This window comes from Acomys russatus, chromosome 20 (assembly GCF_903995435.1).
Source record: "Acomys russatus chromosome 20, mAcoRus1.1, whole genome shotgun sequence".
NCBI lineage: Eukaryota > Metazoa > Chordata > Mammalia > Rodentia > Muridae > Acomys > Acomys russatus.
Genome location: NC_067156.1, coordinates 44,714,771 through 44,858,949, shown reverse-complemented (window position 1 = coordinate 44,858,949; position 144,179 = coordinate 44,714,771). Strand labels below are relative to the sequence as shown.

The window sequence follows — 144,179 nt, the reverse complement described above, 5'->3', positions numbered from 1 at the left end:
CAGACAGGGAGACCTTTTCCTTTTGGTGCTATCCTCAGTATACAGTATATATGGTATACTGTTCTGCATTTGCTCAGGAACTCATTTCATGTGGCCTATTAAGAAGCTATAATGTTCAGAGATTATTAAGTTCCTTGGACCTAGTAAAGGAAGTGTATTCTGAAGTTTATATAGCATATGTGCTGGAAGAAACAAGAGAAATAAGAATAGCAAAGTGCCTTTAAGAGGACATCTATATTAACCCCACCACCATCAAAACTCAGAACATCAAGAAAGATGAGGTAGAAAGACTATAAGAGTTATAAGATGGGGAGAGTTAGTAAAATGCTGTCTTTTAGATATGACATGGCTAGTGAAGTCATGAGCTCACAGCCTCAGTGGTTACATACACAAAACCTAAACAAGGTCAAGCAAGGCAAAATGCCAGCATTGATGGGATAGGTGACCAAAAACTTCATTTGTACCAGAAATATAATAGGAGCAAGCAACAGAATGTGTCTCTGTTTTTGAGACATAGGTATGGCAAAGACCCAGATCTTTTCTGATGCTAGCCAAAATTCCTAGATCAATGCATTTGTTTATAAACATTTTCCTAAGGACAGGGAGGGGGAGCTGAACAGTGTCTTATGTATTCCAGGCTGACCTTGAACGTGCTGTATACTTGATGATGACCTTAAACTGTTGATCCTACTGACTCCATTTCCTGATTACTGAGACTACAGGCATGCAAACTCATCAGGTTTTCAGTGTGTGTGTGTGTGTGTGTGTGTGTGTGTGTGTGTGTGTGTGTGTTTAAAAAGGAAAAGGGTCCATGAATTTGAGAAGAATGGGGGAAGGGCAGGTCAGGATTAGAGGAAGGGAGAAATGTTATAATTATATTTTAATTGAATAAAAAATAAATAATAGAACAAAATGATAAAGAAATACAAAAGTTAAAACCAGCTTTGTTTCAGGGAGGGGGCAGAAAACACCAGCCAGAGACCAGAACTGAAGACGGTACACTGGGTGGTGTTGCTCACAGGGAATGCCTGGGCAGGCTGCCTCTGTGCCCCAGAGCACTTAACAGTCCAGGAGAGAATTCAAGTCTGTCCTGAAAAGAAAAGTCTGAGCACAGCACTTGCAGGCTCCCAGCACAGCCAACCTGTACACAGCTCAAAGTGGGTCTCAGTTTGAAAATCTCATGGGAACAAAACAGAAGTAGACGGAGTGGTGCACACAGGAGAGAACGGAGTGATGGGTGAGGGATGGAGAGCTACGATCAAACTATCTGAAAAGACTTGAAGCTTTATACTGAAATCTCTCAGCATTCAGTCTGGCTTTAAGGAAAAATAGGAAGCCATTGCAAGGCTTTACACAGGAAGCTGGATGCCCTCCAGTGTTCAAAGCTTCGTCCTTAGTTCATGGATGAAGTGTTGATGAAGGAAGCAAGAGGAAGGGTGAGGATCTGGAGGAGGTTGCATCACCATTGTTAGGAAGACAGGATGGAGAGCCTGTGGAGAGAGGCAGTTTGTGCTCTGGCTGAGCACTTTCAGAAGTCAGGCAGGAAACCACATTGGCATCAGGAGTTTCCTGTCTGGTGACTGAGCCTACAGAAGACCCCACTGCTGTCATCTGCCAGGGACAGAACAGGATTTCCCTGTGGGGAGAACAGCCCTTACTTTAATTGATGGCACTGCAAAAATGACAGGTGATTTCAGTGTGCCTCTCCTGTTATCCCGGTCAAGACCCCACAAAGAGTCTTGGCTCTAGCCTGCATTTCTTCCACCCTGGAGAAATGTCCACGCTGCGTTGTCTTTCTTCAGATTGCTATGTGGCCCAGCAGCACATGGGCTGCCCAGAAGGGCGTTGTTCCCTTAAACTACATTGGAGATTCTTCAACCTGTGGGTCATCAGATAGCCCGCATGTCATATATTTACATTATATTTCATAACAGTAGCAAAATTACAGTTATGAATTCACAAGAGAAATAATTTTATGGTTGGGAGGGGGGTCACCAGAACATGAAGAACTCTATTAAAGGAGTCGCAGCACTAGGAAGGTTGAGAGTCACTGGACTAGAACCTGGCTAAACTATACAATTATGTGGTAAATGGCTAGAAAGGGTATTTTTCCAAATCACCATTTCTAATGATAATGACTCATAGTATTTGGAGGTCAAGCGGTCTCATCAAGGCCCCCTCCCAAAATATCTATTCAGAGTCTTTCTCTGTTCCAAGCACCCTTTCCGCATGGAGAACACAAATCGCAGGCCCTTGGAAAGCAGCCCGCCTCACCTGCCCAAGCCTCCTCATATCCTGTCCTTGTGAGCAAGGAGAGAAAAGAACAGCTAAGGGATTGGGGCTAGTAAAAGCTCACTCTCATATGTTTATCATCATTCTCTGTCTCTCTCTGTCTCTCTCTCTGTCTCTCTGTCTCTGTCTCTGTCACTCTCTCTCTCTCTCTCTCTCTCTCTCTCTCACACACACACACACACACACACACACACACACCAACAGGAAGATGTGCCAAATGAGTAAAGAGAACAGAAAACACAGACAAAGGAAAGTCCACACACAGGAAAGCAGTTACTATCCTAGCAATTAACGCTGTCTCTGAACCTCCTACTCCACACTGCGTAGCTAAATCTCCAGTCCTGGCTCTTAACCAGGAGCAAATGGTGACACACCTACTCAAAGGTGTTTGCTCCACACTAGGTCGTGAGAATTAGCATGCTCTGATAGTCATGCCTTAGACCTGCCTCGGGACGATGGAGCTAGTCAACTCCATGCCTAGGAAGAATGCTGAGGGGAACAAAGGCTGCTGGAAAGTGTAGCGCCCCTCACATGCATTCCAACCACAGACTAGCCCGCAGCCACAGAGCACTTAACTCCAGCAGCCCGGCTCACCACCCAAACAACTAAAGCATAGTAAGGAGACTGGGAGAAAATATACGGAAACCCACAGTAGAACCTTCAAGCCATAAAGCCCGAATCTAAAATCAAAGCGGCACCTACCAAAATGAAGGATGAGACGCAGATAAGAAAATAATGAGAAACAGATGACAAAGGTATTTTCCGTTGAGTTTTTATATCCTGAAATCGTTTTTATATGGAGGCCTGTGGATACTTCACTATGCATTATTTTCTCTCTCTCTTTCTCTCCCTCTCTCTCTCTCTCTCTCTCTCTCTCTCTCTCTCTCTCTCTCTCTCTCTCTCCAGCTTACCCATTATTTGTGAGATTCTGAGAGGAACAGTTGCTTTGTTTTTGTGATGTGTAACACTCAGTTATCTTGAAGGTGCCCAGGGTATAGCCATGCCCGAGATGATACTGAGGCAGGGAAAGATACAAGCGATGCCCTGCTTCCTCACTTTGTCAGCGGTGAGATATGGTGTTCACAGACAACCTTCCCCAGAGACCCTTTCTTCCTCCAGAGTTAAGTGTGAAAAGCTATACACAAACCACTGTTGACACAAAAGAAAACACACTTTGGCCTATCACAAGATCTGATGGGATATTTTTCCACTGTTGGCAGGGAAACATATACTGTAAATGCTAGAAAGAAGAGAGGATTTCTTCATTTCTCAGAACAAAATCTGTTTTTGAAATAGTTTATTCTAAATTGGGGCAATTTTGACCTGAATATATATGATTTATTTGTCAGAAAATTCTGTGCATTCTTGGTGAGGAGAGAGACCTGAGTTCTAGATGGCTTGTATCACTGAGAAATTACCACCTACTGGACAATGAAGGCGTGTCCTGATCACATAGGTGCCAGTGTAGCAGAATAATACACCACAAAGAAAATGGGGCTCAGAATTAAATGAGAGGTTATGATCTAGCTCTGACATACATCATGTCCAAAGCTTTGGTGGCAAATTAGTTCACTTCAGTGACACGGCAGGATTCACACTCCTCACTTCCCTCCACTGTCATAGAGTTAAACAAGGCAGTTAGAATTCCTGGCTAAGAACTTGGAAACAGGCTGAATGTCCCTCAGTTGAAGAATAGATAAAGAAATTGTGGTACATTTACACTATGGAATACTACTTAGCCATTAAAAACAAGGAAATCCAGAAATTTGTGGACAAATGGACAGGACTAGAAATTATCATACTGAGTGAGTTAACCCAGAAGCAGAAAGACTCACATGGTATATACTTACTTATAATTGGGCACTAGCCCAAAAGGCATGTCCCATGAAAATCTTCTCTTACCAGGAGATTGGGATAGATGTGAAGACATCCCATTGGGACTCTAGGTAAGAGAAATATAGAAGAAGGGGAAATAGAAGGATCCAGAGGGTCCTAGAAACCTACAAGAGGAACATCATGATGGGGAGATCAGATCAAGGCCCAGGAGGGTCTGCTCAAACTATTATACTAACCAAGGACAATACAAGTAGTAATCATTGAACCCCTACTCTGATCTAGCCTACAGACAGGACATTCTCCACAGTTATGTGGAGACCAGGGTCTGACTCTGACATGAACTCTGGTACCCCATATTTGACCACCTCCCCTTGGTAGGGATGCCGGGTGGCACTCAAAGAAAGAATAAACAGGCTACCAAGATGAGACTTGATAGCCTATGACCATATAATAGAGCAAGAGGCCCCCTTTGGTCATAGACCTAAGGGAGGGGAATAGGGGGAGAGAGGGAGGGATGGAGGAACGGGAGGATACAAGTGATGGAATAACAATTGAGTGTAATCTAAATAAATTAATTAAATAAATAAATAAGAATTCCTGGCTAGAGTCAGGCATAGAGAAGGCAGCTGGCACAGGACCACATCCAGCCCCTGCTCCCTCCCTGCTGCTCCCCTGCACTGGATGCTCTCCCAGGCTCCGGACACTAGGATAACTGATGGTCTCCCTCACTTCCTTCTGGATGGAGACCATCTAGGTTACTAGGCTGAGGAGCCGGCTCAGCTATCTCAGTGTGATGTGTCAAAAGGAATCGATGCAATGGACTGTCCAACTTTATTTATCAGCCTGCCAGCCCCAAAATACCAGCTCTGCTTTCTAGTCATACCAGTCTTTTCTTCGATGAGCCCTTCAGAGACAAAACTGTTCTCAGGGACACACCCAAATTATCCCTTGAGCCAAAGCCCCATGCGTGGCTCTGGAACACAGGAAAGGCTCTGTGCAAAGCCAGGTGGGTCTCAGCTTCCTTCTAGAAGAAGGATAACAGAACTATAAATTATTTTTCGTCTTGAAATTCCTGGTATAGGAAACCAAATGACCCATGCAATACGAAGCCAAAATACAAATGCCTGGCTTTGGAGAGTGGGGTGTAATTGAATGAAGCCAGCCTGAAAAGAGGATCTTGCTGTTTATGCCCGAGCTTGATTTCAAAGAGAGAGCCTCTCCCTTGATTAAAAAAAAAAAAAAAAAAAAAAAAGTTGGTGAGTCTAAAATTACGAATGTAAATCAGTATCTATCATATCTCATCTCTATCAACTTAAAACATCTATACAGACCTAAAAACATCTTAACCCCTAAACAACTAAACTTAACTGTAAAACTAAGCTATCTGGTCTTCAACCCCATCAGAGACTTAAGAAGGAATAAAATTAATTGCCTGAGTAAACAGGAAGTTCAGGTTAGCAGCTTCCCAAAGTGAAATATATTTTCCTCAAGATTGCCAAATACAAATAGCTAAGACACTATGAATGTAACATTACTGTAATTCCTGATTGTTTCATGGTTCTTCTTGCTGTATGTAGTTTATTTTATATGTGTGTTATAAATATATATGTTTAAAAAAACAAAAAATATTTTTGAAAAAAAAAAAAAAAAGCAACAACTTAGGGAGGGATCTCACCTAAGAAAGATTACCATTTTAAAGCCATTATGTGAGTGTGTTATGGCTAAATCATCAATATTGGGGGTGTGATACTATGTTTTTTGGGGAGTATAGAAAGGATTCCATATGGGGATCCCACTATAAACTGGGACAACATAGGGTTTAAATCGTTAGCATTTCGAAGTGGGTTTTGCATTACCTGCGAGTACACCACAAATTGGCCCTGTTTGCAACACACTCGCATGCCCACCGGAATAGCACATTCTTTGTGGTGTGTGGTATGCTGCCCTCAGTGCAAGCCAGAGACCACCATGAAAGATTGAGAACCCCATGTTTGGTGGCATTAGTAATCCTCCACCAGGCTGATCTTGTGACTGTGCTCAAAGGGAGCCAGGGCAGTTCCAGCAATGTTAGAGACTATTACTTATTCCTGGGAAACTTTAATTTGCTTATTAAGAGACATTGGGAAAGAGCCACCTATAGCAGATGCTTTAGCGGAGGAGGACGGAACAGCACGTGTTGACGCTGCGTACTGTCTGTGGAGAAGCGGGGTAAGAACCACTGGGGTTTAATGACCTAATCCAGTAAGCTCAGCCAATAGCATGGCTTGGAAAGAACCAAATGCCAATTCCCCGATGGAAATGAAGCATAATTAAGGCAGCACAGTGAGGTCCTGTACACGTTAACTGTCCCTGGGCTTGCATTACTACTGCTAATAAATGTTCAGGAGATATTTTTTAATTATACATATAAGGAACACAAGTAATTGCTATTAATTAATAACTTGGTTTCAAGTCTACCCCATAACATCTGTCTCTAAAGGACAATAAGTCCCTAAGCAATAAGTAACATGCTCACACATGCACATGCAGAATAAGGGAGAGAGACAGAGAAGGGGAGAGACTTACGTGATAAAATAGTTTGGTGAAGGAAAAGAATGTATAGATTTTGGGGTTGATTCTCCTGGTTGTCTTACTGTATTAACCATGCAGCCCAAATGAGTTATGACTTATTACTGTAATGAACTTGACAGGGACTAAGAGAGTCAGATGGACAACAGGGACTCAGAAATTTACAACTCTAGTCAGAGTCTGGAAGGCATTGATGCCCACCCAGAAGACTGTGTCTCATAGGCCCAAGCCAGGGGCAAGGCTGGAGGGCCCTTCCCACTAAAATGGTAGAGCTCTATTGGGTCAACCATGCCTTAATCTAGCCATCAGCTTTGCCGGGGGGGGGGGGGGCGTGTGGAAAGGGAGGGTTGCATTGCTTCCACTGATACAAACAAAAATGTAGGTGTATCTCTGTTCATTCACCACAGCTTCAGTGGGGCATATGTATGTTGTGAGGCATGGAACATAAAAATCAATGTACAAGTATGTTTGTGGGTGGGGTGTGTTGGCAATCTGTGGATACATACCCCCATCTTTAGTACATAGTGTACCATACATATAGGTGCATGCGCTTGTGTACACATACACACACATACAAACACATACACATACACACAGAGTAAGGGAAAGAGAGAGAGACAAAAAGAGACGAGGGTGGGGGGTGGGGGGAAGAGACTCAAGTGATAAAATAGTTCAGTGAAGAAAAAAATGTATAAAATTTGGGGTTGATTCTTCTGGTTTTCTTACTCTATTAACCATGCAGACCAAATACAAAACAATCTGTTGATGTTTTGTTTTGTTCTCTTCATTTATAAAATAAATGCTCATAACCAGGTCCATCCTATTGTCTTTTTGTTTGTTTGTTTAAGCTAACAAGCATGTCTCCCTGGTACATGGGATGGTACACTTACCCCTTCCACACTGTTGTGAGCCAGCTTGAGCTGAGTTTGAGTCTATATCTTAACTCATTTTGTCCTTTTAAACCTTCTACTCCTGTCCTAGCTAGCCTTAATTGTCAACTTGACATGGCCTAGAGTCATCTGAAAGGAGAAACCTGAAGTGAGGAATTTCCTGCATCAGGCTGCCTGTAAGGGATTGTCTTGGTTTTTAATCAATGCAGGAGGGCCTAGCCCACTGTGGGCGGTACCATCCCTGAGCAGGTGATGCTAGGTATCTAAGAAAGCTATCCAAACATGACTGGGTGAGTTAGAGAGGAGCCAAACAAGCAGCTTCCCTCAGTTGTTTGTGCTCTGAGTTCCTCCTCTGACTTCTTTAACAACGGATGTGTAATAGTCTCCTGTCTGCAAGCATAGCAGAGTAGCATTCATAGTGTCAAGGTTTGGCTCTCTCCCATGAGATGGGTCTCAAGTTGGGTCAGTCATTGGTTGGCCATTCCCTCAATCTCTGCTGTGATTTGATGTACCAGGATGTGGGTTAGTAGCCATTGAATGGGGTGGGGTAGGGGCAGGCATGGGAGAATGGAAAGGAAGAGGTGGGGGGAGGGTGTGAAGGTGAGAGGGTGAGAGTGGGAGAAGAGAAGGAAGGGGCTGCAATCAGCCTATAAAGTGAACAAAAAGAGAGAGAGAGAGAGAGACAAGTGGCCTATAATATTCCAGGCGTCTGAAACTCATTCTCAAAGAACACTGTGGTCAGAGGTGGAAATCCTAAAATGGTGCAGGCAAGACCCAGGGAATGGATTCTATCCCTGCCTGGCTCCCCAGAGATTGCATTCCCTCCTCTCCACAGCAATGGAGCACTGCTTCCTAGATCATAGCAAGTCCTGACCCGCTGTGCACAACTCTCCTTTCTAGAAGGAGGCATCTTCATTGATGCTTTCTAAAACCTTCTTCCTCCACAGCTGCCACTGCAGTGGGCCACAGTGGAGCACCAGCGGGTCTGTGTTCCCCAGATTCTGAGATTTTTAATTTAACTGGTACTAAAAGTCATATGCAACCGGCTGCTGAAGAGAAATGAGCTGTCTTTCATCTCATCCTCGCTCTTTAAAAAAACAGAACAAAAATAAAACAAAAAAAAAAAAACCAAAACTTTTTTATTGCTTGAGATTTTGTTTTTATTTTTAATTTATGGGTATATGTTTGGAGAGGATATGTGGGAATGCAATGCTTGTAGAGGCCAGAAGAGGGTGTCAGGCCCCCCAGGACTGCAGTTACCTTTGGTTGCAAGCCTGTGGGTCCTGGGAACTGAACTTGCATCCTCTGCAACAGCAGCCAGTGGTCTTAACCTCTGAGCTGCCTCTCCATCCACTCTTTTCATTCTTGATCACCCACTCTTCCCCATGGTCTTCCTCAGTTCCACACATTTGCACCTCTGTCTTCTCTCCGTTACCAAGCTAACAAGCTTCTCTCTCTGAACCAGCACATTTATTCCACCCACATTACTCACATTATGATGTACTGAGGCCTTTCAAGTTCTTGGGGCTCTGAGTAGTCTGTAAGCTCTGCCAAGGCCATGCTAGGCCTGGGACAAGATGGACAGTCAGAATGGTGAAGGATAATCACTAATCCCTAGGCCTGCAGTCACCTCTCAGGGTTTCTTTACTCACCTTGCCAGGGAGCCCCAGCGCTTGTAAGATTCAGTGATGAGCAATCTAAAGGGTTCATGGGGACATGGAACTGAGAAAAGACTTGGTGGGTTTCTTTAACAATGAAAAGAGCACCCTTATACGATTTCCCTTTTCATTATTAAGGAAACTCAAGGGCCCAAGGTATTCTGTTGTTAAACACGTACTCTGACATGGAGCTCGGCAGCTGACTCCTGTCACCTGACTTCATGATATTTCCCTCCCTTGGGGGTCTATCTGGCCCTTCTGGTTCCCTGAACTTGATTTGGAGTTCAGGGTCCTATAGGGGTGCAGGATTCAGGTTCCTGAATCTACAGCTTCCCAATCCCTCCTGACCCTGTCATTGTGGGACAGAGCAAGAGATGTTCTTATCTGCTGCAAAGAGCATCCAGTTAATGATTGTGCAATGAAATGAGGCACTCAGGCGAGATACATACCGCACGGGAGCCTCATAGCAGCACATTGTTCCTCCTCTCTCTTTCATAAGCTGAGACTTCAAAGCCACATTACATCATCACGAACATGAAAGAGAGCTCTGTTCAGAAAGCGGGTTTCATTAGAGCCTTCACCGTGGGCAAGCCGAGTGCCAAGAGTAACAGAGCAGCCGAAGGCCCTGCTAACTCACTGTCCTTTACTACATGTCTAGGGCCCACGCTGTGGGAAGAGACGGAGAGAACACACGCACAGGACACTGTGGCCAAAACTCACGTGGTCCTCACCTAGTATATCTTTTCCACTGGGGTATAAAATAAAATGGCACACATAACAGAAATAATTAGAGAAAAGAGGCCATGGATTTGAGAGGGAGTGGGAGGAGGGGGACACAGAAGGGACTGGAGGGATGGGGAAGGTTCTGATTGTATATTACTTTTTAAATGAAAAAGAAAAGGCCACGGAAGCATTGGCCATTATAAACCTTGGTGTTTGACAAATGTAAATTCTTGCTGCCTCTTTATACTCTGTTCAACGACTTCCTGGAGACCTAAAAGAATGATAATATTCTCCTGTCTGTCCCCCTGACAACCCAACAGCTACTCCCCAGACGTCTTTTCCACACCAAGTACTCTGCCAGGCACGGGAATGAGAAGTTGACGGAGCAGGCTCCCAACTGGCTCCATGAGAAGGGAAGATGGGCAAGATAAGAGCATAAGTTGGGCCAAGGTTGGTGGTGGTACCTGTAATCCCAGCACTCAGGAGGCAAAGGCAGGTGGATCTCTGTGAGTTCAAGGCCAGCCTAGTCTACATAGTGAATTCCAGGGCAGCCAGGGCTATGGAGAGAGAGAAAGACACACACACACACACAGAGAGAGAGAGAGAGAGAGAGAGAGAGAGAGAGAGAGAGAGAGAGAGAGAGAGAAGATAGTTGCAGTGTGATGACTTGGGTACAGTGGGTTGCCTGGGAGCCATATCATAAAAGGAACATCAAAACTTTGGATGCTGCATACCACACAGGTATTCTACATGGAGTGGGTGGGGAGGGAGAGTGTTGGTACGTGAAAGAGGAAAATGGATAGACTTGTCACCAGAGATATAAACCTGAGCGGTGGATGGAGGCTAGGTCTGAAGAACTAATAGTAGAGGCACAGGGATGGTTGTTAGAATGGCCCAGCTGGAGTCGGCTGAACTCAAAGGCACAGGTATATGAACCTTTGAGTCTTTGGCTTCTTTGTGGGCAACCAGCCTGCAATGGTCCTTTAATAATTTTGAGTTGGTTCTTGTGTAGTAAATAACACATGGGTCAAATGCATTCAGAGGGGCATCTACATGTACCAACACAGTTGGTAGGAACATGTTTCTTAAATGGATGTGTTAAGTCCCAACTCTCATATTGGGTGTTATTTAGAGTATAAGGAATGGTGCATTGGTCTTCTTTTCAAACACAGTGTCTCTGGCATGCTTGAAATCACATGCCTATCACACTTTTGCAATTATGACAAAATACCCCAGAAAAAAAAAGGTATGATAATGTTGGGGTTATATTAATTTCCAGATGCATGTAAGAGGCTCTAAAAGCAAAGTGAATGTGTAGGCTCTGTGGGTAAAATGCTTGTCATAAAAACAAGAGAACAAAAAAAATAAAATAAAATAAAATAAAAATAAAAACCAGAGAACTAGAACGCACACAAATGCCTAGTGGGCACCTTGACTCAAGAGTAGTTCCAGCCTTGGAAGGCAGGGCCAAAACAGGAACCTTCAAGCAAGCTGACTAGTGTGATTAGCTTTACAGGCGAGTTCTGTGGGCTAGGGAGAGGCCATGCCTCAAAGAATGAGGCGAGGAGTGATGAATATTCCCTACATTATGGACCTTAAGCCTCCACGTGTGTGTGTGTGTGTGTGTGTGTGTGTGTGTGTGTGTATAGTGCGAATCAACCTTCAGCATTGGTTATAGAAATAGAAAAGAATTCACTTCAATTTTCTTTTGTCCTCCTGAGGTTAATACTTTGGCAATAGAAAGATTTCAACACTTAGGAGCCAGATGCAGGCAGATCTTTGTGAGTTCAAGGCCAAGAAGGGTGCTTACTATGGATGGTACAGCTAAAGTGGCCTAGGGAGATGGCTCAGGGAATAAAAACAGTGGCTATGAGGGTATAAGGACCTGGGTTCAAGTCCCCAGCATTCATGTAAAAGCCAGGCATGGCTGCACAAGCTTGTAACCCCAGCAATTGGAGGTGAAGGCAGGCCGACCCTGGGAGCTCATTGACCAGCCAATCTAGAAGACAGAGTGTACTTTGTGTTCAGTGAGAGACAGTCACAAGGGAATAAAGTGGAGAGGAAGTTACCTGAAATCCTCATCTGTCTTCCAAATGTGTGTACAAGCATACATGAATGCATGCATATACCACACGCATACAATATACACCATATGCACACATACCAAACTAGAAATTACATTTTTTACTTATTTAAATACGTCTTTCTTGATGCACCATTGCATGAGATGTATAAAATTCCACATAGTCGTTTCTAAAAACAGTCACTTTTATGATTTTTCAAATTGCAAGTATAAATTTGGCTCATTGTAAGATTATAGGCAAACATAGACAAGATCACCCTTGGAAGCTAACCTCTGGCCTACTGAGCCTTTGAAAACAGCTTATGAGGCTTGCCCACATGGTAACATGCATGAAATATGGGCCGGCCTGTGTCTCGATCTGTCACTACTTTCGTGTCTTTCTCATTGACACCCTTCTTCCCCTCGTGGCCACATGAGCACTTACCTCCATTCCTTGGGTCCAACTCTGGGCCTCCCTAACCTGGAAGCCATGCTCCTGATATTGTAGGCTCTCCCTTTTGATACTACAGTTAATTGTGAGTCACCCCCCCCCCACACACACACACACACACTGCCACCTCCAGCTCCTTACTGGGTCTGGCTGGACCTGCTAGAGCTCCGGGGACTTCAGGGTGCAGTTTGGCGTGCAGAGTCCACATTGTTCATGCAGTTCCTTCCCAAGGAATACAGCCATGGGGCCACTTTGTTTTAGGACCACAAAATCCATTGTGAATATTATTATTCAGAGAGATGGGGGGGGGCTATTCTCCACATATGCCACCACATGACTCCTAAGCTCCTTTATATGGTGTCTCCCAGGGTGTGCCACAGGCAGGTCTGGCCCAGACTATATTGTTTCAGGACAGGCTCTGAGCCCAGATAGTCTTCCACTTTCCACTTCCACACGCTCCTAATTCTCCCACCACCGCCCCCCTCTTATTTAAACCCTTTTTTCTCTTACCACAAACTCCGGTGAGGGTACATTTATCATGTAGAGAGGGGGACGGCATGAGTTAGGGCTGGATGCCCCATCTCCTAAGGCACCTCACTATAGTTGAAAGATCACAGGGCTTTGAGCTCTAAAGGCAGAGTGCACTGTCTATGTTACTCCACTCCCGGCCACCCCTCTCCTTTTCTCAGACAATGCCTGGCTGTGGTCTCTCAGCCCAGCTGGCAGGGCCATAGCAATGGAGGGAGGTGGGAAACCCCTGTCAAGACTTCCTGTGCACCTCTGCTACATTAGTTTTATATGACATACACCCTAGGTGTGACCCACAATGTCCCAGTTTCCATTAAAACTTGCCTGCCTCACAGCGTGATTACATCTGGCTCTGAGTCATCTCCCAGCCATGGTGTTGTGGGCACAAGTTATCTGAGCACATTCAAGCTGGCTCAGAAGCAACAGGCACAGGCCACACACCCCTGGCCCGAGGCAAGATCTTTAGCTCCCCCCCAGAGTCTCAGAAACCCAAGCCTTCCTGCACAGCAGGGGAGCGAGGATGGAGAGAGAGCCAAGAGGGAGGTTGGTCTCCCCATGGCCCGTCCACATCAGGATGGGAACCCTGCCAGGATCAACAGTGTGGCTCCTCGAAAAAGCCCTGCTGAGTTCCTTCAGCACTATGGTCACCAAGGGCTTGTGTTTTTTGTTTGTTTGTTTGTTTTTTGGTTTTTTTTTTTTTTCTTTTTTTTGAGGTGTGGGTTTAAAAACTGATCTCCTGAGGCCTGGCACACAGCTGAGGTTATTACAGGAGAAGAGTTGGGACGCTGACACCTCTCCACCAGGAGGTTAGGAAAACAGAGCAGCCCATTGCTCCTGGGAAGGATTCTGTGACAACTCACACACCTAAGCATCTACCTCCACACCCAGCAGCCAGTGACATGGGATCGAGTCTTGGGAATGTCCTCCAAAGGGACCTGAGAACTATTGAATCTAAGCTTTCACTCCACAAGGCAGGAAAGCCAATCAGAGCACTGCCAAGGCCCATGCCCGGTGATGCCCGCCTTTCTGTCCATTGTTTCTTTTATGCATTTTGCTTTCTTCTAAGCTAGAAAAGACATTGTGGACCAGGTTTATCTAAGCTTAGACAGAGGTAAATAATAAACGCCATAGGTCTATCAGACCAGACAGAAATACAAGCACAGAATCCTGCTCAGATGACGTAAATCAATTTTCATCTATCTTACCACAATACTTTGAGTTTAAAGTTAATTGTTCCATCATAGGATAAATATTTTTTGATAGCATGAAAAAAGGGAGAGATCTGGAGAGACAGCACAGGAGTTAAATGCAGATTCTGCTTTCTGTTGAGGGTCCAAGTTTGGTTCCCAAAACTCGTATCAGGAGACTCACAAACTCCAACTCCAGGGGATCTGATGGCCTTTTCTGGCTTCTACTGTCACATGCACCCACAGGTGCATAAACATACACAGACACGTACATATATATGCTTTTTAAATCTAGGAGCAGGAGAGACTGCTCAGTAGTTAAAGAGCACATGTTGCTCCTCCAGAGGATCCAGGAGTGTAATAGGCTGCCATGTGGCTGGCTGGCTGGCTGATCTTTTCTTTAAAAAAAAAAAAAAAAAAAGACAATAGTTCCCTGGGTTCAACCTCATTTTCTCTTTGTATAAGAGGAATAGTAACTTATAACCGACTCCTGATGAAAATAAGCATCTGTAACCCAAGAGAGCAAACAGAAACCTACCCAACCCCCCTTAGGGGAAATGGGATGCCGTTCTCTTAAGGTTTCTTCCTACCTTTGTAGGGACCCAAATAAAACTGGGGAAAAAATGGTTAAACAAGCCAGGAATAGCATTTGTGGTCCAGGAAGCTGCTAACTAATCTGCACTCCTGATTCACTCAGGTAATTAAGTTTTATTCCTTCTCAAGTCTCTGATGAGACTTAAGCTTTGTTGTTTAGGAGGTTAAGATGTTTTTAAGGTCTAGATAGATGTTTTAAGTTAATAGAGTGAGATATCATAGATATTGGTTTCCATTCAGAATTTTGGACTCACCAAGGTAGGAAAGATGTTTTCTTCAAGTTTGCCAACTACAAATAGCCAACTCACTATGAATGTAACATTTATATAATTCCTGATTATTTTGTGGTTCTTCCTGTATGTAATTTAATTTATTTATGTGTAATAATATAAATGTATATGTATATATAAATATATATGTATATATAATATATATAAAGACAATAGTTCAAAATGGCCTCAAACGTGTAACCTTCCCACCTCAGCTTACTGAGCACTGGGATTATGGGGTGCACCTCCACTTTCAGTTCTAGTTCCTTTCTTTCCACCACATGTATCTAAAAGAAACCCCAACACCATCACATAACTGAATCTCAATACCCCAACATCAAAACTGCAGAGTGATGGTGCTTTGCTTTGTGGTAACGTTCGTCTTTCTACACGCGGTAAAATCCTGGACCCACACTTCAGGGTTCTGTTTGCCTGGGTCTAAGCCTACCTACCCTCTTCTCCCTCCCTCACCTATGTTGGAGAATGTTCTCTCAGCGTTTCTCTCAGCCTTCCTATCCTGTTCTTCCATCTGTCTCCTGTTGTGACCTCCTGTTTTACTGAGGGGCCAAGTTTTAAAGATGCTTTGAAATTTTATAGACATTTGAGCCTCCAAAGACGACCTTAGCCAAGCCTGTATTCTCTGTGCTGGATCCCGGCCAGCTTAGGCCGTCTCCTTGTCTGTGCAGTGGAAATTCTACAGGGTAAAAAAGAACTTGGCCCTGAAGAACCTTCACCCACTTTCCATCCAAATATGAATGATCAAGCTGCCGTCCCGCCGACGGCCCTGCAGGCAGCTTCCAGGGCCCACACTTGGTTCTTCCCTGGGTCTTACTGTGCCTACCAGGTCTCGATGCTATTATATCAAGCCCAGGCCCTGGTGGCTGGAGGAGCAGAGCATGTAGGCTGGGTATCCCCACAAATGCTCACATGGCTTCTTGGGCAACCAAGGGCCAATGCTTTTTGTGAGCCGCTGCTCCACAGTGGAACCCTGAAGGCTCCGGAAATCCATATTCGTTCCTAGCCCAGTCCTTAAGAAAGTGTGTTTGTTGGCTTCTGAAAAGAGAGCATTTCCCACTCATTCATTCAGTTTTTAGCTTGATTTATAACTTTAAAATAAGGAGGTGTTGAAGAGAGCCTCTGCTTGTAACAGTTGTCCAAAGCCTCACATACGCTGGGTAACGTGTGGCTAGTATCACCTAGTTTCATTCATCTAGACTTTCTCACTCTTTTCTTATAAAGGCTCATGGACCCTCAAAGATAAATTGAGAGAGGTGTGAGCGCTTTGATTGGTTGGTTGGACTTGAGAGTCAACATGGAAGCCATCGCCACTGGGCAGTCGCCTTGTGGGCTTCTTGTTCCTCTTCAGTACTTCAAGGCCAAGTTCTCCAGATGTTTGCAGATGTTTTCCATAGCCATCGTATTCAAGTTCTCAGCATCAACAAAACTCAAAAGCCTTTCGAGGACTTCTTGATCTTTCACCCACTACTCTTCTCTGCAGTATAACCAACTTAGCAAGTTAAGAGCTTGAGGAATTCCTAGCCTATTGACAATGGGGAAAGAGCGCTCTACCGAGAGTCCCCGGGGTTTCCAAAGGGGAGACGTGATTGAGTTTCCTCGTTTTGGCACCCTCCCAATTTGTCGTGGGAGGGAAGCCTGCTCACATTGGTGGCACACACCACTATGGACTCAAAAGTCATTTGCCCGCAAGAAAAAGCTGCTACAAGAAAAGTGCTTCGCAAACACAAATTTACACTTAAAGAAAGAGTAGTTAGGCGAAGCACGGTGGTGCAAAGCTGTAATTCTAGATGCCAGGGGGCCTAAGGTGGGAGGACCAGTTGAGCTCATGAGTTTAAGACCAGCCTGGAGAATGGTTTTAAAAAATGACTATTAATTTTCATGAGGTGGATACCCACGAGGTCTCAGGATTTTCTGAGAACTAATTTTCATGCTGCAAATATGCTTTAAATTTGCAATAATAGCCTTAAAAGATAGACTTAGAATTTACATAGCACATGTGTAAATTATACATTTATATACACACACGAGCACACACACATTTGATATATTGTTTTGGGTAGGGCATAGAAGTCTCCCTACTTCTTGTTTGTGGGATGTGTGTTTCTCGTACTAAAATTCCTTCTGAAATGGTGAGCTGACTTTGCTATGACTGTCTTTAGAAAAAAATGTAATGAAGCCGGGCATGGTGGTGCATGCCTGTAATCCTAGCACTCAGGAGACAGAGGCAGATGGATCTTTGTGATTCTGAGGCCAGCATGGTCTACAAAGTGAGTGCAGGACAGCCTAAGACTACACAGAGAAACCCTGTCTCAAAAAAAAAAAAAAAGAAAGAAAGAAAGAAAGAAAGAAAAAAAGAAAAAGAAAAAACTAGCCAATGGGTAGCAAACAGTCAAAACACTGACTGAAACTTCAGAGAAAACTTTTTAAAAATACAGTTTATTAATTTATTCATATTACATCTCAATTGTTATCCCATCCTTTGTATCCTCCCATTCCTCCCTCCCTCCCATTTTCCCCTTACTCCCCTCTCCTATGACTGTGACTGAGGGGGACCTCCTCCCCTTGTATATGCTCATAGGGTATCAAGTCTCTTCTTGGTAGCCTGCTGTCCTTCTTTCTTTTTTCTTTTTTAAAAGATTTATTTATTTATTATGTATACAGTATCTGCCTGCATGCACACCTTCTCACCAGAAGAGGGCACCAGATCTCATTATAGATGGTTGTTGGGAATTGAACTCAGGACTTCTGGAAGAGCAAACAGTGCTCTTAACCGATGAGCCATCTCGCCAGCCTGCCTTTTTTTTTTTTTTTTTTTAAGTGAAATACCTGGAACAGTTTTTCAAAAACAAGTGTTTCACAGACCTTAGTTCTTCCTGCCTCCTCAGTTGAATTCATTAGATAAACCAAATGACCAAATGACGTTGGGTAGGACGCGATTCTTCCACATCCTCAACGCTACAGCAAAGCAGGGTGTGGGGGCTCATGAGAAGTGGAGGCAGATTCCTCTGCTTTCAATGGGATACAGTACGAATATTTCCAACCCAATAGAATGGACATTTAGCCAGGCAGAGCTGTGCTTGCACACCAGCTCCCGGGGCTGTTTCCCCAAAGACAGGAACAACATTGCCATCTACTGTTCACATTTGCAATTGCCGAGCAGAAATCACTCTCAAAACGGAAACGTTGGAAAGTTTTCTCTTCCTCTCTTTTTTTTTTTTTTAACTTCATAAAACCAATAATTCTATTTCTAATTGTCTTCCAGAATAAATCATGCTGTACAGAATCTCAGTGTTCGAAAAACTTCTCAGAAGGGCCCTAAATTAGCTCTCGGTTAAGCACAGACTTCTGGTTCCATTAAGTCAAATGCCTCCCAAATTGTCTAAAGTGTATCTAACCCGCAAATCCTCACGCTTAACGTAAGTGTATCTTACAAAGAGTGGCAGTGTGTATGTGTTTTGCTGCCTCTGCTCTGCAAGTTGGAGAGCCAGTCACGGGGTGCCGGGGAGGTGGAGTGAGCGTGAGAAATACCGAGAGGCCAACATTAGTGGCCTGGACTCAAAAGGAAGTTGTCTTTGCTTGATAAAAATTAAGCAAGAGCCTGCAAACGCAGACTCAGCCACCTGACTCAGCCCTTCGTGGTCCCTGGCACATCAAGATGACTGCGGTATCATCAACTAGAATGTTTTCCACTACTGTTGGGGGTGACTTATGAATGGCCCCCTAACAACGGGCAGGTGCTGAGGTTTTTTATTTTATTTATTTATTTATTATTTATTTTTGTTGAAGCAGGGTTCCATTGTCTTAGACTGGCCTCTACCGCGCTTTGCAGCCTAGGCTGACTTCAAACTTCTAATCTTCCTTTGTGCATCTCTCAAGGAATCGGGATTACAGGTGTGCCCCCATAAACCTGATTTATGTGGTGCTAAGAACTGAACTCGGTGCTTCACGCAGCCAGGACAAGCAGCAGACGTCCAACTAAACTACATTCCCAGCCCCAAGCCGAGCTTTTTTTTTTTTTTTTAATTAACTGTAAAGTGGTTTTGGAAGCATTTTTCATGAAAGGCACTTTGCAAAGTCAAGTGCTGTGCTAAGTCAGAGAGCAGGCTCCATCCTGCACTGGGCTGTGTACATACTTGCCCAGCATTTTATTTTTCCATCACCTCACTCGGCATGAGAAAGTTATCTTTCATCTTGGTGTGGCTCCCTTCCACGCTTCAGTGCTAGATGGGTCCTCGGTGGACTGTTCTGGCTGTGGGCTGTGGTCCTCATATGCTAAGCAAAACTATAGGAATCCTGCGTAATCTGGGAGGCGTCAGCTCATTTTGCACAGACAATAAAATAATATAAAGTGCCTTTACCTCGTCCCGGAATGGGCTGCGCAGCCTCTTGCCGAGAACAAGGCCCCCGTTCATATCACAGGTAAGAAGCAAGGTGGCTTGCTTAAGAGTGGGAATTCTCCTCACGTCTCTGAAAGTCTGTTTGTCTCCACCACAGGACCAGATGGTAGCCCTTTGAGATTCCAGCTTCTTTTGGGGTCATTTACCTCCAGGAATCAAGGTCAAAGTGGTTAGGGGACAGGGCCAGGCTGTGCTACACTCTCCAGAGAGGTAGGTTTGTTTACTTCAGGCCTGCATGGGGAACTTTCCAAACCAGATCTATTAGGGAAAGCAAACGGGGAGGGAATGTTTCTAGGAAGGCTGCTAACACCTGATCCACACGTTCTGCCTCCTTTCCGCTCATAATCGCTCACAGACGTGGCCCGTGTGGGAACGAAGAGGCCGCCTCGACGCACGCAGTCCCAGAACAGAAAACCACAGAAGCCTTGTCCAGACCCTGCTCCTGGTGTGGTGGGAATGATATATTTAAATTGGGGGAAACAATTTGAAAATTGAAGTCAAACACAATCCTAGCAGTATTTTCTACTCTGCACATTTCTTTGCAACTTTCTGATTTTTCTACTGATAACAAAAGGAGGTCTTTTTTTTTTTTTTTTTTTAATCTAACTTTGTGGGGTGTGGACAGAGCTCAGCCACAGTGCTGGGAAAGGTCGTGCGTTCCATCCTGTCTCCAGCATCACCACAAGTAATCTTTGCAAACTATCCATATGGCTGTGGATTAATATTAGACTATATATATAAAGTTCTCCAAAAATTAAATACCTAAACCCACCCATTCAATAAATGAATCGTTTTCAAAAGAAGACATATAGTTTGGGGGGAAGACTAAACATTCTTAGCTACTTTTTTGAGGTGCAGGAGAGATGGGTCAGTAGGTAAGAACTGGGTTCAATGCCCTGTGCCCACATGCTAGCTCACAACCCTCTGTAACCCCAATCCCAAGGCATCAAGTACCTTCTTCTGACCTCCATAAGCATGGTACACGTGATTTACAGCTTTTTGCATGCAGACAAATTTAATTAATGTTTTTATTTCTTTAGGGAAAAAAAACTTCTTTGAGATTCTGTTTTACCCCAATCAGTATGGCTAATATCAAGAAAATAAACAAATCCTGTCCAAGATATGGGGAGAGAGGGAGGACCACACGTGATTTTTTTTTTTTCTCAAAAAACAGAAAACAGAGAGGTAGGCAGATCTCTGTGAGTTACAGTACAGCCTGGTCTACAAAGAGACTCTGTCTCAAAAGAAAGAGGAGGAGGAAGAGGAGGAAGATGAATGAAAAAAAAAAGAGAGAGAAGAGAAAAGAAGCCGAGCGGCTAGCCTGGTCTACAGAGGGAGTTCTGGGATAGTCAGGGCTACTCACACGCATGGGCATGTACAGAGAGGGCTCTGAGCCACGTTACCACATATAGACCTGCCCATCCTAGTTCTTGCTGCACTACTAACAGTAGCCAAGTGACCCAGCCCTGATAGCCATCAGGAGATGAATGGACGATGAAGACATGGAATGCTTACACAACACGATTTTATTTGGCTAAAGAGAAGGACAAAATTATTTGTAGGAAAATGGGTGGGTAGCAGGAAGAAGAATGGTAAGCCACTTAAGCAGACTCGAATATCATGTTTTCTCTCAGTTGTGAAATTTAGATTTTTAAATGTGCGCGCACACACCACCACCACCACCATGATGAAAGTTGAGGGAGGCCTATGAGGGAACAGAAAAATGTAAAAGCGGATGGCAAGATAGGGTCAATGAGGAAGAAAGACAAACTCTCACATTTCCTCTTATAAGTTAAATACGATTTAAATGTACATATGAGGGAGTGTGCACACTTACATACATGACATGACAGAAGAAGGGGGACTATTGCAGGTAGAAAAGAACCAGAAAGAGGACCAGGAGAGAGATGGCATGGTGGTGTGGGAGCAATATGAGAAATATACAACGACCTAAGTCTTAAATGTCATAATAAAACTCATTACTTATTTTGTCTGTCAACTAAATATTAAGAAAAATTTAAAGCCACTTCTATAATTTTTTCCTGTCTATGCCTAGTAGTTAGGTCTTTTGGCTTTTTATTTGTTTTGGAACTACATTATGAAAAAAATAAAGAAAGAAAAGAAAAGAAACTACATCATGTAATGCAAATAAATTCCGTTTATTTCTTCGTTTATGCATTCTCATGGGACACATTTATTTTCCAGCTTCCAAGAAGCAGAATTGACACATAAAACTAGAAGGTGTACAATATGAGATGTCTGCCGTATATACATATTACAAAAATGTCTGCACCATAAGTGGGGCAGTGTGCCCATCACCTTGGTGAGCTAGCATCTGTGGGCATTTGCAGTGGGAACATCTACACCTACGAGTGTTGTCTCAGCAACCAGAGTGTTGTCATCAACCACCACAGTGCAGTACGGTTGACATACACACACACCATGTGCTGCCCCAGAACCTACTCATCAAATACCTCTGTGTGTGTGTGTGTGTGTGTGTGTGTGTGTGTACACTTCATTCACTCCAGCTCCCTGACTTTTACATTCCAAGAGTCACCATTTTCAGTGTTTCTGTGAGTTTTGCTTGCTTTCAAATGCCACATGTAAGCTAGATAGTACAGCGTTGGTCTTCTTCTGCCTGATTTATTTCTCTTAGCACAATGCCCTTAAGTTTTGTCCATGGTGTCACAAAAGGACTTCCCTCTTAACTGTCTGGCTGCTTCATTGTACATGTCAACAGGTTCCCAGAAGGTGCCCTCACTGACACTACTGTGAGCAAAGCTGCTTCACTTTGAACACTTTTATATTTGTGATTGTTTTGAATTGTCTCTCATTACACAATGTATGACTGGGGTTATGTTTATCCCAACCAACATACATTCTTCCTTTAGCTGGAATACAGCCATCTCTTGAAGATACTGTTTGCTATGGAGAGGCTTGCTATTAAGTGCATGAAAACTTTGGGATTGCTGCATGTTGTATAAATCAAAGCCTCTATCAAGTTCAAGCTGCTAGATTATTTAGTCATGCTTCCTTCCTCTTTTCTTCAGACTTGTGAGGTACACTTACACTTTCAGCACCTTCTAGTGTAATGATTCACACCGTCTCTTGTTACACAATACTTCTTTAAGGTGTCCCTTTCCCTAGTTTGCTTTGTATTTTTATTTCTGGGCTTCTTTCTATCCATTTAGATTTTGTGTAAATGCAGTCCTGAATATCCTATTTATTGCTAATGTTTTGGGCTTGGTTTTTTGTTTGTTTGGTTGGTTTTTGGGCGGTTTCTTTTGGGGGCGGGGTTGCCTTCTTCAACTTTGAAGCTTCCTTGAATACTTTTCACATTTCATTTCTTTTTTCTTTTCTAATTCAGAAGCTATACTTTATTTTAAAAGGTTTAGGGAAACTCTGTATTTCTTTTTTAAAAAACAGAAACAGGCAGGGCGGTGGTGGCGCATGCCTTTAATCCCAGCACTAGGGAGGCAGAGACAGGTGGATCTCTGTAAGTTCAAGGCCAGCTTGGTCTACAAAGTGAGTCTAGGACAGTTAAGGCTACACAGAGAAACCCTGTCTCAACAAACAAACAAAAAACAAAAAAACAGAAACAAAGCAAACAAACAAACAAAAAGTTACACAACACATTACTATTTTACAGAAGCTGAGATCCACCCATAAATTAGCCACATCTTGGCTCATTCCCTATTCTTGGATATAAGCCATTCTTCCTGGGTTCTACCTCCTATCCTGAATACATTCCAGAAATTTCTTTTGTAAAGACTGCTGCAGTATAACTGGGCATGGGGGTGCAGACCTTTAATACCAGCACTCGGGAGGCAGAGGCAGGCAGATCTGTGTGTGTTCAAGGCTAGCCTGATCTACAAAGTGAATTCCAGGACAGTCAGGGCTACACAGAGAAACCTTGTCTCGAAAACCAAAAAAAAAAAAAGAAAAAGACTGGTGGTGTGAGACTTATATCTTTTTGTCTGTTAGTGCCTGTATTTCCTCCCCATCTTCCAAAAAAAATGTTTTGGCTATGTATAGATTCTAGGTCAGCACTTACATTTTCTTAACCCATTAAACATATTCTATTATATGCTTTTGTGGCAGCTGTTGAAAAAGAGATGGCTGTGAAACTATTAGTCCTTTCCAGATCACCTATCTCTCTTCCTCCCTACCCCACCCCGACCCCCACTGCTTCTTCCTTCTTCCTTTTCTCTCTCTTTTCCCTCCATCTTAATCCCCATCCCCTTTCTTCTTCCTCAGTTTAAAAACCTCTTAAAATTATCGTCTTATTCTCCTTTGCGTTTTTGAATACCAGGAGTCTTTGCTGCACTCTCAGCCAGTTCTGCCTTCTCAAGCCCCCTTTTCCCGCTGTCTCAGCACTCCTAAACGATTGACTTCCCCAGTCTCCCCTCCAAGTCTCGCAGCCTTTTAAAACTATTTCTATCTCTCATCTCTGCCCTGGGCTCTGCATTAATACTCTTGGACCTGCTTTCCTGGTTACTAATCCTCCCCCTTATCTCTGTTGGGTCTTTGGTTGCATCTACTACCATGGTATTTAAAAGTCTAAACAATTTTATTAATTCAAGAAGCTTAGCTTTTGTTTAACTTCTTTTCTTATCATTGTCGGTTCCCCGGGAGGCTTCTGTTTAAAAAAGAAAAACGAAGTTTCCCTATTGAGTCTGAAAATGTGTGCAGGAGGCTCCAGAGTGGTCTTGAGAGAGGCACAGATGGGGAATTCATGGAGTGATAGAACTGGGTATCCTCAGTGAAGAACGGTGCCACTTTTTCCTAGTACTCGTGGCATCGGTATCCTGGCATAATTGTAAACTAAGTTCATAGGTTGAGATTTTTTTTTTCAGCCACATAGGCATTGTACATTTGAATTGCAAAGCCGTGTAAAGATGATTTTCAGATTGCAGTTTGGATTTTGTTGGTGTCCCCTCTGACCTCCTCCAAGCCGTCGTCCGTCCTTCACTTCGCACAGTTGGCAGGTTGGTAAACTTCCTTCAGGCGCCTGTTTGACAGCGTGGCTTTCTGAGGTCTAAGCAGGAGGTATGCCAGACATGTATGACAGCCTTGCATATGCCTTGAGCTGCACCTGCCACCCCTTGTCTGTGGCCCTAAAAGCTGGAGCTCTGGGTGAGCTCGCACTTCTTTCTATAGATTAGCAACGACATTCACAAGCCGTGTGGACCGCCGTTTGGTCCTCCTTAGGTGCGATCACAGTGCTGGAGGCTTCTCTAGCGTCACACTTCACAATCTTAGGGACAGTGATGCATCAAGTGCTGCTTCTCTTTTATCATTCATAATCCCACTTTGTCTCTTACTTCGAGATGTTTGGTTTGATTTTTAGATTTTTTTAAAATTAAAAAAATTTTTAACACATAATATATTCTGATTATGATTCACCTACCCCGACTTCTCCCAGATCCTCACCACCTTCCACTCACCCAAATCCATATCCTTTCTTTTGTTTTAATTTTTAATTAATTTATTCAGATTACATCTCAGTTGTTATCCCATCACTTGTATCCTCGCAATTCTCCCTCCCTCGTGCTCTCACCCTACTCCCCTACTCTAGGTCTATGTCCAAGGGGGAACTCCTCCCCCACTATATGGTCATAGGCTATCAAGTATCATTATGGTAGCCTGTTTATTCTTTCTTTGAGTGCCACCAGGGCTCCCCACCAAGGGGAAGTCATCAAATACGGGGCACCAGCGTTCATGTCAGAGTTAGTCCCCACTCTCCACCCAGTTGTGGAGAATGTCCTATCCATTGGCTAGATCCAAGTAGGAGTTCGATGTTTACTGCTTATAATGTCCTTGGTTAGTGCAATAGTTTGAACAGACACCCCGTGGGCCCTGATCCACCTGTTACAATGTTCTTCTTGTAAGTTTCTAAGATCCTCTGGATCCTTGTATTTCACCATCTCCTATATTTCTCTTACCAAAAGCCCACTGTGATGTCTTCACATCTATCCCAATCTCCTAGTAAGTGAAGACTTTCATGGTACATGCCTTTTGGCCTAGTGCCCAATTATAAGTGAGGATATACCTTGTGAGTCTTTCTGCTTCTGGGTTAACTCACTCAGTATGATTGTTTCTAGTGCCATGCATTTGTCCACACATTTCAGAATTTCCTTGGTTTTTTTCCAATCTTTTTTAAAATTTATTCTTGTTACATCTCAATGGTTATCCCATCCCTTGTATCCTCCCCTTCTTCCCTCCCTCCCATTTTCCCCTTACTCCCCTTCCCTATGACTGTGCCTGAGGGGGACTTCCTCCCCCTTTATGTGCTCATAGGGTATCAAGTCTCTTCTTGGTAGCCTGCTATCCTTCCTCTGAGTGCCACCAGGTCTCCCCCTCCAGGGGACATGGTCAAATGTGAGGCACCAGAGTATGTGAGAAAGTCATACCCCACTCTCCACTCAACTGTAGAGAATGTCCTGTCCATTGGCTAGATCTGCGTAGGGGTTTGAAGTTTATGGCCTGTATTGTCCTTGGCTGGTGCCATAGTTTGAGTGGGACCCCTGGGCCCAAATCTGCCTATCATAATGTTCTTCTTGTAGGTTTCTAGGACCCTCTGGATCCTTCTACTTTGCTATTCTCCCATGCTTCTCTCACCTAGAGTCCCAATAGGATGTCCTCCCCTCTGTCCCAGTTTCCTAGCAAGTAAAGACTTTTATGGGACATGCCCCTTGGGCTAGTATGCAGCCATATCCTTTCTTTATCTATCATTAGAAAACAAACAGGAATGTGAAGAAAAAGAAGAAGAAGAAGAAGAAGAAGAAGAAGAAGAAGAAGAAGAAGAAGAAGAAGAAATTAAAAGCAAGCAAACCTGAATAGGACAAAATAAACAGATAAGCAAAAAAAAAAAAAAAAAAAAAAAAAAAAGCAAGGAGCCAGGGAAAAAGCACACATAAACACACACACACACACACACACACACACACACACGCACGCACATATGTACAAAGAGGCACACACATGAGCGTATCCAAAAAAGAAATCCCATAAAAACACAAGACAGGAAACCATGATACCTAAGTACAACACCTATAGGGAAAGAAAAAGAAAAAAACCCACACAAAGCATTATGAGAAGCACCTACCTCTCTCACCGCCCCAAAACTCGCCCCCAAAACAACTCCAAAACCACTATTGAGTTCAATATGTGTTGGCATCTACTGCTGGGCCTGTGGCCTGGCCTTAGTGGTTTGAATCCCCAATGAGATTCTGTTGGAGAAAACTAATTTTTCATTTATGAGTAGGTATCAGTTGGAAATAGTTTCTGGGTTAGAGATAAGGACTTATGTCCACTCTCCTCTCAGCAACGGGGCCCCATCTGGCTTAGACCTTTGCAGGCCCTGTACGCCACCATCTCTGTAAGCTCATATGTGCAGCCACCGTCTCTGTAAGCTCATATGTGCAGCCACCGTCTCTGTAAGCTCATATGTGCAGCCACCGTCTCTCTCTGTAAGCTCATATGTGCATAGGTCCTGCTATGTCTCGGATTCACCATCCCCTCTGGCTTTTTACAATCTTTCGGACTCTTCTTCCAACAGGGTTTCCTGAGCCCTGAGGGGAGGGACTTGATGGAGACATCCCACTTAGGACTGAGTGTTCCAAAGGGCTCTCACTCTCTGCACACTGTCCACCTGTGGGTCTCTTTATTGGTTGCCATCTGCTGCAGGAGGAACCTTCGCTAAGGAAGGCTGAGGGAGACACTGATCTATGACCACAGCAGAGTGTCATTAGGGGTCATTTTGTTGCTACATTCCTTTAGCCGAGCAGTGGCTTGAGAAGCTTGTGATGATAAGATTTTCAGGTGGACAAGTCTGTACTATTGCCAGGAGTAGAAGCCATCAGCATCTCTACTTACGATTTCTAACTTCTTTTGACTGTTGTCCTTCAGAAAAGAAAAATCGCAGAATCAGATTACAAGATAGGAACTTTCGTTCACACACAGAGCCAATGCTTGCATGGTGGAACTTGCCCACACCCTTTGGTAGACACTATTAGGACTGTCCTGCTGCTCTCAAGATAGCAATACAAATGAATGAAGTTCAGTAGAAAAAGCATTAGCAAATATTATTTTCATATTGAGATATTTCCTACTTTACTTGTAAATAACACTTTCAATTTGATTTGCTTTTCTTTGAATTTGTGCCAGGGAATACATTTTTCCCAGATAAATATTTACATTTGCTTGCTTACATGAACTGACATTTAAATTTCTTAACATATATCTAAAGTGACTCAACATCTGGTGGGGTTTTTTCTTCAAGAAAATCCACCATTCATTAGCTAAGATCAAAAACTCAAGTGACAGCACATGCTGGCGAGGATTTGGAGAAAAGGGAACACTCCTTCGTTGCTGGTGGGAGTGCAAACTAGGACTCTCAGAAAACTGGGACTAGGGCAACCTCAAGACTCAGCTATTCCACTCCTTGGAATAAACCCAAAAGATGCTCCACCACACAACAAGGACATATGCTCAACCATGTTCATAGTAGCCTTATTCGTAATAGTCAGAATCTAGAAGCAACCTAGATGTCCCTTATTTGAAGAATGGATAAAGAAACTGTGGTACATTTACATTATGGAATACTACTAAGCTATTAAAAACAAAGAAATCCTGAAATTGGCCAGCAAATAGATGGAACTAGAAATGATCATCCTAAGTGGTTTCACTCAGACCCAGAAAGAAACACATAGTATATACTCACTTATAATTGGACACTAGCCCAAGAGGGATGTCATAAAAGTCTTCACTTAGCAGGAGATTGGTATAGATGCAGAGGCTTCATTTTGGGACTCTGGGTAGGAGAAGTATGGGACAATGTGGAAATAAAAGAATACAGAGGGTCCTAGAAACCTACAAGAAGACCATCAAGGCTGGTGGATCTGGACCAAGGGGGATTCTGCTCAAACTACTATACCAACCAAGGACAATGCATGCAGTAAACCTAGAACCTATATTCAGATCTAGCCAATGGACAGCACATTCACCACTGTTGTGTGGAGAGCAAGGACTGACTCAGACATGAACTCTGGTGCCCCATATTTGACCACTTCCCCTCCGTGAGGAGACCTGGTGGCACTCAGAGAAAGGATAAGCAGGCTACCAGGATGAGACTTGATAGGCTGTGACCACATGGTGGGGGAGGAGGTCCCCTTCTGCCACAGATCTAGGGAAGGGGAATAGGGTGAAAGAGGGAAGGAGGGAGTGAGGGAGGGAGGGAGGGAGGGAGGGAGGAATGGGAAGGTACAAGTGAGGGGATAGTAATTGAGATGTAATCTGGATAAATTAATTAAATAAAAATTTTAAAAAAGAAAATCACCGTTCTTGTTTGCAGTAAGCATTCACAATAGCCAAGAAATTCCTAATAAATATCCAGGGACTAGGCTACAGAAAGTAGGAAATAACCTTTCCCTTATTTTTCAGAAGCACAAGAAAGGCGTGAACAGTTAAATGAAGGGCACCAAGCCTGCCTTGTCTACGTCATCAACAGAATCAAGTGTGTGTTAGGTGTTGAAGTTCAGCTGTAATTCACTGCAGGAAAATTTACTGAAAGCAGTGTGCAGGGGACTATAGGAGAGTGATACCGGAAGCAAGGAGCTTGCACTCTTGGACCTGCACCAGGACAGGAGGAATGGAGAGTTACCTCCCTAAAGACAGAGTCTTTCTGGTGTGTCCCAGGCCTACGGGGCAAATGATAGGAGAAAGGCCAGCTTTTCACCAGCATGGAACTAGCTGCCTCCCATGGGAGTGGTAAAGGCGTGACTTCCTTCTGGTGACCTGTGGCTACCAGCTGTTCTTGGACTCAACCCAGCAGTAGGACTACTTGCCACAGAACTGCCCTCGAAGGGTGAGCTGTGGGAGCTGACCTTGCAGAAAGCCATTGACCTAGTTGCCTGTGACAGGGTGCACTCGTCACCTTGCAGTGGTGCAGTGGTGGGATTGCTCACCAGCTTTTGCACTTAGCAAGAGCGTCTTTAAACACCGTCCTGCTCTGAACTCAGGACCTCCTTGCTCAGTAGACAGTTTTCTGAAGGCCACGGGTTCTCGTGGCCTGGACAGTGGTCTGGCCTTCACCAGGAGGTTAACTCTGTTTTCTATGCCCTTCCTGCCTTCACCATACATGACGTAAAGAGGAGACTATGGGCATGTTTCCTCTTTTAATGTAATCTACAAGTGCCACAGTCCATAAACAGGAATGGGTTTCTAGTCCTCAAACAAACATTGCAAAACAAACACACACAAATTAGAAACATTACAAAACAAATCACATCTTTGTCAGCTGTGTTGTAATCATGTGGGAAACAATGCCCTTAACCATATATTTATCTATTTTTATGCACACGAATGCTCTGCCTGCATGTACACCTGCAGGCCAGAAGAGGGCATCAGATCACAATATAGATGGTTGTGAGTCACCATGTGGTTTCTGGGAATTGAACTCAGGACCTCTGGAAGAGCAGACAGTTCTCTTAACCACTGAGCCATCTCTCCAGCCCCCTGTAGTCATGTGACGCCTCCTGTAAAACAGAGTTTCCTAACCCCATAAATGATTATAAACAGAATTTCCCCTCTGTCTCTACTGCTGTGTCAGATCGGTTTGGGGAGCTCAGCCACTCACTCAGAGCCTGAGAGCCTGAGCCCTGGCGTGCTCGATCTGCTTCCTCAGGCTTCCTCGTCACTCACCCACATTTGTTGTCCTCTCTGAAGTAGAAATGAGGGTGAATTCAGTTCCTCCATGCACAGGATCAAGAAACTATTTATAACCCTTCTTTCTTCTAAGTCAAGCAGGTGCTATCGTACACCGAACACATTGTCCTAGCCCGACTGGCCTGTGAAACGTGCCTGAGACGGTATTTAGCTATGAAGAAACTGTGACCTACAACAAAAAACAAAGAAAAATTTCAACACTCCGAGGCAAAAAAAATAGTCCTCCCTCCTTGACCTTAGCTCCTGCACTTGGGAATATGACAAGGACAGCACACACTGTGCTCAATTTCCTTGACAGCCTTCATCATAACTATGTTTAATATACAATACCAAACCGGACATCTTAGCTGGGCTGGGACTGCCAATCTATAATTACCAGTGTTGTATTTAAAAATATAGAGATGCCACGCAACAGATCTGCTATGAAGAGATTTATCTGGTGTAAGAAAGGGGAAAGGAGTTAGGGTCTGAGTGGGCCATGAGGGCAGAGAGAGAAAGAGACAGTGGGAGAGATAGAGGAAGGGCTTACCCCAGACACAGGGAGGGAGAAACCTAAGCAGAGAAAGACAGAGAGGGGGCGGAGGAGAGAGAGAGAGAGAGAGAGAGAGAGAGAGAGAGAGAGAGAGAGAGAGAGAGAGAGAGAGAGAGCAAAATGGCACTGTAACAGTGAAGCTGAAGTGAAGCGCATCTGGCACACACCTGGCTGGAGCAGGTGATGACGTCAGATATTGCTAAGCAACCTAGAGACAGGCTACCTCGGGCTGCCTGCAGGCTAACTAACAACCAGGGCTGCTTGCCTCCCCTTGTAGTAGAGACTTACAATTCATTTTCTCTGGAGGATTAGAATTGGAATTGTGGACTAGCTAAGATTTCTCTCTGCACTGCCTTTCTGCACTCTTTCTGTTTCTCCCGTTTTTAATTGTCCTTTCGCTTCTCAGATCTCAGGGTGCTTCCTCTTTCAATCCTGAGAACATAGCCCCCTGGCCCCCTAGCTACCCCAACTCTTCTCATTCGTAGACAGGCATGAGGAAACTACTAATACACCATCTTAGCTTCCGGGCATAGTCATTGTTTCTTCATACTTAAAACTTAAAGAAAAACAAAACAGTCCTGGAGATGACTCAGCTGCCAAGCCTGACAATCCGGGTTTGGTCTCTGAGACCCACATGGTGGGAGGAGAGAAACTGCTCCTGCAAGGGTCCCCACTGGAGCCATAGCACACACATGGCCCTTCCTCCACAAATACATAAATGTGAACACAGTAAAATAGCCACAGTGCACATCTCCCTGTGTGAAGCCTCTTGGTAAACACTATTAGAAGCGTCTCTCCACTCTAACGCCCAGGGAAGCCATTATGACACAGGCTAGTGTTGTTTAGCATTCCTTCGGTTCCCAAACCATGAATCCAGCAGAATTAATGGAAATTAATATTGGAGGGGTGAGGAGAAAGGAGGTAAAGACAGGAATGAAAAGAAGAAGAGGAGAAAAGAAGAGAGATGAAGGAAGGGAAAAAGAGAGAGGAGTAGCAAGAGGAAAGAAAGGAGGGAAAGAAAAAGAGAAATACAGGAGTAGGAGGGAGGGAGGGAGGGACAGAGGGACAGAGGAAGAGGGTAGATTGAATCAGAAAGTCTTCTGTTTTTACTGAAGTATGTCCCTTGGTCCACTGGTCAACATTCAAGATGAAGAGGTAATATCCACTTATGCCACACGGGGGCGCCCCTGGCAGCGATTCTGAGCCTTCGGTCCTCTAAGCTGATTAGCAGCAGATTTGCATCCCAGGAAACTGGAGAGACCTAATGGTCAAGTCCTCAGCATTTAGTCAAACTGAACACAAAAATAAGAAAGAAAGATGCCTTTAACGATCTTAAACAAGGGGCTGAAGAGATGTCTCAGTGTTTAATAGTGAGTAATGCTCGCCCAGAGTTTAGTGCCTAGCACCCCCATCTGGCAGGTCACAACTGCCTGTAAGTCCAGCTCCTAGGGCTGTGACACTCCCTTCTGAACTCTGCATGCATCAGTACCCACGTGTACATATCCACGTGCAAACACAAGAAATAAAAAATAAAAAATGAAATTTTGAAAATAATTCAAAATAAAATTAAAACATTTTCAAGTCATGCTTAAAGCCCATGCCCTCAAAACATATCCCTGTGCCCTGAACCATGACACTTAAGGGATATTAAAGAGAAGACAGAGGGAATAATTTTGAATTGCAGCTATAGTAATCCAAAAAGAGGAATGTGGGCAAGAGTAAAAAGGGAACGATGGAGGAGGGGAGGAGAGAAAGGAAAAGATGGAGGGTGGGGTAGAGGAAGGTGCACTTTGCTGGTGTGAACCTGAGTTGGGACCACTGCAGGTTCAGCGAAACATCTCAGCTCCATTTAGAAGCCTGGGATTGTGTCAAACCTCGGAGTCAGCTGCCTTGGCAGAGGACCCCTGGATAGACCGCAAGTGTCCAGCCTCGATGAGGAACTTTTCCTTGTCTTTTTTTTTTTTTTTTTTTTTTTTTTTTAATATTTATTTATTGCATATACAGTGCTCTGCCTGCAGGTACACCTGCAGGCCAGAAGAGGGCATCAGATCACATTTCAGATGGTTGTTGAGCCACCATGTGGTTGTTGGGAATTGAACTCAGGACCTCTGAAAGAGCAGACAGTGCTCTTAACCACTGAGCCATCTCTCCAGCCCCCTTTGCCTCATCTTTAGTGTATCTTGTTGCATCCTGTTTGGCTGTTGTCTCTTGGAGGCTGCCTATTTTCTGAGGAGGAAATGGAGGGAGAGGGAGGGAGAGTGGATCTGCGGGAGAGGGGAGGTGGGGGGGGGGAAGAAGGGAGAGGAGTGGGGGGAGGGGAAACTAGTCTGAGGTGTATTGTATGAGACAAGAATGTACATTCAATTAGAAGAAAGAAAGGAAGAAAAGGGGAAAGAAGAGAAAAGAAAAGACGGCAGGTTCAACAGTAGCCGAGGACTTGCTTCCATTCCTTTGATTTTTAGCACAAAATTTTCTCAAAACAACAGAGCCTTGTAGAGCTGGATTATCCAGTAATCCTCACAGAACAAAAGCCACCAAGTCGCCTGGGAAGGTGTCCCAACTTGGACAAGCAGGTAGCTAATTCTTTAAACAAACACACTGGCACCTAACTAAGCACTGCCTTCCTTCCTTCGTGACTTTAGCATTTAGAGCCAGGTCCCAGTGTTACTGGAGTTAGGGGGACACAAAGCCCTGCCCCTGACAACCCCAACAAGCGTGGGGAGGTCCCTCTACAAGTCCCCAAGACCCCAACTAAAGAGACAAAAAATACCAGAAAGCACATGAAGGGGGCCTGCTCAACACACTAGGAAGAGAAACAAAGAGGTCCAGTGATACCCCAAATCCGTTTTGGGGTACCAACATCAAATTTATGTTTAACTAGGGAGCAAGAGATATGTATACAGCAGTTGCAGTCAGGGTGTGGTCCTACCAATCACTGACAGGGTGTAAACTCAACACCAGGCTCTCCTGCAAAGTAGTCTAAATTGTCAGAACTGTGTTACATTTTTTTCCTGGGAACAGTTCCTTCTCTGGCTGAAGCCTTTAGGCCTCCTTCCCTCTAACAAGGGACTCCTGGGAAATATTTAGTTGTCCAGGGTCCAGTGTTTCAGTAGTCCGGCAGCTGGAGAGGGATATGAGTGTCTCCTCAGCATATCTCCTCTTGTGTCTGAGTAGTTACACCTGCACCACCACTTCCTGGATCATTGGGGTCCTGGGAACATCTGGGCCAGTGCAATCAACTCAGCAGAGGCCAGCTGTGGCCTGGCTCCCTGTCTTACATCTCCCCCACTCAGCCTTAGTCTCCTAATTCTCTCAGGCTTTTTCCTATCTCCATTCGGTTCCTCTGGCCTCTTCCAGCTCCATTGTGTTTCCTCCACCAGCTCCCCTCCCCAATATCCCATCTCCTTTCTCCTACCCAGCATGCTCCTTTCCTGCTCTCCCCACCCTACCTACCTTGCCACCTCTTTATACTAGCTATCTCGCCTAGTCAGAATAAACAAATGGACCATCTTCGGCCAAAACACGGGAGGTCCAGAGCCTGGACTCAGTGGGTCCCTGCAGGCACCTGGCTTCATTCTGGTGAAAAGTAAGGGGAGGTACTCAATCTCATGTGTTTGGAAGCCTCACCCCGCTTTGGTGTAGAAAGGGACTGGACATGGAAAGGGGTTCAAGGCCACCCCTATCTTTTGTTGCTTTGGCTTTTGTTGTTGTTTTGTTTTGTTTTAAGACGACATGGTCTCAGTGTAGTTCTGGCTGTCCTCATCTGTTATGTGGATGAGGCCCAGCTGGTCTCAGGCTCGGACAGCCCAGTCTGTCCTACTCAAACCCAGATCCTCAAGCAGTTTCGTGCAAGAGGTGTTCACAAGCCTGGGACCCCAGAACTGGGCACACTTGGCAGCGGCTCGCTCCCATTTTGTCCTGAGATAGAAATAAGGGGTATCATCCATCGACTCTGCAAGCTCCGCTTTCTCCATGTAGAGGCGGGTAGTAACATCGTGATAGGAGCTTGGAAGTCAGGGGCTTCTGTGAGATGATCCACGATCCACGAAAGAAGAAATAGCTGGCTGATCCTGTGTGTCTGTGTCTAGCAGCTCACGGAGCTCTGTGCCTCCAGCTGGTAAGCCAGGCAAACAGAAAAAAAAAAAAAGAGAGAGAGAGAGAGAGAGAGAAGTGATCTGAATTTCTGAGGTCTGCCTGTGCCTCTCCAAGCCAAGAGTTTTGACCTTTTCCTCCAACAAGTGTTTTTCTGCAAACCCCTTGCTTTGCTGTCCCTGGATGGTGACATCACTTGCAGCTATTTATAGCAGGAGGATATGACTTCCTCCAAGATAGGACGGTGCCCTGTTCCTTTCCATGACATGGCATGTGTGGTGGAGCCATCCAGTAAATGTTTGTAATACTAATTAAACTGATTATTTATATAGGTCGTAGACATAGTTAAACAAACAGCCTACGAGCAGAAGGAGAAACTGCAATGTACAAGGCAGGTGGGTGGAAGGCTCTAGGGAGAATGGAGCCAGATGGACGTTCCAAAGGGCGTAGTCAGCCTCCGGGCCCGATGCCTGATATGAAGGCACAGCTAAAGGGATGGATAAAGGGAAGGAGGGAAAATAAAATAGCAGGAGCGGGGAAAGGGCTGCACCTGGCTGTAAACTAGAGTTAGAGTCCGCAGAGATCCGATGTGGTCAAGAGCCCCTGGTTCTCTGTAAGATCAGAGACGTAGGATTGGGGGAGGGGGGCTCCCAGCAAAGCCTCTGACTGTACAAGCCCCACTGACCTATTTCAACCTATTGAAACCCCGTAAGAGCTCTCTGAAGGGGCAATAGCATCCTCATGGTAGAACTGAAAAAATTGTGCACAAGGGCCAAGGAACATGGCCCTGGTCACTAGGGACTAGTGAGGTCAGCATGAGACCCAGGCCAGCTTCCTGCAAAGCCAGCCCAGACTCTCTCTTCCCTCCCAGATGGGTTTTGGGGTCCTCTAATGCCCCATGTCTTCCTGTTTTCAGAGGACGACAGGCCTTGGGTTGTAGCAGAAAGTAACACTGCATTCTTTTTTTTTTATTTAATTAATTTATTCAGATTACATCTCAATTGTTATCCTATCCCTTGTATCCTCCCATAACTCCCTCCCTGCTGCTTTCACCCTATTCCCCTCCCCTATGTCTGTGACTAAGGGGGACCTCCACCCCACCCCCACTATATGATCATAAGCTATCACACAGACCCAGGCTTGTGCATTTTGCCTCCTCATTCTTTAAAAGTTTAGGAGAAAACGCTGATAATTAGCTGGTCTGGATCAAGTGCATCTCGCAGAACAGAACACGGGAGCTCTCAGTGTGATCTGAGCCTGATTCACAGCCTTCTGCCAAGCAGCTAACCTGGGCCATCCCTTTAGAGATAGACTTACTTTGATGTTTTGAAATAGCTTCGCCTGTTCAAGATGACAGCTTGGCTCTGCTGTCATCACAGATCATGATGTGCAAGGTCGTGGGGACTCCGGGAAAGCCGGGGTTATCTGCAGAGTCCTAATGTCATGTGCACTCATGGGCTTTTTCTGGGGTGAAGTTGAACAAAAACGTCCCATGTAGGGCCCATGTGTAATCTCTAGTAAGTGGAAAACTGTGGTAGAAAGCGTCTGCTGATTTCAGTCCAATAATAATCAGGTGATGTTTTCCTTTTCCAGTCCCCCTGCCCTACCACAGTCTAACTCTAGCACTAATCCTGTTTTCTTGCATTATCAAAAGTTTGGTGGTCAACATGAGGGCCTCTGGCCCAGTGCCCCTGTCACCTGTGTTTGTGTTATGTCAGGAACTGTAGGAGGTTAACTCGCCAGTGTCAAGAGTGGCCCTGGGCCGAGATGCATCATTTGGCTAAAACCTTCGCCCATGAGGAAAAGCCAAGCAGGCCACAGTCACCCCTGTGACATAAGCTACATTGGATTCAGTCTGGGAACGATGATCCTGTTTGAACTAAACTTCCTTCTATGACCTGCTCTTATTGAAAATGCTATCTCTACTGTGGCAGCTTGGGTACATGGCCTCTACTGTGTGCTGGGTAACCCTTCCCTTCCCATGGTAATGGCATTCTTTTGGCTGTTCTGGTGATCCTTCTAGTTGTGTGTAAGCACAGGTGAAGGTTGCTTTTGTGAAGTACAGAGGACAGGAAGTGGTTTTTGCCAAGAGCTCCTCAGCAAGCAAACATAACTGGATGATATTAAACAAATATTTCTCAGTATTTGAAATCTCAGTGGCTGATTGTGATCCAAAGTAAAGGGTGGAAACTCCAAACACAGAGAATGAGGAGGTGCCTGAGGCCTGGTACTTCTGGCCATGTCTCCCTCAGTATGGCCTTCTCTGCCCCTCTAACCAAAGCAGTGCAGTCCGGTTGCAACAGGTGCAAGCTCAGGTGTCCCATTGGAAAGCAATCGTGGTATGAGTTATGGGCACAAGGCTGAGAAGAAAATGACAGCAGAAACTCTGTAGAGATCCTATTGTCCTGAAGGAAGAAATGAGGGGACCCAAGCCTTCAGATCCAACAGGGGTGTAGGATTCCCCACTGTGGAAACTTGGGGCTTATGTATCATTTGAACAATAGGCTCCCCAAAGTGAACATCCAGGCAAAACTACCACTCTTATCTCATTCCTGCATCCCTGGGATGGAGCCTAACTGATCATGGTGGACCAGCTGCTTTCAGTGTAGAATTCTACCAGATTTTCAAAGAAGAGCCAATACCAATACTCCTCAAACTAATCCTCACAATAGAAACAGAAAGAACATTGCCCAAACTCATTTTATGAGGCCACAGTCACCCTGATACCTAAACCACACCAAGACTCAACAAAGAAAGAGAATTTCAAACCAATCTCCCTCGTGAACGTTGGTACAAAAGTAGTCAATAAAATATTCACAAACAAAATCGAAGAATTGCATGATGTACTCAAAATTAGTTTAATGGTCAGGACCAAATCTATATGCTAATAGAATTATTTTTAAAAACTATGCACTTTCCATGCCCAGTGTTATTTACTAAGCTATGTTAACTGTGTAGGGAAAGTTAAGTATACTTTGTGGGAGTTGGGCTAAAAACTGTTTCTAGTTAAAGTTGTTATTAAATTTTAAAAATTAAATCTAGAAAAAAATGTTCCTTGGAAGAAAAAAAGAAAAGATGCTGTTTCAGTACTATATTAGTGTTGGGGAATCTTTTCAGTAATTTCACAAGAAAAAATAAAATGTTTTGGCCTGATAAGCTTGGGAATATATAAAACATTTGAGTTTTCATACTTGGTTCAATTAAGAGTTAGGCTAAAATCTGCTGCTGGTTGAAGTAATTTAATTTCATATTTATGGATTTATCATCAATTAATGAGTATATAGTGTTTTCTGGATTTAGAGGTTTGGTAAGAATAAAAGCCTTTGTATTACAGTAATACGTGAGTTTATTATGATGCATGTAGAGACGTGAGGAAATGTAGTGAGGAGTGTAAATGCAGTGTAAAACTATTACATCTGGGTATGGAGATGTGTGTATGCATGTATGCACAATACATGTATGTAGTATTGTGCAGAAGTGCATTGCAAAACTGTATTGTCTATCAAACGTGGATGAAGTGGCACCTTATGATTTATATGCATTTTTTGAATATTCAACAAATTCAGCTGCAAGGTATTGACAACATCAAACCCTTAATAGTGATGCTGGATTACAAGCATCCTCCAAATTAAGAACCATCAAATGCATAGTAGCACACGTATTTGTGATAAATGATTGATGTGTCATCAGTCCACTAAGATGTCCTATTTAGGGATAGCCTTTTGTTACAATGGCCCTGAAATAAAAGAGGTGGGGAGTACAGTTTGATTACAGAACCCCCACTTGTTATGGCTCAGCATGAGGCGAGTGTGCCTCCACAGCAGGTTGCTGGCTTTATGGAGGATGTCTGACAGAGACTGGTAAACACAATGACAAGAATTTATTAGACCTGCTGTGTACAAGTGGTACTGCTGTATCCTGTGTAACATTAGTAATTAAGCTGGGCACAGTGGCTTCTGTCTCCGTCTCAACTTTGGGGCGGCCAAAAGCATCATCCACAAGTTTGAGGAAAGCCTAGGCTACATAGTGAGTTCTGGGCTAGCATGGGATACAGAATGAGGCTCTATCTCAAGAATCAAAAACAAAGATTGTAATATTCCCACAAGAAGTGAAGCATCATAAAGTAATTTATGGATTATATGTACTTTCTGTAGAATTATGCAAATGCTTATTTGAATAAGGAATAGACCCTAAACTCAAATAGACATTAATGTGTGATTATTTGCACACATACACCATCCAGGGGGTAAGATGAAGAAATGAAGATATTTATAGAGTGTGTCGAAATTTATATCATATGTAGGAATATTTACACAGTACTTGAAAACAAGGCAACTTACAGAAGAGTTTAATTGGGCTTCTGGCTCCAGAGGGACCATCATTAATCCAGGAAGCAGCACATATGGTGGCTTTAATAGGAAGCTGAGAGATCATGTCTTGACCCTCAAGCACAAAGCGGAGAGTGTGAAAAAGAAATGGTGCCTCCAGTCAGCTGACTGGTGTGGCTGTTGTGTTGGTCTTCTTTAGACGAACATGGTTTTGAGATAGCATGGGAGCAGCTTCCTGGTCAGACACTACCTCACAGGAAACACTCTGGTTCTCTGGTTGTTACTGTCTTTCTGACCTCTTTCCCACAATGTCACTTAGCCTCAGGTGTAGATTCCTCAGCTGGGGTTAGAGATCCCATGCTAAGTTGTTCTCTGCACTTTGGCTGGTTGTGGATTTCTGGAACAGTCTATGCTGGAAAAAAAAAAAAAAGCTTTTGTGATGAAGAGTGAGGGCTTCACGTACCTGTGGGTAAAGAATGGGTGTTCAGGATGAACTTAGAAGTGATACTAGTTTAGGAAAGTAACAGTTGTAGGTTTTCTTCTGTATCCGTGACCTCACCAGTGTCTACAATGTATTTATCTAAATCTCATAAAACTGGCTGTTTACTATCAGTGTGGCTACATTGTCAACCAATCAATACATTTTATCTGAAAAAAAATAATTGAAATAGTTTGTTAACAGTAACTAAGATCAGTGTAGAGATAACAAATATAAATATTTAGTGAATTGATCAGTATTTTAAGTGTATGTATCACATAAAACTAGCATTGATCATATGACTAGAAAGTAATGGGTATAAACATTATTGGAAACTAGCCTAGCTTGACACCGTATTAAACTGAGTCAGGATGGCTATCCACTGCCAGTTAGAAGTAATGATTTCATGACCCAACTAAGGATTAGATTGGAATCAGGATAAATATAGAAATGTATTTGATGGAGGGAGGGTCTTATGCAGTGAGGATAAGGGATTTTTTAATGTAATGATGAGCAATGTTAGAGTAAACAGTAGAATATTTATTTCTTTTATTTGGAGTAATAACAAGCCTTGGGCTCCTAAGCCCAATGGATTGTTTCTAATCTTTAAAACACACACACACACACACACACACACACACACACACACACACACACACACATATTATACACACACACATTACTTACTTAGCATCAATTACATACTTTCTTTGTAAATAAGAAATTTTAAGTTTCTGTCAGGGTTACGGTGTACTAAAGTTAAGCCTTGCTTAAACTATATTCATGGTATAGGGGTCCTAAAATATTTTTCTCTATAGGCAAGGGAATGGTACATATTTAAGTAAAAGGGAATTTTTTGAAGTTAAGGATTGACCAATGTGCTCAATATGACACGTACAGTTGCACATGCCATCACACTCTAACTAGTATGTAAAGTGAGTAGAGGGCTATGACAAGCTGTGTAAAATCCTGTTGTCGATAGGACTGGCAGATCTTTCAGATCTGCCCAGATGTGACCAAGGGACTCCAGGTGTCAATGTGAGGCAGTGGCTCTGATGTTTGTTGTCTCCTGCCAGTGACGATTAAACACGTGGACTTGAGGGACAGGGCAAAGTGAAAGCAAAGCTTTTAAAGGAAAGGTGAGAATCCAAGGAAAAGAAAAGGGACTTAACCTGCATGTTCACAGAGCTTTTTATAAAACTTAAGGCAGAAACTGCTCAAATATTGAGATGATTCCTACTGGGCCTGGGCTGATCCCAGAGTGTGCCAACTAGAGAGTCCATGCAGGTTCTTCTACGTCAACCACCGGAGATGATGGTATGCTGGCACCATGCTCACCCTTCCCAGCTCTGATTTCTACTGTTAGCTGCTGACTGTGGCTGTCTGCAAGCCACTGGTGCTGGCCAGCATTGCCACTGTTGACCTTTCAAGTGTCTTGCCAGTTGTTAAACTATTTCCTTTGTTCTCACATTTTTGTGGCCAGTTCACAGATTCATATATATATAAATCGAGATCCTGCAATCCCCAAAGGCTTGCATCTGGAGAAGTTGAGAGCACTGCTCACCAGAAAAAAATGCTGGCCCAGGATTGAGATTATCAGACCTCCTTAGAACACTCCTCTGACCCTTGGCTCACAGGAACAACCACAGAGAAACCCATGTTCACATAGATATTGAAGATAGCAATGAAAGGCTGGAACGGACAGGCACAGCCAACCATGAACTCACTAGAGCAGCAGTTTTTCATCTTGTTTATAGGTTGTTGTCATTGAGTAACTCCACAATAATGTGTAAGCTAGGAGCAGGGTTGCTGAGTGGTTAGAAGCACAGAGTTTAGCTACATTGACTTTATCTGGATCCTAGCTTTACCCCATGACCAGGACTCAGAATCCAGATCATAGCTATTAAAGACTAAATGAGACAAAGGATTTGATAGAGACATTTGCTAACATCAATCACCATAAGGCATATTAAGGGGAACATATCATTTAGCCATTCTAGTTTGCTTGGTTATAAAGAGTGAGGATATGGAGAAAGGGGAACACTCCTCCATTGCTGGTGGGAGTGCAAACTTGTACAAGCACTTTGGAAATCAATCTGGTGCTTTCTCAGAAAACTTGGAATAGCTCTACCTCAAGACCCAACTATACCACTTCTGGGCATATACAACAAGGACATTTGCTCAACTAGGTTCATAACAGCTTTATTTGTAATATCCAGAGTCTGTAAACAACCTCTATGTACCTCAACTAAAGAATAGATAAACATTTACACAATGGAATACTAAGCTATTAAAATCAAGGAAGTCATGAAATTTGTAGGCAAACAGATGGAACTAGAAAAGGTCATCCTGAGTGAGGTCACCCAGACCCAGAAAGACACACATGGTATGTACTCGCTTATAAGCAGATTTTAGTGCAGGATAAACACACTACAATGCATAGAAAGAAGAAAACCCAAAGGAGATAAATAACAAGGAGGACCCAAATCTTAAATCTTAAATCTCACTCAGAAGGGGAAATAGGATAGACAGAGGTACTGGTTGAAAAGAGGGAATAAGGCAGGAGAGAGAGCACAGAGACAAGTAAGAGTGGAGATTAGGAGCAGGAGGACAGGCCTGCAGAGAAAAGAGAAACTGTGCGCGGGGTCATCCCTGTGACAAGCTAAATCAGAATAGGCCTCTAGGAGGATATGAGGGAGACTATAGCTGAGACTCCTAGTAGCAGGGGCCATAGAGACTGAAGAGGGCACCCTCTAACCAGACAAGACTCTTAGTGGAGGGAGGAGAACACCAACCCAGCCACAGAAACTTTGATCCAAAATTTACCTTGTTTACAAGACCTGCAGGGATAAAGACAGAACATATAAAGCAGAGATTGAGGGACTGTCTAACCAATGCCTGGCCATACCTAAGACCCACCCCCATGGAAAGCAGCCAGCCCCTGACACTATTAATGATACTTTTTGCTATTCTTGTAGACAGGAACCTAGCAGAGTTGTCCTCTGAGAGGCTCCACTCAGCAGCGGTTCAAAACAGATGCTGAGATTCATAGCCAAACATTGGGCAAAGCATAGGGAGTCTAGTGGAAAAGTGAGGGGAAGGAAAAAAGGACCCAGAGGTGACAAGAGCTCCACAAAAAGATCAACAGAGGGGCCTATGGAGTTTAAGGCACCAACCAAGGACCATCCACGGCCTGGACCTAGGCCTTCTACATCGATGTAGCCAATGGGCAGTTCAGGCTTCATGTGGGCCCACTAGTAAGGGGAGCAGGGGCTGTCTCTGACATGGACTCTGTTGCTTGCTTTTCAATCACTTCCCCCAGGAGGGACTGCCTTGCCAGGTCACAAAGGGAGATGATGAACTCAGTCCTGGTGTGACTTGATGAGCTGGGGTGGGTGGGTGGGTAGGGGGCTCCTTTTTTCAGAGCAATAGGGGAGGGGCATGGAAGAGGTAGGTGGGATTAGGAGAGGAGGGTGGGGCTATGACTAGGATGTAAAGTGAATAAATGATGATGATGATGATGATAAAAGAGCTACATTTAGAAATGAACAAAATACCTGGTAACTAGACTCCAAAACAGATAGTGACTCAGTTTCTCTGCCATGTTCAGATGAACCATGGCAAATTACTACTTAGAGCAGCCTTAACAATAACAGGTCACAGGCTCTATCTTTCCAGTCCCTCTTCTTTCTCACTTTTATGGGGAAACCCCTGCAGGTGAAGCAGGCATATGACTCATGCCTAACCAATGCCATCACCCAACCAGAGGGACCGTAGTTGCTAAGCCAAGCTCACTGATGTTCTTCCCTCTTCTCCAGAGATGACAGACAATCTCCCTTTTACTGCAGGCATATAGCTAAGCTGCAGGGGCTCAGGGTGGCATTTTCCCAGAAGTCATCTCACATAATGGAGTAGCTTGGCCACCTTCCTGGACTTCCTTCGGTATTAGCAACTTTCAGGTTCTGATCTGGCCACAGACAAAGAACTAGTAAGTTTCAATAATTGAGTCCATAGCCGCTGTTAAAAGGGGGTTACTAGGAATGCACCACATAGAAACACTGGGGAAACAATTCCACGAGGAGGCCGAGGAGGGAGGGGCAGGAGGGCCAGTTGTATGAAGTATGACTGTGGTGGTGCTGGGCATAAACTATTTTGCCCATGCCAGGGAAGCAGCTTAAGTGAGCGTTACCGGTAGATTCTGGTGTGAGCTAAATAGTGACAGCCTGGGAACCACTGTTGTCATCAGTGTTTCAATACACAACACACCTGTGCTGTGTGTTTTCTGGAGGGCAAGAGGGTAAAAATCCCAGGTGTATGAACATAAACAAAGATATCCGCCATGGATGCGTCCAGGAAGCGGACCACACTGGCATAACAGAATGCAGGCTGTCATCCTGAGACTAGGATCTGGGAGCTAACAGGAGGTGCTGGCAGGATCAGCATGTCTTTACATCAGGGAATAAAAGGATTTGCATTCTTTACAATTCACTGTTTTCTAAAGGAAAGTATAATAGTTAGTTTAAATTAAAAAAGGGTTGGGGGCGACAAATCTTTTCAGTCTATGAGCTTCTTGGTGCACAGCTTTCCATCCCAGTGTCATCAGTGTCCTTCATCACTTTCAAAGTGTCCTTATCATCTTCTAAGTATCTTAGTAGAGCATTTTAGGAACTTAAGGGGTAGTCATTGTTTAAGCAGAATTGTAGACTGAAAAGTAATCAAGAGTCATTTCCTTCTGGGGTTTCCAGATTCAGGGTCCCTTGACTCTTTCTTTCTGGCTACCCATCTCACTCAAGTCTTTCTTTCCAGCCCATCTCCATTTGTGTCACCCATAAAGCTTTAGGAACATTTTCTCTGAGGGACCTCCAGTACCTACACTTGGCTGGAAGGCAAAGGATGGTATGCAACATCCCTCCTGCCCTCCATTCTAGGCTCTAGTCATGCCATAGTCTGCTTGCAGGAGCCTCTCCTCCCTCATCTCTAGATTTTTTTTTTTTTTTTTTTTTTTTTTTTTGTAGACTTTTTGTTTCGATCTGTCTGTCTTGGCCTATTGCTTGTTCTGATGTTTGCTTTTAATTGGGATGTTTGCTTTGAAAGAAAAAAAAATATATATAATGGCTTGGAAGAAATGTGTGGGAGAATCTGGGAGGCATTGGGAGAGAGTGAAAACATCAAAATACACTGTGTGCAAACAATTTTAATTAAAAAAACAACAACAACCTGTGGTTTATTGGTTCAACATACCCAGTGGTTCTCAACTCTCCTAATGCCGAGACACTTTAATACAGTTCCTTATGTTATGGTGACCCCAACCATAAAGTTATTTTCATTGTTATTCCATAACTTTAATTTTGCCACTGTTATGAACTGTAATATAAATATCTGATATGCAGGATCCCAAAGGGGCTGCAATCCACAGGTAAGAACTGCTGTTCTAAACATTGCTCATTTACAAGTCTGGTGATGGTGGCACACGTCTTTAATCCCAGCACTCGGGAGGCAAAGGCAGGTGAATCGCTGTGAGTTTGAGGCCAGCCTGGTACAGCCAAGGCTACACAGAGAAACCCTGTCTCGAAAAAACAAACAAAAAATTACAATTGGCTTAATTGAATTTAAAATGTAATAAAGCAAGCACACCTTGTTCATTTTATCTTCTTCCACGTAGCCCTGTAAATACGAAATACTGCCTTCTTAACTTTAACATTATCTTTGTGTATGTCTGGTACCAAGTAAAATCTAAAGGTAGCCTATGAAATGTTTTTCTTTTTACTAAGTTACATCTTCTCCAATGCAAAATCTTAACAATTCTCTAACAAATGCTTCAGAAATACTGATACAATTTTACCAAGAAATGAGTCAAGGACCACTCTTCCTATATCATGGATCAAAAAAAAAAAAAGTAAGTTTAGCTTTAATTGCAGGTAAAGCCTATTAGACATTTGTACTCACATGCAAACAGCTGGGAAATTGGTCCTTGGTCTGTAAGGACAGCACCAAGGAAGTGACAAGTCCACATCTTCTCTAGAAGGATGACTCGATTCTTATTTTGCCAATAGGTTTATAAAAACAATTAGACTAGTTCATACGCCACCCCCGATGTCACATAGCTTAGCCCATTACATCTTGCAATGTTCCTATCTCAACTACCTGAACAAGATGGAATTTCTTAGTGCGTCCAAGGACAGCACCTACCTTTACTGTGGGTTTCTTCAGTCTCTGATCCCCTTGCTGCTACATATTAACAACTGCCTATCAACTGCAACTCTCCTCAGATGAAAAGAGTAACCCTACTGGGTTCTGTTTAAAACTAGAATGCCACAGTAACTTTTGAATTCCTAAGTTCTCAAAGACCCAAGTAAAGTGGCTCAAATTGTAGCTTATTGAAGAACAAAAACCAAAGACCTTAAGTGGGACCATTTGGTTTAAGCTCTATGATGGCAGCCTGAACAAGCACTTATTTGCAGCTGTACTGTGAGTGCTGGGTAGACTTGAAGGGCAGAGTGGGAGGGGAGTTTGTAAGTGTCTGCTCTATCTCAGATGTCTTACTGAGCAGCAGTGAGTGCATAAGACAAATCCCTGGCTCTGGCCAATGTCCTTAGCAACTTCCACGACCTTTAACAAATTTCATAACTGTTCTAAGCTGCTTTCTCAAGAGTGAAAGCGATGTAAGTAAGAGTCCAGCACATGTACCCTGAAGGGTCCAAATGAGAAAGGGAAAATGCTTTATAAAACTGCAAATCAGCTTACTAAAAAAAAAAAAAAAAAAAAAATCCCGAGGGGGGGGGGGAACCAAAAACCAACTTAAACTCAGGGAATATGAATTTCTTTAATCTTTTAGTTTCCTCTGAGAAGTCTGGCCCTAAACTAGGAATTAAAAAGTGACATCAGTTCAAAAACAACCATACTGTGCTGTGCTGTCTACAGTTCAGTAAAGTCAGCAGCAACAGTCATCCTCCTGAGACTGGAGATGTAAACAGTTCACTCAACTTCCTCAAGACCACTTCAAACACAGACACTACGGGAGTATTGGTCACTTAATTGGCAGGAAACCACAAGGCTGGCAAAGATGAGGTAAAACTAACAAGAGATATTAACGTTTTTATAACTCCACTTCCTTTATTGCAGCAACTTCTGTACAAAGCAGCAACTGCAATACTCGGGGTTAAAACATTACAAAAGCATTTGTGACAGGTAGAGTACAGTATTATCAAAATATTACATCTTCAAACTTAGCAGATAATCACCAGAGCTCAACTCTTTAAATTATTTCCATAGTCTTAAAAAAACACATATATCAGAAAGAAATATGAAAAGAGTGTAAAGGAAAATCTAAAGCACAAAGGAAACAACGCAACAAATAAATATTTGATTTAGTTAACTGTTAATAATCAACACCAACATTCTCTTTGAATGTTTCACCTATCATTAACAGTGAGCTCAAATGCCACTGCATAATTATTTTCAAGTTATTATCAATGATTAGGACTAAAAAATAATTTGGCATCAAAATAATCAAAATTCGACATAAAATAAAAACAGCTTTAATACTAGCTAGCATCTCTAATAAGTAATTGTTGAAAATTCTCATTTTTAGAGTACTAATGAAACCTTGATAATGTCTGACCTGGTATCTAGTGGTAAGTGAGCGTAATGTAGTTTTTAAAGTGGAAAGCTTCTTACATTATTTCACAAACAATATTACCCTCCCTATTATGTGTACTGAAATTTTACGTACTTTATACACACTATGATGTATGACATTTAGTTTCTATAGTAGAGATCACAATGAAGTTTCCTGAATGAGAAAATAAAAATAAAAGGCAAGTGCACCTGTGTACATTTCAAGCTAGGAGTATTCAGCCCACACCCTATTACCCATTCAGAAAATTCACACATGACATGGTTTACTGAATTTGACTCCTCTATACTGCCCCCAAACTCTGCAAAATTTACAATAAATGGAACAATATTGTAATCTAATGTAAGAAAAACTTTTTAAAAATCACTTAACGTCACTTTCTTGATATTCTGAATGGAAATGAGCAGATATCCAGCTGATAAATTTATTAATTTTGTCTGTATCACGCAGCAGAAACACTGCGCCACTGGGAAGGCTGTTCTGACATCCCTCGGGATGATGAAAGTCTGTGTATGTTCTCCACCGAGACTTGGGGATCACCTACCTGACAGCCCTTTCCCTAACCAGGTAACTGTATGGCCTTCTTCAAAGTGTCTTTGTCCTTCATGAAACCTGCAACCTTTTGATCTGACTTCAACATTTACTTTTTAAGAAATGTAATCTACCAAATTGTGATCACTTTAAAAATTTGAAACACTGGCAACATAAATTTCATTACATATACACATATGCACCTGTGTATGATAACATACACACATACAAACATGTAGACATGAATCCCTTGAAATGTTTTTAGAAAATCCTTCCTTGAAAAATGAAAACCTTCACATTAACAACCGTATATAAAGCTTTCAAGACGGCACATGAGCACTGTCAAGTGCACGAGTAGACAAGGAGGTCAAACGCACAAACTGGCAGTTTTCTTTAACACAAAAGTTTTAAAGTATTAAGAATGGATTAGATTTCAATGTTCAGAATAATCTGTTCGAACCTGAGTGTATTAAGACTAAATGTACTTGACACTTGAATATATTAAGCCTAAAACCATTTCACAAGAAAAGAGTGGTCCATTTAACCATTGAAAAAATTTTAATTACTTTTAAAAATAAATGATGGTATAGGATAGTGAAACCCCCATAATGTTCATTGAAATGTTCTATGAAATGGCATTGCTTTGTCTAAATTTCCTCCCAAAATATCTGTTAGCATGTCTTAAAAGTCCCTCACATTTGAGAGGAAACTCTAAATTAGAACAGGTCTTTTAAACAATAATACAAATGATCTTAGGGTTTTACTTGAAAAAGGATGAGTGATTTTTCATCATTCTCCACGAAGTACTGGGTAGATCTTGAGCCTTCTCTATGATTTAAAAGAAATAATGCATGATTCCAATTGAGAGTTAAAAATGATATTTTGGGCCTGTTTTTCCTAGCTCTATATGTACATATACTCATGTACACCTAACCTTGGGCTCTATTTTTTTTCTTTTTGATACTTTCACCATGTTTTATATTTTATTTCATATTTTATTTTGTCCTAATCCTCTTTAGTATCTAACAGATACCTTTACAAAAGTAATACAAAACACACATTACTCAACACTAACTGGTCAATGGGAGGAGAAAAGCAGTGTCCACTTAAGGTGACAGAGATTAGAAATAAAAATAATATCTGAAGGCAGAGTTCAAACATTCTATAAATTTACAAAAGATGATAGATATATGGATGAAATTTGGTTAATTTCAGAAGGCACCTCAAGGCTAAAGGCTTTTGTACTCCTTTCATCAATCAAAAAAAAAAAAAATACACTCTTATTGCTTTCAAGTAGCAAAGGAAAACTTTACTCTCATGAACTTCAGTCCAACATGAATCACCAGTCATTAAAATTGAGCTATGGCGTAAACTAGAACTGAAGTCTCTGTGTGTCTCATCAGCGGAGCGACTTTCCATGTGCTTTCTAATAATGACGTATGAAGGAGTCCCAGCTCCCCTGTGATGCTGAGGTGATGCTGACGATCTCAGCCACTTCACTAGGCACTGAAGTACCATTCTCGGAGGGAACTCCACGATGCAGAACAATTAGGAATAGAAGGTAAGGACGCTCTGGTGATTCCCGCGAACCAGGAGGATTGGCGGCAGGTCCTTAGACAGAACTTCTAACCAAGCCATGTACAGAGCACTAGACACAGCACCTTTCCGTGCAACTGGGAGACTCCTGAATCAGAACGAGAAAGACACTGAGCAATGCTTTAGAGAAAAAAGAAACAATTATTAATTAGGTCCCAATTCCTGTAATAAAATGCTTCTGAATGAAGGGGAGCTCTGAAAAAAATACAGCAGTAACTTCTATACATGCTCTCTTTTCACTGTCCCCAGCTTTCCGGGGTTCGACAGATTTTCAAACATTTATCCACTAAGAGTAAGTATTCCTGAGAGCTTCATATTTAATACTAATTCAAGCTTTCCCTTCACTAAGGATAGGATTCTTTTTTAATATTGTTAATTTATTCATATTACATCTCAATTGTTATCCCACCCCTTGCATCCTCCCATTCCTCCCTCCCTCCCATTTTCCCCTTACTCCCCTCCCCTATGACTGTGACTGAGGGGACCTCCTTCCCCTGTATATGCTCATAGGGTATCAAGTCTCTTCTTGGTAGCCTGCTATCCTTCCTCTGAGTGCCACCAGGCCTCCCCAACCAGGGCACGTGGTCAAATATGGGGCAGCAGAGTTCATGTGAAAGTCAGACCCCACTCCCCACTCAACTGTGGAGAATGAAGGATAGGATTCTTCAGAAAAAAAGCATGTAAGTCAGACAGTGGAAGTTACAGATGAAAAATGAAATATAATTACCTCTATTAATTTTACTTTTTCTTGTGAATTTATTTCTATTTATAAAATATGGTAGCAACCCCTTGACCTATAAAGATTCATTCTAAATTTCTATGGTATATTGTCTTCCATTATAGAAATCTACCCACTGTCAGCACAAATTAAAAATGTGCTTCATGTTACCCTAACTGTTCTTTGGTGTCACTGTCATGGTTTTAGATAAAAAGCATTACAGAAAGTCACAACTGGCCACAATGCATAGAGCAACTGGATTTGGGGTACTTAGCCCCATTTGATGCATCTACAGCACAACCCCTATACCTAAGGCTCAGGGAGCATGGCTAAAGAGAGGACAAAAAGACTGGAAAAGCCAGAGGACCTGGATGTCTGCTGTGAGTTAGTGCATTCAATATATGACAGGGAAGTTGTAGGCATGAAATAAGACCTGAACAAAGACAACACCAGCTGGCATGCCAGTGTGGATGGAAGAAATTTCATGAGGCATTACCCTGGATGAAAAGCTAAAGGCTTTTCCTACTCACGGATGAGCCCCCTAGTTGGTCAGCCAATTAGTGGTCAGCCTTAAAAACATATACATATGAGCAACACTAAATTGACTCAGTGGTATGTGTGTACAAGAATTTATTTTAACAATCATTTAATTTATCATAACAATTAAAGAAAAGGCCAGCTGGGCAAGTGGGTAACTTTGATGAGTTTGAGGCCAGCCTGGTCTGCAAAATGAGTCTAGGACAGTCCAGGCTACAGACAGAAACCCTGGCTCGAAAAACCAAAGGAGGTTGGGGGGGGGGGAGGAGAGAGAGACGAGGAGAGACAGACAGACAGACAGACAGACACAGAAAGAAGCACAAATTTGAGAGGAAGCAAGCTGGACATGGGAGGAGTTGAGAAGCAGGGGAGGGAAGAAGAGAATGAAGTAAATATAATACTCATATATGAAATTCTAAAAAGAACTTAAAAAAAGGTTAAGTACTGTTATCATAGCAAATACAGAGAGAAACAGATACAAGCTACACCTTTATAAAAATAACCTAAACCTTACCCCAACAATACTTACATGACAATTATATTAGCTGTGCTTGAATGCTCCTTTAATAATTCATTTAACCTGATCTGCCGATATGTCTGAAATAAAAAAGAATAGAGTCATTCCTAAATACCCCATAATTAGAACTGTGGACAGCGTAAGGCAGACTGTAGGTCAGTGTACAATGTGTACACCTATGTAGCTATGCGCTGGATCTTTAGCACTACCAAAGGAGGAGGAAAGGGAGGAAGGAAGAGGACAGAAGAGAAGAGGAAGAAAAAGAGCAGCAGGCTCCTCAGCAGGTACCATGGCTTGTAAAACGAGCAGCAAAAGCAAAAATTTTGTATAATAAAATACCATTTAGATAAATATTTGATGCTGCTTCCCAATATTCATATATAAAATGATCCTAATAGAGGTTTAAGGTTTAATTTACATGACTATTTTCCCCTGTATCAAATCAGTGCTTGGTATTTGCAGCATCAGTAATTCTAATTCTATTGGACCACATGTAAGATTAATGAAAAGGAAGCAGAATGAAGAATACCTTAGTCTTATAAAGCTCAAGCTCATTGTCTGTTATTCGCCAAGGTTCATCTTCTTTCATTTTATCTGCAATTTCCTGTTCTTTGTCATCTTCATGAAGTCTATACGGCTCAATCATGTCATCAAAAGTGACAATACTTTAAAAAATAGAAAGAAAACTGACAGTCTTATTTTGAATTATGTATCAGAAACATCTTAAATAGTAAACAATAACTTGTAACGAGTTTTATAAATTAGTTAGAAAACAGTACATCCAGTCTCCCACACTGAGCAGATTTAGTCCTTGCCTGAGTCAACCCCTCAACTACAGGCTGACATCAGCCAAAATGATTCCTGAGTGATATGTCAAATACAACTTTGCTCAAATAGCAAATCTTTTCCAACTCAAGGGAAAACATAATCCCTATCTCAGCTCTGTAACTCATTCAAAACATGCCTAAAAATAATTATAATTATCCCTGATAAAATACACAGACAATACCTGCCTCTCTGTGCCATTTTCAGGAAGACCATCTCAAGAGTAGAAATTGTTTAAATAAGAGACTCTTGACCGCTGGGCGTGGTGGCGTACACCTTTAATCCCAGCACTCAGGAGGCAGAGGCAGGTGGATCACTGTGAGTTCGAGGCTAGCCTGGTCTACAAAGCAAGTGCAGGACAGCCAAGACTAACACAGAGAGACCCTGTCTTGAAGAAAAACAAACAAACAAACAAACAAAAAACCCAAACAAACAAACAAAAAAAGACTCTTGACCGCAACTATTATAGGGAAACTCTCAGGTTTTCACAATACAAGTAAACAGCTGGAAGTGATATGTATATAAAGTTGAGATCAAATGCTTTTATTGACTGTGGGCAAGAAACATCTGGAATTTAAAACCTATCTGGAATTTCTATGGCACTAACAATTTTCAGATTGCATGTAAAGAAGTGAAATCCTCTCAGAGAATTCATTAATGTTTACTCTAGGATCACTGGTAAGCAGAGTACCACACAGTTTCACATAACTCAGGGCAGAGAAAAGGCCCAGGTAATCATTTCACATTAAATCGTCTGTGTCTGCATAAACTGAAGGAATTGAAAATTTACATAGAATAATTTATCCAGCAACTTACTTTTCTTTTTTTGGTTTGGTATTGATATCTCCTAGGACCATGATATCGGAGAAGTCTATTCGGAATTTGCTAAGTAAAGTTGCCATCCTATAACAGAAAGAGCAGCATTCAGATGTGTAAAGGATACCAACAAGTATGTTTACTCTCTACATGTGTGATAAGATGACTTAAAGGGAAAAATCTATCAGCTGCTACACCAATTTCCTGAATTAGCTCATATTCTCCATTAAAAAAAGAGACCATCGATAAGTAGTGTCTGTCTCTCTGTCTGTCTCTCATATTGATGGTGGTTAATCATCATTGTCTACTTCACTGCATTTGGAATCACGTAGGAGACGGACTTCTAGGTGTGTCATTAAAAAATTTTCCAGAAAAACTGAGCAGTGTCTCTTCTGTGTCCTGACTGCAGACACAATGTGGCCAACTGCTGCACACTGCAGCTAGCATACATTTCTACCACAATGGACTGCTGTACCCTCAAACTCTAAGCCTACACAAACCCTCCCTTTTCTCAAGATGCCACTCAGGTATTTTATCATGTCAATGAGAAAGTGACAACACCTAATCGTGGGTGAGCAAAGAAGGCTTTCACAATGAAATGTGGTAGATAGCTTAGTAAAAAGTAATTTTAGTCAAAGCATATTGGAAATATATATTTAATAACAAGAAAGCCCCTCTTAAATTATACTTGGATTATTTATTAGATTTATCTTAAAACATCAAGCCCCAAATAAAACATTTAAAGGCATATTCAAGCTTCAGCTCATAAAAGAGAAAACTCATAGTGTTTGTCTTTGGTGGTAGTCAGGAAAAGGAATTCAACAAGCCTGATATCTGGTAACTGAAGACCTTAGACAGGATCTTGTACAGGGTCATGAATACTAAGAGTAATAACAGAAAGATGAAACACCCAAGAAAAGCAGTCAATGAAGCAAGATCTTACTTAATAAAAGTTCTTCTAAAAAGTAAGGTATGAGAAGCATTTCTTAAATAATTCATTGTTGAAATGAATAAATATCTAACTGATTCTGGTAACTCTTAAGTACAACTATAGCCATAAAATTAAAATGTAAGGAAATGATGAACAGTCTCAAATATCAACTAAGAGGAAGGGGGGTAAATACAGTAGGGCCCAGTGCTGTGATAACTGGATTGGGTTCAAAAGGATGCAGCACTTTGTTACATAACAGTTTTCTCCAAGTCTGGTATACTCTATCCTGAGGGAAGCTCTTTCTAAGCAGGAAGGTAACTCAAAATTGCTTCAGGAAGTTCCTGAAACTGACCATTTTCACTGGGCTCCTCCCTCCCAGAGTAAGCCGTAAAGCTTCTGAGAGTCACTCTCAGACAGGCCAAGCTGCCAGAAAGAAGTTTAGACCAGAGTTTCTAGGAAAGGGCACAGGGGCACTCTTCAACCAGCTGAACTAGCTGCAGGCTGCACAGTGAAATCCGCGTTTCCCAGCTTTTGTGAGCTGTGACCCGTGCTGGGGTGGGCTTTGGTAATACAGCTCTTTGAGTCATTTCTACTCCTGTCAATAACCCAATTAAAACACACTGGTTTACCAATGCGCGGCTGCTCATGGGGCTCCCTATCTGGAGTGAGTAGATGTGTGTGTGCTGCATCTCCTCAGGAAGTCTTGTCACACAACAACATGAATGAGGCCAATGAAGAGCGATGTACACAGGAGACAAAAAATGCCTTGACGTCCCCAAAATGAGGGCTACATGAAGGACATATTTGGAGTGGGTACAAGATGTAAAGAGAAAAGGCACAACATCAGAAACCTTCACTGCCAAATGCAGCACCCACACTCTCTAGATCAATTACAGGACTGTGGGAGCATCAGTCAAAACTCTGCCTTTCTAGGTGGATCGCTGTGAGTTCAAGGCCAGCCTGGTCTACAAAGCGAGTCCAGGACCACCAGGGCTATACAAAGAAACCTTGTCTCGAAAAACAAAAAAACCAAAAACAACAAAACAAAACAAAACTCAAAAACTCTGCCTTTCTACATCAAACTGGGAGCAATGTGTACAATACAAGGAAAGCTCAGGGGAGAGGTCCCAGAAACCACACTCATGGCAGTGCAGGCTGACAGGAACACAGGAGTACATAGTGCTGAACTTCTCATGTCTCTGAGTCCATACAGTTTCTCTACAAATGAAAAGGCAATTTCTATGCACTTTCTCTCAAAGGACTAAAGATCTTACAGTATAGTAAAGTCTTTCTAAAATGCTAGTGTGTTAAAATATCACATCTAAGTAAGTATGTACTTATAATTTAAATATGAAGGTCAATTTAAAGAGGATGAGGTTCCGTTTAATGAGATTTTTGCAGTACAGTTAATACTTCAGGGCCTATGTGGTTTTTATTATCAAATCTCTATCATGATAGGGCTATCTGATTAATGTTCTCCACTTTAATACAAACTTACGCTCTCCGGTCATGGTCTATTCTGTTTATTTTTCCACCAATGAATACTCGAATCTTACAATCTTTCCACTTTTTCTTGGTAGTCAGAAGATAGGGTATCAATAAGGTCAAACCTGAATTATGAAAATACAGTAAGTCCTTTTTTAAATGCTAATATTGCAAACAAAAGTTTTCAACTTAGTCTCAAAAACACTTTTATTATAGCGCAACGTAAAGTAAAGTTCTTCTATCTTCCCTTGACAATTGCACCTAGGAGAAAGGTACAAGAATCGTGGTTCAGTCAAAGAACTGCAGTTCTTTAATTAATTAAATCAGACAGTGGCCAAGGCAGTTAGAAAATTAGTTGCACATAGAAAGGCAAAGGAAATGAATATAGCCTAATGGGAACAACTTTCACATTGAAATCAGAAAGATGAAAAGGGAAAAGGTAGACTGAAATTAGCTTTAAAGCTCTATATAGGGCCGGAGACATGGCTCAGTTCTACACTGTCTGCTCTTCCAGAGGTCCTGAGTTCAATTGCCAGCACCACATGGGTGGCTCACAGCCATCTATAATGTGATCCGATAACGTCTTCTGGCATGTAGATGTACATGCAAACAGAGTCTTCATATACATAAAAATAAACATTAAAGCTCCATATAGTATACACACACACATACACTATATATACATATATGTATACATTATACATACGTGTGTGTGTGTGTGTATCTTCCTCAGCTCTGCCTACTGAGGGAGCCTGGTAACAAAGTATTATCCAAGAAGCCATAAGCATATTGCTTCTAAGTATGACTCTTGACTATAAGCAAACCAAAAGTTTTTAGATAAAAGGTTCTTTCCATGACGAGGAAGGGATAAGCCTAGGATACCACCTTATCCACAAATGCGTGCCCTATGACAAATGAACACATCACGTCAGCCTAGGGAAGCAGGGTAGATCTTGCTGGATAGATGTGGACAATCTGAAAGCCAAATAATTGATGACAGTAATAAATTATATCCTTTTGGATAAAAAAAAATCAATGACTTAAAATAAAGAGACAAGCTCTTCATTACAATAAAATGCCAACCAATCAATGAGGAAAAAATGATGGCCATCAAAACGCATCACTCAGAAACACAAGAGTCAATTCAGAAACATGAGTGAATGCTAAGACAGGCGCAATGGTTGAGGAAGAAGGATTTGTTTGCAGAGACTTCAAGAAAGCCCACCACCACCACATCCATGATCATAAAGAGGGGAAAGCAACTTTTCAGTGGACAAGCCTGAAAAACTTTACTCAACAGCCTACTTAACACCAACATACCACTCCTGGTGAGATATAGACAGAAAGTGCAGTACCACTTCTGTACTATTCTGCCAAAGATTCCTAACCTGATACTGATTGTGACCAATCTAATTACATTCCAAACTGAGTAACAGTCCATAAACTGATCCATAATAGTTAATAAGATGGCACAGTCACAAAGTTCAAGAAAGGACTAAAGGACCTTCTATATGAAGGACATGACCACTGTGCATGATTCTCACACTGACTCTTGTGTGGAGAATGCTGGTAAAGCCCAAATGGGGCAAACACATGAGAAAGGTATGCCATTTCCTTAGCACTGTCCTTACATCGTCAGTAAATTTCTCATTATTTAAAAGATACATTAACGGCTTACCTCCATCATCAAAAAGCCACCAGACATCTATAGTATTCTTCCCTTGTTTTTTCTGAAACTGTGTGCTAGCTTCAAGAAGCTTTTGGTCAGCTACATTTAAAGGTGCAACAGGGCCTTTGGATTCTGAAGGATTAAGCAAAACATTATGACATAAGGGAACTTAATGTTAAGTCTCTTTCACTGTATTCCTAGAATTCCCTAGCATTTGTAAATTCAGATACATTTATACACAGACAACTGTATATGGCTTCCATCATAAGCTTGAAGTAGCTTATAACAGATATAATCTGAGTATAAAAAAAAGTACCTTTTGTTTTACAGTAAGGAAACTCATCCAAATTATTCTAATGTCTACTATTCTGAAGTATTCTGGTGAATGTGCAGGGATCCTAAACACCAAACAAATACTGAGAGTTTATTTTAGTTTATTTTTTAAAAGCTATTTTACACTAACCAATCAAGCTTTACGCTTATTTCTTGAGATTTCTTGGATTATCTGGTATCTCAATGAGTTCAAAGATATTAAGTAAAAAGCTGTATTTGCGAGGTGACTGGAGAAACACCAGTCACTCTTAAGAGTTATCAAGGAAATATGTTTATCATCTGTCCTCTCAACATGGGATGCCCAATTTTAAAGCCATATATCCATATCTTTCTCTGAATCACAGAAAGATGGTAGGAACTCCTTGGAAAGAATACAAATTTGCTGCATGTCTGAAAGGAGTTCCCATTTACATTTCTAGGAATTAAAAAAAAAAAATCAGCATTGACTCCATGAACAAGCAAATGACTATTATGAAACTCCATTACAACAATTTTAAAAACAGAAATTGACAGAAGGAACTCTGGTCATTTCTCCAGACGGCCCATCATTCACTTTTCATGCTGCCATGATGTAAGCAAACATGACAAATGATTTTGCATGATGAAATAATATGGCTACCAAACCACACTGCTCCATAACTCTCACCTCTATCTCCTTCTCATAAAATTCATGTACGCTGACATGACTGTGTATCTCCCAAACGCAGCATGACTGTGAGAAATATCGCAATTTTTGAAACGGAAAATACATTAGTATTAAAATCAAGAATTTGGCCGGGTACAACTGATGGTAAAGAATGTAAGCGACACTGCAAATAAGCCTACTCCAGTGTCCCTACTTATCCTCTAAACCATGCAGTTTAAACTAATGAGAAAATAAAAAACAAAATACCCCTGCCTTTCCAGGTTTGAGTATTTCAGAGACACTATGACGGTTCAAAAGACTGAAATAACAGCTTGTCCCAGTGAGATTTAATGCTTTTGTTGGAATAATATTAATTTTGCTAATCTGCATTTGATAGATAACTGTAATATCACCTCACCATGGAAATAAAACTAAATTAAAATAAAAGGAAAATAATAGGGTTGGAATTAAAGAGTTAACAGTATGAAAAGGGGAATTAAAATAAAATGATGAACAATGCCTGCCTTTTTTCAACAGTGGCTGAGTTGGAGTCTTGCCATCCTCTTCCTCATCTAGATTATGTTTAAAAAACACAAAATATGAAGTTAATTGCCTTTATAATCATAAAATATGGAAATGTAAATAGAGCACATTATAAACAAGACAGTGTGAAGCAACAGCCCATGAGAAATGATTAAGACTAAAAATTAATATTTTTATACTTAGTGTTTAATATTTTTTAAAAACCTGTTTTCTACAAAGACCATACAGAGTGAATGATTAACACCCACCCTGAAAATTTATTTCTGTGAAATTATTCAAAAGATCCAGCGGATTTTGTAAACTTTAAGTTTCATACTTGAAATGAGCTGAGAATGTCACATTACAGCGAGCAGAGTGGAAGCATGACTTTGAGCGATTATCTTTGCAGATAATACACAGGCTTTAAACAGGTCATCACATCACTACACAGACTAAAAGCACCTAGTATTAGTACAAGCCAATCAGCATTTGAAAGATTAAGGAATTTAATCAGAGATAGATATCTTGTTTTATGTAAAGGAGTCATTTTCTTCAAATAAAGTTCACGTCCATGTGCATGTGTGCATACAATCACCAGCTTGTATTTAAATATTCTCCAGTCTGTTTTCTGGGGTAAGCAGTTTTTCTAACTCTTCTCCTCCCTGAATGTAAATTGATTTGTTTAAGGCAAGCAAAACTGGAGACATGGAGAGGAGAGAAGATCCTGCAGTAGGATCCTGAGTAAGACTCCCTGGCTTCCAGTACTATGGATCACTAACCCTGTCCTATTGGGAGCCACAGGTGCTTAGCTAATGCCTTGCTTTCTCATTGGTAGAACATGTACCTACCCCTTAAGGCTGTGCAATTGTAGGCATTGGTTAAATGAGCTTAGGGCTGACACAAACCAAGCACTTACAGGGTGTTCTTTTCTTGGGGGTGGGGGATGGGGGTTCCCTTGTATTCTATATGCCTCAGTAGGCAAGACAAAAAACAAAAAATACTGTGACTATTAACTACATTATAATATTCCTAATGCTGAAGAGTTTTTACATAGTAGCTACTTCTCTTATATTTTCTATGCTGATTTTGAGAATTTGCCACAGAAAGCAAAAAATCAAGTTATACAACTGTTAATTATTAAGTTTTAAATATTACTATTATAATACTTAATATCTGCTTTTGAAAATATGATGGGTAGTTTATATTACAGAAGTTTAAGTGTCAAAGACAAAGTGACATTTAGAATTATTTATAATATTACTTATGCGGGTATATGAAAGCTGTTAGGAGTCGGTTCTCTCCTTCCACTCTGAGGGTCCCAGGGATCAAATTCAAGTCATAAGACTTGGCGGTGGTGGCAAATATCTTTTTCCAACTGGGCCTTCTTACCCACCCCCAAAATTCTCTTTAAATTGGGCTAAATGTGTTTACCACACAGTAGAAATGTACTGAGCTAGTCTCCTAGTCTTTAGGGGTTAATGAAGGATAACATCCCTCCAGGTGTGAGTGCAGAGTAGCTCCTAGGAAATGACCAATGCCTGCACTGAGTCCTCAGAGAGTATACAGAAAGGGTTGGTTTCAGGCAAGAGAATGGGAGAAGGGTAAAAGAATGTACATATAAGTTAAAATAAATGCAAAAAATGAACAGAAAAAGCTAGTGTATAGACAACACAGAAAATAATAATAAAGCCACCAAGGGCTAAGAGGAGAAATGTATGCAAGCTACACTTTCTACCACTACACTAGGCAAGTTACATAGGAAGGAAAAGAATAAAAAGCAACATTAATGCTTTCAAATAATCTAATGGATAAATTGCACAGAGACATGGTGTGTCCAAGGCTATCGATTTCATGAAAAGGATGGTAGTCATCTTAGAGAAATCAAAAGTACACTATGGCTTGATGATTTACAGTGCAGATTTCTTTCTTGTTGCGTATCAGCTGGAAAGGAACAGATGGAGATACGAGTCTGAACAGAGGTTGGAGAGTGAGGGTGGGAGAGTAAGATTTGGAAGTCATCCCTCTTCCTTCTTACATGACACACAAGCTTATGAATAAAATTATCTGTACACCTCATGAAAAAGTACATGTTCTTCCCAAGTTCAAACAAAAATATGTAAAGCAAACAACTTAAGACCATGTTAGTAACTAATTACTTGGCATGACTTCTGTTTTACTTGTGTAAGGCAAGCAAAGACTTCAAACTTGCTACTTATTTTGTAGTCAGTTTTACCTGACCAGCTAGAAACGAACAATGTCTAGCTTGAGAAAAGGGACTTTGTATTGTATATTATATACAAAAGCCAATCCCCTCTAAATTAAAATATAACTGTAATAAAATCTTATTTGAATGAAAATTACCTTTATGTGTAACAGATTTTTCACCAGATAATTTACAAGTATCTTGATCTGACTTTTTACTGTAGTCCACATTAACTACCACGTCCTTGGTACCGGGTGATTTTTCTTGTGAAGACAATAATTCTTCTGTAAATATGAAAGTATTTAAAACAATATTAAAAGCCATGTTTTATAATCCCCCTCAGGAACAGTCATAGGGGAGGGGAATAATGGGAAAATTGGGGAGGGGGGAGAGGAATGGGAGGATACAAGGGATGGGATAAACATTGAGATGTAACAAGAATAAATTAATAAAAAAAAAAAAAGAAAAAGAAAAAAGTAAACACACAGAAAAAAAAAAACATGTTTTAACTGTTTGAAGTATCGTGGTTTAATAACTAAAAGGTAACCGGTATCCTGGTGATGATTGACTTCTTAAGAAATACCCACAACGTTTAAAATGAGTAAGCATTTAAGTATGTGTACCCTAAATGGTTATGTGGAGTGACTCATGAATGAGAGAGTCACCCAAAATAGAACACCATAGGCAAAGGATGAAAGTCGTTATAAAAACTGTAATGTGACAAATGTTCACATGCACACAGAGAACACACAGCCCTAGGAAATTATTCTAAAACCACAAAGTCAATGTCAGAAGTACAGCCTTTTCCTAATAAGTCCACTAAAAGTACCAATTCTTCTTAAAGCATGCTCAGATTTTGGCAAATAATCAGTAAATATTTAACTTCTACTATAAAACATGTATAAAGAAAAAGTACAACACAAAATTGCTAGTCTGTCCACAATCCATTACTGACTTGTGTGATGGAAAGAAACTCAGCTAATCTGATGGTTTTATTAATTAACTGATAAGGGGAAATGGTAGCTATTCAATATTTTGAAATCAGCAAATCTTTGAAGGATATAGAAATTTCCACTTTCATAAAATTGGCAGGAACATTACATCTTAAATTAGATCTCAGCCTTCATTTTAATATATATATATATATATATATATATATATATATATATATAATGTTTAATTAATTAAAAAACTGAAATAATAAAAAAAAGCAAAATGCTTGAAAAAAATACTTTTTTCCCAATAGTACAATATACATTGTACTATTTAATACCTTTACAGCCTAGTAGTGATTTAAATATTTCAGTAAATATTGTTTCATGCTATCTTTTAAAAATAAATTTGACCAATTTATAATCATAACTAATGTCTGCTGCTCTTAAGGCTAAAATATATATTAAAATTTACCCTCTCCATTAATAATATTTAGGTATCACATAAGCCAGTACAAAGAGAAGACAGACATTGGTGGCTTCCCAGTACATTATCTGATCTGAAGATAACAAACATACAACGTGAAAAAGATGGGTTAGTTATCAAAGCCAGTGAAGAACTTGTAAGGACTAGGCATGGTTTTCTAACAAAGTAATTCATAGTTTTAAAGTAAGCTCTTACGCTAAAGAGTGCTCGCTCGCTCACCTTGTCCCTGGAGGTGTGAGATGTCCAGTCCCTCCTTCAGGCGAATAACCACAACGCCGTACTGTATGTCAAAAGCATCACTATAATGGAGGAAGATCACAAAAATTGTTCGTTTTGTGTAAAACGAAGGGAACCACACATCTCTAAAATGACTTTTAGCTTTACAATAACATGCCACATGGTCAGGAACATATGTATACATGACTTCACATGTCATACAGCCTATATATGGTCTAGTTTTCTGTACATATGCTTAACAAAACCACCTCACATATACTTCCCAAAACGCACACCCACAATCAGGTACCACAACTGACTCGTGTAGCAGCTTTGTGGAACAGGAGGTTTGTTTATGGATTTTTGTTTGTTTGTTTTACATTTTATTTTTCATTATGCCTTTGTGTATAGGCACACGCACTTGTGTTGTGCTCGGAGAATCCAAAAGACTACATCAAGTGTCTCCCTCAATCACTCCAACTGTTTGAATCAGCGTCTTCCACTGAACCTGGAGCTTGTCAATACAGCTAGTGTGGCTGGCCCACACCCCCCAAGATCCCGCTATCCTAGTGTCTCCACAGCTGAGACTACAGGCACGATGCTGGACCCAGATCTTTTACATGAATGCTAGAGATCAAATTCAGGTCCTCCTGCATTCACAGCAAAGCAGTTTACAAATAAGCCATCTCCCAACCCTAACAGATGACAGTCTAAAAATATTTTTAACCTTTTTAAAGTCAGTTTAGAAAAGCAACTGTCTGGTTTGAACCTATGCAGGTTCTGAACATGCTGTTAGTCTCTGTATCGTTCTTGTTGTGCTTGGAAGATGCTGTTTTCATGGACCCATAACCTGTGGCTCTTACACTCTTTCTACCTCTGCTTCCATGTAGATCCCTAAGCCTTGAGGGAAGGGATAAGGACTTTCCATCAGGACCGAGTGTGCCAAAGTCTCAGTCTCAGCATGCTGTCCAGCTGTGAGTTACCATCTACTGTAAGAAAAGCCTTCTCTAATGGTAGTTGAGCTCTGCTACAACAATATGTCATTAGGAGTTATTTTATTACTGTTTCTTTAGCAAAACAACAGTAGGTTTTCCCCTAGGGCGCAGGACCTATCTAGTCTCAAGTTTTCAATCATACTCTAGGGCAGGCCTTAAGACCAGGATTGACTAGCCAACACAAAATGGATATTTTGGGATGAAATACCATGACCAAGGCAACTTGGGGAGGAAAGGGTTTGTGTTAGCTTATACTTCCAGGTGACAGTCCATCAGTGAAGAAAGCCAAGCCAATAACTCAAGCAGAGCAGGAAACTGGAGGCAGGAGCAGTTGCAGAGGCCATGGAGGGGTGCTACTTACTGGCTTGATCCTCATGGATTGCTTAGCCTGCTTTCTTATAAAACCCAGGACAACCAACCCAGGGATGGCACCACCCACACAGGCCTGGAGCCTCCCACATCAGTCACTAATGAAGTACGGTCTTATGTACAGCCTGATCTTATGGAGACATTTTCCTCTCAGATGACTTTAGTTTGTGTCAAGTGGACATAACACTATCCAGCACAGAGAGAAAGAACATAAATTTGGGAAAGGAGGCAGGAAGACATGGGAGGATTTAGAGTAGGTCAAAGAATATGATCAAAACACACTTTCTGGAAAAAAAATTGAATCAAAACTAAACAGGCATTGTAAGAATTCATATACACCTAAATTTTAGAGGCTTCTCTAAGCCCACACTTAAACTTTGAAAACTGAAAACTGGGGCTGAAGAGAGGGCTCAACTATTACGAGCAACTGCTGCTTTTGCGGGGGAAAAAAAAAGGAAGAAAGAAAATAATGAGTGTTTACAGTATAACAAAGCCCGCCCATCCATCCATCCATCCATCCATCCATCCATCCATCCAGAGTGGCATAGAGGCAATGTGGCCTTGTTTCTATAGTTCGTTACCTAAGGTCAAAGAGTCACTGTAAAAAGATACCTTATAGAGATTACTTTCTCAACTGTATCTTGAACCAGTTCTAAAAAATAACCAGCTTGTTGGTAGATAGTAAATCAACAGAATCAATTGCCAATTTTCTTTAGAGAATGTCAGAACATAAACATCAAATTTACTATGTATATAATACCTGGATGTTCTTGCTATAAATTATTAAAAAATGCTGTGTAGTTTCAGGTCTTAGATATTGTTAATAAAAGCAAATAAAGCATACTTCAATTACACAAACATTGAAAACCGCAAGGAAGTCATTAGGAGGTAATTGTTTATGACAAGACTGAGTAGCATCATTGCTTTAAAAATGGTCAGGAGGATCACAAATTCAGGCTGAGCCTAGGCTACTGCTTGAGTTTAAAAGCAGCCTGGGCAACTTACTAAAAGATCCTTTCCCAAAATAAAATAATTTTAAAAGAACTGGGTATGGCAATACCTATCATTTGTAATTCCAGTATTTGGGTGGTGAGGACAGAAAGATCAGAGAATTAATAGCTGGCCTCAGTCACATAGTAAGCTCGGAACCTGTCTGGATGACACAACCCTCATCATCTCAGTTGTATAGTACTTACCTAGGCATGTGCAAAGCCCCTAGGCTCAATCTCCAGTACTCCACACAAAAATAACAAGAGCCTGTTCCATGTCTTGCACAGTAGACATGGGCACTTGCTGCCAAACCTAACAACTCTAAATTAATCCCTGGGACTCACACAGTAAAAGAAAAGAACTGGTCACTACAAGTTGTCCTCAGACCTCTACACATTTACCAAGGCATGCCATGTATGTACATACATAAGTAAAAGGAGCAACATTAACAACAAAACCACCAATGTCTAATGGCTTTGAAAACTAGAGAACATTCGTACCTGAATGATGCAGAACGATGCAAAACATACAGAACAATAAGAACTTCTAGAGCATCAGACAGACCCCTCCCAGGGCCATACAATCAAGTATAGCTACTACAAAAGTAGTCAGTGTATAAAAACCATTTTCCAAAACATCGCTTCCCTGTTTTCTAGGATTATTAGTCCATTTCACTGCTCTTGATCCTTGAGAGGAAAACAGCAAAGCCCACCACAGGTTGCAGGCTTTGAAAGCTTATGATCCAATCTTTATTTCCACTGTCTTCTTTTTCTGAGTCACCATATATACAAAGTACAGAACTAGGTAGCTACAATGAGATTGTCTGCACCAAATAACCAGAAGGCAAAACTCCATAGACTTTAACCTTACTAAAATCCCCTAACAATTCAAGGGTTCTTGTCACCTACTGCATTACAAATACAAGTCAACATAAAACTTTCTCAAAGAACAACAATGATCTCTGATTATTTTTGAAAGACTTTAAGTGATGAAAACAATCTATAGACACAGAAGAAAATTCCAGTAAAGGACTCAACTCCAGTGAGTTGGTACATGTGAATTCATAGGAAATCTGGCATCTGAATTCCATCTTAGACCCACTTTGCTAAAGACAAGATTATCTCCCTTGTTTGTTTTTAAAGACAAATTAATATTGTATGATGATAGCAGCACACTGAGTTTTCAGTGTACATTAGATTTGTTGAGCAAATCCTAGAATACTAGGAAAAGGAAGTACTTTTCAAGTTTTAACAAGTGTATCTGGCAAAAAAAAAAAAAAAAACCAACTCAGTTCTACAAAGCATTGGTAAAAGTAAGTATATACACACAAGTCTATGAACCAGAGAAGCAAAGTAGCCAAAGAATAAAAAGAACTCACTAGACAAGCTGTAAGAAGTTGACGTGATGAGAAACAATGCTAAGCTGCATGATAAACAGCACAGGAAACAAGAACTGTAAGGTCAGAGCAGCACTTCAAGTGGAAAAGGCAAACAGGTGTGTGTAACTGCAAACAACGAGAATGACTCAAGAGATGCACCATCAGTGTAGGACATAACCAACACCCTACAGCGCGTCAAGAGATGCACCATCAGTGTAGGACATAACCAACACCCTACAGCGCGTCAAGAGATGCACCATCAGTGTAGGACATAACCAACACCTTACAGCGCAACACTACCATCCGACTCTACTCAGCTACAGTACAGGAAGAAATGTAATTTTCACAGGAAGCAATGTCTATACACACCACTTAGATCTATTTCACATGTAATATAGCTGTGAAAGATTATTCAGATGTTAAGAAAAATGAAATTATGACATTCACAAGTAAACTGACTGATCTGGAAATACCCTGAATATGGAACCACAAATCCAGAAAGATAAACATTGGTTTTTTTTTTTCTTTCCATTTCTGGATGTTATCTTTAAATATTCAGATATATGTGTTCCTTTGTAATACCCACAGAAGGCAGGAATTGATTAAGGGGCACTGGGAAGGAGTGGGGGGAAGAAGTGGCCTTCAAAAGTAGGGAGAATGACCACAGTAGTATAAAGTATTATAGGGTAACAATGGAATAAGATGGGTTAAACTGGGGTGGAAGATAGATGGCAGGGTAGAGGAGGGAATGTGGGGAGGGGTGCCTAATATTAAAAGTTTTTTTTAAAAAAACACTTGGAAACCTGTTATAAAAGCTTCATAAAATATATAAATATACATATATAAAGGGGTATAATGATTACCCTACAGTGGGGGGCGGGGGCAATATCCCAACTAGAAATCTCATTCTAATAAATAACCCCAGTCCCAAGAATGGGTCACCAGTTTTTGAACTGTTGGCCAGTGAGGTCACACAGACCTCCAAGTATCACAGGCTCACTTAGGACTTGATGCTAAAAATCTCTTGCTGAAGACATCACATACTTGAATCACAGATCATTAAGACATCAGGCTGGTATTCACCTGCAAGCTTTTCATCCGTACTAACCAGTGCACATGTGCTGGAAGGTTCTATGCACATTGCTAAAGGAGAAACATAAGCCTCAATCTCACCCAGCTATGAAACCTTGCAAGCTATAATGAACCAATGCCTGGACTGACAAGATACTATCCACTTCTGCAAGAGTGTCACAGATGTTATGGGAGTAACCACTTTCTGACTGGATTTAAGGTCTTGTCTAAGAGAAAGAACCCATACCTGGCACTATTAAAAGGACCAGCCTATAACTTAATAGGTCATAGGCCTCAGGTGTCTAGGTGACTAGACTGTCAAATGGGAAGAGTATTGAGTATTAAAACTATCTTTAGGGGTGGAGAGATGAATCAGAGGTTAAGAGCACTGAGTGCTCTTCCAGAGGACCCGAGTTCAAGTCCCAGCATCCACATGGCAGCTCATAACTGTCTGTAACTCCAAGATCTGACACCGTCATGCATACAGGCAAAACACCAATGCTATAAATTAAAAATAAGTAAAACTACCTCTAATGTCTTATTGCTGCACTCACAGACTAGAGCATCTTTTATCCAGCATCAGAAGCCTCTCCTTTCAGTAGATGGCAATAAACAAAGGCCTCAAACTCATCTGTATGGCCTAGGAAGCCATGAATGTACAGAGAACAGGACTGGAGTGCTTAGCTCTAAGTTGAACATTCACATCACACCATTCACCCCAAGGCTCAATCTTTGCCAAAGAGAGGGAGAAAGATTGTGAGAGCCAAAGGTGGTAGCAAACTTCAAGGACACAGTTTTTCTAGACATAACAGGGCAGATGCACATAGAACAACACACACAAGCTCCAGCCAGACAAAATCCCACATAGAGGAAGGACTGTAGATTTATAATCCTACCACTGCCCGAGGAATCACTAGCATTTGGTAGTGGCTGGGAGAGCAAGTCAGTCTTTTCTGATGTGATCCCTGGTAGGCTGACCACATAGAAGCTGGGCAACAAAAATTGGACTTAATTGGAAAGTGTGTGTGTGTGTGTGTGTGTGTGTGTGTGTGTGTGTGTGTGTATGTGTGTGTGTGTGCGCGCGCGCGTGTGTGCGTGTGTAATTCATCTCTAAGTTGGGTGGGGAAAGGATGAAAGAAAAGAGAGTTGAAGGGAGTGAATATGTTCCAGATACACTGAAATTATCAAATAGAAAGGCTAGCAAGCTATTTTATGTATACACAAGCTAATTTGTAAAAGTACTTGCATCTGTACATTTACATAATTATTTGTACATATTTGTCAGTTTTGCATTAAAAGAGAGAGATCCGTATTTTGTTAATAGTTCATCATTTTAAAATCTATGTGCTCTTTCATTTTTCTGTACCTGTTAAGGACTACACAAAAAACCAAGGTCAAAAATGAGTGAATGCCAAATGCATAGCAATTCAGAGCATACTTACTGAAATAAGTTTATATACATATCCACATCCCTCATATCTGCTTGTAACCAGTCTTTCTTAAATCCAAGGACAAGTGTGTTTGGTTTCATACGACCAAGTCCAGCAGCCTAAAATACAGAAACCCAACTTCAAATACAGGCTATTTGACAAAATAATATTTTTGAGATGAAGTCTTTTCACATGGATAGCTTTTCTTATAAATTATATAAATTATACATATGCAATTAATGCCATGTTAATTCATATTAATTCATATTAAATACAATAAAAACAATGTTAAACAGCTGTATTCTCCACCTCCATGCTATATTTTAATAATAGCCACTAATGCCTAGACATAAGTCTAATGTTTGGAGTTCTGAATTCCATCAATAGGAAACTTTGACTTCTTTTAATCATGCAAATTTTCTTTTTGAAATCTGTTTGGTTCCCTCCCACATGATTTTGTAATCTCACCAAAAGCTGCAATGCAAGCCAAGCATGGTGGTGCATACCTGTAATCCCAATACTCAGGAGGCTGCCACAGGATTGCCATCTGAGTTTGAAGCCAGCCTATCTATATGCAGTTAGTGTCAAGGGTTATATAGTTATCAGAGACAGATAGAAAAATCCTATCTTTAAAAGATGCATAACACAGACACACAGATACAATTAAAGAGAACTGCAATTCAACATGATTAACAATTATCTATCAAAGTCCAATAAAATCTCGTTTATAAGTGGTTTTGTTTTGTTGTTATTGCTTAATACAATGAGAAATTGTTTCCTGGGACTGTAATACTACTTAGGTTTGAGGAGGTTGTGACTTTTCAAAAAAATTGTGGTAAGAGCTGAGCGAAAGAGTTTGGTCAGTAAGTGTTTATAGTACAAGCAATGAAAACCTTAGTTTAACCCCCAGAACCCATGTGAAAATAGCAATGATGGGAGGTACAGGCAGTTTTTCTGGGGCTCACAGGCCAGCCAAGCTACACAAACTGGCAAGTTCCAGGTAAAGAGTGAAAGACCATCAAGACAACAACAACAACAACACAGCAGGAGCAGGAACTACACCCAGAAGAAGAACAGCATCTGAGGTTGACCTCAGCTAGACCCACAAGTCCACACACACATGAACACACATACATTTACACACATATAGGTGAATTATGGTATAAAGTTAACAAGTTTAACATTTTAAGCAGTATTATTGTGTCCACAATACTACCAAGTAATATACCACTATTTTCAAAATGTTTTCATCACCCCAATCAGAGATTCTGCAACTGCTCTGTAATTGCTAATTATAGCTCATGTGGCCTCCCTTGTGGCCCTTTTTGACAGCTAATATAATTCTCCATTTATACTTCATGAATAAAACCCCAGAACTTTGGTGTTTAGCTTATTTAACAGGCTGTCTTGTAGTTAATGCAAAAAAAATGATTATAACTGTATTCTTTCTGCAGATAATATTGGATATACATATCCTTGTCACAAATAAATGGATAAACAGAATGGGACATGGATATGTATATCCAATATTATCTGTAACAGTTACTAAATTACTTTGCTACTATCTAGTAGCTACTACAAAACCCTTTATCAAACTGATTGTAATATTCTCCTGTTCAGTAAGTAGCCTTCACTTTCTTTGCAATGTTTCTGCACAAAACATTTTAACTCTGGAAATGTCCAATTTATTTCTGTTTTAAGATTCATGTTTTGATGTCATAACTGAGTCCACTGCCAGATCCAAAGTCATTAAAATTTAGCTCTGTTTCCTTTAAGTTTTATGATTTTATCTTTCATTTATGCTAGAGGCACATTCCAAGCTGATTTTGTCTATGGTTCTAAGTGACATCTTTAAATCTTTTTTTTTTTCAAACACTAAATGAATTCAAATATTTATCAAAGGCCTGGCCATGTGCCACTAAGTATTTGGTATAATTAAGGAACATGGAGTAGAACTAACCTGCAGTGTCATAGTCATCGTAAATTTGTTCTCGTGTAGTAGTGTCTTTCATTAAGAGACTAAGATTTTGTTCAGTATTTAAAACACTCTTTTCTTAAAGGCACAATAAAGAGTATCTCATCTTTTTCTAATGGCAAAACTATATGCTCGGTGGCCTAACCATGTAAGTCCCATACTTTTTTTTGGTGGTCAAGTCAAGGGTGTTGAACAGAACCAAGCATTACCTTCACAGATGACCGCTGTTTAACAGAGTCGAGCCACAAGACAGCCAGTAACTTATTGATGGTACAAAATACCGTCCAGGTCATGTTCTTACAAAAAGAGAACTATCATATTGTCATTCTCCTATTGTAATCAGAATGGCTTGTTTGTTCTGGTGTGAGGGATTGAACTCAGCACTTTACACAGACTAGGAATACATACTATCACCGAGCTCTAGCCCCTCAAAGCTTTAACTTTATAAAATTAGGAATAAATATATTGTAAGATGCATACTTAGGCTTTCAATGGTATTTTTTTTTTCATTTCCACGTTACCTCGTTCACCTTTAAATCCTTTACCCAGTGTAGCTATTACAAGAGGTATTATTTCCAGACACCATAAAGCAGTATGTATCTAAAAATATAGTTTACTACTGAAAATATTATCTTTTCCAGAACATACTTCACTACTATTCAGAAAATCAGTTTACAGATTCTATCACTGATCACAGTGATCACATCACAACGCAGTCACCTACCTAATGCTTCTTACACACATCACCCATTCCCTCCCACAGTGGTATCTTAGACCTTCAGCATTGCTCTCGATGTACCTTGTGCCAGAACCCAGTGACAATAACTTCATTACTCTATCAATTTCTATGTATCATCACAACATAGCAGAAGAAAGAACAGGTTATATAGCATTTTCTTTTTGTCTTCCACTATTAAGTAAAAATATTTCCAAATATTATGGCTGGTTTTTAAAAATTTGGTTGAGTAATACCAAGAGAAATACATTACACTAAAAATCACAGAAAACCTAAGTATATGGGTATGTGTTTTGGGGTTTCTGCTTTGTCAGACAGACAACAGAAATATGTATGCTGCACTGGATGCACCTTCATGTGCATGTATCAGATGTACTAGCAATTCTATTAATTAAGGACACATCCAGGTAAAACTGTTGTGATTTTTAAAAATTGTACCTTTAGTTTTTCATATTCTTTTTAAGAGTTGCTACTTTTAACACTGAGGTTTAACCACATGAATATATGCAGTTCTTTTCACCTATATGCAGAATTCTATGGAATGATTAACATTCCACACTTTAATTATCTGATTTTGTTGAAATTAATTATAATTGTGTTTAGCTATTACAAGTGGCAATAATGAATTCTTCTCTAAGGTCCATGACCTCACTAGTCCAGGTGAGCTGGGTAGGTTTCCCGTACCACACACATTTCCTTCCTGTTGAGTGACCTTATATCTAATAGACAGTGAGTGCCTCTTACTGCCCACTTGTGCACATTTTGCCATGCAGGGACATTGCTGTGTTTCACAGATGTTGCAGTTGTGTTAACTGCTCAACTGTTTCCCTCACTTAGCAGCTTGCATTGTATTTTTTGAAATCATGGAAGCTACACCGCAGAAAAAGAGGCTTTTAGGTCAGACCCAGATCAAACCATTCAAGCCCCCATCCTAAGTGTATGCTATCATCAGCAATAAACACCTCTCCTCAGTCCCTGAGTGACAATGAAGGGTCCACTGATATTCTATTTGGGGAATTGTTTAGACCCCCTTAACCAACCTTTCAAAGGCGGTTTCTTGTGCCTGGAACTTAAATGTTAGTTTTCTTTACATGTGAAGAGGTGTGTGCATGAAACCTAGTTTTGTTCTCTAGTGTCAACCCATCCCCAACCCTCTACCCGACCCCTGACAAGGAAAAGAAGTCATTCAAATTGCCAGGCTCTTGTGCAATTAGTGAAGATGGCACAGATTACAACACCAGTTCAAAAAACATCCAACTTCTTTATACCTGGCAGGAGTGATGCTGGCCAAATGGGCACAGAATTACTTTTCGTTCAATTCTGTCATCTAGCTTGATTTCTTTCCCTCTTCTCCTCATCTCTCACTGACTGACTTACAGTACCTGAGGCTACATTCTACACCATTCTTCTACTGCCCTGTTGTTGTCCTGGACTCACTTTGTAGACGAGGCTGGCCTTGAACTCAGAGATCTATCTGCCTCTGCTTCCCCGAGCGCTGGGATTATAAACGAGCTTCACAATGCCCGGCTGCATTTTATCTTTAGGCCTTTAGTCCATCTTTAAAATGATGGGTTTGTTCCAATGTTTAAGTCAAGGTCTAAGGCTTGTCTTATGTACTCTGGCTGTCCTGAAACTCACTCTGCAGACAGTTGGCCAAAAGCATGTGCTAATCCCCAGTCACCGGCGTGCAGAGCCTGCAGCACCGAATCTGTTCTTTGGCAGCCCTGGAAGGCCTGTTCTTACCATGTATCCCAGGCTGGGGTTATATAGGCATAAACCAAACCTTGCTTTAAAAATGGCTTTTGCATAGTCTTTGTAAGGATTTATTTCAATCCATTTTCACAGACAAGCAATTATTACAGACAACCCTTTCAAAGACATTTGTATCGGTAAATTTTCTGTGTTGGGCACCTCTTTCTTTCATTTTCTGCCATCATCGAACTATGGCAATACAGCTCCATGGTCAGAGCGGTTTCTACTTTTAATTATTTGTCTGATTAAGTTGGTAAATGCTGTGCCAATTTATATCTCCCTGTTACCTTCAGGATAGAGAGAATACAGTTCAGAAGTTAAGTAAACAGCTTAGTCCAAAATCCTAAGAAAGCAATAGCACTAAACATTTAAGCCTAGGCCTGATTCCAAATTTTCTCCTGTGGTGGTTAAAAAATACATTAACTAAAATGAGAAGTCTAAACTTAGAGCTAACAAATAAACAGAAATACAAAGGACAAGAATTTCTGAAAAGTCAAATAAAGATAAATATGACTCAACATTTTAAAAAGCAAACCTAGTGATCAGAGAAAGTAAGAAATGTCTAACAGAAAGAGATGAACAGGCTAAGATAACTTCCAAATAGGCTCTCTGTGTTACCCTACAGCACAAAATTTCTGTAGATTTCTAAATTAAAAAAAAAAAAAAAATTTGGTGGTTTAAAGATATTTTTTAAATGATATAAATTTGTATTCCCATGAAGAAAGAATTATAGAGACGTAACAGCTTTAATAAAATGCAGCACCGTGTAAGACCCTCACCTGCATCAGATACTGAGCACCTTCTCTCAAGTCATCTGCGTGAACTGGAGCATAGAAAGCCTTCATTTTGTTCTTAATGAGCCATCGCTGATATTTGGCTTGATCAATGGACATCTCTTTCATAGCTTGTCTTCGAGGGCCCTTTAAATTAAAACATTGTCAAGATTTTTATTTGAAACACAATCCACCTCACACAAAGATGAAAGACATTCCCTTATCCTGGCTTGAAAGAATGCGCTTGGGTGCTGAGATGGTGACGTGCAGCAGCAGTCTTCCATTCTCCCTTGAATGAAGTCTCCTTGATACCTAAGATTATATAAAGAGGGAGAGCACTGCTGGTACCTGAGGAAGGGAGGCAAAAAGATCTTTAAAAAAATTTTTTCAATCCTAAATTAATGAGAGAAATTTGCAATTACTGATAATGGGGGAAAAGATTACACAAAATAAAATAAAGCCCTTCAATTTCCAGTTTGCTTTCTGTTTGCTCTAAGTGTCTAGGTTATTAAATCACTGTAACTTGGGAATATCTTTCTTTTTTTTTTTTTTTTTTAGTTTTTTTTCTTTTTTTTCCCATTTTATTATTTTATTTATATTACATCTCGATTATTAGCCCTTCCTCTGTTTCCTCCCATTCTTCCCTCCCTCCCACTTCCCCCCTTCTCCCCTCCCCTATGTCTGTGATTGAGGGAGACCTCCTCCCCCTATATATGCTCTTAGAATATTGAATCTCTTCTTGGTAACTTGCTGTCCTTCCTCTGAGTGCCGCCAGGTCTCCCCATCCAGGGGACGTGGTCAGAAAAGGGGCACCAGAGTTCATGTGAGAGTCAGATCTCACTCTCCACTCAACGGTGGAGAATATCATAATCGTCGGCTAGGTCTTGGTAGGGGTTCGAAGTTTAATGCCTCTATTCTCCTTGGCTGGTGCCTTAGTTTGAGGAGGACCCCAGGACCCAGATCTGCCTGTCATAAAGTTCTTCTTGTAGATTTCCAGGACCCTGTGGGTCCTACTATTTCCTTATTCTTCCATGTTACTCTCGCCTAAAGTCTCAATAGGATGTCCTCTCCTCTGACCCACTTTCTTGGTAAGTAAAGATTTTCATGGTACGTACCCCTTGGACTAGTGTTTTGATATAAGTGAGTGTATACCGTTTGTCTCTTTTTGCTTCTGGGTGAACTCACTCATTATAATAATTTCTAGATCAATCTATTTGTCCACAAATTTTGGGAATTCCTTGTTTTTAATAGCTTAGTAGTATTCCATCGTGTAAATGTACCACAGTTTCTTAGTCCATTCTTCTACTGAGGGACACTTAGGCTGTTTCCATGTTCTGGCTATTATGAATAAAGCAGCTATGAACATGGTTGAGCATATGTCCCTGTTGTGTGATAGGGCATTTTCTGGGTATATTCCAAGGAGTGGAATAGCTGGGTCTTGAGGAAGCTCTATTCCCATTTTTCTGAGAAAGCGCCAGATAGCTTTCCAAAGTGGTTGTACTAGTTTGCATTCCCACCAGCAATGAAGGAGTGTTCCTCTCTCTTCACATCCTCACCAACACGTGGTGTCATTTGAGTTTTTGATCTTAACCATTCTGATAGGTGTAAGATGGAATCTCAGTGTCATTTTGATTTGCATTTCTCTGATGACTAACGAGGATGAGCATTTCTTTAAGTGTTTCTCGGCCATTTGATATTCCTCTGCTGAGAATGGGAATATCTTTCGAAATCAAAAAAAGACATATACTTCTGCTATTAGATGAAGCAAATGAGCTTTGCTAACTTAAAATTCCATTTGACCCTTTTTTACAACATATAAAATTTGTTAAAGAGATATATAAAACAAAAATTTGAAAGTAATTAAAACTATGTATCTTAAAAATAGATATGTAGAGAAAATACAATCTTTCCCAATTGTAGAAATTGTCTTCTTTGTAACATCCTGTGTTTAAGGCACTAGCTTCAAGGGATGAGCTACAGTCACACTGGGAGCACTCTGACTGAGGGCAATGCTAACAAGTCCTCCACACAATCCGTGTGTGTGCACCTGTATGCCTGTGGCCTTGGCTTTGCAACTAAGAGCAACTGTCACAGGAGTGGCAACCCAATGCACAACACACATTTCTGGTATCTAAATAAGGGAGTAGACTCTGAGAAAAATAAAATGGACACTAGGTTTTGTTTTGTTTTTTAATCCAAGACCTATCACTTATCTGTTGCTCTAAAAGACTTATTTTTAACTGCACTCAGATTTAGAAGTAGAATTTCTCAGTGAAGACAGCCTACATCTCTTGGCCATGGTTAGCACATCCTGCGGCCACCTCATTGTCCTGGTGTTTTCTTTCCCTAGAGAAGCACATGGGCACTTGTCTTACAAGGTTCATAAAGTAACATTATTTTAGATCTTGTATGCTTTGGTCCTGGGCTTCCTACCTTCTTTCTTTAAGGGTTTTCTGACAGCTCATTAGCAGGCACCATCTTCTTTAGAGAGACTGAAAAGTTTTCAGGTTCTGCTAACTCTTTTGAGCCTCAACTGCTGAGGTACAGTAGTTATTATCTAGGAATCTCTCTCATTATAGTTACCATGTTGACAGCCCTCAGAATGGCACCTCCGACGCATCTCAAGCTGACTTTGCTTCCTCTCTTCAACACTTTCCTTGGTCTGTAACAGGAACACCACTTACTCAACAGCAGGCGCACTCTGCTGAGGAGCAAAACAGCTTGCTTCATGAAAACTGTCGTCCCTATCCTGGATTTGGACCACAGACCCTGTCCAGAGCATCAGCAGCTACTTCTATGACCTCGTGCTCTTCTCAGAAAGTAAAAAGTTTGTAGTCCATTTGTCTAATTATTTCTAATCTAAAAAGGCCCATGAATAACAATCCATTTAATGAATTGAAAAATGTTTTACTATAGAAAACGAAGCTGATACATACCATATGCACATGGCCACAGATCATCAAGCCAACATTCTTTGTAAAGTCATGAACAAGATGAAGTAAAGCAGGACGTGAGTTTGGAGAACCTGTCATTACAAGACACTGTGGCCTAATTTAAAGTAAAAAAAAAAAAAAAATTAGAACAGTTTGAAGTTTTTATGTAGTTTCTCTAAGAACAATGCTAAAAAGGAACTTTTAAAAAAATCATCTTTAAGATGCAGGCTGTATGGGGCTAGAGAGATGGCTCAGTAGTTAACTGTGCTCACTGCTTTCCAAAGGACCCAAGTTCAGTTCTTAGCAGCCAAGTCAGGGGCTACAATTGCTTATAACTTGCTGGCCATCAAGAGCCTTCACAGACACATGGGGCACATGTGTACAGACAATTACACATAAATATAACCAAATGTTTAAAAGAATGCAAGCCACCATATGGTTTTGCTATGGAGATGACTAGAAATATAAATAAATAGATGAAATGAAAAACAAAATCTTATAACAAACATCATACCAGATGCCACTCTCCAACAACACGCAATTCTACACACTGAGTTTCTGGGAATATTACAGAATTTATCACTTAACAACTTATATCTTCAAAGATCATAACTGTTCCAGCCATTCCACAGATTCTGAAAAACTCACTGAGCACAGCTAACCTATAATATAAGCAGGTAAGTTCCATCTCAGCAAAATGACACCTATTTCATGCATCACCCCTCCATCTAATTAAGTTTACTCTTAAGACTTTGGGTACGTAAAAATTAAATACAGCAGTTTAAACTGTAAGTTCTGGTGGACTAAAATCTTTTATTTCTAGTTAATAATGATAAATGACAAAACTGTACTCAATTATCTCCGTAAACAGGAGAAACTGACAAAATATTTAGATGTCTTTTTGGTTGGGTATGGTAGTGCATGCCTTCCCTCCTAGCACATGAGAGGCAGAAGCACACAGATCTCTGGAGTTCAAGGTCAACCTGGGCTACATAGTAAGTGCCAAGACAGGACTACAGAGAGAAACTCTGAAAAAAATTAACTTTCACTAATTAGAGGAAATCTATCTTATTCATATAATAATCCCAGTATCCATTTTATCCACCAAAACCAACTGACAAAGTCCCTTAAATTAGCAACATCTATAATTAAACAAACGCAAAGAGCTGACTAGAATTCCAAGGTAAGGACTGGAGATGTGCTCAGTGACTAACAGCACTTCCTGTTCTTGCAGAGGACCAGGGTCCAGAAGCCACAGGGTGACTAAAAAAAGCCTGCAACTCATTTCAGAGGCTCTGAACCCCTCTTCTGATTCACAGGCATACATGTAGGCAAGAACACACATATACATAAAATTAAATGAATCTCTTAAAAAATTTAATTCTAACTTAAACACTAACTTTTAGAGTAGTCCCTAAAATAATAAAAATATTAACAAAGACTTTTGGGAATACTGACTTATTTAGAATTTTAGTAAAGTAGCTCAAAATCAACTCTGTCTGAGAGTTGCTTTGGAGTAATCAAATGTAGTGTCATGGCCTAGATGTTCAGTCCCCGCCTCTGAGTGTCTGCCTCACTTTTCAGCTTCTGGAGGTGGCATGGCTCTCCAGCTATAGAGAGCACCCGCCTCCACCTTCCCAGAGTGAGTAACTATGAGTAACTTACAACCCGCAACATGCTACTTGAAAGCGAGTTGTTCCCACACCTTCTTTCTCATATGCCAGGTCACGATGTAGTGATCACTTTGATCACAGAGTGAAACATATCTTTTAGGGAACAGCGGAATGCCAATACGTAAGGGTTGGGGATGCCGAATGACCAAAGCTGCCTACTTGCCATGAATGCCTGGACATATACCAATACCTTCCTTGTTCAATTATTGCATTTTTAAAAGCCTCTTCTTAGGGTAATTTAGAGTCTCTTCTAAACAATATAATTCTGTTACAGTTATAAAATCAAAAAGCCTATGAAAAAAACCATGAGAGTAAAGCACTAAAATATGGAAATCAATAAAGCCAGCAGAATAGTGAAGGAGCTGATCCTCATGAAAACCCAGTGAGAATGGGATGGATGTCAAGCTGATTCTAAACCTCAAATGCAGCAACATGAAATTGTTAGCACCCAGGCATCTCTAAGTATCTGCAGACAGCAGTGAAGCCATGTTAAAGAACCCAAACTCAAGAACATTGGCCTACAGTGCACAGGAAGCCAAGTAGGCAGAGCCAAGTCATTTCCATCACTATGAGGGGCAATGCCTGCATCTTAAACCCACTTGGTACTTGCTAAAAAGGCCTTTGTGGTCTAGGGGACACTGAAAATAGCTAAGGGCAGGGGTTGGCAATCTAAAGCAGAGGACTTAAGAAGGTTGTTTATGGGCAAAACTCTGAAGCCTCCACCTCCTTCCCTACCTGGCTCTCAGAATTCTGGTAGCAAGGATATACAAACAGCTTAAAATATTAATTTCTGAGAAATCTAATCAGATCAAAAAAGAAAGCCTTTAAGGTGACTTAAATTCCCTGAAGAATGAGCAAAGCCCCATTAATCTACATTGAGGACTTAACTGGCAAGACCTCGCCACCAATACTCCTTGCCAAGGGGCATAAACACTGAACTTTAGATGAAGCTAAATTCAAGAACACAAACTAAAGAAAAAGAAAACAATGAGAAAGAAACTTCAGGTAACTAATTTTTGGCCACTTTGAGTAAGGGTAAGATAAATATGAAATTAAATATGAAAAAAATTACAAGTTTTAATAAGAGAACAAAAAAAAGGAATTTACACTGTGTCTACCTTGTTTAAAAGTCATAAAAATATAAATATTAAATACAAATTAATCAAAGTAACACCAAAAATGTACTGGAAGTGTGGGAAGAGTACACCCATGTGCTGTGGCCAGAAAGAGGGAAGATAACAACTTAGATTCAGCTTATGACATCAATACAAATCGAGCAGGTAACAAAGCAGCTCACCACTCAAACTGCGCCTATGGGACAAGAAAAGGAGCATGGCAGATACGGCAAGAATTGGTTTTCATAGCAAAATTCTACAAACTCTCTTCTTTGTGCTATGTTTATTATGTTTATGAAAATTAAAACACACGTACCTATAATCTCAGGACTTGGGAGGGATAGAGGCAGGAGTACCCAGAAGTATGGGACAGTTGGGCTATTTAAATAAATAGAAAACAAAAAACAAAAACAAAAAAACCACCACCACCACCAACAACAAAAAAAACCAAACAGGGATAAAGAAAGGACTTCAAAAAATCCAATTATAATGTAAGTCCAAGCCAAGTTTTTCCTGGTTTAAAATTAATTGTGACTTTTGTTCATATCTACATTTATGTTACACAAATTACAAGAGAATAATTTCTATTTCTCTGTCATACTTGACACCAACTACCCAGAATATGCTGACATTAAAGATTTTCTCCCAGGGCTCTCATTTCCTTTATGCTGTTGTTTCTTCCTCTCTCACGTGCAAAGGTGTGGTTTCTGGGACTTTTCATTCTAGAGAAAAGGGATAGTGCATGGGCAAGTACCCAAAAGAGCAATCCAAGGAACACACACAAATTCTCCTTATAAGAAGAACAAGTCAGCTGGGCGGTGGTGGCACAAGCCTTTAATCCCAGCACACAGGAGGCAGAGGCAGGTGGGTCACTGTGAGTTCAAGGCCAGCCTGGCCTACAAAGCGAATCTAGGACAGCCAAGGCTACACAGAGAAACCCTGTCTCGAAAAACCAAAAAGAAGAAGAAGAGGAGGAGGAGGAGGAGGAGGAGGAAGAGAAGGAGGAGCAAGTCTATCCTGAAATGTATCTCCTCCTCAATGCTGTCCTCTGGAACAACTCTGTGTGCACTGCATAAACTAATGCAAAGTGGCACTTCATGACCAAAGACAGCCACCTGCTCTAGGGCAAACAGTTTGATCAACTAAAAAAACTTAATTTTGTGAAAATATAATTAAGTTAAAATGTACATAAATATACATAAACAATATCTATCAACAGTGCTTTAGTAATTGGATATAACCCATTATTAGCAATATATTGCACAAGTTTCACTGGTAACTAATAACAGACTAATGATATATATACAAAGTCATTTGCTGAGGAAAGCACAGTGCAAGTACTCCTTAGCCCAAAGCATAGAGTCTTATCACTGCAAGTGGTTTCTAGCTAGTTGTTAAGAAATGTGAATGACTTAGCGTTTAGTCTTAATAAAATTACAAAAATGGGTATATCAAAACGGGCCTATCTTAGCCAGGCATGGTTGCGCTGGCCTTTAATCCCAGCACTCAGGTGGCAGAGGCAGGCAGATCTCTGAGTTCAAGGTTAGCCTATTCTACAAAAAGGGAGTTTCCAGCCAACCAGACCTACACAGTAAAACCCTGTCTCAAGCAAATGAACAACAACAACAAAGCTCTTGGGGGGAGGGGAGTGAGGAGGGGGGAGGGGGGAGGTTCACCCAAAACCCATGCAACAGTTCACAACTGTTTGTAACTCCATTTCCAGGGGACCTGATGCCCCTCTCTAGCATCTGCAGGCACCAGGCATGCCAGGGATGCACAGACATACATGCAGGCAAAATATCCATACCCATAAAAATTTTTAGAGAAACTTATAAATAGGTGAACATCCATGAATGGTTACAAAGAGAAAAAAAAAATGTCTTCAAATGACAGTTTCAAAACGTTCATAACCTTTCCCAAAAGAAGGTAATTGTACTATTTGGTTTTGAATAACTTCCTAAGACCATCCAAACAAGACAGAGTATTTTGTATTCTTCCATATAGAACATTATTAAAAGACGAAAGGGTTAAGAATGACTGACCAGTGACCAGAGAATGAATGGTTCCTCATCACCTACCTGAAGTTTTTCACATGGTCTTCTACCCCAGAAAGACGAATTGAATGCTGCAGTGCACTCAGGTAAGTCAGGGCTTGTGTGGAGGATCCCCAGTTTACATCTGCGGGAAAACAGGTTCATGCAGTGTAATACCAATGGCAACCAATTCTAACCAATGAGACTGACAGCAAGTTGAGCAGATTTTCATGTTTGCAAGTCAACTGTAAAATAAACTACTACTCTATAACCTCACATGGTTCCAGTATACAGAAGTGCATTAGGACCATCATCATGGCTGTTGCTTCATTTGAGGAAAAAGTCTAACTGAATAAGGCATGATGATGCCGCTGCAGACATGTTCACATAACTCAAAACAACCTCTTAACAATGAAACATTTGAAATTATTCTTTACATAGCCGAAGAACTGAAGGAACGGGGTAGATTATAAATTCAGTAACTACGTTCAAGCTATTTAAGCATGAAAACATCCTTTCCTATTGAATAAAAAGGTTGAGCCTTGAATGATTTTAAACACATTAAAGTACGCCTGAAAGGCATTTTAGAGGAATGATTGCTCTTAAAGTAAAAATAAAGCCCCTTTATCCACTCGTTTCTAGAGCTGGCAGCTGGATCCAAAGGTCATCGTTTCATATCAAATGAAACCGTCTCGTTGCTGTTGAAAACTATCGTGCTTTAATTACGCATCTTCTGGTTTGTCCCATGGGCCAACTTTCCTAATGTCTTTTTGGCTGGTATTTTTCTGTATACTGAACCAATCCTAACAGCCCTTCCATGGATATCAGCCTGGACATTGTCAGTGTGGAAGACGGGAATCACTAACCATTTCTCAGTTAGGAACATTCATATTTACTTATGTGGGGAAAGATACATCTTTCCAGTGATTGAATTCCATGCTACACAGCAGTTCTAAAACAACAAGAGGCAACACACACACGCACCTGCACACACATATATATTTGGGTAGTAGTTACTATAGTACAGAATATCTGGAACCTTCAAAAGCAATTTTAAAACATATTAAGTGCAACAGAATGTCAGTTTATTATTTTTCTTAAAATAAGATTTGTCATAAAATTTTTTCATGGGTAAAAATGAAATTCTATAGGAATAAAACATTATAAAGCAGTTCATTGAAAGTAAATTTAGCTGAGGCTGAAGAGATGGCTGTTTTTTCAAAGGTCCTGAGTTCAATTCCCAATGATCACATGGTGGCTCACAATCATCTATAATAAGAGTTGGTGCCTCTTCTGGAATGCAGGCATACATGCAGGCAAAATACTGTCTACATCATAAATAAATTAAAAACACAAAACAAACAAACCAAAAAAAATTAAAAAAGAAAAGAAAGTAACTAAGTAAATTTGACTGGGCGCAGAGGCGCAGAGGCGCACAGCTGTAATCCCAGCACCCGGGGAGGCAGAGGCAGACAGTTATCTATCACTTCGAGGCCAACCTAGTCTACAAAGTAAGTCCAGAAAGGCCAAAGCCAGAGAAACCCTTTGGCCAAAAATGAACAACAAAAAGAAAAGAAGGAAGGAAGGAAGGAAAGAAAAGAAAAAAGGAAGAAAGAAAGATGCTCGAGGAAGAAAAGCAACACAAAAACATGCAGATGAAATAACGAAGGCTACTGACCTGGCTTTCTGTAAGTGACGTAAATGTACAGCCCCAGAACAGTCACATATGTGAGCAGGGCAGCCCACCAGTTAATGACGAACATTACCATGCAGCAAAGAACCGCTCCGAGAAGGGACACCCACATGTTGTAGTATTTGAATGCAGGGCGCCACCCTAAGAATGGCAGACAGAAAACGTCACTTGGACTTTTGTGTCTGTGACACATAATTATGTATAAAATATATTTCCTTACAGTTGCCACACTCAGATGACTTTGGTATGAAGTGCAAGAGTTACCACCTAATAGGGAAGCCAATGACTGTTATTGATCACAATGGCTTTGATACTTCAACAACTGAAGACAGTATTTTCCTATCGCTGCATCTTCTTAGACCTTTAGTCAATACAATCTTTTAAAGTGTAACCCAGCCTACCACAGTGAGCCTTCACACTGACTCCCTAGTAGGGCAGCTTTACTCTCTGCTCTCCAGCATCAGATGCGTGCAGTTCCAATGAATACACGCAACCTGTCAAGCACCCTCCCCACATAGCAAAAGCTAGGCGTGAACTCAGGAAATTCATACCTCTCCAGTCAGTGTTAATCAACGTAAAACTATTCATAAAAGGTTAAAAGATGATGTTTGAAACTTGCTACTAACAACCAATGGTATTTTAAAATTACTTTAATAAAAATTTACTTGGAAAATAGAACTGAGGTTATGACACAAGTATTCTCACTTCCTTTTCCTTCTGAGAACCATGCTTGTTATCTGGCCCGTTCCTGACAGACTTAATCGTTCTGTACTTTCCACTCTTTTCCTGACTTTCAACCCTTGTCTGTTTACGACAAAGGCCCCATGGTGCTTTCTCAGTTGACAGAGCCCCCTTTTTACTTATTGTGTAAAAACGTGTTGGGGCTGGGACTGAGGCTCAGAGGTGAAGTGGTGCTTATCATGCATGAAGCACCAGGCTCATGCAGAACCAAAAGGAAAAATCTTGGAAAGGTTATTAAATAATGACAATGTTATGAGAGCTGAATCAGATAGCCAAATAATGAAGACATTTTTAAAATAGGAAATAATTGTTTAATATGACAAACGCTATTTTTAATGACCTAAAAGGAAGAAACAGCTTATCAGTGTACTTCACGATAGAGACCTTTGAACACTGAGTTTGATTTAACTATAAAAGACAATTTTAATGAACTAAATTCACACACACTAAACTTTAGAATACTGAACATTTTGTTTCCTCTAAAATCAGAGCTATTAATACACATGAACTTTTAAAATGTAAAGTCACCTGGAGATTTTGCAAGTGATGCATGGAATACTGAAAAATTGATTAACGCATACGATGCAAGGAAGAAATTAGAGATAATTGGAGCAATAACATTCAATTCAGCTGCAAAAAGAAAAAAAAAGAGTAAGAAATGTATTTAATGGTATTTAAAACTTCAAAATTTGAAATATTTCTAATTTCTCCCCCCGCCTCAGACAGGGTTTCTCTGTATTAGTGTGTTAGCCATGGCTGTCCTAGAGTTGCTTTGTAGATCCAGGCTGGCCTTGAACTCACAGTGATCCTCCTGCCTCTGCCTCCAAGTACTAGGATTAAAGGCATGTTCCACCATGCCTGACAATATTTCTAATGTTTAAATAGCATAATAAATATCCCTGAATCTACCACAGATTGATATTTATATCTTGTTATCACAATTGACATAATTGGACTTTCACAGACAAGTAATTTAAGGGCTGCACACAATTCTTTAGAAAGTCTAGCATTATCTTCAGTAGCAAAGGACCTACAACTTTACATATCTCAGACAGAGGCATTAATTCCCTGAGGCACACTAGTATCCTTTCCCTCCCACCATCACCTCGCATCTTTCAGCACAAGGGTTCTGCAGCACTACACGCCTATAATCCTAGTCCTTGGGAAACAGAAAAAGGACCATCAAGAGTTCAAGATTATTTTTGGCTACAATGGTGAATAACAGGAGGCTAGCCTGGGCTACATGAGCCTCTTTTAAAAAGGAAAGTATAATTTCTTCTAGTCCTAACTTTACATAATGCCAATAATTTTAATAAATCATATCAGGCACTATTATTTTCAACATTTTACTTTGATTAGAAAGTAATTTAGTGCACTGAAGCATGGCACATTTTGTTAAAAACATAATATTCATGGTTACAGCTAATGCTATAAGCACACGAAAACATACATGATAATACTGTTCATAAAACTAACCGATTAGGATGAATCCAAGTGCAATTAAGAATGTTAAGATGTAACCACGGAGAGGCTCATTATTTTTCCCATAACCTTTAGCGAACATCTGGAAAGCTGGGTAGATATTGTCCTTACATAAAGCCTAACCAAAAAATAAAAATAAAAATTACAAACATTAAGATAAAATAAATTAAAACTAAGATATACACATTTGCTAGCAGTTAAAGTAAGTTAATCAAGAATGCGACCCGAGTCTCTCATTGCTGATACGTTTTGTTTTCTGCCTCAGTGCTTCACCTACAGAGTATTAAGGACATGTATATAGTTCAAAGAGCAGAAGGCTAGTTGGTTTATAACACTGCTTACGATTTTATTTGTCTTGACGCCAGCTATGTTAAAAGTCTACTTAAGAATCAGAGAAGCAGAAATAAAGCACAATAAAAAGGGAAACTGGAAATTGGCAAATATGATACAGTATGCTTATGTCTTGAAGAAAACCAAATCCAAATCTGAAACTTAAAAGCAGATTAAAAACCATAAATATAAAGTTTAACTGTTTTTCTTCAAATCTTAATAGATGCTGCATTAAAAATCATATTCAACACCATTACTATACTTGTTGGCTACAAATATAATATTAAGAGCAAGGCTAGAAAATTAACATTTATCTGACATAGTAAGGAAAATGATTCCCTAGTCAGGACTAGCTGCTTAGTGATCACTGCAGGAAGCAGGGTTCATCCTGGCTACCACTGCACCTACTGCAATTCATGCAGCATGGACCACATAAGCTACTACTGAAGTTAGCATCATTATAACTGAAACCATTATTTACTACTCCTAATTTGTAGTCTTACACTGTACTCCTAATACTGACAAGAATCCTAAACTTTTATGCTAAGCATGTATGTCAAGAAGCAAATCCCACCCTTTTTGGCCCTATATATTTATTTTGTCATCTTCAATTATGCATGTGCACCTGGAGTCACAGGCGGTTACGAGCCATCCAATGTTCATACTAGAAACTAAATTTGGATCCCTGCAGGGGCCTGTACTGCTGAGCCATCTCTCTAGACCCTCAAGTCGTCCTTTCTTTTTTTTTTTTTTTTTTTTTGGTTTTTTGAGACAGGGTTTCTCTGTGTAGCCTTGGGTGTCCTGGACTCACTTTGTAGACCAGGCTGTCCTCAAACTCACAGCAGTCCACCTGCCTCTGCCTCCTGAGTGCTGGGATTAAAGGCGTGCGTCACCACGCCGGGTAACTCATGCTTTCTAAAAGAACATTCCAAAGCATGTACCTTGATAATAGAAAAATGCATAAATGTTTGTATGGATCAACATAGTATTTATATACATAAAACTTATACCAATTTTCATATATGTACATGCAAACATCAAACACATGAAGTTGATAAAGTCAACCTATTTAAATATAGGAACAACCCAAAATCTGAAATATTATTTTAATATCCCTTTCAATAAAAATTATAATATGAAAATATTTACCTGAAATATTTTGGGAGCACTCACAAGAGATGCTAATGCTGATGAAAGTGTAGCTGAGAAGATGCCTGCAGAGATTAAGGGTGCAAATCCTGACACCATGCTCATCACCTTAAGTAAGCAACAGAATTGGAGATTAAGTCATAAAAGCAATTTCAAAAGAAAACAGAGTATTAAGTATTTGATAATTCTAATAAAGAAAATCAATACTAGAATAATCTAATAGTAATTTGGTAAATAATAGCAGTGAGAAGGAAATTACAAATTATTTAAATAGGCTTACAACTAAAATATCCTTTTCTCTGGTAAATTTTCAAATGTGCAGATGGCAGGAAAAAAGAAGACAACCAACTATCCCTCACCAGGTTTCAACCACAGACAACTTAGGCCAATTCTGTATCATTTTAAAATAAATCCTAGATTTTTAATGCATAAAGGTTTGGTATGTATCTCTTAACACTTTTGCAAATTATAGCTAGAGCCACTGGCCCAGCTCACTGATTTGGCCATATTCCTTCACAGTGTCACATATCTAGTCAGCAATCAAACTCTCTCACTTGTCCCCATTTTCTTGGTCATTTTAAAACAGATTTTTGATTTTTTTTTTTTAACAAACCAGCTCTCAAAACTGATTGCTATATTTGGTTGATATAGCTTTTCAGTATTTGTAATATATGGCTTCAGATTTTTTCATTTCAGTTTGTCCCTGCCATCCTCTGCAGCTCCTACCCTACATCCTGCACTGCACTGGCCATATTCCTCCACTGTGTAACCCATTTCTCTCATCCTCAGCCCAAATGTCAGATTGAAGTTCAAGCTCCTGTCTGGGTGTACTACATTATGATTGTTTATTCTTATGGGGTTGTAATTGTATTGTGGGTAAAAAGTTTTTTTTTTTTTAAGCACTTAACAGTTAAATGTAAAAACAGGTCAAGCCAAAAGGTTATGATACAAATTCTATTGTGCTTCTAAATAACCTGGGATATGAAAAGTTATAAACAAAACACAATTAACCACACTGATAAATGAAGGTAGGAAATGTGTACATTAACCTCATTTCATTGTTCTCCCTGTGCGTTATGCGCACACATTTCCTGAGGGCGCATGTGCATGGGCATGTGTGCATCCCTCCCAGATTTAGGCATGAAAACTCCAGGCTCAATTCTCTGGTTGCACCGTCCTTTGTATAAATCACACCAATGCCCTATGCTTAGTATCAGGAAAAGCCAACTAGACTTCTGGCTTTCCAATTTAATATTTTCCCAAACCTCAGCACTTCCTAAAATGTAATGGTGAAGCCAGAGTAGAAAAGACATAGTGACACTGAATAAAAATAGTGGTGCTATCACCACTCTGTCTACAGCATGCAGCAGCACAGAGGACAAGCAAGGCGGCTCTCCGGATGAGGCCCTGGATGGAGGAAAGGAAAGGTAACATGTGTGCACACTAAGCACAGTGGCCAAGTCCCAGATAAACAGAGGATTAGTAAGAAAGAAAAAAAGAAGGAAGGAAGGAGAGAGCAGCTCACTTCACTCTGCTCACCATGCAATACGTAACTCAAAGGTTTCACAGGATAAAAAATGTATAACAAGACAAAACATATATTATTCAAAATTTTAAATCAACATGATATTCCAAACACTTCTACTCCCTTTAACCTGAAGTCATTTATATATGAAAAACAGCATTGTAAAGGGAAGCTCGCATGGATTTTATCAGGCACCTGCAGCCATTGAATGAGAATGGCCCCGTAGGCGCATATATTTGCGTGCTTAGTCCCCAGGTGATGAACTGTTTGGAAGGCTAAGGAGATGTGTCCTTGTTGGAAGAGGTATGCTGCTGGGGTTGGCACATCAGGCCTAGTGTCTGTCTGTCTCTCTCTGCCTGCTGTCTGAGGATCAAGAATTAAAGCTCAGCTAATTCTCCAGTAACATGCCTGCCTGCACCCCACCATGCTCTTTCTCACAGTGATAATGGACTCAGCCTCTCAAGCTGTAAGCAAGTCTCCAGGTAAATGCTTTCCTTTCTGAGCATTCTTGGTCATGGTGTCTCTTCACAGCAACAGAACACTGAGGCAGCATGTACCTTATATATTGCTTAATTATGTTCTATCAACTGTCCTCACTCTCTAAATGACACATTATTTACACAGGATTCTCCCCATCATCACCATGTTGCATTTCTTCCCATAACATTAAATGTTTCACTTATTTAAATTAATTAGTGCTTTACTCAAATTCCATAAAGGAGATCATAAAGAACACAGTTTTTTATTTCCAGGAAACACACAGAAACTGGACTAGCACTCTCAGTCACTGGACAGAGACCAATGTTTGTATCTTTTGTACACAGTATCAGTGTTGGACCTAGCTCGAATTAGCTTAGCACGGTTATTTTCCTTTCTACAATTTTGCCTAAACCTGTGACTAGAAAACTCAAACTTGTATCATATAATTGAGTCCAAAATTAACTGCTTGAAACTATACAATGGAAAATAAAATGCCATTAAAATTTGTATTTACAAGGCTGTATCATAGGTGGGCATGATGGTGCACACCTTTAATCCCAGCACTCTCAAAGGCCGAGGCAGGTGGCAGATCTCTGTGAGTTCAAGCCCAGACTGGTCTACAAAGTAAGTCTGGGACAGCCAAGGCTACACAGAGAAACGCTGTCTTGGGGAAAAAAAAAGAGTTGTATCATAAAATATTTACATATTAAAAATAGCAATAGTAAGCTCAAAAATATTCAGAGTCTCACTACTCTGTTATGTTTTGGTAACAATTTTTCTATTTTTTTTTTAACTTGGGATCCATAGAAATCTGTATTCTATAAAATTACTATTTTGCATTAATCTCCTGAATTTATATGTTTATTTTTGTTTTGATCACTGTAGAACACTCTTTACCTAGGTTCTAAAACCCATACATTTGATATATAAAATTTCACTTCATTGCCACTATCTTTCTCCTATGTGTATGTCTGTGCATGAAGACACGTGAGCATGCTCATGTGACAGGAAAAAAACAACCGTGGGTGTCATTCCTCAGGTACAATCTCACATCTGGCCTGAGATCTGCATCGGGTGAACTCTTGCTTTCTGCCAGTGAGCCCCAAGCATTTAGTTGTCTCCGGCATCACAAGCACACCCTGCTACACCTAGTTTTTTTTCACATGGTTTCTGGGGACTAAACTCATGTCCACGCAGCCGCCTCCTCAGCCCCTTGCATATAACATATTAACAGAGGTAAATAATAAACAAAGAATTAGCTGTCTCCAAAGCTTAAGGACTAATGCTGATCTTTATACAGATCACATTTTAAATGTTCTCTAACTTTTAAGCATCTATTCACAATTAAGTTCTCTTGTTAAATGGCTGTTTGGCACAGCATGAGCCTACACAGACCATACCTAATTACTTAGCATTACTATTAATACCAATCAAAATATATTGAGAAAAGGTATCATGTAGTCCAAGTTGATACTAAACTTGAAACATAGCTATGGATGACCTGAAAGCTACTGGGAATATAGGCATCTGCCACTTCACCCAGTTTATTTGGTGCCGAGGAGTGAGGCCAGGGCTTTGTGCATGGTAGACAAGCACCCACCAACCAGCCACATGCCCAGCTCTATCAGTTGGTGTATCTTTTTTTTAAATGGTGGAGGCAGACACATCTGGGAGGGTCCAGAGTGGTCATGATCATGAACCATGTGGGGAGAGGGAGAGGGCAAGGGAGAAAAAGGAGCCGGGTACAATAGCCAGGAGGCCAAAGGTACAAAAGGAGCAAAGGAGAGGGCGGTCAGCATATCTTAATTCCTTATTTACTCATAAAGAAACATTGAGGGCACTACTAATTATTAAGAAGCTAAAATAGCTAGAACTATTTTGGAAGATGAATTTAATCTGACTTTAAGACTTATTATACAACTATGTAAATCAGGACTGTTACTGATGAAGAGAGACCCAAAGCTCATGAGCACACAAAATGACTTATGAAAGATGCTTTTTTTCCCCTGACTTTCTGAAATAGTATACCCATATGCTGCATGTATACACACTACATACACTACCAGAAAACTGTAACTTGTAAGGGCTTCGTTTTATCAATGAATAGTCTCAAAGTTTATTTACTCTCTCACACTTTTCCCACTTGCCTAGTTAATGATAATATAGTAAAGCAATAAACACGGAGTGTCTACATAATGTAAGCTCAATGCTCACCTGAAAGTTGTTCATTAGCCCGTAAGAGCAAGCATGACTTTCACAATAAGAAAAGTCAAAGTTTAATTTGCAGGCTGCAGATGTACAGTTTGTTAGCTCCATTGTCATGGTATCATTAACATTCCCAGTGGCATCCCGAACAACACAAGAACCTGAAGCACAAATAGCGATGAGAATAACTCCTTTCCGCATGCCTCCTACAATTATACATCCATTCATAAAGAAATCACAGGACTGTCTAGTCACACATTCATAATAGCATATGCTATGTTTATACATATCTTTACTATGAATGAATGAAGTAAGGGCTTTGGAGGTCACTAAAATGTAAGTAATGAAACTGAACCTTCTAAAAAAAAGTGTGTAGCCACAATGCTGGAAACCTTTGTATAACTATTTCAATGACTAGATGGGCTACAGAGCACTTTGGTGTTTTCCTCTACCCTTCAACCACTTTGGCAGAAGCATCTCTCCTTCTACATGCTCCTGTGAGATCTTACAGGCTCGGAAAGAGGAGAGCCCTGCGATGGCAATCAGCTTGTAAGCAGCTTTCATGTCCTGTGGCTGGCTTCTTTGTTTAGTGACAGTCACTGTCCAGTCTTGGCTATGAGCGTTAAAGAGAAAATCCTGCTTCTGTCTCCTGAGCAGCAGGATTCTACACTATGTGTGGGTGTACCTGACATCTTTGTGTGATGAAGGCTCTGTTGCTTTGAAGGTTACACAACCATTGGTACAGAGCTCTTTACTGGCCCCTCTCCTGAACACCAGGAAAAAGGGGCAATCCTGCTGCTTACTTAATACAGATGGAATGAAGTGAGCATGAGGTCTAGCAATACCAGAGGGTCAGACCAAAGCAGAAATGTATTAGTGGAAGCAAATTATTTTAAAAGTTGGAACATAACCAGTTATACCATTATTTAAATTAAGAACAAATTTTATTTTGCTAGGCTACATATTATATAAGCATACTTGAAAGTTTTAGGAAAACATAAATTTTGTTAAATGAGTATGCTTATACACATATTTGTTTTCTCAAACAAATATCACAATTATGTATTAAGAATAAATAAAATCCAAAATCATTTCTAAAAGGTACTTTGGACCATATGGTACTGCTAACATTTCTAACTTTTGTTCAAATTTGAAAATTACCTGAGAGATAGCTATAAAATTTGGAAATAGAGTTCTGTTGCTACTTCTGAAGAAAGCAATGAAACTGTGGTAAAAATGCAGTATTCTCACTAAATATACATGGAAACCTCTTATCATGAAATTAAATTCAGAGCTTAAAATGTTGTATGAGAATCAATAGGTGTGTGTACAGTGGTGTGTGAGGGACTGCCTGGGCCTCTCAATTCTTTAAAACTTAAGCATAAAATGTATGCCGGCGTAGTGGCACTGTGATCCCAATACTCGAGGAAGCAGAGACAGGCAGATCACTGTGAGTTCATGGCCAGCCTGGTCTACAAAGCAAATCTAGGACAGCCAAGGCTACATAGAGAAACCCTGTCTCAAAAAAACAAAAACAAAAAAATTTACTTCCATGTGAAAATATATCTCATATGTCCAAATAAAACATGAGCTTACAAGTACAATTACATATATTTCTAATTTACTATAGTAGTAAATTGCCAAAAAGCATTTGGTGGGTTTATTTTTTTTAATGTCCCTGTAAATTACTACTAGTTTTCCTCCAGATGTCTTTGGATTGCAGCAGGCAACTCACTCTGTGCCTTTTTACCAATATGTTGGAATGCTACAGGCAGGAAATGCTATGCTACTACTTCTGTTATGGACATCACAAAATTTCTGAGACACATGAAGAAGAAAGGCTATTTACCCACAGACACTGCAATTCCTATGTAAACCACCGTCGTAATCAAGATGGCTAAGAGCGTTCCTTTGGGTATGGCTGATTGAGGATCCTAAAAGACAAGATATGCTTAGTCTATCTTTAATAATAAATGCATTACAGCATTTTAACATAGCTATGACCAATACAGTACTTCATAATACTTACTGCAAGATCACCTGAGATATTTGCTCCAGCTAGAATACCAGTTGCAGCAGGAAAAAATATGGCAAATACAGAAAAGAAAGTCTCTTCCTCTCGAAAGTCCGGTCCAAAGTTCTCACTAAATATTTCCGCTACAGAGGACAAAATGTTTTGGCAATTACTGGACAGCAAATAAGACCAAAATAATTTACATTAAGAGTAATAAGAATATATGGTCTCCACACAATTGGTCATTCTATTTAATGCTAATTCAGAATCAGTGCTCCTGACCCCTGGTGGGAAGGAGTGGTCTGTGATCACTGTTTTGCCCTACAGTTTTTGGTGCCTCTTGCCGGTGACTGTTTAAGAACATCAAACCTGAATTGTTATCACTAATTCAAACAAAAGTCACAATATAGATTACTGCCCTACTCTCCCCCAAGTTAAAACAACAACGACAAAACAACTAAAAACAAAAACACTGGGATTAAATGTGTGGGCCACCACACCCCGCACTTAACTAGTGATTGATGTGGGAGGGCCTAGCCCATTGTAGGTGATGCCATCCCTGGGCAGATGGTCCTGGGTTCTGTAAGAAAGTAGGCTGAACAAGCCATGATGAGCAAACCAGTAAGCAGCGCCCCTCCATGGCCTCTGTGTCAGCGCCTGCCTCCAGATTCCGGCCCTGTTTGAGTTCCTGCCCTGGCTTCCTTAAATGATGAACAGCGATGTGGAAGTATAAGCCAAGTAAACCCTCTCCTCTCCAAGCTGCTTTGGGTCATGGTGTTTCATTACAGCAACTATAACCCTAAGGCAACCACCTAATGGTTTTCTGGTTTCCCGAAGACCAACTTGGAAGGTGCTTGCAAACACAGCCCCCTGGCCCCATTCCCTCTTATCCTTCCTTCTCTTATCTCTTCTCCTTTATTCTTTATTCTCAGTCTCAGACTGATCCTACTACTGACATGAAACCTCCATATTTTTTTACATTTAAAGTACCATGTAACGTTCTGTCACCACTTATGGCATATAAAAGTAGAAGCCAAATAAGCCCTTTCCTCTGCATCTTGATTTTTAGTTTTGTGTAACCCTAACTAAGAGGGGTGAGAGGAGTAATAGATACAACCATCACTGAGTCAAGCAGAACGTCATTCTCATGGACAACAAGGAAAGCCTTTCAAAAAGGAAAAGAATATGGGTGAGGAAAGAGACAAAAACAATCAATACTGTTCTATGCCATTGTGACTAGACAGAAACCCACTTAAGAGAGACTACTAATAAAACCATGTGCTTAAAGGCATATGGGGGCAAGGTGATGTACACTGTCTCAAAGTATCACTTGTTACCTGTCAATAAGAGGCAACTTCCCAATAGAAACGCCTTTTTGTCATCACCTTAACAAAGGGACATCAATTAACATCATCATAGTGGGGAACCCTCAGACCACTGTTTTTTGTTGTTTGTTTGTTTGCTTGTTTTTGAGACAGGGTTTCTTTGGGTAGACTTGGCTGTCCTAGACTCCCTTTGTAGATCAGGCTGGCCTTAAACTCACAGTTGATCCGCCTGTCTCTGCTTCCCAAGTGCTGGGATTAAAGACGTGCGCCACCACCGGCACAGCTGCCACCACCACCTGACTGCTCAGATCACTCTGAACCCCTATTCTGAGTGCTAAGAACATATCACTTATCTAGCTAATGTAAACAACCCCCCTGGAGAGATGACCTCCCGCACACATATAAACAAATATGGATCTGTAATCTTGAAAACTGTCAGCATCACAGAAGACAAAACTGCCTTATGGGACTCAAGATTATACAATGAGTCATGGCTTTGCTTTATTTTAAAAGGGAAAGAAAAGTGAACAAGTTAATACAACTGATCTTGGGCAGGGAAATCAGCAGTTGCTATTCGGATGCCCACGGAGAACTGAAAAATCTGTGCATCTGTGCACCATACCGAAGACACATTCCCTGAATTGTCCTTTCCTTAGCAGATAGAAGCTGAAATATTTAGAGATAGTCTTAATTTGCGGCTTCTATCTGCTTTCACTGTCCATAGCACTTTTAAACTGTAATTTTTAAAAAGCCGTATGCCAAGTAGCATTTTGGTTAATAATGGGCAATAGCTATAACAGGTTCTATAAGCTTTATCCAGTCTGATGACATCACAGGATGCTTGTGCGACACTACAGTCACCTAAAGACATGTTCCTTACATTCCCATCACCAAGAAACACATAACTACACATATAGTAAGAGCCATGTGGCACCTGCTCCTTAGTCACACTGGCTTCTCTACATTCTACCACCTGTTGTTGCTAATATTGAAAAACAAAAAGTGAAGATGAAAGTGAGCTTACTCTAGTTGCACAGCCTACATAACGAGGGCAAAAACTGAGTTACGCATTAGTGTGAATCACCAGGCCAAACTTAATTACAGTATTAAATACCTAATGTATTAACCTAATGTAACCTAATGTATTAACATTAGGTAATAGAAGAATGCTGTAATTTGCACTTTAAAAAGTATTCCATCTTTTTACTTACATTTATAGCCAAAGAAACCCTTGGGCTTCTTGCTCTCCAGTGAGATAAATGTTCCTATGACAAAGTCACCGATGGCCAGAAGAAGAATCACCAGCAGAACAATCTGAGCCTGCAGGGTTAAACATGAAAAGCACAGCCTTGTCTACTGCACTCACTTCCAGGACACACATAATTTGTCTTACCTTGCCTTTCTGTCAAATGTCTTAAAGAATGTGATGCATTCAGGAGGTGCTCAATAAATGTTGTTACATAAGTAACACCCTTAAAGAACTGGGTCTTAAAGCCTGGTACAGTGTCATGAGTCTAAGGTAGAAGGGTCACAAGTCTGAGACTAGTCTGAGCTTTGAGCTAGTTAGTGAGACCCTGCCTCAAACAAAACTATGTGAGAATGTTCCATTATGGACAGAGTCATGCCATACATTTCTAGTACGAGTTCTAAAGATGGGTATATCCCCACAAAGCCACGGCTTCTCAGTCTATACAATTGTCCCCTACCTTCCCGCTAAGACTGGCCTCTTGACAGGGAGAATGTGTGATACCAGCACAAGTTTCATATCAAGTCCAAACATAATGTATCTGTCTGTAACTGTTCCAGGAAAGAAGGAAAAACAGAAACAAGTGCCAAGTGGGGGGCTCAAGGAGCAATGGCACTGGGAGGGGAGAAAGCCTGAAAGCTATCAACAACTTTACTCCAATATTAGCTTCTCAAAAAAAAAAAAGGGGGGAGGGGGCAAATACCATGTCATCTGTGTAAACAAAACTTCTTAAAAAGCATTTTAAAATATGATTACTATAGGGAGGGAGCCGCATGTGCATACACAGTGCATGCAGTGTACGTGTGACACTCAGAGAAAACTTTAGGGCATGGGCTCTCTCCTCCTGCCGTTCTGTGGCATCCAGGGGTCCACCTTAGACCACAGGACCTCTACAGCCAGCACCTTTAGCCATGAGCTGTCTTGCTGGTTCAGCAAGAACGTCTTACACATTAACTGTGGCTCAAGTAGAATTAAATTATAATCTTTTCATAAAGCCAATTTGTCACATATGTAAATAAATGAAGAACTGGGATACATTCAGTGGTAGACTACGTAATGCACATCACACCGGGGGGCCTTGTGCTCACTATTTATATATCATAAACTTCCACAAAATGGTCACTTTTCCACTAGACTGAAACTATCAGTTTGAGATTCCCGCATCACTAGGTGTGTGGACTAAATACTTAAGAGACGCTCTGTCACAGCTCACCTTTGCTTCCCACTCCATTCCGGCTACAGAGATACCCAGAAGAATCACTACTGTAATGGCTCCAATAATTCGGATATCATTGATTTCATCAATCATAAGTATGGAATGTTCCTACAAAAGAGAAATACAATAAGCACCTCCTTACGTACAGACACTCCATCAGTGCTTATTAAAGAATGGACAGAGGAAGGCATGGTGAAGCATGTCTGTGTTCCCGGCACTTGCAAGTTAGAGGCAGAAGGACTAAAGCTAGCCTGCTTTATACTACAAGTTCCTAGCCAGCTACACTGCAAGATTCTGTCTCAAAATCAAGAAAAGAAAAAAAAAAATACTTTTAGTGTCATTCAGTTGTCTTTTATATTCAATGTTTTATTAAATTATTAATACTGGTATATCTGATATAGACCTAACAAATCAAAAGAGGAATTACTAACAAAGAGAATTATAATCTGACTGGTACTGCTCAGTGTTATGAAGCAGCATAAAAGACATGTATGATGTGTTTGGTGTCATCGGTGAACTCACACTTCATTGGTCTTTTATGATAGATGAGGGAAAAAGAACAAGCCTTCATGTTACTGTCAAAACCACAAGTTCCTACTCCATAAGCAAAATTACTTATAAGAGTTTTAATAATGTAGACAGCGTTTTTAAAGCTCACATATAGGTTAAGCTGAGTGTATGTGTGTATCCTCTCAGTGAAGATATGGCAAATGAATGATTATGTCCAATTACCTTAAGCAGTTCCACCACAGTTTCTGCAAACCCAACAACATACATAGCAACAGCCACTGCATTGGCAAAAGCAAAGATCAAGCCAATTGCACCACCAAATTCTGGCCCTAGACTTCTGGAGATTAAATAATATGCTCCTCCTAAGGAAAAGAATGAAAGTCAGTTAGAGTTTTAATGCCAACAATTCTCTAAATTACACCAAGGAATCACAAAGCCGATTCAGCCAAGTAGGTGAACGTTTTCAGATGAAACAAGAAGACTGGTATTTGAGACACTTTTGTTCTAGAAAGTATTATAGAGAAAACTGCCTTAATAAAAGAGGAATGAGTTTCAGAACTGTCTTTTGTAGCTTCTATAAATATTTCATTGATCTGAAAGTTACAACTTGAAATTTACCTATCACAGGAAAGAACTACAACACTTCTTGCTTGGTAATACTAGAAATCCATAGTTAATCAATGTGTTTAAAGACAAGACAATCTGACTACCAATAATTAACTGATTTTACTAATATAGTACTTTTTGTCACATGTGAGAAAATGTGTTTTGGCTTTACCGATACCCAAATGAGAAAGCTTAAAATTATTTCAGGAAAAAAAATTGTAAACATTTGAGACCAAGCAGCACAATCTCTATCCAGTTTAAATTTTGCTAAAACTTGAATATAATTCAAGTTTTATTTCTGGTTTCATTAGTCATAAAAATAAAGTAAAAAACAGATATGTCGCATTCATCAAGATAAGGTATGTCAAAACCATGGCATCACTCTCAATGCTAAGGTTTCAAACCACGGCTGCTATTATTATGATCTTAAGTCCTAAGAAAACTGACACTGTTACAAACCCAGCATGTGCCACATGGGGTTCAACAATTACGTGAGTGACTGAAGGACAAGTCAAATACACTTCAGCCTGAGTGACGGCTGAGGAGCAGCATTGTCTAAGAGCAGGATCAACGGGACTCAAGCAAAGTCCACCAAGGACAAGCTCTCAAGAACACAGAGGGGATTTACAGATGGGAAAGGTTCTGGGCACCGAGGAAGATAAAAGAACTTAAGAAGCATGCAAGTGTCCTCCAGGTAGCGCCTGTGCTAGGTGGGCTTACCTCCTCTTACAAACCCATTGGTAGCTATTGCTGAAGTAGACAATCCTGTGATAGTCGTCACAACGGTGGCCATTGCTATTACAAGTACGGAGAGACCTTCAAAGGAGAAAAAAGAAACTAAGAGCCTTATATATTCCTAAACTTGCCATTATAAGAACCAGCTGGGCTAGACATTGAATTAACATTATGGACCATGGTGTTTTGAGTGAGAATGGCCACATAGGTTCACATATCTGAATGTTTGCTTTCTAAGCTGGTAGAGTGTTTAAGAAGATTTAGGAAGTGTAAGCTTATTGGAGCAAGGGTGTCACTGGAGGTGGGCTTTGAGGTTTCAAAAGCCTACACCATGCCCAGTCTCGCTCTCTCTGCCTTCTGCTTGTGAATCAGATGTGAGCTCAGTTGCTGCTCTGGTGTCATGTCTATATACCCGCTGCCATGCTCCCCATCATCATGGTCCTGAGCTGACCCTCTGAAACTGTAAGCAAACCCTCAATTAAATGCTTTTCTTTTATAATTTGCCTTGGTCATGGTGTTTCTTCTCAGAAATAGGTAACTAAGACACAGGCCACAAATTACCTAATTCTAATCTGATTTTTGAGAAATGAAATAAAAACTATGAAAGTCAATTACGGTTGCAATCTACATAAGGGCAACAAGACTCAGTCACCAATTGTAGATAGGCACACAGCTATTAGAACATTCAGAATAAGTGGTGTAAAATTCCCCTTACCTATTCCAGCTTGACCCACAATCCATGACAATCTAATAAAGAGCATCACACCCCAAATGTTTAGCATACAGCGTACCTGGGAGAGAAAAAGAGGTCACACAACAGGTAAAGAAATGTAATAAAACATGATGCAGCAATAAATACTAAGCAAGCCAAAAAATAAAATGCACTTGAAACCACAGGAGAATTTTGAAATCTCTTTTTCCTTAAGTTTGCCAAAGGGGCTTACTGAGAACTTACTACTAGCTGATTAAGTGCAATATAAGTATGTTTACAAATAAATGTGTTCACCAGAAGTGTCAGAAACACAACAGAAGACTATTTTAAGACTTCAACTCTGGTTTTGTTTTGTTTTTTGTTTTCAAGATAGGATTTTTCCACAGTTGTCCTGGATTTCCTATGGAGACCAGACCAGCCTTGAACTCAGATATCTCTCTGCCTCCAGAATGCTGAAATTAAAGCCCTGTGCCACTACAGCTGGACAAGACTTCAACATGCCTTTATCAGTTAAGTTTTGTATGTACATCTGTAACATGTTACGAATGGCTAAGCTGAGTTAAGTACTGCATATACACCAACATAAATGTCATGGATCACATCATTTTTGAAAATTTTAAACTAAGTGTGATACTCCCACAACTTAAGCATATATTAATTTTTTATTCTGTGTTCCTGTTTATTGTACAACTGATTCAGAAGCAAAACGATGAACACAAGTTCCCGCCAGCCCAGCGTACAGCCCAAGTTCTAGGCCAACCAGGGCTATACAGAAAGACCCACTCTACAAGAAATAAAAATTTGTGAGTTTCCAATTTTATCCAGATGATGTGTATAACTGACAACCATTTCTCCCCTAAAAACAAAAGAAACATATAAGGCATTAACTGGGCCTTTCATAGTACTCACAAACAAATAAGGTTAAAAAAAAAAAAAATAGTAATCTTCTTGAGAATGTCAGCTAAGTTTTCTAATCAACAGAAGGACTGTAACCAAGTGGACGGAATCTGCATACATACTAATACACCCTTGATCCAGCCAAACTTTACAACTCCTTTACTTTCAGCAGTGTATGTGACCACAGCATCTCTGGTTGGAGTACTTTCTTCTCCATTTGCAAAGCCATCCTCAAATGGTTCCTGGTTACAGAAAGAAATATGAACACAGAATAAGAATTAGATACAATTTTGAATCACTTGGTAAAGACAGATATGGTTACTAAACATGTTTGACCATACTTAGGATGACATAAAACTTCCAGGAATGAAATGCAGTAATTTACATAGTTTATTTCCCATATATGCTCATGAATTCAGAGTTTGGTCCCCAGTGTAGTGGTACTGGAGGGAGGTGTGGAACTATAAAAAGAAAGAGGTCTAGTTCAAGGAACCTGTATCACAGGGGAGCTACCCTGTAAGCATGTGTCCTGGATGTAGGTGATGCAATGCTCACACTTGCACATGTTCCTGATAAGGTGATACACACAAGGGGACGCCCTTACCAAAGCCCACAACATGCTGTCTGGGCTTTCAGCATTCACAACTGTGAGCCAAAAAGTCTAGCTCAAGTATTTCAATATAATAGTAAAGATAGGTTTCTCAATACTTTACCTTAGAAAAATCTAAGCAATAAAGTAAAAGGAAACTTAAAATTTAAGAGTTACTGTGGCATAAATCCAATTTTAAACCCAGGTCTAGTAATAGAAACCATATTCCCAGCATTCAGAAAGCAAAGTAGATGACTGTTTGAGTTCAATGGACAACAGCCTGGACAACATGGCACTATCCAGTCTGAATTAATCATAGAAATAACAATAATGAATCCTTTTATTTTGTATTTTTATAGTATCTGGAGTATGCAGTGGCTGCTAGGCTTATGGTGGGATTAGCCTGTAATGCCAACACTCCAAGGACTGCCTGTCCCAGTTCAAGGGAATTTCACTCCCTCATCATCTTTTGGGGGAGGGGAGAGCGTAATCGAGTGAAAGCCAGACCTTGGCTTTTCCCGCCCCCCCTTTGAAGACAGGGTTTCTTTGTATAGCCCTGGCTGTCCTGGACTTTGTAGACCGGACTGGCCTTGAACTTAAGAGATCCACCTGCCTCTTCCTCCCATTTGCTGGGATTAAAGGTGTATGCTGCCATGCTTGGATCAGAGCTCTTTAGCACAAATTTCTATCATCTGGATACCACACCCTTTCCCACATCTCAAATATTAACATTAACAATTCAGAATTTCTTTGGGGGGGTGTTTTTTTGTTTTTTTCAAGACAGGGTTTCTGTGTGGCTCTGGATGTCCTTGATCTGGACCAGGCTGGCCTTGAACTCAGGCTGCCTGCCTCTGCCTCACCACATGCTATGACTAACAGCGTGTGCCACCGTCTCATCTCCAGGTTTAAAATTCTTCCATATAACCAATACAGAAGATCCCTAAGATTCCTTCAGAACTGATCGTACGTGCTCTTAGTCATAAGTTTATTGACTTTTCACAAATCACACAGTGCAGTCTCAGTATTGGCCTTTCTGCCGTAGGTGAAGTTTCATATCTAGTTCTGCAGCTCTTAGGTTTTTATTCTCTACTCCCATCTCGGTGATTCTGTCTGCTCAGTCCTTATTGAACACATAGCCTGACACCTCCAAACTAGTATTACAAAGGCTAAACGAGAACCTAAGGGGTAGAAGGAAATGGCTTGGAAAACAGGTGCTGAGCCTAAAGTTAGCACCTTCACACCATCACTGTGGTTCTTAATTCATATTCAATACCAGAGAACAAAACACAGCTATTATTTTGAGCATTTTATATGTACAGAATCCAATATTTAAAAGTGATTTTAGTGTTAACATCATTAAGAAAATTCCAAATATAATGATTAAAAGAAATGAGTTATAGAAGGTTACATGTAGCCAAGCAGTCGTGGTGTGCACTTGGGAGGCAGAGGCAGGTGGATTTCTGTGAGTTGAAGGCCATCGAGGTCTACAAAGGGAGTTCTAGGACAGCCAGGGCTGCATAGTTTTGGTTTGTCTCAAAAAATTGAAACCACCACCAACAATTAAAAGAAGGAGGAGGAGGAGGAGATATGTAATCACAGAGGCAAATCTACACATCCATCCAATCTTCCCCTGCCTCTAGCCTATTACTATTCTCCTTACATAGAATGTGGTGTAAATACGGTAATAGTAGTCATTCACCTTAACAGAAATGTGTAGAAATGGCTTTTTCTTTAACATGACCAGATTCCAGTGTAGCATAATCTCAATCCCAGTTGGGCTTTACTTCTGCTGTTAAATGCTTCCCAGACAACAGAGGGTCAATACTGATTCCAAACAGAAAACAAAAACAAAAACAAAAGCAAAAACCTCTTATTCCAGATTTCACCAACCCCTTAGCTGTTCAATTATTCAAATAAGGCCACAAGAAGAAACAAGCCTGCTTGTCAGTTTGACTTTTAAGTAAAAGGTTCTTAGTTCTCACTCTTGAAGATAAAGTCTATAGCAGACACAGAAAAGGGATCTCTTTCCATTTCTGTTACCAGAAAACTGAATATGTATGTCCCTAATCAGCTATTTTTCCCAATGCTAAAGAGCAATGTGGGTGTCTTTTGACAATGCAAAAGTATGCAGGCATCCTAAAATTTCTGCTGTGGGTGCTTATCAGAATTTCACATCAAAGCTGAAGATCTAACAAATATGCTAGTCTTGACCACAGTCTGAACACTATGAACGAATGACTGTTCAAGAAACACGTATTTTCCAGCTTGTATGAAATATTACTTAAGGAAACTGATGATGTTGAACACAGACAACAAAAACTCTCCTTCTGAATCATCCTCTAGCAACTCTCCTTTAAAAAGTCTTAGTTATTACTCCCCAAAATACAACTAAAGCCAGCTGCAGTGACGCGCACACCTGTACTCTCAGTGTCCGTGGGGCTGAGATGGGAGGGCCTGTGCGTTTGAAGGATGGACTGCACAGTGTACTCCACGCTAGGCTAAAGAGACCCAACACCAACCAACCAAACATCAAGGGTTAACCAAGTAAGTGTGCTATTTGTGGGTTAACAGACTGAAGTGTAATGAAGGCGAGGTTGGAACTGAATTAATTTCCGGAAATAAAAGGAAGCCAGCATTTATTTCGGTGATGTTGGGATTTCAACTGAAGGCTACTACTGAGCTGCATCCTCAGCTTTGGGTTGTTTGTTTAGTGTATGGGCTTCCAAGGAATAAAAAAATTCTGCCTACTCCTCTATCTACCTGAAAAAAATTTATATAAAAACCTCTCAAGTAAATATTAAGTTATGTAAGTTAGGTCAATACAAAGGTACAAAAGTGACAGTCTTCAATATTTACTATCTTTTCCACAATAGAGGAATAAAAACTGTTTAAATGGCATATTAATGAGGTAGATAAAATTAATTTAGTATTATTCTAGGAAATAAAGCTTTCAAAAAGTAGCACTGTGATTGAGTTTGGGGTTATAATGAAAATAATTCGGAAGAGGGAGAAACAGGAAAGAATAAAAGATATACCTTGGTTGCAGCTAACGATAAGGATATTTCATAAAAAGAAACTGACTTACTAGTGAATCATAATCAACTAAATAGGAATATGTAAGTATGCCTATACTTCTAGCATATGGGTTACAAGAGAGTTATTAATCTATGGTCAAATTGAGCTGCAAAGCAAGCTTCTGTTTAAAGGAAAATTGGAAAAAAGGCACAAGTGGAGTGTGTAGAATGAAGGGACCAGGAGACAACGGAGTCTATCAGGAAGCTTAAAAATTCATGAATGGAATGTAGGAGAGGGGCCAGGGATAAACAGTCGGTGGGTGAATGGATGGAACAAACCAAGAGAAACATACAGAGAAAACAAGCAATGAGTGAAGAATGCCAGCTCCTATGGTTATTATTTCTTTGCAGAAAGTAGAAAAAGGAAGAATTTTGTTATTGTTGTTTTTGTTTTCCTTTTACATTCAAAGCTCCCCTTCAACCATGGCCAAAAATCAGAAGACAAACTGGGGTATGTATATGGGTGCTGGTCTTTGCCTTCTGGCTTGTGTGACACAGGGTTTCTTTGTTTACTGTGTCACAGGACAGGCTAGCTTGCTCACAAGCCTCCAGGGAGTCTGTCTTCTGCCTCCCATCTAAGTAAGGAAGAGGATATCAGACACATGGCACCATGCCTGGTTCGTATGGGGACTCAGGTCCTCAAGTCCAAATGGTGACCTACCCACTGAGCCATCTTCTAAGCCCCAAAATTGATTTTTAAAAAATGCTTTAACTATATTTTAGACTTATTCCAGGATGCATACATCTTAAAAACAAAAACTCTACTTCCAATACTAACTTGTTTTTTGTTTTACCAATTTATCATTTTTCAATCTTAGCGGTTCTGAAAAAAAATATTCCTGATTAGGCACCAACTTGTCCTAATAATCTTTTCAGCATACAATGGAAAATGCTCCCAACCTACGGTACAAGATTTACCACACAGTAGTCACAGAACATACAGCAAAGAGTTCCTACATATTGAGCTAATTCTTCCAAATACTAAACTATCATTCGGTATTTTAGAGAGCCTACAATGAAACAAGATTCTTCTTTTAAAACTAATGAATAAAACTGTACCTAAGTACAAATATTTGCCCAAGGGTTCCCCCCCGCAACTACAATTAAAAACCTTAACACAGCTTTATCTATAACATACAATATTATAGGGAGAACTATCTTATATGCATGTCGTTATTAATGCATGCACACAAATCTACATGCCACTGAACTACTTTTGTGCTTGTTTTGGAGTCAAAGTGTCATACAGGCTAGGTGGGCCTTGAACTTCTGGAGTGCAGGAATTATAGGCCTAACCCACCGTGCCCAGCTACTTCTTAAATGCTTGAAACTCTTCTGTGGCCCTCCCAGTTATGAAGTCCAGAAAGGTTTCTCTGCAAGTGCACAACAGAATAAGTCAATCTTTATGTCAACTCTGGACAAAGATACTAAAACCAAGGAATGGGGATTGTGTAGCCACCAGGAATGATCTTGGTTTCCTGAGAGAGGGTCTGGCAATGTGGTCCAAGCTGGCCTCAAATCCAACTATCCTTTTATCCTCTCACATGCTGGAGTATAGAAATGTGCCACCATATTCATACCTAAGAAAACTATTTTTGTCACATGCCCCCACCCAACTCCAAGGAAAGCATTAAGACTGAGGAGTGCAGCCCATTAGTTCAGTGGAAAGACTATTAAAAATATTTCAGGCAATGTTTATTAACATATATTCATTTTTAGTACAAACTCATTCTGCTTTTTGTAAAAGGTTTTTTTTACTAAGTGATTTTAGGCACAATAGGCAAAGACAATAAACTATATACCTTTTTAACTTAGAAGGAAGGTGTTTGGGTTATCTTACATTTTAAAGAACAGTGGGGCAGAACTGTATTTAAGTGTCTCTTTAGGGCTTGGGAAACTACCATAACACTGTCTCTAGAGTAACTTAATGCCATCCAAATATCAATCTTTTAAGTAGGGAAATGCGCCAGCCCCTTAATGGTACCAATGTGCAACAAGACACTGAAGTAATGCTGATATTCTTCTACCCTTTGCAGATTTGGCACTTGCAAAAGCAGCTTCTGGGCATGCATGAGAAGCATGCCCTTTCACTCACTCATTGGGTGCATCAATATTAACAGATTGTCAGTCAGCATGCTAGCTGCTTCTCAGTGCTCCTAAAGTAGGGTGTGTGTGCGTGTGTGTGTTTTCCAATAGAGACTAGAGAAAAAAGCAAGTCTTTACCATCCTGGGGGACATCTTCCATAGTCAGTGCAGCTTCCAGTAAATGTTTAACCCTTCCTAAGGCTGCACACCTTTCAATTTGCTTTTTACATTATAGGCCCTCTCAGAGAACTGGTTTCTAATCTACGTGGAGATAAAATCCTTATCCACCAATACCATATCCTGGAAGGCTTTAGGTTCTCTAGATAATATGACAGACATATAAAAAGTGGAGAGGGTGCCTGGCTTTTGCCTACTGGGCTGGCACACCATGATTATAAAAGCATAATTTAAATGTCAGTGCCACATTTCATTTGTGAGTTATAAGTCAAAAATCTATAGCTAGGTACTTCAATTTTTTAACTCAATATTTTAGTGAGATAGTTGTCCTTAGGTGACCCGGCTACTCTTCAGGGAGAGAAAATTTGCCCAGCTGATCCTATGTGGGTAAGGGTAGCAGCTTCTCTGAACTACACATGTGCTGGTGCTGGTGCTGGTCCATTCTGCTCTTGCTGTGTCTGCTTGGCAGCTCTGACCCATCCTGGTAAGGGAAGATCAAAAGCAGACCCCTCAGGACTCCTAACTCCTCTCACAAATGACCACAGCTGAGATACACATGCATCAAATCTTGGTCAGTTTTGTACACAAAATACAAGCCTGCTTTTAGGCAAAGAGATTATTTAAGAGGAACAAGTTTTCCTTTTGGTGGTGGCACATGCCTTTAATCCAAGCACTCTGGAGGCAGAAGCAGGCAGATCTGAGTTCGAGGCCAACATGGTCTACAGAGTGAGTCCAGGACAGCCAGGGATACAAGAGAAACCCTGTCTTGAAACAAGACAAAAAAGGAAATGTATGTAATCCCAGCACTCTGGGAGGCAGAGGCAGGCAGATCTCTGTGACTTCAAGGCCAGCCTGTGCTGGGATTAAAGGCATACACCACCAAGCCTAGACAAAATGTGATGCCTTTATACAACATGAAAATTCTCATGCTGGGCGATGGCAGTGTACATGCCTTTAATCCCAGCAGTTTAGAAACAGAAGCAGACAGACCTCTAAGTTCGAGGCCAGCCTAGTGGTCTACACAGCAAGTTCCAGGATAGCCAGGGCAACACAGAGAAACCCTGTCTCAAAAAACCAAAGGAAAAGAAGAAGAACCCAACCCCCCCCCCAAACAAACAAACCAACAAACCCAAACAGTTACTTTGGGGGCTGGAGAGATGGCTCAGTAGTTAAGAGCACTGCCTGCTATTCAAAATCCCTGTGTTCAAATCCCAGCACCTTCATGGCAGTTCACAACTGTCTATAATTCCAGTTCCAGGGGATCTGACACCTTCACACAGACATACAAGGAGGCAGAACACCAATGGTGTAAAAAAAAAAAAATCCTTATATCGGCTAACAAAGAATTTCTTAAGAGAAAGACTGGCATTATTTCAAGCTGTGTGTCTCAGGGTGTCATCATGAAAGCTTGGGCTGGCCTTGAACTCACAGCCACTGAGTACTGATTATTATTGCTTTAAATAAATCCAAAATAATACATTAAAACTGTGAAGGTTTTTTTAAAAAAGCTATTCATATCCTAAAAGTAATTTTTGGGTTAAAGTAGTGATAAAAATCCTAAAATATCAAAGTTTCTTAACCATTTAACAGCATAAGCCACAATGTTATATTTAAAACAGCTTACTTAGCAATTAAAATATATATGCAAATTTCAATGCCAAAGTGAGGGGTTTATTCTATTATTTGTTCTAATTTTTTTTAGCAAGTACTAGCTAATTATATCATCTCCAGGGTACCAATACTTCCTCTCCGTGCTGTCGGTGATTGGTGTACTCAGTGTAATGCTCCCCAAACAGAATAAGCTTTCAAAACAAAGTATTGTTTTACACAAATCCAATTTGCCTTGGTTAACAATGCTCTATTAATATCCAGTGGCATTAATGCAAAGCTCAAAACTCAAGTGCCACAGATAAAAGTGGACAGTGTGACCATGTGACTTCACAATGAACCAAGTCAGAACTGCTGACCCAAGTCAAAGAACTCAGCACTAGGACGAGCTCTGCCTGCTCTTTACCAAAACTTCAAGACTGAATTATAAAAGAATGTTTCACAAATAATAACACAGGCATTACTTCGAATCCCACACAACTTGCTAATGTCAACAAACTAAGAGCTTGAAATATCTTAGCTAGAATTCCCAGGAAGCGTATACTTTCTGTTAACAAGAAGCAATGGTCCGGTGTAACTTTTATCTCAATTGTTTAAGAGGAAGAAGGCCCAAAAGTTAGGAAGGACCCAGAGAAATCCCTGACAACCAGCATCAGACTAAGTCAACGCTGGAAAGGCAGCATGCCTGGGGAATCTATGAGCGGCTGACAGCTCTGGGTACTTCAGGAGAGTCTCACAGGAACAGATGCTGTCTTCTGTCTTCTTTCCCATTTTCAGTTTATCAGAACCAGAGATGACATCTCCTTTTCCTGAAGATGTAGTAAGTGGATTGGTCAGGAATTTAAATGGCCAGTCAAGAACTGCCAACTGACCGCCCAACTATTTGCTCATGGAAAGAACCCAGGGAAAGTGGAGGATTGGGGGGGAGTGCACAGACCATTGGGTAATCGATCTATGCACCTGCACTAGTGAGAGCATGAGTTTGCTGCCTTTTTTTGTTTATTTATTTATTTTTTGGTTTTTCGAGACAGGGTCTCTCTGTGTAACCTTGGCTGTCTTGGACTTGCTTTGTAGACCAGGCTGGCCTCAAACTCACAGCGATCCGCCTGCCTGTGTCCCAAGTGCCGGGATTAAAGGTGTGCACCACCACACCCAGCTAGTTTGCTGCTTTTTTATGGAATCTTCTCAAACTGTCTGTGGATTACACAGTTAACAGAGAAGCCACACAGCCTGGAATGGGCGAAGGAACTGGAAAGTCATTTGCTTCTGTAAAAGAGGAGAGTAAGAGGAGAGTAACAGTAAGGGCAAACCCCATAGCTGAGCCGGCCCCCAAAGCAAGAGTGCTGGGAGAGACTTCTGGGAGGCAAAGTACAACACAGATATCAGCTATTGCATGTCCGAGCCTAGCACAGTGGCACACATCTGTAATCCTAGCCTGAAATGCACAGTGTATTCCAGGTCAAGGTAACATACATAATGAGATACTGTCTCAACAAAAAAAAAAAAAAAAGGAAAAGGAATTGCAGAATATTAAAAATAAAATTTCAGGGTCACCACAATGTATTATCTATACATTAATTTCTTCCCTCCTCCAATTAATAGATATATAAACAAATGAGAAAATGTTACCATTCAAATGTTTATGGTAGGAACCAAATGTTCTCTTTAGAACACAAACATTTAAGACAACTAGTAAAGAAACCAAAGTTAAGCCTGCTTACCAATAGGTATTTGACAGAGAGATGAAAGCTGCATTTTAAACTTCAGAAATTCGAGATTTGGGTACATTTTTAAAGAAAAGCACAATATTTGAAATGATAAAGTCACTGGATGGACTCTAGGTCAGAGTAAAATTGACAGAAGAGAGAAGTAGATAAAATAGTTTACAGATACAAGAAACTAAAAACAAAAAACAAAAACTAGAAAAGATATAGACAAAGATACGTATAGCTACAAACTTGAAAACAAAAGGTAATGAGTAAACCTTCAGTCCATTCTCTACTGTGGGCCAACTTCCTTCCATCAACAATGGAGGCCAGAGACATTGGAACAGCATACTCAAAGGGCTAAAAAAGAACCTGTCCACCAAGACAAGTGTGAAATAAAGGTATCTTAAATAAAAACAGTGTACGTTGACATCTTGCTTCTATTACAAGAAGGTCTCAAGGAAAGAAAGCAACATTACATAGAAGAATGAATTTCTAAAAGTTGAAAAACAATAGAGTTATTCTGGTCTCAGTTTTTAATAAACCTGTAAGACTGTTAAAAACAAAGATTACAGCACTGTATTATTGGGTTTACCATTTATATGACAATGGCAAAGATACTAAAGAGAAGTATTCTGTCTCAAGAGTCCTGTATAAATAATATACCTGAATAAAGTCAATATACCTAGTAGAGCAAACATCTCTGGCCCCATGCATACTACCCATCTCAGAAACTTAGTAATTGAAGACCTTGTTTCAAACCTACCCATTCTACAGAGGGAGAATGTCTTAGGAACAGCTACAATATACAACTGTTTAAGTTTTCATTAGTTAGTAGCGGCAAGAGTCTAGGGCTTGCCCCACTGGAAAACTGATTTACAAAATTATATGCCACTGAATCCCCCTAACCAGTACTGCTCTTCCTAGGTCTTGCCTACTTCCATAGATAGGAATTCCACTCTTAAAAACCCTAACATCTCTTTTTCCATACACTCTTCATCCAAACAACCAGCAAAATCCCCAATCTTCCCTCTCACAACACCTTGTACCTGAACTTCTGTCCTACCAAGCACCTCAGCATCAGTCTGCCCTCTCTGGTCTCTAAGCCAAACCAGTCACAGTCCCATCTCAGTCTTGGGTGCCTATGTCTGAGTCTAAAGTATTCATCCTGGTATTTGCATGGGGCGGTCCCCTTCCTCTTTAATAGTACTTTATTAAGGCCTTCCCCAACTACTCTAAAATGGCAACAAATCACCATTTTCTCATCCTGCTTTAGTTTCTTCAGAGTAGTACATCTGACTTATTTGTCTACTTTCTCCTATAACTAGGAAGTCCTGGGACTTTTTTATCTTTATTTTTTCTCTCCCTGCTACATCTGCCACACTTAGAACGATGTTGCTGTTACTGTTCAGTAAGGATTTGGGAGGGACTGAATTTACACCCATTTCATGAAGCAAGGAACTAGATTAGATTGATTGGTATAGACTTCCCAAACACATGAAAAATGTGAAACGTCACTGCAAAGATAATAAACATATAAGAACCAAGAAACTCAGTTTTTATCTTTCAGGTTCTACTTTCACAGGACAGGCATGAACACAAATATACACAGACAAGGCATCAAGTGTGACTAGTAATGTACACATTTCTTCCTTCACCTCATTTAAATCCCAAAATTTATCTTTCTTTTTACCGAGGTAGTCAGTTGCTAATCTACTTGGAGAATTAACACAGAAACAGAAAACCAGACTACAGCAGCCAGTAACATGGATTTAGCAGGTTGTGGCCTCAGCAACGCTGATATGTGACTTTGTTACATGCAAATACTTAGCAGAGTCCCACCCTTACTTGTATCGGGAAGCTAATCCCAGATACCACCCAAGTTGTTCTCTTCTTGTTCTTCCAGGGTGACTGTCAAGGAACCAAGCTGTATCTTGAAATAATCACTAGCAGGGTGTAGAAGCAGCTCAGTGTTAGACGCAATACTGCAATTGTTCAGTGTTTTACTTAAAGCCCTTGTTAAGTGACAGGAGCTGCCAGCCCTGATACATCAGTGAACAGATCTGTACTAAGTACCTAATCTCTGTATGAAAATTAATGAGACAAAAGCTCGGATTCTAGTGAAGGATTAATTAACAATTGCATCATCTCAAGTATCTTTCTCCTTATTATTCTCAGGATGTCAACATGCTAAAGTGATAATGGCAAAGTTTCCCTTTCGACAGCTCAAGCATCTTACAACTGGTCTGAGCGAGGGCCAGAAATGTGTGATAAAGAGAAGACACTGGAAAAAAAATATTCTAGTGTCAGACAGAAAAACAAGTATGAAGTCTAGTTCTACAGTTTTTAATGAAAGTGGCTAGTAAACCATTTTCAGTTTCTATGAGATCATTTTATTATTAATAAAGTACGTAAAAGATTAATTTCTTAGGTATTAAATGAAAAGAAAAAGAAAAGTTCAATGACGCAATACTGCTGCCTCCTTCACTCCCTTCCCCTTTAGTAATGAGAAAGGCATCCAATGACTTGATAACATCATCAAAAGGATTCTAAGCCTTGATCTAAGAACAACTGCAAAGGTGATGTTATTTTTAAAAGAGAGGAAGTGGAAAGGTGGGGTAAAGAGATGACTTAGTAAAGTAAAAAAAGCTGTATGTGCGCTAGCCCATGCTTGTAATCCCAGAGCAGGGGCTCAGTGGCCAGCTAGCCTACAGTCTAATCTGTGAGCCTAACCCTAGGTCAGACATAGCAAAAGAACAATACCTGAGGCTGACACACACCTGCAAACTTGAAAATGTCTCAGCACAGTGCTTCTTACTGAAGTCATACAATGTAGTGACACGATGATGGTGTTAATGACGCTTTAAGTGTCCAGCAGCAGCAGACTGTTTACCACCTCACATTTGGTAATTATGTTCCCAAGCACATGTGTTAAACTTGTCCATTGATACTTATTTTTTTGGTACTCTCTACTTCCTATTTCTTCCTATAGGAGAAATGGCTATTTTGATATCTGGAGCGATGGGAGGGGTGTAAGGGGGGGACACAGAACAGCAATTTCTTTAAAAAAAAAAAAAAATCAACTCCTAGCATCAACTGTTAAAAGAGTCTCTACCTTTTTCAGAGTGTCACTATATAACTCAAGTCTGGCCTGGAACCATCTAAAGAGCTGTGGCTAGCCTTGTACCAAAAAGGTGTTCCAGCCTCACTCAGCCTCCTAGTGCTGCAGGCATGTACCATCATGCCCTGCATAGGGTCTGCCTTCTTTAAAACTCTTTTCTGTCTGTCCTTCTACGATACTGCTGTCCAGGCTATTAGAAGTCCCCAACAATTTTTATGCCTGCTCCCCAGGCATAATCCTGGACCATACTTTCTATTCCTTCACCAATGCACTCTTTCACTCATAACTAAGGTACTTTATTCATTCACATTCTCTGTCTCTCTGTCTGTGTCTCTGTCTCTCTCTCTGTCTTTCTCTCTCCATGACTCTAAAGTGTCATACAAAGAATACAACTAGAATTCTCTTCAGCACTCCAAATCCATTCCACTTTCAATCTTTTTTCCAAGTCAGGCAGCAGCACTCCACTATTTAGTTACTCGATTGCAAAACCTGGGAGTCAGCCTCTCCCATCTAATCTGTTTTGCACAAATCCTTATAATCTCTAAGTCAGACCAACAGTTTAAGATTGCATTTCCAGCCACACCTCAGATCCCATTCTGTGGCCAGCAAAGATGTTCAAATAAAACAGATCATGTTCTGCCACATAGAATCACTCAACAGCTTCCCGCTACATTTACAGTAAAACTGGCCATGGAGCATAACAATTCTCTCCTCTCCGCCTTTATAAATACAGTCTTTGTTCCAGAATGTCATTCCACCCATCAACTTATCTGGTAGGCCTCAGCCTCAATGCCACATTTATTTCTTCCCAAAGCCCAGGTAAAATTAGGTCCATTATATCCTGATCGGTGGTATTTCCTTTGACTACACTGAAAAAAATACCTATTGCTACTTTAAAAGTAAAAAATGTTTGTTCTATGTCTGTGCAGGCACGCATAGTATTGACTTGCTGCACCATGTGTCATCCATCCATCATCTCACAGTCCCAGAGCACTGGACAACAAAGTCACTCCTTCGCCAGTCAACAGTTCCTAACTGAAAAGCCACCAGCCTTCTTCCTAGAATGGCTGCATAACACAGCAAGGATATTTATTCCTCTGCAGCTGGTTATTAGGGAAAACACTTTAAAAACTAACAAAAAGACAATTGTAGTCCTTTTTCCTAGCGAGTCTGTAGAGCATTACCCTTTACTTCCTCTGATTCTCCATAGTTCTCAGCACCTGTTACACTTAAAGCACTCCACCACCAGAGAACAGTACATGACAATTAAAGAAATTCTAGCCAGGCGGTGGTGGCGCACACCTTTAATCCCAGCACTCGGGAGGCAGAGGCAGGTGGAGCTCTGAGTTCGAAGCCAGCCTGGTGTACAAGAGTTAGTTCCTGGATAGCCAGGCCTACACAGGAAAACCCTGTCTCGAAAAACCAAAAAGAAAGGAAGGAAGAAAGAAAATCTATCATATTCACTAAGGGCTAAAAGCATTACAAAAGTTTTTGTCAATCTATATGCATAAGGTACAACTTCTAGAGCTCCAATCAGAAGGTGGTCATGTGTCATCCTTTTGACCACCCCACTACTCCTGCAACGCTGAGTAGCTTTTATTTATTTATTTATTTATTTATTTATTTATTTATTTATAACCAACTTCATTTCTACTTGAGTCTATGAAGATTTAGGGTAAAAAAAAAAAGAATGGGTATCAGAAAGTGTTTAGCTTCTGATATGACAAAATACAACAATGGAACAGAAGTAGCATTATCTAAGGCTAAATGATGTCAACCTCTTAAGCAATCGATAAGCTTGTAAGGGTTGGGACCAATGCACTTACTTCAAACTGTGATAGTTACTTTATCAAACAGAGGGACAAGTCTTTTAAGATAAGAACGTATGAGATTGAACCATCACACTCCAAACAAATCACATAAACTTCTTTACACTGATCATTTCCACCAGTGTGGTACCAATTCTGAAGTCGCAAAATTCCATTATAGACTTGCTGAGGCAGATGGCAAGTAATTCAACTCATAAAAAGTTAAATATTAATCAGGTCTCAAAAGCATCAATGTTATCTTCAAATAATTATCTGAACCCGTGGAGGAAATAAAAGACTTCTGAGGCCATTAAAAAAAAAAACAATTAGTAAAGTCAATAAGAGTGTATAAGAATGGTTTTCTGTTTACAAAGTAAATGGGGTTTTGCAAAGACCCCAGACTATTTCTATGGACATCCTTGAGTAGAAAAAAAAATTTTCCTGTGTTTTCTCTTCTCTCTAAAGACTCACCCCTCTCAGTTCTTTAAGAAGGAAAGAAATACAGCCCTTTTTAAAAAAGATTTATTTTATGTGTCTGAATGTTTTGCCTGCATTGGTGGATGTATACCATAGGCACTGCTTGGTGCCTGTCAAGGTCAGAGGGCATCAAATATCTCTGGAAGAGAAGCTGTAAAAGATGGTTGTGAGCCTCCTTGTGAGTGCTGTGAACAGAAACCTCCTGATTGCCCGGCAAGAGCAACAAGTACTCTTGACTTCTGAGACACCTTTCTACCACTCCCAACCCCAACAACACAGCCCTCCCTGCAAAGAGTTTACAAACAAACGACCAAAAAAAAAAAAAAAAAAAAAAAAAAAAAAAAAAAAAATCACACTATTATCTCGTACAACAACATTCCCCAAGATTTGAGATTTCCATACTCTTCAGCATAGTGGCACGCCTTTAATGCCAGTGCTAAGAGGCAGAAACAGGTGGATCTCTGCGAGTTCCCAGCCTGGTCTACGTACCAAGCTCTAGGACAACTGGGGCTACATAGAGATCTTGTCTTGACAGAGTGTGAGAGAGTGAGAGTTAAAGAGAGAAGAAGGGGAGGAGGAAGAAAGAAAAGAGATTTCTATAGTCCTCTCCATATCCAAGATTGCAAAAATTGAGCTTTAATAATTAATAGACTACAAACACATGCTATTACGGTTTTCCTTAAAACACCAACCTTTCCACTCAGGGTCCCTAATGGATACTTATAAACCATACACTACAATCTAAAAGGACCCAGATGGTAGTAGGTTCTCTCCATTCTGTCCCAAGAGAGCCTCTTCTAATCCTCCTGCACACTGCTTTCTCTGGGGCCTAAACACATGTGTAACTCAAGAGGTAGCACATCGTCAAGACTGGGTGAAAGAGACAGGGTACACAAGATATATAACTGGACGGGGAAAGGCCGCTAAGAGCTGCCTTTGCTGGATCGCGTAACCAGCCTAACCCGCTGCAAACTTTTGAAGGATTAAGTTACATTCCGCTGCAATTCCACACTTGACAGCTGAATCCCGAGATGCCAGCGAGTCGTTCCTCTGGGTCCTGCGTTGCCACCTCACCAGGGAGAGTCAGTGGCTGCATCCTGAGGCCAGCACGCACCAGGGCATAGGGAGGGAGGAAGATCTGGGCGAGCTCACCTTTTCCAGCTCGTCGTGGAGCTCTGCCAGGCTGGGCCGGAGCAGCTTCTCGCCCAACTGCGCGGCCGTGTGCCGGTAGTGGTCGATCCTGGGCACCGCGTCCATGGTGTTGTGGCCGAAGGTGCGCAGGTAGTAGGTGTTGGTATGGGTGTCATAGTAGTACTGCTGGTGGTGTCCACTGCCGCCGCCCGAGTGCAGGCTGCTGCCCTCGCTCAGCACCGTGTCCCCGCCGTTCTGGAAGCTCACGTTGGGCCCGTCACTACCAACCCCCGCCGCATCCGACAGGCTGTCGTCCGCCGACGAGGAGGCAGCGGGGTCCACGAAGTTCACGCGGAAGCGGCCCTTGGCTTCCTCGCTGCCCTTGGTCACGCCGCTCTCGCTGCCGGTTTTCCCGGCCGCTGGGGTCTCCTTAGCCGCAGCAGCAGCCGCGGCCGCCGCCGCGGCCCGCCCGGCGTTCTCGGAAACCAGGTCCACCTGGAAGCGGCTCTGGCTGGGGGTGGGCCCCAGAGGTCTGCCCAGCCCATCGCCCGCCGCCGCGGCTCCCTCTCCGCGCACCCCGCCGGCCTGGCTCCCGGCCGTAGCATCCTCTCGACCGGAGGGCACGGCTGTGCCGGGCAGGTCCACCCCGGCGGCAGCCGGCGGCGCGTCCCCATCCCGGGCGGGCCGCGGAGCACCAGACGAGGGCGCCGCGGGCCGGGGCTCCATCGCCGCCCGACGCACGGGGACCTGCGGAGCGGGCGGGTGAACGCTGCGCACAGCGCGGCTCGGGGGTTCCCTGGCTGGCGGTGCGGCTGAGGAGCCGGGTGAGAGTGTCGCGGCGCCGCCACTCAGCCCGCGCGGCACGCTCACCGCCAGCCGCCAGCCGAGTGCCCGCGAGTGCGGCCGGCCCCGCGGTTTAAAGGCGCGGCGGCGGGGCCGCGGCGCTCGGTGCAGCACGCGGGAGGCGGGGCCGCTCAGCCCGCCCCTCTGCCCGCCCCAAGCCCTGCGCGGGCCAGCCTCGCGCGCCGACCCTGGAGAGCGCCGGCCTCCGCACGGTGCGCAGCGAGCAGGCGCGGCCGCACGCGCCTCCGGGCGCCCGACCAGCGCGCCGCTGCCGCCCCTTCCGCCGCCGCGGCTACCCGCTCCGCGGTCCTCCCCGGTCCGCCCGGCTTTGGCACCGGCTCTGCGGACTCCCTTCGCTTTTTTTCTTTTTCTTTTTCTTTTTTTTTAAGTTCTAAACTCGCAGTACTTGGGGCGAGCCGGCGAGATCTCGCGAGATGCTGCAGGGCCTGTGGGCGGTTTTCCTGAGGGCGCGTGGTACCCAGGACCGCGGCGCTCCGGCTGCGGGTGATGCTTGCGGCTTTCCTGTTGGGCCCGCGCGCGCGCTTCCGGAGGCGCTGGCCATGCGCGCTCCCGGCGGGGCCTGCGCGCACCCCTACCGGGCGCCCAGCTGGAGAGCCCCGCGCTAGCGCTTTAGATTTGCATAACCAAAGAGTAATTCCAAACCGAGGTGCGGTGGGTGTGCCCGGACTTGGGTGACACCTCTAGGTTTTAAAAAATAGTGTTTGAAGGTGACAAGAGAACCTCCTCTTGATGTTTAATGACATTTTTTAAAAACTTCAATGTTAGGAAACGAGGCTCTCAGAATACAGTGACAGCAGCAGCCAAGGCTGCAATTACTAGTTTTCCATTTGGCTGCGGTGGAGAAGAATTCCTTGGTTTTAACACAAAAAGCCACTCCTGCTGCAGGCTTGTTTTCACTGAAAACAGAGGAGCACCTGTTTTCCAACTTAATATCATATTCGCTAAGGGCTAAAAGCATGTTATCTGAATTTTTAAGATGGAAATCCGAAAGAACAGATATTGGGTCACACACAGGACTTCTAACAACCCCCCCCCACACACACACACACCACGAACTTTCCTAATATTAACGGAAAGAAAACACACACACACACATACACACACACGTTCTTTCAAGCAGTGCCATTTTCTAGTAGGGAACTGCTGTGTTAGTAACAGCTCTGTATTGTGCTCTTCAGCCTACAGCTAATTTGTGACTTAGAATTCAACATTAATTTACCAAACACCTGCTATGAGCTCCCCTGCGCCCTTAGGATATAGCTAAATCCATCACCTCCTGGGTGTCATGAGAATGGATAAGGTAGAGAGATAAGAGAAGCCTGTCTATCGAAAGCAAATGCTAAGGGAAGAGGGTAGGGTTGAGTGACACTGGAATGGTAAATCTTCCTCATGATAGCATCCTTGGGGTGACCTTTGAGTAAAAAAGTATATTATGCAAATATTTTGGAACAATCTATTCTAAGTAAAGAAAACAAAAGCACCATAGTGGGAGCAGGCCTGGCAAGGAATTGCATGTAGGGCAGGTTGACTGGAACTCCTTAATGAAACGGAAACAACAAAAGGCAATGAGGTCAGAGTTTGAGGATGTGTGGAGCCTCTAGCTATTGTAGATACTTTGGCTTTTACTCTGAGTGGAATGATAGTTAGGCTATCATGGTAAAATAATATAGGCTGGATGACTAAAGCCACATAAAATACCTTCTTCTCCTCCTCCTCTTCCTCCTCTTTTTCCTCCTCCTCCTCCTTCTCAGTTGTAGAGCTCTCTGAGTCCCAAATCAAGGTGCCAGCATGCTTAGGTGCCGGTAAGGACTCTACTTAGAGACAGCTGCCTTCCCAGTGTGACTTGACACAGTAGAGCAATCACTCTGCTGCTTCTTCACTTCCTCATAAAGACACACTTGTGCTGATCCCAGCTTTATCCCTATGAGCTCATTTCACCTTAAAGTAACCGTTGAAAACTTTCTTTCCAATCTAATCATATGGGGGTGGGATGGGGTGGGGTGGGAGTGGAGGTGGGGGAGTTCAGCCACAAATGTTTGGGCTGCACAATTCAGCCCGTAACAGCTGTTGAATCACTGAAGAGGTCCAGGTTCCTTCTGTATGTGAGAACATCTTCCGTACAGAATTATGCCCAACAGTCGGTGACGATGGTACACGCCTTAAATTCCAGCACTCAGGAGGCAGAGGCAGAACTACTCAGAGAAACCTTATCTCAAAGAACAAAACAAAAAACAAACAAACAAAAAAACCAAACAAACAAAAAAGAAATCTGTCCAACCTAATGATGTTTCAGGAAAGCTGTCATGTAGTTCATGGTGGAGCTGAGAAAACCCATATCCTTATTTTAGTGTACTTTTTTCTTCTGCTTGGACACACACACAACATTATATTAAGCCTGGAGTGTTCAGTTCACTAACATGTTGTGTAATTTTGTTGCCTAGAAGAAATAGGCTATACCATATAACCCATGTACGGTATAAACCATACACATGTAGGTTTGAGTACATACATTCCACAGTGATCAGTCAAAATTACCAAACAACACATTTATCTCTCTAGGTAACCAATGCAGAGGACTAATATAACTGTTCTGCAGACAAGTAAGTGGCAGAGACAAAGAAAGAGAGCAAGGTGTGTTAAGGCATACTAGAACAATCCCCGAATGGGCAGTGTGGCTTTGGCCATAGTGGTTAGTAGTAGAAAGTGGGGTAAGTGGATGGATGGGGCAGGCATAAGGGAGACAGTAGCATACACAGATTGATACAGAGTGAGTGGGGGAGTGAGAACCCAAGGGTTTTGACCTGAGCAATTGAAGGGATAGTGGCGTTTCTGAGATGAGAAGAGAGGGAAAGGAGTAGGTTTAAATGAGATAAATAACAGGAGCTTAGACAGATCAAAAAAAAAATATATATATATATATATATATATATATGAATAGTAAATAATCACTTGTATAAGCTTGTGATTGCAAACTGAGGTTCCAAGAAAGAATGCAAAATAGAGAAGGCAGAGTTGGAAGAAAATGACTTCTCAGCAGGAATCTGAAGGATGCTTAGAAATAAACCAAGTCGCAAATCATTTCAAACGATGGGACAGTGTGGACCAAAGCCCTCCTGGAGTGAAGGTTACCCAGTGGCCTTGAAGTCTGATTAATGGGCCGGGCGTGGTGGTGCACGCCTTTAATCCCAGCACTCGGGAGGCAGAGGCAGGCAGATCGTTGTGAGTTCGAGGCCAGCCTGGACTACAAAGTGAGTCCAGGACAGTCAAGGCTACACAGAGAAACCCTGTCTCGAAAAACCAAAAAAAAAAAAAAAAAAAAAAAAAAAAGTATAAGAGTAGCAGAAGATGAGATTGTCTTTTTTTTTTTTTTTTTTTAAAAGCCCCATGAAACCATTAGTGGGTTTCCAGAGATAGAGAAGGGTATGTGACGGGACTCTTTAGCAGTGTGGAGGAGGAAGAGTCAGCCATGGAAGGTAAGACTTCATCAGTCTACTCCAGGATGTGTTAGTAGCTACCACTTTAGAAGAACCCATGTCTAGGACACTGGGCTAAACATTTCACATCACAGTCTTAATTGCACAGTACTATGAAGAAAAGAATGGCGTTGCTCTTATGTTGTATGTGAAAAACTTAAAATAGGAAAATGAGTAATTCCAAAACTCAATGACTAAAAGCAGAAAAGGCAAGAGGAAGAAGGGACCTACGAGATGAGAAGCAAACCAGCTGAAGTCATTGAAAGGCAGGACCGAGATGGGCTGAATATACTGCATTGTATAACAGTATTGGCCAGGGGAACAGGAGTTAGTGTGGTTCAGGAGAAACAAAATATGCACGTGAAACGTGTAGAAGCACTGTCCAGAGGCCTCCTTTAGGTACCTGTCCGTCATAAGACTGTCAGATTGGCCAGCTGCCAGCAGAGGGACTGGCCATGAAAACAGACTCATCTTCAGTGGCACAGATAGGATGCTTGCACCATGTTGTTCATTTTTCTACCTTCTGCTAATAGCCCAGCCCTGGACAATATAGTAGCAACAAACTTAGCAAGTTGGACCAAATGTAGATAGGGGGCTAGATAGGTCTTAGGTTGTTTGTTAAATTGAACTTCTCACCTCACAAATGCCAAGTCTCTGGTTAGTTTTTATTACCAGCCTGTTATAACCTAGAGACACCTGGCAAGAAGAAACCTGATTTGAAGAATTGCCTAGATCAGATTGGCCTCTGGGCATGTCTGTGGGGTATTTGCCTTGATGCCTAACTGATGTAGGTGAGCCCCCAGTCCTCAAGGCAGGTGGATCTCTGTGAGTTCAAGGCCAGCCTGGTGTACAAAGTGAGTCCAAGACAGTCAAGGCTACACAGAGAAACCCTGTCTTGAAACAAACAAGCAAACAAACACAAAACAAGAAGGAAAGAAAAAGCTGAGCATGAGCCTGACTTAGGCAACAAGCAGCATCCTATGGTTTCTTTGGCTACAGGTTCCTTCCCAGCGGCAGGAGATAACGCAGCACGAATAGACAGCAGTCCTGCTCTCTGGCTCCTGCCTTGAGCTCCTGCCCTGACTTCACTGGGTGGAAGTTGCTTTCGGTGAGAATGTTTTATTGCAACGGAAGAAAGGAAGCTGGAATACTAAGGTACTCTAAATGGAGGCATAAATTCTGGTTAGGATCTTTACTCTTACCTCTGCAGCATTAGAACTAGAATAAATGAAGTATAAAACTACGTGGAACCTTTCAATGGTTTTTGTTTTGAGATCAAGTCTCACTGTAGCCCAGGGTGGCCCAGAACTCACTGTATAGCATAGGCTGTCCTCGAAGTTGCAGCAATTCTCCTGTCTCTGCCTCCTAAGTGCCAGAGTTATGGTTACAAACATGGATCACCACCTGGCTTCAAGTGGAATCTTTAAAATTAACACACACACACACACACACACACACACACACACACACACACACACACTGAGCCAGTGAGTTCAGTTAGACAAACTGACGTTCTATCTGGTTGTGGTTTTGTTTTCACTAGCTGGCATTAAGCAGGCAGATGTAGTCAACTGGTGTTTCCCTTGAGGAATGAAGTGATTATCCCATCATGGAAAAAAGAACACAGTTGCCTTGGAGAAGCTTGTTCATGCTATAAATGTTATTTTGTTTTCTTACCTAAGTCCCATTCTTCTTTCATTGAAAGTATTGTCAAGTCAGATTTAAACATTAATCCAAGCCTTATTATTCCTTTTCACAGCACAGTATTTAAATTCATGTTTATAAGATAACCCTTTAAAAACAGATAAGCCCAAACTACCTACCTATCATCTGTCTGTCTGTCTGTCTGTCTGTCTGTCTATCCATCTATCTATCTATCTATCTATCTATCTATCTATCTATCTATGTGCTTCTGTCAGCGTGTGTTTGTGTGTAAGGGGGGGGGGCGCCTCAGTTGTCCTTCCTCATGAGCTGCCCACCTTGTTTTTTGAGACAGTCTCTTTCTTAACTGGGCCCTTGGGCTCATTGATTAGACCAAACTGGCTGGCCAGCTAGCCCTAGGGATTTGCCTGTCTCCACCCCACCCAACTGGGATCACAAATCATTGCATCATGCTTGGCCTTTTACATGAACACTGGGGATCAAACTCAGGCCATCTTGCTGATGGGATATGTACTCATTGTATGTCTATCTTCCCAGGCGGATATGGTTTGTTTGGTTTTGGTTTTGTTAGTTAGTTAGTTAGTTAGTTTGTTTGTTTTTGAGACAGGGATTCTCTGTGTAACTCTGGCTGTCCTGGACTTCCTCTGTAGACTAGACTGGGTTTTTTATTTTTGTTTTTAATTTTATGCTACTCTTATCCAAATTCTAAATTCATAGCCAGGCCTGGTAGAACACACCTTTAATCCCAGCACCCAGGAGGCAGAGACAGATAGATCTTTGTTAATTCTAGGCCAGCCTCATCTACAAAGAATTCCAGGACAGCCAAGGTTGTTACACAGAGAAATCCCATCTCAAAACAAAAATAAAACAACAACAGAGCTCGGCATGGTGGCACATGCCTTTAATCCCAGCACTTGAGAGGCAGAGGCAGGTGGATCATTCTAAATTCGAGGCCAGCCTGGTTTACTAAGGGAGTCAAGGACAGCCAAGATAACATAGAGAAACCCTGTCTCAAAAAAACAAAAACAAAACAAAACAAAACCCCCCCCCAAAAAAAACCCCGTCACCACCACCAACAAAGAGTTGATATTTTATTTGAAGAAATAGCTATGCAGCAAGCCTTTTAAGTGATATCTTTTGTGTCTGTGTGGGTGGTCTCTTTAATTTTTTTTTCCTTTTGCTTGCTTTTCAAGGGTATGTAAGCATTTTTTTATTACCATGTAACTGATGTTTTGATATGTTTTTTTTTTCCAGGAATGAATTTGGGGGACAGGGGTGAGACTGGATTTCTATGTGTAGTCCCGGCTGTTCTGGACTCTCTTTGTAGACCAGGCTGGCCTTGAACTCACAGAGATCTGTTTGCCTCCACCTCCTGAGTGCTGGGATTACAGCATGTGCCACCATGCCTGGCTTCCCAGTCTTAAAGAGACTGGAGCAAAAAGATTGTGAGTTAAAAGACAATTTGGAAAATACAATGAGACCTTGAATTAAAACAAAACATAGATTAATGGGTACTAATACACGACAGAGGCATAATATATAATTACAATATGCTATAGTCCAACCCCCATATGTTGCAGAATGAAGCACATTCACTGAATTGCACTAGATTTTCAAAGAGATTTATAATGCATACATCAACACAAGAGAAACACCTGAAGAAAAATTTAAGTTATGCTAGTTTTTCATGGGTGTATAAGTATGTATATATGTGTAGGGTATGCACATCCTCCTGAAAGCATGCCTTATGGGGTCAGAGAACAACTTGTGGGAATTGATTCTTCTTTAACCATGCAAACATGAACACCTGCTTCCCTCTCCCCACTTAATGGTTAAACAAATATATCTTTACTGTAATTTTTTAAAATTCTCATACAATGTATTCTGATCATGTTTTTCCCTACCCAAATTCCTCCAAGATCCCCCCCACATCCACACACGTGCGTGCACACACACACACACACACACACACACACACACACACACACACACACACACTCCACAAAACTAGAAACCAAAATATACAAACAAAAGCACAAAGACCAAAGACCATAAGACAGAAAAAAGTGCCTAGACAAAGCAAAGTGAGACCAAAAGTCTACAAAAATACCACTGAGTTCTTTTTGTGTTGGCCATATACTCCTGTGCATGGTGCCTGCTCTGAAGTGGGGTTATTATACCCATTGAGACTCCATTGGAGAAACCTAAGCTTTCCTTTGTCAGTGGGTATCATTTGCAAATGGCGCCTTGGTTAGTAGTAGGAGCCCATGGCAACCTCTCCCTCTCAGGGGCCCCATCTGGCTGGAACCTGTATGTGTTGTCACAGTCTCGATTAGTTCATCTGTGTTTCAGTCCTGTGGTGTCTGGAAGACACTGTTTCCTTGGCGTCTTCCATCCCCATTGGCTCTTTCAGCCTTTCTGCCTTCAGTTTCACGGGGTTCAGTGAGTCCTCGGGTAAGGGATTTGATAGAGACATCCCCTAACATCCGAGAGTTCCAAAGCCTCTCGCTCTCTGCACATTGCTTAGTTGCAGGTCTTTGTACAGTTCTTGTCCTACTACGAGAAGAAGCTTCTCTGGTGGTGGCTAAGTGAGGGAGGCACTGATCTGTGTGTAAGGCAGGATATCACTAGAGGTCCTTGCATTACTGATCCTTGTACAAAACAATACTTTCCCTAGGCTCACAGCCTATCCAGTCTCGGATTCTTGTCTACCAGTGTCGGGCTTGGATTCCATCTGGTGGAGTGGGCCATAAATCCAACGAGAGAGTGGGTAGTTGCTTCCATCGTGTTTGTGCCGCTATTGCACCAGCACACCTCACAGGCAAGTCACAGTTGTGGGTCCCAGCATTTGTAACGACACTGATGATTCCTGTTCTCCTCTGGGAGCATGCAGAGTACCTTACAGTACTATGAAAACTAGTCAGTAGGGATAAAGCCTCTAATTAGCCTAGACTTCTACTGTCCTATTCAAACACTGTACCCCTCCCCCACGCTTTATGGACTGAATAATGTAATACATTCCCTCACTAAGCTGCCCTTCACCATTAATGAAAAAAAAATCTTTAATAGTTTAATCTTCTAGCACATTCCTTAGTGACTAATCCATTTTTCACTTTCAAAAAGCCATAAATACAATTCAGATATATTTTTATAAATGTTTTAAGATGCCTGAAATCCAAAAAAGCCATAAATGTGGAAAGTATCTTTTTTTTTTTTATGCTGGGCCTCAAACACAGGTCCTGACACAGGCTAGGCAAGCATTCTACCCCAGAGGTATACCTCTAGGCCCTGGAAAGAATCTTATATGGGTGTGAGTAAGCACTTCTTTAAAAGGGAGAGAGAGAGAGAGAGAGAGAGAGAGAGAGAGAGAGAGAGAGAGAGAGAGAGAGAGAGAGAGAGAGAGAAAGAGAAAGCTGGACATGGTGGCACAAGCCTTTCATCCCAGGGCTTGGAGGCAGAGTTGAGTTAGAAGCCTGCCCTCTCTACACAGTGAGTTCCAAGATAGCCAGGGCTATGTAGAGAGCAATCTTGCTGACAGAAAGAGAGAAAGAAAGAAAGAAAGAATGAATGAATTTGAGCTGGAGAGATGGCTCAACAGTTGAGGGCACCCAAATAATCTTCCAGAGGACCAAAGCTTGATTCCCCGCATTTTCATGGCAACTCACAACTGTTTGTATCTCTATTCTTTTAACCCCTGCTGTGTAGTGCATGCACATGGTACACAGACATATATGCAGGCAAATACCCTTACACCTAAAAATAATAAATAAATAAAATGTCCAAGAAAGAAAAAGATTGTAGCTGGGCATATGCCTTTAACTTCAGCATTTACGAGGCAGAGACAGGCAGATCCATATGAGTTCCAGGCCAGGCTGATTTACATAGTGAGTTCCAGGATAGCTCCATAGTAAGACCCTGTCTTGAAAGAAAATAAAAATTCTACATTTAACATTTTGTTTTTGTTTGGTTTGGTTTGCATTGTTCTTTGAGAGTTTCTCTGTGTGTAGCCCTGGCTGTCCTGGAAATTCTCTGTAGACCAGGCTGGCCTAGAACTCACAGAGATCCACCTGTCTCTGCCTCCTGAAATGCTGGGATTACAGGTGTGCACCACCACGCCTGGTGGGACATTTAACAGTTTGTAAGGATGACTTTTTTTAATTAGTAACACACTAAATCACACATTTTTTTTAGCTATAACATTGGATATGTAAGCCACTTCGGTATTTCTTTAAGAAGTTCTTAGGGCTAACCCAAGTTATTATAACAAACAATTCATATTTTTCTTTCTTATCATGATTAAAGAGTATGGTAAACAATAAATATAATTTCCAGTTTTATTTTCTGAATGATTTCTCCTTATGTGTAATTATGTAACCCAATTTCAAAACACCTAATTTTTAAAAAAGCACCAAACTCGATGACCTGACCAAGCCCTAAGACCCATACATTAGAAAGAAAGACCTGACTTCTGCCATCTGTTCTCTGACCTATATATGTGCACTTTGGCACATACATGGACACATACACACATACAAATTCTTTTAGTGGGCTCTTAAGTTGTTGTTGTAGCCTGGTGGTAAAGGTCTTGCCCAGGGTGCATAAGGCCTTAGGTTCAACCTTCTACATGGAAAAATGGGAAACCAATCGCATAAAAAAAAAAAAAAAAAAAAAAAGCTAAGCTATCAGTTAACTTCCAATATGTACCTGAGTATAAACTCTTTCTATTGGTTAAGACTTTGAAAGCTGACCCTGAAGAACCGGATGAATCATGTATAAGTCTAGCACTTGGGAAGCTGGACTATGTAGTTTCAGGTAAGACCAAGCTGGCTAAGACATGAGAGCCGGTCTCAAAAAAACAACAAAAATATCCAGCTCAAGCTATGTGTGGAGTGATGTTCCTCAGTATAATCCTTGTTCTTCAGAAAGCCAACACAGAAGAATGTTTTGGTTAGCCCAACTGTAGCAATCTGAATAAGAATAACCCCCATAGGGTCCAGCTCAAACTATAGCACCAGCCAAGGACAATATGTGCAATAATCATCAAACCCCTACCCAGATCTAGCCAATGGACAGGACATTCTCCACAGTTAAGTGGAGAGTGGGGACCGACCTTCACACAAACTCTGGTACCCCATATTTGACCACATCCCCTGGATGGGGAGGCCTGGTAGCACTCAGAGGAAGGATTGCAGGCTACCAAGAAGAGACTAGATACCCTATGAGCATATACAGGGGGAAGAGGTCCCCCTCAGTCACAGTCACAGGGGAGGGGAGTAAGGGGAAAATGGGAGGGAGGGAGGAATGGGAGGATGCAAGGGATGGGATAACAATTGAGATGTAATATAAATGAATTAATAATAATAAAAAAAAAGAATAACCCCCATGGGCTTAGTTGCAAGGAAGTGGCACTCTGATAGGTTAGAAGGATTAGGAGGTGTATGTGGCTTTCTTGGAGGAAATGTGTTGTTACTGGGGGTGGGCTTTGAGGTTTCAAAAGCATAAGGAAGGCCCAGTGTTAATTCTCTCTCAGCTGGCAGACCATGATGCAGACAGTTCTCAACTTCTTCTCCAGCGCCGTGCTCCCTGCCATGGTGAAAATGGACTAAGCCTCTGAAACTGTAAGCAAACCCCCAATAAAATGACTTCTTTTGTATGAGTGCCTTTGTTATGATGTCTCTTTACAGCTACAGAACAGTAACTAAGCCACTGAGCTATAGAGACTTATACCCTCTATTTTTAAAAAATCCATTTTTATTATAGTTTCTAAAATATGAAATTATAGAGTATGTATCAAATATTTCATTTAAGATCTCAAATAATTAGGCGTTTCTTAATTTATAATTATAAAAGTGATACAGGATGACCTTTTGTGTTTTGCAGAAGTGGAATTGAGCCCAAGCCTTCATGCATGGTAGGCAAATACTCACAACTGAACTACCTCTTTAGCCCACACTATAGGTATAAAATAGACATAGAGGGGGAAAAAAAGCAGTACTTGTAATGATGTCGCCTAAAAGTAACACCTTTTGGTTCCGATATAAAAAGTAATTTCTTGTATGTTTTGTGGTTTTTAAAATTTGCCAATGACATGATCACTTTTCCACATGTAAAACTAATGATGCCTTAAAATTGCACACTTTCTATTAGCCTCATAATATTGTGTCATTCAGATTTGCCATAATTCACTAAATCTGTCATGTTTGAACATTTGTTTCCTTTCTAAATACTACCAAGCAAAGCTGCATAACGTCTGTGTGCATGCCCCGCCTCCCCTGTTTCTTCATGCCTGCCTTTGTTGGCCTGGCAGCTCTCAAACTCCTGGGCTCAAGTGATCTTCCTCAGACCCCTGACTGTCCTGACTGTTAGGCAGACACCACTTTGGGCTTCTATAACTTTCTCCCTGATTGACTTTTCCTAAGAATAAATTCCTAGAAATAAAATTACAGACCATGTCTATTTTAATACTTAATATACATTGCAAAACTGATTTATAGAAATGTTATTCTGTTGGCATTGCACAGGACTCCTGTTTTCCACTTACCCTTTGTAGCTTCTGAAGGTGACCCACTCCTCAGCCTGTGACAACCTGATGGGCAAAAGATAACTTAATTTTCAGATCTTAGAAAAGCAGTTTATTAGCCCCGAGGTGGTGCACACCTATAGTCTCAGCTACTCAGGTGAGGTCAGAGTTCAAGGTCACTCAGGACAAAAGAGTGTGACTTGGTCTCAGGAACAACATCTCTCTAAAAGAACAGCCTTTAGTAATTATTTACGTATCTTTACTTCCGAATTACCTGCCGATGCCTGTTGTAGGCATTTGCTGTGTCCCGGAAGTCTGGCTTCCATCTGTCTTGATGTGAACATATACATGCTTTTTTTATTCTCATTCTTCTTTATTTGCTCTCCCCCGCCACTGATTTTAGTAGGGTGGATGATTACTTCTTTGTACAGTTTTGGAAGAACAGCATTAGAAACGTGCCTGCTCCAACCAAATTGTCAGCACATGACCAGAATGTGCCAACCAGGCTCTTTCATGTTTTGAAGTTTGGGTGTTATGGTGCAAAATAAGAAAATTTGCTGTAACTGTTACCTCATCCTGCCTCACTGCCTCTTCACTAGGGCACTGCTGTGTCTGGGGTAGTCCAATGGGGGTGACTAGCTGCCTGGCTGAGAAAGAATACAAAGGCCTTGGCTGCCTGAGACAACTCTGAAAGGATCCAGCAGAGAGCATTAATGGGAACAGCTGGGGCCCAGCATCTTCTTGCTCCCAGACTGACCCTCTGCAAATCCTGCCTTGCTCTTTGTTTTGAGCTGCTTCTCTTAAGACCCAGAAAACTCTCTCCCTCCCTCTGTCCTTCCCTCTCTGTCTGCTATTGCCTATGTGTTTCTGGTGACAGCACTCAAAGGACCACACCGTTGTCCCAGCAAGACCTTATGGGATTACTTCTCTGATGTTCTTTTAGCTTTCCCAAGGCAATGCCCATCTAGCAATTTACCCTGTTTTAAATTAAACAGAGCTGGCTTACTTTTGCCATTTTTGTGTATGATGGCTACAAACCTTAAAATAAATTTTTTCTCTCTAGTTTGTTGCTTGCACTATAGTTTTTTGCTTATCACGTTGTTAACCTTCAGTCGTTGGTGAGCTCAGTAGTGTTTTGGTGTTTGTCTGTGATTCTTACCTTTGATAGAATACTTAAAGGATCCATTGCTGTCAAAATATCATGTAAATTAAATAAGTCACAAGAGCATATAAATAAAAATTGTTATGTATGTATTAAGTTTGTTTTTATTATTGTTATTATTGTTGTGATTTTTATCTTAGTACATGGCAATGATATAACAATCCATGGGACATATTTTGAGTATTTAGACTTTCATGTTTGGCTGTAACCCTAGTTTCAGCTCAGATTTCAATGCTTAGAAAAGGTGTATGTTTTCATTGTCCTCAGATTGGCCTCTCCTTTTCATCAGGAAACTCTCATCTCAGAGTTTAATGTCAGCACTCAGGAGGCAGAGGCAGGTAGATCACTGTGAGTTTGAGGCCAGCCTAGTCTACAAAGTGAGTCCAGGACAGTAGGGTGACACAGAGAAACTCTGTCTTGAAAAACCAAACCAAACCAAACCAAAAAGGAAAACCTTCATTTGTTGTTTTCCAATCTGGAAAAAAGGAACTGGAGAATAGAGAATAATCTCTCTCTCTCTCTCTCTCTCTCTCTCTCTCTCTCTCTCTCTCTCTCTCTGTGTGTGTGTGTGTGTATGTGTGTGTGTCTGTGTCTGTCTGTCTGTCTGTGTTTCTCTCTCTCTGCCTTTCTCTGTGTGTGTGTGTGTCTATCTGTCTGTGTCTCTGTCTGTCTGCCTGTCTCTCTCTCTCTCTCTCTCTCTCTGTCTCTCTGTCTCTGTCTCTCTCTCTCTGTGTCTGTCTGTCTGTCTGTCTGTCTCTCTCTCTCTCTCTCTCTGTCTCAGCACTTTATGTAGTAGGTTGAGAAAGGAGTTTTCATTTTTGTTCTTGAGGTGTTTGTTTTGTGTTAGCAATTCTGCATCTGAGGTTGAACACAGAGTCTTGGGCAGGACTAAAGCTTCTTACCTGGCAATCACGTGGCCAGCAAAGCCGACAGACAGATTTCTGGAATTCCTTCCTAACGATGAGTCCTGCCAGTAAGTATAAACCTGTTTTAAAGGGTTAGGAGATATTTGCTTAATGATTAAATGTTTACTATCAAAATGATAGTCATGATGAAGGTGGAACTAAAAATGTGCTTAAAACTGTAAAGTGAAAACATATAGCTTGTAAAATATATGTGTGCAGTGGGGGGAAGGGTGCGGCATGCATGTGTGCATGTGTGTCACGGGTAGGAATTCTAAATGACTTGTCCCTCTCCTTTTCTACCGGGAGTTCTATATACAGTGCTTTATACCTCTGCGGAAGGCTCATGATTTAAGAGGCACTTCTCCGTACGCAGATGGCTTAAGCTGCTGCTCCAGATGTCTCTCCTCTTGAGTTCTAGGGGTTGAACCTGTGGCCTCAGGTGTGCTAGCTAGGAATGCTTCTGCCCACTTAGCTAAAGCCAAAGTCCTTTATTTGTTTGTTTATTTTTAGTTTAAGATAGGGCCTCCCTATTGTCTAGGCTGGCCTTGAACTTCTCACACAGCACAGATGGCCTTGGATTTATGATGGTTTGGGCCTCCTAAGTAGTTGAGATTACAGGCTTATTATACCCCACATTCATTTGCTCATACACTTTACCTCTCAGATCCTCTAGGTTAAGAAAAGAGAAGGAATAAAAAGTTACTATTCACCCACATTTTATGAGGGCAAAACATTGTAAAGTGTTAGCTGCACACTTCCACTTTACAGTTATAAACACGTTTTCAGATCCGTGTTCAAGATAATCATCATGATAGAATATATTAGTATGATTAATAAGAGAACCTGGCAATTTATGAGATAAATTTATCTTGAAATGTAATACCCTTGAAAAAGATTGCCCTGTATCTAATTTAGGAATGAATATTAAAAATCTAGTGCTGAAAGAGGAATTAGAAATTCTATCTTCTAATCTAAATATAACACTTCTTCTTGGGACTGGAGCATGCCTTCTCTGTGTCTGTTGGGACACAGGTCCATATTTAGCGTCTCTATGCTTTGCTTTTGGATTCTTCCCACAAAGCTTATGCACGGCTCTGTACACCAGTGTAAGGTATTTCTTGGAACTGCAGAATATTAGTCTACAAGGCTTTGATTTAGTGATGAATGGTAAAAGATGTTCATTGAGTGGTTGGTTCACGTTTTATTTTGTTTTGTTTAACTTTTGTATTGTGTTGTGTTTGGTTTTGGCTTTATTGGGGGAGCTGTTTTAGTGCTCTAGGGGGCTAAAACCCAGGCCTTACATATGCTGCCAAGGTAGCATATTCCCTGTCCTATTTTATTTTGGTTTTGTTTATATTTTGCAAGAGGATTTCACTGTTTGGCTCAGGATAACCTTGAACAATGGATTGTCCTGTCTTGCCTCCCTGGTGTGTAGGTTACAGGTGTGTGTACCACCACACTGGGCTTTTTTTGTTTGTTTACTTTTAAAGACAGGGTTTCTCTGTGTAGCCCTGGGTGTCCTGGACTCACTTGTAGACCAGGCTGGCCTCAAACTCACAGAGATCTGCATGCCTCAGCCTCCTGAGTGCTAGGATTTAAAGCATGAGTCACCACACCTGGCAAGGGCTATTTTTTTTTGGGAGGGGACTATTATTTTTAATAAAATGTATAATATATAGACAGGGGAATGATTAGAACATGTATGTACATTTTGATTAAAGTTATAAAATAAACACCATGTAAATCACTGTCTAGTCTTGAAAATATTTTTAGTTGCTCTGAAGCCCATAAGTGTGTTCCTTCAAGGTCAAACCTCTCCTTCACTCCCAGAGGATAATCATTTTCTCAGTTTTACTATCATGATCCTAGGACATGCTATGCAAGCATTTATACTGTATGTTCCTTGTTTCTTCTCAGAACACTGTGCTGTTCTATTTTTCTCTCTTAGTGACTTATAAAACTGGTAAATTAAAGAAACTAAATTTTTAAATCAATTTTTTAAATGGCAAACATTTTTATAATTTCAAAGTTAATTTTTTTACATTTTGCTTTGTAACTTTTTTGTATATATTAATATTCTTTTTTATTATTTATTTGTGTATTTATTTATTTGGTTTTTTTGAGACAGGGTTTCTCTGTGTAGCCTTGGCTGTCCTAGACTCACTTAGTAGACTAGGCTAGCCTCAAACTCCTTGCCTGGCCTAGATTCACTTTAGTAGACTAGGCCAGCCTCAAACTCCCAGCGATCCTCCTGCCTCTGCCTCCAAAGTGCTGGGATTAAAGGCGTGTGCCACCACAGCCGGCTTCTTTTTTATTTTTCTCAGGTTTTATATAACATTCAAATTGCTTATAAGCAAATTTTATGAGTTGTCACATGTTGTGGAACAATGACAGAAATTGAATTATGTTAGTCTCCCATCTTTTTCAAAGTCTATGAGAGCATTCTTAGAAAGAAGCCCTGAGGTTACTTGAGTGTTGTGAGTCTGAGTTGTCAAAACAAAAATATATTTAACATTCAGATTACTTCTGTGCCCTTCCTTTAAGCACTGGAAAGGCCAATAGGTAGAAAAGTTTTATTACAAAAGAACACTATTCGCTGAAGCATAAGAATGCTGTCACCCTAGATCCCCTTCACTAACAGCCCTCATCTTACTGAAGACACAGTATCACAGACTACAAATGGTCACTCACCCACCAACGGATGACTTGCTATAATGAAATTAAGCAGATTTATCTGGACTTTTTCCTTGGTCTATTTGCCTTAATCAGTAATAAAGGTTGGGTGTGGTGGCACAACCCTGTGATCCGAGCACTTGAAAAACAGAGGCAGGAGGCCAGTAACAAGTGTGGGGCCAGGCTTTTGAGACTCTGTTTTGAAACAAACAAACAAACAAAAACCCTATGTTGTTATTTTTATAGAATGCTTGAAATATAGTCTAAGCAAAACATTTAGGTGTCTAAATGGGTTGATATTTTAATATATAAAAACAATCCGTGTGGAACAGTCCGTGTGAACCTATCCCCTGCACAGTTCTCCAAAAATGAATTCACATTTAACTCACCAGAACAACTGGACAAATCTCAATAGTAACACCAAGAGATCATAGAGGTCAGAGGCCAACTGTGAAAGTCTTTCTTAGTTTATTACTGTGTTCTTGTTTCCTATATGTTGTAAAGCTGTTTGCAAATGACCAAGTAAGATTAATTAATAACACATCAAACCATTTCTGCAGCTTTGTTTCTGCAGGGTGGGAACTGAAAATTATAGCTCAGACATGGTTGGCTGTCGCCATAAAGGTGACCTGCCTTCTCCAGCCTTGTACTGGTAGCAGCATGAGAGCATTCGACAGGATCCTTTCATATTGGAACAGGAGAATCCTAAAGACCATTCTCTGTCATAGCTCTAAACATGATCTATGTTACAATGTTTACTGCTTTCAATAAAACAAATCATTAAGTATGTAACCAAATGCCGTTTGTAGGCTTCAAAAGGTATTGAAGGTTAAAAACTGTGTTCATTTTTCCAGACACTCTTCCATCTAGAGTGCTTCGAGAAAAGTGCTTAGCTTGTTCTGCTTCTAGAAATTAGATGATAATTACCTCTTTCTTTCTTTCTTTCTTTCTTTTTCTTTTTTGGTTTTTCGAGACAGGGTTTCTTAGCCTTGGCTGTCCTGGAGCTGACTGACTCTGTAGACCAGGCTGGCTTCAAACTCAACAGAGATCCATCTTCCGAAGGTGGAGACTGTCAGCCGAGCACACACACTCGTCATTTTCCTGTCCTGGATGGTGGACAGGATGCATGCAGCTGTTTCAAGCTCCTGCTAGTTCTGCTTCCCTAGTGCAACTCTTACATTGCAAACTGCAATAAACTTCCTCCCTTGAGTTGCTTATGTCATGGCATTTTAATCACGGCAGCAGGAAAAGAAACCGAAGACAGCTGCATTGTTCCATGTCCTTGTGGGTTTCTCTGTGTCTCACAAACAGAGGCATTGACTGGTAGTGCAAACTACCTTTCCTTAAATGTATAGCAAAGAGCCCCAGATGACTGAGATAATAGCTCCCTGCTGCTAGGAAGCAGGTGCATTGACTGCCTTTTATGAAAGCTTCAGCATTCTGAGCTCAGGGTTTCTTTCCTACTGTGCAAGCAGGTGTCTGTCACCTGCTTCCCTCCATCTCACTCTTTGCGAATGCCATATAAGTAACTGTGGCAGAGGGCCGCTATTGCTGTAAACTAGTCCCTATTTTCTGACCCCGGAGTCTTCTGTCTCCTGCCAGACCCAAGCCACTGCAGTGGCCTAACTTGTTAGCTTGCAAGATAAAATTTCAGAACCTTCATTGCTTGTGACTAGATGACAGGCAGCAGGCAGGACACTTTCCTGTAGAGAGACTGACAGACCTCCTGTGTACGTATCTTTGATCTTTGTTGTTGTATCCCTTGAAAATGTAAAAGCCATTCTGAGCCGGCAGGTCACACAAAGGCAGTCTGGGGACAAGGTTTGGCCCATGGGATGTAGAATACTGGCTCTCTTTGTAGATCCCTGGCCAGAGGGCTTTGCTGTGCTGTATATTTCCCTGAACTCTGAATCTTAAAAAACAAAAACAAAACAAAACAAAAAACTTTGACAATTTATTTTTTTTTTTCTTTTCTTTTCTTTCTTTCTTTCTTTTTTTTTTTTTTTTTGAAACAGGGTTTCTCTGTGTAGCCCTGGCTGTCCTGGACTCAGTTTGTAGACCAGGCTGGCCTCAAACTCACAGAGATCTGCCTGCCTCTGCCTCCTAAAGTGCTGAGATTACAAGCCATGGTGCCCAGCAACCTTTCTTCTAAAAACGCTTAACAAGATTTTTTTTAAAAGTAGGAGGAGTGGCTGGGTGTGGTTGCTCACACCTCTAATGCTAGCACTTAGGAGGCAGAGGGATGTCTATAAATCTGAGGCCAGGTTACAGCTTAGAGAGAAAGGAGAAATTCAAGGACTGACATGCTCAGGCACCACTAATGCTTTTTACCATCTTAGTGTCTGTAAGCACAGAGATAAAAAAAAGATCCTTCTTAATGCAGAGGGGCACTCGGGAAGTCTAAGGCTGGCCCCTTTTTGAGGGTTGTTTTTGGTTTTGTTGTTTCTTGTTTGTTTGTTTTTTAAAATCTTTGGAGGCCCTTTCCTCCCCCTAATTTAGGGTTTGTCACTTGGAAGAGAGACAGGTTAGCTGGCTGGCCCACACCTCTTATGTACACAGGTTTTAATCTGGCCTTGAATTTGTTGAGCCATTCCATCAGCAGAGGCCCTACAGGCAGGAGAAAAAGCCCACAGGGCCTTTGCTGGAACCTTCCAGGCTTTTCTCTTAGGTCAGGAGGGTGAGGTAGAAGCCATCTTGGAAGTTCACTACCTATCTTTATGACCTAGCCACCGCCCCTCTCTAACTGTCTGCCTCCCAGGGACTCTAACTCCTTCCTTGTCTCTCACCAACACGCCTTGGGGCTGCGCATATTTATTTGTTTATAAGAGGGGGAAAATCACTGGAGTGTGATTTCCTAGTAGCCAGTATCATTCAAATACTTGTGTATCTTTTTTACTGGAGAATGGAGAGGTTTTGAGGGATTGTAAATAAAGTCTGAGGGGACCCAACTAAGGACCATGCATGGACAGGACCTAGACCCCTGTTCAGGTGTAGTCAATAGGCAACACAGTCTCCTTGTAGGTCTCATAATATGGAGAATAGAGGCTGCCTCTGACATGGACTCTGGTGCCCACTCATTGACCACTTCCCTTTGGTGAGGAGGCCTTGCTGGGCCAGAGAGGAAGGGAATGCAGGCAGTCCAGATGAGACTTGATAGGCTGGGGTCAGATGGTAGGGGAGGAGAGCTTCTCTTTGCTGAGGACTAAGGGAAAAGGGCAAGAGATGAAGAGGGAGGGGGACCAGGAGGAGACAGGGAGGGGGCTACAATGTGGATGTAAAGTGAATAAATTAAACAATTTTTTTGGGGAAAAAAAAAAAGACCGAGGGGAACTAGAAGTTTGTGAAAGGATTGGAATCTGGACCTGGGACACGGGTATTATATTGAAATAGGAATTATAGTTAGACCATGGGGGCCTTGCCTTGAGATAGGAACAATTGGAGCTAGACAGTAAGATTTCTGGAGATGGGAAATGGGATTTCAGGTGGGAAGGAAAGCAATTTTGTTTCTTTTCTGTTTGCTCTTAATGCAGATAATGGGACTACAGAGCAATTTTGATTCTACTACAAATTCTCACTGTGCCCCAAACTACCATATTTAGGGGATTATTCTGAGCCCTGACTATACCTACATAGCATCAAAATATGCATAACGTTATGTAATGACACCTTCTCTGTGACAGAACAAGCACATTTTAAAATGGATGCGAGCACACCACGGTGTGTGACCACCAACAACTTAGCAGTTTCAAATAAAAATGTCAAATTTAGCATTGTGTGGGTTTGCACACCTGCAATCCCAGCATTTCTCCTGCTCAAGAGGACGCTGAGATCCAGATCAGCTTGCACTAAGCACAGAAGACCCAGTCTCAAGAACAACCAAACATCACCACAAAGCCATTTAATCTCCAGTTAAAGATGTTTAAAAATAAAAGAGAATAGCCCCACTGTTCTGTGCTCTGTAGGCCGTAGTCAGTAGTCAAATAGAATACTTTTAGAAGCTCTTAATCTGCAAGGTAAATAAATTAGGCTACTTGCATGAAGGAATGAAGAGTCAGTCTGTTTATAGCTTCTTCAACTACCCACGAAATGGCTTTTTTTAGTATCTCCTGGATTTGACACTGAAAAGAGCATGTCACCAGCAATATGGGTGATGGATGATACCCTGAAAACATGCACTGAGGTTCCCCACTCTCTCACTTTGTCATTAGTTGTAACTGCCTCCATAATCTGTGCCTTGTGGTCAGGATATGAAGCTCAGTGACAGTACATCCCTAACATTCATGAGGTTCCAGCAATGCGCGCGTACACACACACACACACACACACACACACACACACACACACACAGAGAGAGAGAGAGAGAGAGAGAGAGAGAGAGAGAGAGAGAGAGAGAGAGAGAGAGAGAGAGAGAGAGTTAGAGAAGAAAGGTTCTCTTTCAAAACCCAAAGCTCCCCTGTGGGAAATTCAAAAGCTCTGACTCACAGTCCTTCATGCAGAACTTCCAGGTAACTTTGGGTAAATAAGTTTGCCCAGGGCTGCAGCCGTTTCTGTACTCTATCTTACCAGAAGATAATCCTGATACTATAATAGGCTGGCATGACTTCTGCTCAATGTTTTGTGCGGTCCAAATGGCATCCTCTTTTTCATTGTAGGCCATAGCACAGCAGGCTGAGCAGCAGTGACTAGGATCAAGTATTCTTGGAACTCAGGTCTGCTTGCTGTTTATCAGTGATGCCTGGAAAGTCGCCTTCTTGGTGCCTTAGTGTCTCTCACTGTAAAATAAGGAGATGACTATATTGACTATAGAAAAGGCAACTACCATTTCTCTGCCATACAGTTCAGAATCTCACAAAGTTATATAAGTAAACATTAGGAATGAAAAATACTGAATTTAGCCTTGCTGACTGTATACCTTCCTTGTCATTAGTAACCTCTAAGATCACTTTGGTGCATGGTGAGATGAGAGCCATACCTGGACTTTACACATACATGAGTTGGTCTGAGCCCAAAGCATTTCTAACTATCCTTAGGCCTAGGCCTGGAAGCTTCTAGCCTCCATTCAATTTAATCTTCTGCAAGTCTGGACCTTAAAGGCTTCAGCTTCCAGTTTCTGCCTGCTAACCTAGACCTAAAATGTTTTTGGCCCCTGAGACTCACTGCTGAATAAATTCACCCTTTCTAGTTTTTTCTGAACTCGGCTGGCTGGTTCAACTCAGCTGTTCTGACTCAAAACTCCTCTCCAAGATGACTGATTCAAACTGGATTCTTTAAAGCTTCTCATTGAATTGCTTTGCTTGAGAAAAACTGCCTCTGAATTCTACAAACTCAACTGCACTAAGCTGAGCTACATCGACCTGCACTGAACTACACCAAATTGTACTGTACTCTTGAACTCTATTTTACTGTCTCCACAAACTCTTGCTCTCTCTTTGCACTGCTCTTAAGTAGCTTCTTTTTCCTGTCTATTCTCATGAGAGTTGTGCGTATCCTATCTCGGAGTCATTCTGTCAAATCTTTCTCTGATTCATCATTTTGTCCCTCAATTAGATTTTGTTGTTTGGGATTAAAGGTATGCACTAAATTCCAGCCAGAGGGATTAAAGGTGTGTACTGTACCAAGGGAGTGTCTGTGTTCCAGCCAGATCACACAGACCTGGGTCTTTAGATGTGATCCCTTGCCAGAACAGTCATGTTGCTGGATTAAAATTCTTCTCCACTAATGGACAAGGCACAGACCTCACAAATAGAATTCTGGCACAGCTTCTGTAGCAACCAGCCTGGTAAACTAAATGAGTGGCCCCGAACAATCGATCATAAATCTAGAAGTGCCAGCCATCAGTTGATGATTGTTAGCTTCAAACTCAGGCCCAACATGAGAAAGCCAAATATGGATCCCATCCAATCACAAGGGAAGTCCCACTTCTGGTTAGTCTATTGCCCTCAGCTTCTCAAGCAAACAGTTTCTAACTGGAGCATACTGAAACTTTCCTTCTTTTACTGTAAACCCCCCTAACATGGAACCCTCTGCTGCTTGCTTTTGAGCCTCTGTCAAGTATAAATAATGGTGTCTGATTCCCTTGTATGATAATCCCAGGGAAATTATGTTTAGCTTCTGATTATTCTCATTTGGGTGGTCTTTGTCTCCTTGATATGTGTCTCGCTTACTCTCTGTTGCTGGCAGAAACACCACAATCAAAAGCAACTTAGGGAGAAAGGGACTTTTTTCATCTTTATAGCCCATAGCAGGCACTCAAGCAGAAACCTGGAGGCAGGAACTAAAGCAGAGGCCATGGAAGAATGGTGCCTATTGGCCTGCTCCCTGTGGCTTCCTCAGCTGGCTTTCTTATACAACGAAGGTCCACCTGCCTGAGAATGGCACTGCCCACAATGGGCTGGGCCCTACAACATCAATCTACACAATCTACACTCTAATGGAGGCATTTTCTTAAGTGAAGTTCCTCTTCCTAGATGACCTCTGCCCTGTGTCAAGTTGACAGAAAACTAAACAGTACAGTATCTCTCCATTTTTAAAAAACTATACATATTCAAATAGATGTTGGAGTACAGCCTGATGGTTTGTATTTGTTAATTGCTTGACCCTGAGATTCTTACTGCCGACTGTCATGTACCTCAAGTGTTGCTCTTTAACCTGGCCTCCCTGTTTGACTAATAAAGAAAGCCAATACCTGGGCAAGGTGGGAGGAAGATAGATGTGGTGAAGGTTTGAGGGATTTTCGGGACAGAGAGGATCTTGGGAAGGAGAAGCAGATAGATTCCGGAGGAGGAAGAAGGAGAACCACCATGGGATAAGAAAGAGCCACCAGGGCCCAGAGGAGGAACTCTGAAGTTCCATAAAGAAAGAAATGGCTCAGATGAACAACCTTAGCAAGTATTTTGGGATTATGGATGGGAAGTAGCCCAAATAGAAATTATTAGAAGCAGATGGCATGGTATAGAGGCTAAGATATAAAGGAAGGTAGCTTAGGAGTTAATATCTGCCAGGTTATTCTAAAATGTATAATGTGTCTGTGTTTTTATTGATTGAGAAAGCTGGCAAATAATACTGCCATAATAATTATATGCCTAATAATAAACATTTGTTTAGGCCATACCATTAAATTAACAGCAACAAATCGATATTTATATTTACCACTTGGAAGTATGTATATCTTTTGTGGATATTTTTTTTCACTTTCTTTTTTAGTGTTGCAGATGGAACCTAGGGTTTTCATTTATATTAGACAGGTGCTCTACCAATGTCCTGTACCCCCAGCCCTATTTTGTGGACTTTTAAAAACAAAGTAATTCCCAGTGTTTATAAATACACACACATGCGGACATCGGAGGTCTCACATATCCTGGCTTCTTCCACAGTCAGCTCTATGATGCTCCTCTAGAGCTTCACGGGCCAAGATTGAACTTTGAACCTGTGGCTCATTTTCTACCCCCAGGACCTTCTTCCTTTAATCCTCTTCTTTGTTGCAGCTGATTCTGCAAGACCCTGGCTGGTTTCTTCCCTCAGCTCTGCTAAGCGCAGGCACGCCCAGGCTGCTTATGCCTAGGGGTACAAGGAGGTGCTGGTCTCAGTTTCGTCTGTCTCTTACGTATCAACAGCTAAGCTTCCTCATCACTGACTTGTGACAAACTGTGAATCTTACTCATGCTGGATTCCTTCATCTTGAGTCAGATTTTCAACTATGTGTAATTTTTTTCCCCAATGAGAACGCATATCAACCTTAGAAACAGGTTTGTGAAGGAAGTGAAATAAAGAGAAATGCTTCATTTATCTTTGCTTTTCTAGCTAAATAGTTTGGATGAATTTTGCAGTCACCCAAACAAATAGCGTTCCTCCCTAGTATGCACCAAAGCACTCAGAACTGAGACAGCCTATGGCTGAGTCACATCCCCAGCTCTATAAGAATTACCTTTACAGTCTGAAGTTTGGTCTGGGCATGGTGGCTGGTGTACACCTTTAATTTCAGCTCTCAGGAGGCAGAGGCAGGTGGATCTCTATGAGTTTCAGACAGCCAGGACGACATAGAGAGATCCCATCTCAAAAAAATTAAAAGAGAAAAATGGTCTGAAGTTTGAGGCTGGAGGTGATGTGCAGCTTGGTAGAAGAGTGGCCGCCCATCACCCTGGTCCCTGGTTCATCCCCAGCACTGCAAGAAACAAATCTTGACATATCTGACTTATCTGACAATTGGCTTGGTCTACTGCAGCCTCTAGAATCAGTATGAACAACTTATTGAAGTACTGTGATGTAGTGTGGGCAGCATAGCCTTACATTTGAATCCTTACTCTTCAGTGAGCTAGGCAAGTTTCCTGAATTTGTGCCCAACTTTCCTTATGCCTATAATGGAGATGAGATCACTTACCTCATAGGGAGGAAAATTTTTTTTCTCCACCCTCAGGTTCACTATATAAGAGTTAATTAATTAACTAATGAGTTAATTAGCTACTAATGTAATTTGACTAGCTTGGCTTGTCAATGAGTTCAAAGAAGTCAAGAAGGAACCACTTGTTTAGCACCTGGATTACAGCCAGTTACCACTTTTCCTGGTGAGGTGGGGCTCTGAATTCAGGTCCATCTGCTTGTAAGACTTTATTCACTCTTTACTGACAGCTTTCCCCTTAGCCCCAAGGTTACACTTATTTGTTTTCCTGTGTAGGAACACAGAGGAAGAATAAAGATGGAGATTTGTACACATAACAGAGGAGAAATATGAGTCTCTAGATAGCTAAAGGTAGAGATCTATACACATACCATGATAGAAGAAGGAGGGAGAGGAAAGATTACTTTGAGAAGAGCAAGTAAATAGCCAAAGGGGACAAAAGAGAGACCAGATTTAGCATAGTGTTTGGTTTTACAAATGTCAGTGGTCTTTTCTGCCTTCTGGCCAGTAAAATTCCCTCCAACAAGATTCATGGCAGCCTTACTTCCCCGAGTTTCTGCCTCCAGTTAGATAAAGGGGAGGGGGAGTCTGAAAAGAAGTTTTTCTGCATCTGTTGAATCTCAAATGTCTGTAGTTGAATCTATCTGGAGTAGCATGAGAAAATGCATGGGCAGCTGTGAGGGTAACTAACGTCATCCAGCAGTGCTCTGAGCACAACACCCCACAGATAACTGCTTTTTTTTTTTAATTTTATATTTGAACATCCATCCTTCTTCATTTGACACTAGTGACAGATGAGAAATTATGGTGAGGTTTTTGTTCTACATTGACCAACACGCAGATCTCCGCCAGTCTGCCTCCTACTGGATAATCTCTTCTGAATCTCTGCTGAGTCATCCTTTGGTCATGTTGAAGTAGAGTCTCAATCTAACTTACCCAAACGCATCTATCACAGATTAGTAGTTGTATTAAATAATTTGAGCAACTCAAGAAAATTAACATCTGCTAAGATTTATTCTTATTGTTCCTAGTTTCTGTCTGGCTTCGTGTGAGTGACATTTTGGGGTAAGATTCAAGAGTTGGCTGGTTGTTTTTCACTTAACATCCTCTTACTTCGTTTGACTTCTTGACTCTTAGAGAAGAAACAGAGAGTTCTATATTGGCATTAGCACTTCCTTCAGCACAAGTCATTTATTTATAAATGCTTGGCATTCAGTGGGGCACTAAGGGTCAGTGGGAAAAATGCATCTTGCCAGCACACATCATGTTTTGTGCTGTTTAATAGTGTTGGGTCTTTTTCATGTCTCTGTAGAGGAACAGAATGAGTAAAATTTTAATGGGGTAGAAATGAGTTGGAAGATTCATGGACTGATTGCACGCTTATGTCTTTGCACAATTCATATGTTGAAACTTTTATTTTTAGTATTGGTGTTTCAAAGTTGAGCCTTTGGGAGGTAACTTCTTCATGGAAGGATTAATGATCTCACAAGGAGACCAGAAATCTAGCTAGAGCTCATTCCACCATGTAAAGACTTAAGAAGTGTCTGTAACAAATAAGAGACCTCTCACTGGGCTGGAGAGATGGTTCAGAGATTAAGAGCACTGGCTGTTCTTCCAAAGGTTCTGAGTTCAATCCCAGCAACCACATGGTGGCTTACAACCATCTATGAGATCTGATACCCTCTTCTAGCATACATGCAGGCATAACACTGTATACGTAATAAATAGAGAGAGATACAGATAGACAGAGAAAGACGGAGAGACAGAGACAGAGAGAGACAGAGAGAGGCAGAGAGACACAGAGACAGAGATAGAGAGAGACAGAGACTCCTCATCATGTTGACACCCTAATCTTGGACTTCCAACATCCAGAGCTTTGAGAAATAATTTTGTATTTTTTTATTAGCTACCTAGTTTGGGGTACTTTGTAACAGAGGTTCAAACTGACTTACATAGCTTGGAAATAAGGCTGTATTATTTAATTCCATGCAGTATATAAACTACCTATGATATCTTCTGCCTAAATGGACCAGATAAATGTCTGATGTATTTTGTAGGGTTTGTTGTTGATTGTTTGGTTGATTTTTTTTTTTTTCAGATAATCAAGGTTTCATTCTGTAGCTCAGGCCTTGCCTTGAACTCATTATGTACCTAATACAGGCCTTGAACTTGTAGCAAATCCTCCTGTTTCATCTGCTGAAGGAATGAGATTGGATGTATGAGCCAGAATACCCAGATTGATTGACTATGTTTGAGAAAACAATTACTTGTGATGAAAAATTATCTCAGCTGTATGACTGAGAAGGAGTACAAACAATGCGATATTCTTTCTATTTTGAAGTAGTAATTGCTAGATAATTATGCAAGAGGTATAAATGCATTAAAATTATTTACTAATTGCTAAAGTTACACACCATATGTCTCTTACAAAAATGCCAGAGGTTTTTTTT

General features: G+C 41.1%; 1 protein-coding gene across 2 annotated transcripts; it reads right to left on the bottom strand.

The window, feature by feature from the left end:
* Positions 1-48,789: 48,789 nt before the first annotated feature.
* On the bottom strand, positions 48,790-116,949 carry Slc12a2 (solute carrier family 12 member 2). Of its 2 annotated transcripts, XM_051163270.1 has the most exons (27): positions 116,097-116,949; positions 100,422-100,541; positions 99,406-99,481; positions 98,676-98,771; positions 97,572-97,711; positions 96,837-96,947; positions 95,589-95,697; positions 93,068-93,195; positions 92,888-92,972; positions 91,048-91,199; positions 86,829-86,936; positions 85,344-85,467; positions 84,396-84,497; positions 83,112-83,267; positions 81,479-81,578; positions 76,616-76,727; positions 73,686-73,826; positions 68,456-68,562; positions 62,214-62,293; positions 60,734-60,859; positions 58,375-58,422; positions 56,902-57,024; positions 55,237-55,348; positions 52,808-52,894; positions 51,696-51,831; positions 51,179-51,246; positions 48,790-49,482 (listed from the first exon to the last, which is right to left on the bottom strand). In XM_051163270.1, exons 1-27 carry the CDS (start codon positions 116,799-116,801, stop codon positions 49,347-49,349), a joined length of 3,588 nt encoding a protein of 1,195 aa, XP_051019227.1. In that variant the 5' UTR covers positions 116,802-116,949; the 3' UTR covers positions 48,790-49,346. The 2 variants fall into 2 exon arrangements, with proteins under 2 accessions (XP_051019227.1, XP_051019228.1); XM_051163271.1 differs by lacking the exon at positions 58,375-58,422.
* Between the last annotated feature and the right edge of the window lie 27,230 nt (positions 116,950-144,179).

What these genes read in the sequence shown, in the direction of transcription:
- Slc12a2 (XM_051163270.1), bottom strand. Translation starts at nt 116,801, where the DNA reads ATGGAGCCCCGGCCCGCGGCGCCCTCGTCTGGTGCTCCGCGGCCCGCC. An exon ending in GAATGGAGTGGGAAGCAAAG is followed by an intron (nt 95,698 to 96,836) that starts GTGAGCTGTGAC and finishes TTAACCCTGCAG; the next exon opens with GCTCAGATTGTTCTGCTGGT. An exon ending in TCTGTGGCCATGTGCATATG is followed by an intron (nt 73,827 to 76,615) that starts GTATGTATCAGC and finishes TTTAATTTAAAG; the next exon opens with GGCCCTCGAAGACAAGCTAT.